The sequence below is a fragment of the Ornithorhynchus anatinus genome, chromosome 8, assembly GCF_004115215.2.
Source record: "Ornithorhynchus anatinus isolate Pmale09 chromosome 8, mOrnAna1.pri.v4, whole genome shotgun sequence".
Lineage (NCBI taxonomy): Eukaryota > Metazoa > Chordata > Mammalia > Monotremata > Ornithorhynchidae > Ornithorhynchus > Ornithorhynchus anatinus.
In genome coordinates this window covers 12,963,482-13,107,660 of record NC_041735.1, presented here as the reverse complement: position 1 = coordinate 13,107,660, position 144,179 = coordinate 12,963,482, and the positions used below count along the sequence as shown (strand labels likewise).

Here is a 144,179-nt window from a genome sequence, read left to right as displayed (position 1 = left end):
AGAGAGAGAGAGAGAGAGACAGAAAGAGAAGAGAAACAAAGAGAGAAAGAGGAGAGAAAGACAGGAAAGAGAGAGGAAGGAGAGAAAGAGAGGGGAAGGGAGGAAGGGAGGGAGAGGAGTGTTGAATATTCTGTCCTGGTTTTCTGTCGCCCTCAAAGCAGAAATGAGCAATTACAGTTGCTCTGCCTGGTCTGGGGTAAGCCAAAATAACACATCTGCAAAAGCATGCTCTTCAATTCTTTGATTTTTTTCCCAGATCATGAGTCCAAGGAAGAGGTCAGGGATTTGGGAGCCTCTTTCAATGTCAAGTCAGTTTCAGAAAAATAATGAAATGAAAAGATTAAGAATCTGATTAAGATTTGGAAGGAAAATGAATGGAAGAGGAGGAGAGAGGGAGACAGTGGGAGAGACTTCGGGAGCCAGAAGTCAAGCAGGGAACATGTAGCCAGCCCTGCCCAAGGGCTGTTTGGGTCTTACCCTGTGCATCATCTGAGCAGTCTCCCATTACAACCACCAGAGACCAATCCTCCTGACTTCAGAAGGACTCAGCCTTTCAGAAGTGAAAAAGAATATTAACTCCCTTTCAAGAAAGGACATGAGGAAGTGCCCTGAAAGGATTTCAGCTCTGAGGGAGAAAGAAAGCTAAGATGCCTGGAGAAACTGCAGAACTCCTTCCAGAAAGAAGCAGGCTAGGCCTAGGTATTGGAAACATTCACAGAGTAAGCTAATAATAATAATTGTGATATTTATAACATACTTATTATGTGTCAGTCTAAGATCATTTGGGAGGGAACATGCATGGTGCTTCTGTTGTACTTTCCCAAGCACAGGGCATTGCATTCTGTGGACTCTCCATACTTAGCATTACCACCTGGAAAGTCTATGACATCTCATCTTAGTGAGCTAATTTAGGGTGAGAACCAGTGCCGCCCCCCCCATCCCTCCCACCCAAAGAACAAGAGCTGGATTTGATTTGGGGAGAGGAGAGCTCTCAATCAATCAAGAATATTTATTGAGCACCTACTATGGATAGAGAACTGTAATAAGAGCTTGGGAAACTACAGTAGAACCACAGTAGATTTGGCAAAGCACAGTAGATTTAGTAGACGTGGCCCCCGCCCTCAAGGAGCCTACAGTATAGTGGGGAGAAACTCATCCCAAGGAAGCAATGCTCTTTTTCCCAAACATAGCACCATCCAGTAGGCTGCAAGAGAGTCACCCCTTGCAGGTTCTTCCCAGGCAAATGGTAGGGAATCCCCAGGGAGTTAAGAGGGATAGTCATGAAGACCAGAGGGTGTGAATTAACTCTGGTAGCAGTAGCAGCAAACTAAGTAAATTCCTTCATTCAGTCATATTTATTGAGTACTTACTGTGTGCAAAGCACTGTACTAAGCACTTGGAAGAATACAATATAATAATAGACACATTCCCTGCCCACAACAAGCTCATAGTCTAGATGAGGTGACTCAGGCTGCTTGCTCTCCCCTCAACACGACCTCTAGCCAAGCTTTAAAGATCTGCCCTGATTCCAAGAGAAAGCAAACTGTGACATTTCCCCCAGAGGGATGAGGAGGAGAATAGAGGGGCCTGGATGAAAGTGTTTTCGAGTCCATAGCCGCTCAAAGGACGAGATGGCCACGATGATCCCTCACAACTACTGGACAAGGGCATGCAAGTCAGATCACATACCTGACCCTGGGCACGCAGCATAATAAAATGATGTCATATATGCCATTTTTGCAGAAGTTTGCCAATTTCACACAGTCTAATAATAATAATGGTGATATTCAATAAGTGCTTACTATGTACCAAGCACTATGTTAGCACAGAATAGATACAAGATTATCAGATCAGACACAGTCCCTGTCCCATGTGGAACTCAGTGTACTATTTCCCACCTGTCTGTCATAGATTTTAGTGTCTGTCTTCCCCTGTAGACTGTAAGCTCACTTTGGGCAGGGATCATGTCTACCAACTCTATTGTATTGTGCTTTCCCAAGTGCTTAGTACAGTCCTCTGCACAGGGTAAGCTCTCAAAAAATATCACTGATTGATTGACCAGAATGTTTCTCTGGGGGGAATTCCTGAACTCCGACTTTTCTTCAGAAGCTGTGCATTCCCCTCCCGAATCCACATGAACTCTGCCACCATGTCTGATCCAGGGAACAAGGCAACAGAAGCCATTGCAGAAGCAGGCTAAGTGCTGAAAATGTAAAAATATCAGACACAAAAGCAACCAGTGCTGTACCAGTACTAGATGGGGGACAGGCCAGCTAAAAAACAAACTGTCCGGTATAAATCTTGTCAGTTCAACCTTCACAACATTGCTAAAATCCACGCTTTCCTCTCCAAACAGCTACTATGCTTATCCCATCTTGACTATTGCATCTGGTTCCTTGCTGACATCCCTGCCTCCTGTCTCTACCCACTCCAGTCCTCACTTCACTCTGCTGCTCAGATCACTTTCCTAAAAAAAGTTCAGTCCACATCTCCCCACTCCTCAAGAGCTTCCGGTGGTTGCCCATCGACTTCTGCATCCAGCAGACACTCCTTACAATTGGCTTTAAAGCACTCAATCAGCTTTCCCCATCCTTCCTTACCTCACAATAGCAATAATAATAATGGCATTTCTAAAATATTTATTATGTTTCAGGGACTGTACTTTGGGGTGGATACAAGCAAATCTGGTTGGTCACCATCTCAATCCCCATTTTACAGATGAGGTCACTGAGGCCCAGAGAAGTGAAGTGACTTGCCCAAGGTCACACAGCAGAGAAGTGGCAGATCCGGGATTAGAACCCATGGCCTTCTGATCCCTAGGCCCATGCTCTATCCATTACACCACAAGGCTACACCTCAGAGTACAGCCCATTCCTCACACTTGGCTCCTCTAGTTCCAGCTTCCTCACAGTGCCCCGATCTCATCTGCCTCACTGCCGACCCCTTTTCTTTCCCTGGACTGGAACTCCCTCCTTCTTTAATATACGCCAGACCACCACTCTCCCCACCTTCAAGGACTTATTAAGTTCACATTTCTTCCAAAAGTATTTCCCCAATTAAGTCCTCTTTTCCCCGGCTCCTTCTCCCTTCTTGGATCTATGACCTCTGGGCCTTTGGTATTCACTCCACCCTCAGCCCCACAGTACTTATGTACATATCTATAAGTTACATATTATAACTGTCTACCTCCTTGTGTAGACTGTAAGTTCACTGTGGCATGGAACATTTCTCCCAACTCTGTTGTACTATACTCTCCCAAGTGCTTAGTACAGTGCTCTGCACACAGTAAGTATTCAATAAATTCCACTGAATGATTGATTGATTATAAAACTAGGCAACCGACCATCCCATCAGAGGGTCTCCAGGCCTGATTTGAACTGCAATTCCAATGGCTACATACCATCAGGATCTGACGCTCCGTTTTCCAGTATTTTACAGTAGGAAAAGATGAGATACATGATTTTAAAGGCTAATAATAATAGTAATAATAGTGGCTTTGTTAAACACTCATTAACAAAACAAGTGCCGGAGTGTTCTATAGTGTACTTACCCAAGTGCCTAGTACAGTACTCTGTAGACAGTAAGCACTCAATAAATACGATTGTCTGCCTGACTAGATACAAGATAATCAGGCCAGACATAATCTTTGTCCCACATCACAGACTGTGAGCTCCTCAAGTCTAATTCCTACCTCTATAATCTTTCCCAGGGCTTAGTAATGATAATAATAATGATGGTTATTTGTTAAGTGCTTACTACATACCAAGCACTGTTCTAATAATAATGTTGGTATTTGTTAAGCACTTACTATGTGCAGAGCACTGTTCTAAGTGCTGGGGTAGACACAGGGGAATCAGGTTGTCCCACGTGGGGCTCACAGTCTTAATCCCTATTTTACAGATGAGGGAACTGAGGCACAGAGAAGTTAAGTGACTTGCCCACAGTCACAAAGCTGACAAGTGGCAGAGCTGGGATTCAAACTCATGAGCCCTGACTCCAAAGCCCATGCTCTTTCCACTGTGCCACGCTGCTTCTCTAAGCACTGAGTTCTAAGCACTGGGATAGATACAAGATTATCAGGTTGACCCACCTGGGGCTCACAAGTCTTGATCCCCATTTTACAGATGAGGTAACTGAGGCACAGAGAAGTTAAGTGACACACGTGGAAGTTAAGCCCAAAGTCACACGTGGAAGAGTCGGAATTAGAACCCACGACCTCTGACTCCCAAGCCCGTGCTCTTTCCGCTAAGCCACGCTAATCTGCACACTGTAAGCACTTTATAAAAACTATTACTACGTGGGTCTCACATTCTACGTGATGGGGTGGCTCAGGAACCACAGGTTTGAAAAGCAACATGGCCTAGAGGGTAGAGCACAGGCCTAGGAGTCAGAGGGACCTGGGTTCTAATCCCAGCTCTGGCACTTGTCTGCTGTCTGACCTTGGGCAAGTCACTTCACTTCTCTGGGCCTTATATCCCTCATCTGTAAAATGGGGAGTAAGACTCTGAGCCCCATGTGGGACAGGGACTGTGTCCAATCCAATTGGCTTGTATTCTCTCCCTCTCCTCCCATTGCTTAGGGCAGTGCTTAGCACAGAGTAAGCACTTAACAATACCATAATTATTACTATTTTTTGAGGGCTACCCTGGGGCCTTGGGGCTGGAATGGGTGGGCTGAATATACAAGTCAAGGACTTGGTGGCCATCAGGGGATTTCCTACATGCATTTCCAGACAAGTGTGATAAGGCTTGCCTGTACTGCCAGGTGTGTTCCATTGTTCTTAGTTACCCTGAGCCCAATTACCACTCTGTAGATGTTGAAAATATGAGGTAAAATTTATTATCCACTAGAGATCTCAGCACTTCCTGAATCAACTTCCTCTCTCCTGCATGTTCTCAATGGTTCCATCTGAAGGTGAAAGTTCAACCCACTGGCTAAGAAGCTGCAGAAATGGCAGAACAATAATAATAATAATTGTGGTATTTGTTAAGTGCTTACTGTGGGCCAAGCACTGTACTAAGGGTTGGGGTAGACAGGAGATAAACAGGTCAGACACAGTCTCTATCTCACATGGGACTCACAGTCCCAGGGTGAGGGAGAACAGGTATTCAATCCCCGTTTTACAGAAGAGACAGCTGAAGCACAAAGAAGTTAAATGACTTCCCCAAGGTCACACAGCAAAGCACGTGGCAGAGAAGGAATTAGAACCCAAGATCTCTAGCTCCTAGGCCATGCTCTTCCCACTAGACCACTCTGTCTAAGATGGGCCGTACAGAAGAGGCCATTCAGTCCATCTCCAGTCTCCAAACAGTCTTGCAGCCAAGATCCACCCTCGTTTGGATGGCATCACTCTCCAAGGGTTTCTACTCTTCAGGGATCCCGGTGTGGACTGGCACCCCCCTCACCCTCCCATTTGACGAACTCAGAGCCCATGAATACCACATGCAGCCTTACAGAGGCCATGATGGCAAACGGTTCAAAACCAGGACTGGTGACTGAGGCAGGTTACAAGATGACAGGATGTTCTCATTTAGACAGCTGATTCATTTTTGATTCATAAAAATAAACAGATAGTAAGACTTATGTCCGAGCCAAACAGCCCTCTTCTGTGGGAACATATAAATGAACTGACACTTATGAGCTTTAAAACAGCGTCCGCCTCTCTGATTTATCCATGATGGGCGTCACTAATTCTAGGCCCATAAACACCCCAAAACATGGCTCACACCAAAGAGTTCCAGTACCTTCCCAATGTCAACAACTGTAGGTTTCCTAAAGCAAACATCAGCTGGAAAGGGAGATCTGAGCATCATGGTGTGGTTTTTGACAAGTTCCAATTGATTCCTTTAGCCACCTTATTCCTGCGTGGTCTCCATCTAGTTCGGTTGTGTTTTCCGTGTCGCATCTGCTGACTTCCCTGACAAAAACAAGTTTTCCCCCCTGTCAGCACCACAGACCAATGGAGCTGGAGAAGTGTGAGCTGTTTTCTATTCTGTCTCATGCATGATCGACAAATTTGCCGACTTCATTGGGATTCCAAGATCGTTCTTGTTTACGATGGTTAATGATGGATGAAGCAGAAAGAACATGGCTTGGGGTTTGGAGCACAGCCCTGCTTGCTATTTAGGAAATCATATTTTCATAGATAAATTGAGAAAATCTGAGACTCAACCGTGGAAGGGCAAAGCATCATTTTTTTTTATGTTCGTTTTCCTGGCAGGAAACACACAGAAATACTGTCCGGTAGCTGAAGGAGCATGACTTAGTAGGCTAACTCGGGACTGCGGTTTAAAAGTTAAAATTTCCAAATCCTACACATGGGTTTCTTGAAGACAGGGATGGTGTCTTTGTTGGGTACTGGAAACCCTCAACCTCAAAGAGCTCCATGCACCTTTCGTGGGCACAGTAAATAGAGACTGTTGACAACTTCACTAAACCACTCAGTGGGGTGGAGCTCCTTTCTGTAAATTGTAAGTAAGAATTCTCTATGAATTTATAGGGCACAGAAATGAGACAGAGACTGAAAAAAGTTTGATAGACTGTACTTTGTCAACCAAGAATTGGCTAAAATTTGGTATTTTTGTTGCAATTTAGTACCATAGGATAGAAAAATGAATGCCAAATGAAGCTCATAAAAACAGTATTTCTGCTGTGAGATTGCATTCTTATGTAACTGTCCTGGCAGTCTGCCCAATTGGCCATTGCTGCCCAGGGCTGCTAATGGTCTTTAAACTTTCCCATTCGTTCCCCCACTTCACTGCCCGGGCTTCAGGGCTTCAGAGAAGCAGCGTGGCTTTTACTGGATAGAGCATGGGCCTGGGATTCAGAAGGATCTGGGTTAGTCTAATCCCTGCTCTGCCACTTGTCTGCTGTGACCGTGGGCAAGTCACTTAACTTCTCTGTGTCTAAGTTACCTCATCTGTAAAATGGGGATTAAGACTGTGAGCCCCATGTGGGACAGGGACTGCGTACAACTTAACAAATTTGTAACCACCCCAGCAGTCAGTACAGTGCCTGGCACAAAGTACCACAATTATTATTATTATTGTTATTCAGGGACTGCACAGAGGCATCCAGGTAAGCAGTGAGGTAAGGGGACAGGACCGGGGAGGGTAGAGAATCCACCAATAACACAGTGAGTAGTTGACGGGGTCGACTCTTACGGAAGATGTCCTCCGAGACTGTGTGACTGAGTAACTTGCAGTGACCTCTTTCCCAGTGATGGCAGGGGCTTTTCCCAAGGAAACAGCCAATAGATCGCCATCAAGGTTATAAAACGTTCCTCTAGTGGAGACCCTACTAACCCATTTATACCCAAAGAAAATTCAAGTTCTGTGAGATATTGCTACAGGATGCCATTTGATTATAAAATGGCAAGCATTTTAGGGGCATGTGAATGTTAGCCAATGACTACCACTTGCATGCTTTGTTATACAAAAACAGTGTCCTTTTTACCACAAACTGCTGATCATCAGTCATTACATTACCATCCTAATAATTTGACAAGTGTGCGTCATAATGGCGAACGGACAAGGTTCTGAAAATCCAACCTGCAGTTTAGGTCACCGGCTTTTATTAGGAAAAGTGGTTTGAGGCTTTTGGGGATTGCCTTAAACAGCCATCTGAAAGTACCTCTTGGGACTAAAATAGAAATAATGCCACCCCAAAATGAAATCCAGTATCACAGCAATTAGGGAAGCAGCATGGCCTAGTGGAAAGAGCACAGAACTGGGAGTAAGAGGACCTGGATTCTAATCCTAGTTTCACCACTTGTCTCCTGTGTGACCTTTAGGAAGTCACTTAACTTCTCTGTACCTCAGTTTCCTCATCAGCAAAGTGGAGATTAAATAGAACTCCCTCCTTCTTGGACTGTGAGCTCCATATGGGTGTGGGACTGTGTCCAACCTGATTATCTTGCATCTATCCCAGCACTTAGAACAGTCATAGGCACAAAAGTAAGTACTTAACAAATACCATAAAAATGATTTATTAAGCACCAACAATAACCATAGTGATGATGATTGTAAGGCCAATGCTGGGTTTTTCCTTTGATTCTTGACTAGATTGCCCAGACTGCCAAGCCGCAACTCTTCCCACAAGCCACTTTTAGCCACTTCCATTGGTACTTACTGGGAACACAATTTTCCCTTCAAAAGTGATAGTGGGATAGGGGACTAGGCGAGGTGAAAGAAAAATAGCTCTGGCTCTATTCAGGCCTGGTTCTTCTCACCGAGATGGAAAGGCACAAGCAGCCCAGAATTAGGAGCCTCCAGATAGAATGATTTAGGGTGGAAAAACAATAGCACCAATTTGTGCGCCCTGATCAGAAATGAACCCTGGCAGGCTTCTTCTGCACCATCATCTTCATCATCATCATTCATTCATTCATTCATTCATTCATTCAATAGTATTTATTGAGCACTTACTGTGTGCAGAGAACTGCATTAAGCACTTGGAAAGTACATTTCAGCAATAGAGACAATCCCTCCCCACAGTGGGCTTACAGTCTAGAAGGGGAGAAAAAGACATCAAAAGAAGTAAACAGGCATCAGTGGCATCAGTGTAAATAAATAGAATATATATATATATATCAAAATAGGTAAACAGGCATTCATATAAATAAATGGAATTATAGATATGTATATACACAAGTACCGTGGGGCCAGGGGATAGAGCAAAGGGAGTGAGTTGAGGCGACGCAGAGGGGAGAGGGAGCTGAGAAAAAGGGGGGCTTAGTCTGGGAAGGCCTCTTGGAGGAGTTGAGCCTCCGGTAGTGCTTCGTAGGGGGGAAGTATGATGGGCGGATTTTGAAGAGGGCATTCCAGGTCAGAGAGAGGATGTGGGCCAGGGGCCGACGGCGGGACATGTGAGAACAAGGCACGGTGAGAAGGTTCACACCAGAGGAGCGGAGGGTGCGGGCTGGAATGTAGAAGGAGAGAAGGGAGGTGAGGTAGGAGGGGGCAAGGTGATGGACAGCTTTGAAGCCAATAGTGAGGCCATCGATCAAGTAGCTCCTGAATGCACTGCAGTTACAATCCAATGGAAGAAACCCAATTCAATAGAGGAGCTACCATTTGTGTCAATCGCTCACATGGCTTCAACTACCACCTCTATGCACTTTTGATATTGATATATACCTCATTGCTCTAGGACGTTCCTTGCCCCTAAACCAGACTCCCTTTGGCCCCATTTTCTGCAGCCGGGGGGGTGAGGATGCAGAGGTGGTGTGAGGCCTTCTCAACATTCAGAACATCGGAAGCACGATGATGATGATGGTATTTGTTAAGCACTTACTATGTGCCAAGCACTTGTGGACACTGTGCCCGCAACTGTAATCGTTGGACTTGGAGTGACGAGGAGGCCAAAACCCTGCTCTTCTAGCCACAGCACCCTGTCCCCTCTTGTTCATGTTGTCCTCGTCTTTTTTATACTGTGTGTGTTTTTATTGTTTCAACTTTCTTTATGGGTTCACTGCCACTCCCTTCTCCCTGGTTTATTGCTACATTGTAAGCTCCTCAAGGGCTAAGGACCATGGCTAATTTTGTCCTGTGTATTTTTCCCCAGCGCTTAGTAAATACCATGATTTTGACTTTCCAAGAACAGACCTTGGAATGTTTTTTCAAGAATTTAAAAACCTCTTAGAAAAGCTATCCAGAACATTCACCTGTAGACTATCTGAAAAATCACATCCACATTTATGAGAATTGCCTACAATTAGGCGACTGCAAAATGTAAATACTGTGCACTCAGGCTATGGAACAAGATCCTGAATGGGGCTTTTATCAATTGAGGAAAAATTCCTTTCCAGAAGCATCAGGGAGTTAAAAAAAAATGAATTATACTCTACAATTCCAAATGTGCATTCATCATTTTATACATTAGTAAAGTACTCAACAAAGAATCTTTAAGACCATTTTAAATTTATTTTTGATCACAGGTACGTGTGATTCTCATTCTATACAGCATAGCAAGCCAGCACATCTGCATTTCTGGTGTTAACTAACTGCTAAACAATTACCTTGCCAAAGATTTGATTATATTGTTAGAGGTAAAGAAAAATACAAATAAATCCACTGGGCATTTGTTAACCATTTTTCCTACCAATGTTCTCACAAATCAGATTGGTGTCATAACTAAACTTCCCTTCACTGCTTACTTCTACCTAAGTGGGCTCAGAAATCTCAGTCACAGAAAAGATGAAATATACGGCTGGGCAATAAAAGAAAATCCAGAGAGGGAGATTTATCATTTTCCCCTTAAATCTGTCATTCATATCATTAATATAAATGTGATGGAGAAAGACAACATTTTTTCTTGGCCATCATCTGATTGAGTATGCATCCACAACCTGACAACCAAATGGCTTCACCACCCCAAATATAGAGATGGCGATTATTGTCAATCACATGAGAGTAGCAATTTCATGAAGGAAATGATTAAAGACCCTTCAGAATAATGGACTGCATGCTGGGTATGTTCTATGCATCAATGTTCAAGACGGAAGAATGATTTCATTCTCTCGTACCACGTAGCTCCTCTTAAGGTTAACATTTTACAACCCGAGCAGAATCAATCAATCCTATTTATTAAATGCTTCCTCTGCAAAGAGCCCTGTATTAAGTGCTTAGAAGAGTACTAGAATTAGTTCCCCACCCTCAAGGAGCTTAAAGTCTAGTGGAGGAGACAGGTAGGAGTGAACAACAAAGTTTAAAGATGTATACACGAATGATGTTGGGGATGATGGGAGTGATTACCCCAGTACTTGGAACAAAGATGTATACACAAGTGATGTTGGCATTGGTGGGAGTGATTACCCAAGTACTTAGAACTTGGATACTGGGAACTCGGGAACCCCAGTGCTTGGAAAAGTGCCTGACACAGAGTAAGTGCTTAACAAAGACCAAGGATAATAGATTATATAAAACTGCTGAATGAGGCAGTATTAGGGAAAAACAATGAAATTCAGCAACCTTAACAACGTTGGCCACAGATAGATGTTTTCACAGAGTACTCTCCAAGGTACACACAATAGGCCAGTGGTGCAGCAGGGGCCAGAACCCGGATCTCGTGGCTCCCAGTTTGGGGACTCTTTCCACTCAGCTTCTACTTCGACATAACAGACTCTGCAACCACAGAGAGACACCTCACCCTAAGATCTACACTCCTTTAGAAGTGTTTGGTAGGTGTCCTCCCTAAAGAGTTGGGTGGATTCTCTTCTGCTCTTTCCAAGTGAGAAGCAGAATGACAAACCCTTGTGTTCCACCTTGTCCTCCTCCCTCCCCCCACCCCCACCGCGCACTATCAAAAAAGTGGGGTTTTTTAATATTATATAATTAGAAAAGGCACCAAAACCCTCTCTACTTAAATATCATTTGTGTGAAAGTTTTGATCCTACACCTTGAAATGAGATGGGCTTTGGGGGGGTTTGGTTTTGTTTAACAAGCTCTCCCATCTCTAATCACAAATCATCCAGCACAGTTGGCAGTCTCTTCTAGGCCGCCACACGAATAAGCAAGTAGGCAGACTGTCTGAATCACAATGCAGCCCTGGGAGGGCTGGGCTTTCTAGGTCAGGGATAAGTATAGTTTCGCTGGGGTTAAATTAGGAGACGCTCCCACTGAAACGGATCACACTAGGTCAGGCCTATGCTGAGCCTCAAACCCAATAGTCCCCCATAGCCCAGACCTCTTATTTCAGCCATTCTGGCTCCAGGATTTCTATTTAATGGCAATTTTTTTAAATGGTGACTCAATGAGAATTTCACCAGGGAAAAGATGAGAAGCGGCAAGGCCTAGTGGAAAAAGCACAGGCCTGAGAGTCAGAGGACCTGTGTTTTCATCTTGGTTTCGCCATTTGTCTGCTGTGTGACCCTGGGCACGTCATCTAACTTCTCTGGGCCTCAGTTTCCTCATCTCCTACTTAGACTGTAGGACAGGGACTGTGTCCAACCTGATTATATCATATCTACCCCAGCACTTAGTATCATGCTTGGCATATCATAATTGTTATGTAGGTACCGTAATTATTTTATTATTATTAATTATTACTATTATTGGAGAAGCAGTTTGTGGGTATGAAACAATACTATTTATCCAGCACCTACTGGGCACTGAACACTGTACTAAGCACTTAGGAGAGTGCAATAGAATTAGGAAACAAGAGCCCTGCCCACAAAGAGGCTACAATTTAGTTGGGGAGAGAGTCGAATTATAGAAAGCAGAAAAAATGATGTGTATGCGAATTAGTGTTCAGGTCACAGGGTAAATAAAATGTGTAAGGGGTACAAATCAAAATGCTGAGTTTATGCTGTGATTCAGTCTTCTTTATGCATGCTATTGGCAGAGTTGATCATCAGCATCAGTATTTATTGAACACTTAATAAGCACAGAGCACTGAACTGCGTGTTTGTGAGCATACCGTCTTTAAACAAGGTGGACAAAATGCACTCTGCATATAGGGGTAAGGACTCATCTCACTGACATGACATGGGAAGCAGCAGAGCCTCATGGGGGTACCCAGGCATAGGCAGCGTGTCTACCAGCTCTATTATACTGTAATCTCCCAAGCACTTAGCACAGTACTTTGCACAGAGTAAATACTCAATAAATATGATTGATGGATTGATATGTGGGCCCCAAAGTCCACATGGGTGAAAAGAGTCCCTAGAGCCTGATGGATGTGAAAGGAGTCCCTGACTCACCCAAGAGCCTTCACTGGGCCCCAGGCCTCGGCTGGAGGAAAGAAATGTCCACCTTAAGTCCGAATCCGCACAGTAGGGAGGCAAGCCCACAGCTCACCTCTCAGCGCCCCTACCCGGGCATTGCCAGGTGTGAAAGAATTCTGCCAGGCCTTGAAGCCTGGCAGTGGTGAGAGAAACTCTGCAAAGTTCTAGGCTGACTTGGGGCTTGGAGGCCAGCTATGGGCAGAGCCACCCCTCGAGGTCCACTGAAGGCCCCACGGGGCTCCCAGGGGCAGGTGGGTTTGCTATACAGCTCCAGGTGCACAGCTCCAGGTGCACATCCTACTCAAAAAGCTGTGGGGCAAAGTCAAGCGAAGCCAATTCTGTGGGGGTGATAGCCACCTGACCCATGGAGCTGGTAGCCCAACTTAGATACTAGCCCCTGAAAAGTCCTCTTCCCAAACACCAAAACTGCTTTGTGTTTAAGCAGGCCTCAAGCTGGCCAAGGACCACTGAAAGTTGATTCAGACTTTACAAAAGTGTCTTCTAATTTCTCTGGCACCGGGGATCAAAGGCTTGCCATTCTGCTGAGACTACTAAAAGCACTCAATCACCTTACCCCATTCTACCTCACCTCGCCACTCTCCTACTACAACCCACCCTGCACACTTTGCTCCTCTAATGCTAACCTACTACTGTATGTCTATCTTCACCTGACCGCTTGACCACGTCCTGCCTCTGGCCTGGAACAACCTCCTTTTTCATATCTGACAATTACTCTCCCCACCTTCAAAGCCTTACTGAAGACGCATCTCCTCCAAGAGCCCTTCCCTAAGCCCTCCTTTCCTCTTTTCCTACTCCCTTCTGCGTCTCCCTGACTTGCTCCCTTTATTCATTTATTTATTTATATTAATGTCCATCTCCCCATCTAGACTGTAAGCTCATTACAAACAGGGAAAGTGTCTGTTATATTGTTGTGTTGTACTCTCCCAAGCGTTCAGTACAGTGCCCTGAGCAGAGTAAACACTGAATAAATACGATCGATTGATTGACCACTAAGCTCCTACTGGAATATCTGAAAGCAATCCTGAAACAAAATTCGCCTTTTGTCCAGAAGTGAGATCTTCACTGACATCATGACCTTCTCCCTTCGGTCCATCAGAAGGCTTTTGTTGCTCTATAATACACTAGCCTTGGGAGAGGTTTACTTGCCTTCAGCAGACAAAGCAATTTCAGGATTGTTACAGTTGCTACAGGCAACTATCCTACCAAATCTTTTTTAATTTATTTATCTAATTAAAAATCTTTTAGCAGCACTGTGCACGTAAGATCGAATATCTCGTTCTGAGCGCTGAGCCAGGCTAAGCATTAACTTCCTCCTGAGGACAACCACAAAGAAATGAGAGAGAATGGAGCCACCCAGTGCTTCTCCTCCTGATCCTAGGTTCTTCAGAAGGCAGAACCCAGGAGCCTGTGTGTTTGGGGCAAGGAGACCAGCAGCCAGGGAGAGGCTGGATTGAAGTCAGTTCGATGGAGTTGGCAGTTGTCACTGAACAACCAGCCACATTTCCCAGAGAAACCAACCTGTCGTTCAGAGAACAATTTTTAATTAACTCCATATCTCATGTGTTGGAGAACGTGAGCAAAATTCCTTATGACTTCACTTTTGAATTGGGTGTGCATCACAGTTTACTGTCTAAGAATAGAACCGGGAGATGGCACAGAGAGAGGAAGATTTTCTAAAAAAGGATTTGCACCAAATGCAAAACAATACCGCAAAGGAGAAAAGAAAAAAAACTAAACAGTACCTGGTGGATTTCTAACTGCCACCTTAAATGGGAGGTGGAGCGTATTAAACAGTGCCCCCACCTCCACCCCCTTACCAGGTAGCCAACATTCTAGTGTCCACAGGAATAGGCGGGTGGAGAGAAGGAGTCTTTGGGGACTTCTATACTTGACTTAGAAAGATGAAATGAGATCTCAGACGAACAACAACGATAATAATAATAGTGGTATTTGTTAAATGTGCCAAGCACTGTGCTAAGTGCTGAATTAAATAAAATATAATTTAGATCACAAAGAGTCCCTTCCTCCACAGGGTTCTCCATCTAAGTGGGAGAACCGGGATTTTTATCCCCATTTTCTAGTTGAAGAAAACTGAGGCACCGAGAAGTTAAGTGACTTGTTCAAGGTCACACAGGCAAGTGACTTGCCCAAGGCAAATGGCAGAGCCAGGATTAGAACTCGGGTCTCCTGAATCCCAGACCTTTGCTTTCCTTTCTGAAACCTGTCACTATCTCTCAGGACAGCAAGTCACAAGACGGGAGAGGAACTAGGAAAAGAAATAAAGGAGCTCGCTGAAAAGCTGTGATCTTGGGGAAGAATACAACAAACAACTGGGTTGGTTTGTCGCTCCTACATGTGGTATCAACCAGTTTACCATTCATGAGGTTATCCCAGCCATCATCTACCTACCTCGGATGCAACAACCCCACACTCTGAAGGTACTGGGCTTCCAGAAGGGGAGAAGGAATGGAAGGAAGATCAATGGTATTAGCAGAACCTCAGCAATCTTCTAAAAGATGCTTGTTAGGCAAGAATAGAGGGAAAAGAGGAGTGGGGGGTGGAAGAAAGGGAGGAAGGGAAGGAGAAAAAGGAGGAGGAAGAGAAGTAGGAGGAAGTAGAGAAGAGAAGGTAGTGATGTTGGGGAGAAGTCAAACAGGGCTAGACAATGTGTATAAATATATTTTGCAAAAATCCTGAAAACAATTAGTCTAAAAGATTCTTTATTTGAACCCACTCAGCTTCCAAACTGTGTTCCATCCCTGCCTTCCTAAAATTAGGTACTTGGATTTCAAACCCCAAATATCTCTGGCTTGCTTAACTTGCCAGCTGACCTCTTCTGAGAGGTTCCTTTTACTTTGAAATTATTAATGCTTCTGAGGTCAGTTTCTTTATTTAATTCCAGCCGAAGTTGGATGGTAACACCAAAAAATGTCATTTCCCTATCTGAGCCACTTTCAAGCCAAAAACTCAATTCCCTGAGGAACACAAGATATATAGTAAGAAGTGAGCTTTCACTGGCCCATGCACAAATGCCTCCATAAAGCCTGGGAACGAAGAGGGAAATATTTTATCCCAAGAAAAAGAGAGGGAGAGAGCGACTAGGTAATAATCTCTCCCTCTAATTTTTTAAAAGAAATTAAAAGTTGGAGTTGGAGTCCAAGTTGAAATCAACTTGGGAGTCCTTGGGGAGAGAAGACTAAGAAGAAAAGCCCTGCCTCTTTCATTTTTCTTAAATCAACCATATAAAATCTAATATTACAAAAAGGCTCCCAGTTGGAATCAAAGTACACCAGGATTTTAACTGGGGGGAAGGTGTGTGCAGCCCTCAATCTCGAAGGATTCACTGAGGTCACTGCTGGGCCGGGCTGCAGAATGCCCAGGTTCAAGTTGCACCCCACCCGCTCCCTAGATTTTGGAGCTGTCTTTAGAAATGGATTGCCAAGCCACCCACACAAGCAGCAAAGAGGTCACATTTGCTTTTGAACTTGGGGGAAGAGGGAGTAGGGGTGTCGGGGCTTGGAGAATTTCCATTAGACTGTCGGGGACCTACGAATTATTGCTTGCGGCTTAATGGCATGGATCTAGGCCAAATTACAAATACCCCAGTGAAGGGTCAGCTCCATGGAAGAACCCTGGGACCCTTGGTCTCGGGCCTCCATCCACTGGGTGCCATGGCCACTACTTAAAAACGCCCTTGAGGTGATACATCGATTGAGGTGGGTAAAACACGCAATAGAGAAACATTGCCCAGACTGTCCAGCCTCACACTTCAGTCCTCACAATCCTGCTGCGCTCTCGGACTCACTGGGGCGGTAGATTATTAAAATTCTATTAAGTTATTACTGTTCAGCAGGAAAAAGTTATGAAACAGTTCTCTCCACCCTATTACGAATGATTTAATACTAAAATTGGTGATGTGACTAAATCAACCACCTACAAATATCCTAACAACATTCTTCCCAGAGAGCTAGGAAAATACCCATCTGTACACTGGATCCTTAAAAATCTGGACCGACCGTTTCTAGCTTCGCTCCTTCTGTCCCAGGCTGTCTCTGACTTCTGCAGGACTTTCTCTAAGGATTTTTTTCTTCCAGAAGCACTGAAATTTACATGACATTGAAATGTATGTTTGGTTGAGCTTTAAAATCCAGTTTAGTAAATGGTACACTGCTGGAGGATGCTTCTTTTTTTTTTATTTAAAAATACTCTAGCTCTTCAGTCCTCAACTGAGATATTCTTTTTCATTGCTTATGGCAGATGAAAGTTAAGAGGCCCAATTACTAACATTTTATGATAGCGCCGAATATTATTAAAGCACTTAAGAGGTTATTAACACCTTTTATGTACCTCATTGTTTAAAAGCCTGCCATATTTAATCATTTTAGCACCATTAAATTGGCATTAACAACAACCCCCACGATTTGCTCTCAAAAATGTCACAATTTGATAGCACTCATGAAATAAAGCATCTTAGAGAAATCTGGGTGAAATGGGAACATCCTTAGGCTCGCTGTAAATGTTTATTTCTACTTTTACAGGCACAAAATTAAAAAGTGGGAGCAGGGGATTCCCCACTCTAAACACCAAGTACTATAGACACGGAAAGGTGATTTTTCAGGTTGTGAGTAGGACTTCCCGCCCAGTGAAATTCAAGGTACGCTTTGAACTCACCGAGCCAGATTCTCCCCACACCTGAAAGCTATTTGCTAGGAATGCAGCGAACGCTTCTGTGTCTACCTTCCAGTCACTGCACCGCTCTCATTCCACTAGGTCTTGTGGATGGCTCCATGCAAACCAACACCACCCTAGCAAAAACAACTGGAGCTGTCAGATCTACTTTTCCTTTCGTAACCACTGGTACCTGGGCAGCACTTACCCGCAAAGGCAGAGGGCCAGAAGAGGTGCAACTGCTGTATTTTCTTGGAGCCTGTGTTACAAGGGATCATCTCTGTGACACTCCCACCCAAGAGTCTAGTCTCACCCCATCTGCCTTGTCATCTCCAAACGGAAAGATAATTCTACATTTGGAGCATCGCAGTGTTTATCCCTAAATGGTCCTCTAGTGGCCAGAAAGTTATTACACCTTTAAAAGGTGCATAACTGATTATCGGGGAGTAGTTAAAGCACAGAGAGATTCCATGCAGGAGTTTTTGCTAAAGGTGGGAAAATATGACCCCGTCTCTGCCAAAAAACCTAAGCAGAAGATTTCTGCCACTGACGGAGAGAAGGTCGTAAAAATCTCCCTTGTGTTCCAATTGCCCATGAAGTTCAGCAAAAGGTGACTTTTGATGGGAGAGGAGCTGGCGGCTTCCGTGTTAAACTACCTCAATCTCTGCTTTATCTTGCCGACAGCCTCTCCTGATTGAGGCTGACAAAAACAGAAGCAGCATGGACTAGTGGAAAGAGCTCGGGCCTGGGAGTCAGAGAGAGCTGGGTTCTAAACCCGGATCCACTTTGGCAAGTCACTTAACTTCTCTTTGCCTCAGTTACCTCATCTGTAAAATGGGGATTAAGACTCAGAGCCCCATCTGGAACATGGACTGTGTCTAACCTGATTATCTTGTATCTACCCCAGGGCTTAGTACAGTGTTTGGCCCAAAGTAGCCACTTAACAAATGCCATTAATTTTTTTTTATAAAAAAAGCCCGAGACGAAAGGGCACTGGGGAAATTCTGACTCCATTGGGTCTGTAGTAATTGACTCTCGGGATTTCCATCGCTCCCTTTTCTTCTGTTGCCCCCTTCTCCCGCTTCCCCCAGCGGCTCCCCTGTGCTTCTCCTGAGCTGACCTTACCACAAGCCTGCTCGGGAAACGGCTGTAACTGCCAGGACCCCGTGGGTGTGGATGGAATGATGCAGAACTTGGAGGGGAGGGACGAGTTCCGGAGCCAGCCCTGGGTGCCCTCTGGGAACACTGAGCTGTAAATGCGGTCTAGCGGGCCTGGGAATCAGAAGACAGGGGTTCTAATCCCAGCTCTGCCACTTGTCTGCTAAGTGACCTTAGGCAAGTCACTGCACTTCTCTGAGCCTCAGTTACCTCATCTGTAAAATGGGGATTATGACTATGAGCCCCATATGGCCAGGGACTGTGTCCAACCTGATTACCTTCTAGCTATCCAGTGCTTAGAACAGTGCTTGGCTCATAGTAAGCGCATGGCTCTGTAAGTCTCAGTAAGTCTGGGCTCTGGAGTCTCAGAGGTCATGGGTTCTAATCCTGCTTCTGGCACTTGTCAGCTGTGTGACTTCGGGCAAGTCACTTAATTTCTCTGGGCCTCAGTTCTCTCATCTGGAAAATGGGGATGAAGCTTATGAGCTCTATGTGGGACACCCTGATTACCTTGTATTTGCCCCAGTGCTTAAAAGTGCTTTGCACATAGTAAGTGCTTAAAAAAGTCATCATTACTATAAATACCACAATTAGTGTTATTATTAGACCCAGTGTATAACCTGCTTGGAACCCTGCTGTGGTCACACACCCCAGAAATGTTAGCGTACATTCCGCTCCTGTGGGGAAACAGCACTTTCCTCCAGAGACGATGAGGTCGTAGGCCCAAAAAGCCCACTCTGGAAAGACCTCGGACCACACGGCCCCTGGCCTACAGGGGCTGGAGCCAACTAATCCTCTCAAATCAAGCCCTGGAGAATCTGCTGCTCATAGCCAAAGAGGCCACTAAGTCAGTAATAAAACTTAAGGTGTTCTTAGTCAGGCAGTCAGCAAGCGTTTATTAAGCTGCCTTGGGGTGCATGGCCCTCTACAAGGCCCTTGGGGTCCATGTCAAAGAAAGGAGCGCAGTCCTGATGCCTGAAGGACTTAGAGTTTAAGGGGGGGTGATAGGCAGACAGATGTGTGGTCCATAAAATATAGACAGAATGGTGGTCGATACAATACGCACAAACGGATACAGTGATTGAATCCGTGAATTGAGGGAAGGAGTGAGTCAGGGAGGGTGCAGGTGGTTTGAAAATGGGAGCGATTAATCAAGGCCAGTTTTCTGGAGGAGTTCTTGTCTTTTTTGGAAGGGCCAACAGGCTAGAAATCCCCCCATGTGCTCTGTTTGTCATCCGGGACTTACTCGTTTTGACTCTCTCGCATTTTTCAAATAAGATACTTGCTTCAGGAAGGAGAGGGATTTTCAAAACCTTTTGTCTCTCTTCTAGGATCCCATGAAAGACATTCAAGCAATGGGGAATGTAGACACATGTAAAAGAAAATAAATGGTAGAATAAATGAATGAGTAAAGAGGATTACTCTTTACATTTGAAAGGTAAATGAAGGTTTACAAGTTTGGAAAATTTAATACGTTCCTCATTCAATCTGCTTTTTAAATCACACAAGGAACAGAATATAAGGTATTAATATAATATGAGTAATAATAATATTTGTGGTATTTGCACAGCACTTATACTAAGAACTTTGCTACACACTGGAGGTAGACACATTATAATAGTAACAAGAGTGTTTTTTAAGCATTTACTATATGCCAGGCATTCTACTAAGCACTGAGGTAGATACAAGATAATCAAGATGGATATAGTCCCTATCCCACATGGGGCTCACAGTCTAAATAGGAGGGACAACAAGTATTTAATCCCCATTTTACAGATGAGGAAGCTGAGACCCAGAGAAGCTTAGTGACTTGCCCAATTTCATTCACCCTGCAAGTGGCAGAGACGGGATTAAAACCCAGATCCTCTGACTCCCGAGCCCGTGTTCTTTCATTCAGACCACACTGCCCCACTCTAATCAGACTATGTGGGATTTGCTTTCATTTCTCTGTTAATATATAAGTAGTTCGGCTTTTGTGGGGACTATGTAACTATTTAGCATGTTGCTCCTAGAAAATTTTGATGGAACAGTGAGTAAAGGCTAAGAAGGGGTAGACTCAGCATTCAGAGCTTCTTTAGGGGAGTTCTACAGCAAAGTGTGTTCCTATTACACCCACTCAGGATAGGAGTCTGGGCCTGGAAATCAGGCAGGCCCACCCTTAAACCTTTCGATTAAAATTTAGGTTCTGAGCTCTTAAATGAAGGGGCCATGTCTGTTTAGCTCACACTGTACAGTGCCCTACCTGCTTCCAGCACAAAGGGGTATTTGCTCAAGGCTTTAGATTATGACTGTGCACCCAGGTAACAAGTCTTCCCAACCAGGAGGCAGGGAACCATATTCTCCCAGTTTCATATTGGCTTAGGTCTCAATCGTCACATTCAAATGCCTCTCTGAGGCTCTACCAGAGAAGGCATGTGGGAAGCAGTATGGCCTAGTGGATAGCGCATGCATGGGCCTGGGAGTCAGAAGGACCTGGGTTCTAATCCCTACTCCATCACTTGTCTGCTGGGTGATCTTGGGCAAGTCACTTAACTTCTCTGTGCCTGTGCCTCATCTGTAAAATGGGGATTAAGACAGTGAGCCCTGTGTAGGCCATGTACTATAAGCAATATGGTTACCTTGTATCTATCCCAGCGCTTAGAACAGTGCCCGGCACATAGTAAGCACTTAATAAATACCACCAAAGAAGACTCCAGTAGAGCGCCAACAATTTGTTGATGAGCAGCTCTCTGCGCCTCGTGGCTTCCAACCTTCCTAGGCCTCTCCCCCCTTCCTGATGCAGTCACTCCTGAGAACAAGGGAGAAGGGAAGTCCAAAGCAGGAGGTAGAGCCAGCCAGAAAAGAGAATGCCTTCTCCTCAGCTGGTCAAATTCCTGCCCGTAATTCCGGGCCTTTGTCTTTCTAGGGATTTCCTCAATCTTTTCCCACTGGTGGTCTCCCTGCTGATAATAATAATAATGTTGGTATTTGTTAAGCGCTTACTATGTGCAGAGCACTGTTCTAAGCGCTGGGGTAAATACAGGGTAATCAGATTGTCCCACGTGAGGCTCACAGTTAATCCCCATTTTACAGATGAGGGAACTGAGGCACAGAGAAGTGAAGTGACTTGCCCACAGTCACACAGCTGACAAGTGGCAGAGCCGGGATTCGAATCCATGACCTCTGACTCCCAAGCCTGGGCTCTTTCCACTGATCCACGCTGATACGTTTGTCCCACCCTAAGGAGCCTGTCCCACTTGGAACTGGGGGCAATGGGAGAAGCGATAGAGCAGACAGATGGGAAGAGAGAAAATTTTCCTTAAGGCAACAAAATCAATACCCCTTGAAGGTAGTGAGCCAAACCCTAAAAGGGTGACAAACCCCAACCCCTCCTTCCCTTAATAGTTTTACCCCATTCCTTCCCTAGAGTGCCTTTCCTATGCAATGGGTCCCTATTTCCATATTCCCCAGCCAGAGGAACTGACACCCAGAATCCTGGGAAAGATCATATTGGCAGGGGCCTGACCCCTGCTTCTCAAAGAAAGTTTCAAAACCTAAATTCTTCATCAGAACAGGAAATCAAAGACTCAAGGTGAAATCCAGGACTCGAGGCCAGAAGTGCAAGCTTCCGCCTCTGCCCCACTCCAACCCTCCCTGTTAAGTATATTTACTTTCTTCTTAATTTTAAATCACTTTCGGTGTTTTAGAGGTTGTTCTGCTCACTGCCAGGAGCAAAGAGCATTTATTAAAGGAGGCATTCCAAGTGTCAGCAAAGTCTTCGATCCTCAGGACTTCACAGAGCCTAGATAATGCAGCTCTGCCTGGTTTTTAATGGTCACTGCACATAGATGCTTCATAATTCTTCAAGCTTCTGTGAGGCCTGAAGAATGGAAATGTCCTTATCATGGCCCCTCCCTTCGTCTCCAGCTCTAGGGCAATAGTTCCTTCACCAGGACAATAATTTGTAGATCTGTTTCACTTACGGCTTTACGCTGAAGGGCAAATCAATATTCTGAACCATTTTCATTCTGTTAAACCTGTGCCACTTGAGATCTCTTTCCCACAGGTTTGATGAGTTTTGTTTTTTTTCTCTCTCTCAATTTTTTTGGTAAAGGTTTTTATTTACAGTCACCATCCGATGAAGGCTGCCCGCAACCTGGACACCGCCATCCGAGGTCTCCCAGCCCTTGCCCCCGCCCTTTAAATCTGACTGAAGCAGGCCGTTGGGCGTCTATAGAATCAATGAATCAATGGTACATATTAAACACTGTGTGCAAAGCACTGTACTAAGCACTTGGGAATGTACAATAGAGTTGGCAGACATGATCCTTGTCCATTAGGAGCTTACAGTCTACAGGGGGAGACAGACATGAAATCATTACAGATAGTGGAAATATAAGGATATGTACATAAGCGCTGTGGGGAGCTGGGGTGAGTATTCGAGTGCTTTAAGGGCTACACAGCCAACAGCACAGTCCTCACAGAGGGGAGGGTGGATAAAGGAAATTCGGGTTTAGTCTGGGAGTAGAGTTTCTCAGTCTGCTGAAAAGACAGATCTCATCAGACCGCCAACCCCAGGGGTCCCGAGCCCAGGCTGATGTGGTGAATCAAAGTACAGAGGAAACCTCCTTGTCTGGAGAAACACGCTGCACGCCCTTATTTGCTCAAACAAACTACGTGCTGCTGCTCTGAAGGAAAAAAAAAATAGCCTGTTCCCTTTCTATTTTCTATCCCCTCCCTCCCTACAGTGCTCTTCGAAAACTACAAATATTTACATGCACCAATCAGTGAGGCGGACTCCCTCAGCCCTGAAAGTACCTTCTGAAGGTGACTGCTCTGGCACTTTCTGCTAAATAAAAAAGCTAAAGACTGTCTGGCGTAATGGCTCTCTGGGGAATTCCTCTCGCCGCGCACGGCTAGACACCTTGCAAATGAGCTGGTTGAGAGATCCGTTTGCAGATCTGTCTGCCTCGCCTGAGCGGCATCGAGGGAAGCTCTCCCAGAGCCCATTCCCCTTTCTTTCTTAGAAAGGTGAGAAGGTTATCTTTTCTGTCCTCTTCCTCCTCCTGGGCCCAGTCCTTCCTCCTGGCTGCCTACTGTTAACTCTGCCTAACCCTGAGTTCGTACCAGGCTGTGCCTTGTAGCTGAGAGTAGAAGAACATTTTCGATTCTCTATCTAGACTTTAATCCAGGTCTTGTCAGGTTAGGCTGACCGCGACACTATAAATATTAATTCTGGCTATCAACAGGGATGTTGGGAGGTTTAATTAGCTGTGGCCTATGGAGGGATACATTCTACATTTGAAAGGGACTTTCATCTGAGGTTCGCCAAACACTTAATACAAATTAATTCCATCAATCCTGGTGACAATCTTGCAAGCATAATGAAGCATGAGAGACCGAGGCTCAGAGGATTTTAAGAGTGACAAATTTGAAGTTGGTGGCTTCTACAGCTTTGGAGATGAAATTTCCCTCATTGCGTGAGGTGGCGGGACAGAAGATGGAGGTAGGAGGAGGTTCTGCTTTCCTGAGGGAGAGGAATCACTTCTAACACTAGCTGGACAGCAGGCTTAATGTGGACTCCTGAAGTACGGACCTTGTCCCCTCTCCTCGGAGAGAAGCCTGCCCAGCTCCAATACCGAGAGGCAGAAATGCAAGAATTTTGATTATCTCTGATCCAAAAAGAGACTCTTTTGCAATGTCTCCTTCTTCATGTCCTCCTTGGTGTCTTTCAGATGAAAAACACTCTCAATTCAGAATCCTGTCTTAAGGGGTCACACTCAACCCTGGTTCTTTCAGTTCCCCACTTAAGCGCTACCAGCTGCTGAAACCACAAAGCTTGAACTGGGAAACTCGAGCAACCAAAAATGCTTTCCCCTGCAAGCAGATGAAGCCCAAATGATCCCAATTTACCAGCGCCACTACTCTTCTCATGTTCCCAGCTCTTTCTAGCCATGTGTCTTCTTATTTATTTACTTGCTTATTGCCGCGATTCCCTTACCTTGCCTCTGAATGAAAAGAAATAGAACAGTGTCAGGGTTCTGCCCTCTCTGGGCAGCCAGGCAGAAATGAGAAATAGGAGAAGAGAATTGTCCAAGCCCCATTCCTCGCCACCAGTATCTCTGACCTCCAACCCTGACAAACTCAAATCCAGGGATTGTGAGCAAAAAACTAGAGTAAAGGTACTAATAGAGAAAGGCAATTACTGGTGTAACTGGATTTGCCAAGGTCTCAAGGTTACTGAGATTTTCTATTCATTAAATAAGGCTTGTTAATGCACCTTGAATTTCTTGGAAGAAAAAAGTGACATATTTCGGTCCTCTCCCTGTTTTCTGTGGCAGTCAATGGGGGCAGGTAGAGCACAGAGAACTGAAGTCTTCAGAGTCCAATATCTTTACATCAGTCAATCATTTCAATCCCTTCTCCACCAAGGAAGGAGCCAAACTGACTGCAAGAGTTCTATTCACTTTCATTTCCCCATCCACCCTCCAGTGACTAGGCTAATATGCAGTAAAGTGCTCCAAATCTAGGTAATGAGATTTAACATGGAAAAAGAGAAAAAGATGAGAAAATTAGATAATCTGAATTGAATAATATAGAATTATTCTGCAATCAATCAATACCATTTATCGAGAGCTTACTCCAACAAATAATTAACCCAATTTTCCCAAATGAAGTTCTCCAAGGAGGTAGGACAAATCTTTGGGATCTCCAGAATGGAAAGCAAGGTCATCTGCTTCCCCACTTATTCTCTGCTTGAAGCAGGTGTAGGGCTGTGCCCGACAGAGAATGCATCCTGGGCAATAGCTTTCTCTGTTCCACCTCCCACTCTGCTCCTTCCCAATGAAGCTCATTAACCTGCACTGAAAAGGTTTTGAAAACATCCCACTGCTGATGGAGAACTGTTCCAGGCCCCAACCATCAAAATCACCTTGGGGTGGGGGGCGGGAGTGAGGGAAGGGGGAAAGGGAGGGAATGAAGGGAAAAAACATCTCAATGGAAATATCTACAACAACACTTCGTAGACTATCCGCTTCCAGGGCTCAGAGGGGTGGAAATACGTTCCTTCCCTGTTCTCTTTGGTCCATGGAGGCATCCTTTCATCTTCTCCTCCTTCTCCTCTAAAACTAGGAGACTAGGTCATTTAGAAAAGTGAAGATTAGGCAAGATATAACAACTTCCTCCAAGTATAAGATGGGGAGCAGCAGTCATCCATTTCCATCCAGTAAGAATGATATAGGAGCGAATATGTCTAACTCAGAGCAGCGGGTTGAAGGAAAATAATTTCCTGGACTCTGTGAGTTGTGAGACCCTGAGATAGGTCATCAAGGGACCACCTACTGACATGTTTCAGATTGGGTAATGAGCTCTCTGGATACATTTAGGTGCAGAGTATAATGGAAAGAGTGTGGACCTGGGAGTTAGAGGACCTGGGTTCTAATTCCCTGTCCATCTCTGCCTGGTCTGTGGCCTTGGGCAACTCACTTAACTTGGTGCCTCAGTTTCTTCTATTGTAAAAATGGTATTCAATACCTATTCTCCTCCTACTTGGACTTTCAGCCCCATGTGGTGCAGGGATTGTGTCTGACCTAATTATCTTGAACCTACCTCAGTGCTAGGAAAAGTGCCTGACACATAGTCAATACTTAATAAATACCGCTTTCATTATTATTTGTATTATTACTATGAAAGCATTGCAAATGCCAGGATCAGGACACCCCTACTTCCCAGCTGGTTGGGGAGAAGCCTGTGAGGTAGTGAAAAGCAGGACAGAAGTGAGTTTTATTGATTATAAATTATTTGTTTATATTAATGTTCAGCTTCCCCCTCTAGACTGTAAGCTCACTGTGGGCAGAGAACACATCTGCCAACTCCGCTGCATTGTACTGTCCAGAAAGCTTAGTGCTCTGCTATGCCTACAGGAGGCTCTCCAGAAATATCATTGATGATGATAAGAACTCACACCTGGGCCATATGAGGCTGGCAAAGCTTCCTGCTGCTCCATCTTAGTGAAGGGAGCACTCAGATGTCCATCTGGATGGCACTGGATGGTAGTGCTAAAATACAACAGCCTGGCAGAACACAGTCAGGGCCAAGTCGCCAACACTACAAATCCTCTAAGCCTTTTTTGGTCCTCCCTGAAACAGGGAGCAGCATCGCTGTAGAGGCTCCTCATATGGTCCTGCACTGAACCGCTGTAGATTGGGATTAAGGCTTTTTTTCCTTTGTTCTCACACATTTTCTCTGAGTCTTCATGACTCGATTGTCACCTTCCCAAGAAAAAATAAATCACCCAGACTGAATCATCATGCTAATCAGGCGAGGAAATGTATTTAGAATGTTTTCTTGATTATTCTATCAACGTGATAAAAGCCTCTGAAACTTTGATGGATCTGAGAGGATTTGATGAGATTAACGGTGTTCAAAGCACAAAATACTTCATTCAGATCCATTTGATATCAGCTTTTTCAGGGTTCTTTAAGAAAAATAGGAAGTGAGTTCACTTTTTCAAAGCTGAAGCCTTAAAAACACATTTTCTCAAACTCTTCCACCTCATCTAAATGCTTTTTTACCCAATGGAGTTTTGAATATCATCTCGTATACCTCTAAAAGGGCCAGTTGTGACAACAAGGCCAAAGTCAGTGATTTCCTCTTTCCTCCTACAGCCATGGAGAAAAAGAAACAGACTTCTGGAAGCCTGAAGAGTGATGCATCTTAGAAACTAATACACTCAGGAAAACACTGGTCCAAAATTGGACTTAAAATTTAAAAAAAGCACCAATAAGGCAGCCCTAACATTTTAGACTCTGTATACTTATCAGTGCCAAGAATGTAGCTTAAGGAATTTGAGCCACACACCAAATGCCACCATTTCTTCTGAATATACGCTGAGAGATCCTGTAGCTAATTACACCCTGTCCACAACCCCAATCTCTCAGTGTTTATATTTGCCCTGCCATTCAGCTTGGTTTCCAAGAGCCCCTGCAGTCGACGTAAAAATGTTGTGCTGGTGCTGGATTGGTTTGGTTATTTTTACTGTTACTGTACTTTGTACAGATTTTTTGGCATTTTTTTCAGCCTGTTGCTGACAGATCTAAAGTGACTATATTTTTCAAAGGGCAGAGTGTGAGGGGGTGAGACCTCTAGCAGTCAGACCTCCAGGGGCAGGGTTAAGAAAGGCAGGAAATGAAAAGAGTGAGGGAGAGCGAGAGAGAAGAGGGAGAGGGGAATAGAGAGGAAGTCAGAGAAAATGAGAATGAGGTGTGGTGGTGGGTGGTGGGAGTGGAAGCATTAGCTACTCACCAGAATGTGGTTGACAGTAGTGGAGATGGGGAGTCCTGCCCGCAAAGCAACCAGTTTGTTTGGGCTCCAGAAAAAGCCCAGAGGCCACTCAGGGCAGCAGAGAAACAGAGGGCGCAGGCCGAGGGTTGGAAAGTCTGAAGTGCCGCTTGTCAGTCTGGCAGATTGGCAGATGTGCTGACATCAGGGTTCCTGAGGCAGGACTAGTGTGATGTAGTTCCAAAAATACTGGTCCTGTCTGCACATCACAGTCCCAACTAATGTTAGCTTTGGCACTTTAGATTAGGTTTCCCCACACAAATTATGGTGAAACTATGACTTTTCCACAAAAATTTTGCCCACATGCAACTCTCTGCCACTGAAAACTGCTTTAAGGTTTTTAGCATTTATTCCTAGCAATGGCTATATCAAGGATGGGTCTATGCTTTTCTGCCATTTGGGTTCCTAGGTATCTTTTCACGTCTCTGCTTCCAACATTAGTATTTATGTCCGTTTGTACGTTTGGTCTTCTCTCATCTCCAACAGATGCTAAACTTGTCTAAAACAGAGTCTGTGTCTTCTTTCCCTACCTTCCCCTCAGTCTCCTACCGTGTTTCCACACAATAAGCATGCAACTAATCTTATTCGTTGACTGTCTAGAGGAAGTAGACTCCATCCTAGATTGTACATTCTAGGTAGGGCATTGCAAATAAGTAAATAAAAGCTGAAGTGCACTAGTCTTACTTTTAGCCTAGCAGGAAAGCTCAGCTCTTAACAGGAAGAAGTCGATAGTACAGCATCTACTCATGCAAAGCCCCAGGGAAGCAATTGTTGGCTAATTTCTCACCAGTTGCTTGGCCAAATTCATTCCAATGTATTTATTGAGCACTTACTGTGTGCAGAGCACTGTACTAAGCACTTGGGAGAGTACAATACAACAATAAACAGATGCATTCCCTGCCCACAACGAGCTTACAATCTAGAGGGGGAGGAGACAGACATTAATATAAAACATAAATTACAGATATGTACATAAGTGCTGTGAGACAACTGGGAAGGGGGGAAGAACAGAGGGAGCAAGACAGGGTGACGCAGAAGGGAGTGGAGAAGAGGAAAGGCGGGGGGCCTCAGTCAAAGAAGGCCTCCTGAAGGAGATGTGCCTTCAATAGGGCTTTGAAGAGGGGGAGAAATTTGATGTGCAAATTTCTGCAGGTAAAAGTATATCTCACAGAGTAGAGACTGTCAGTCCCACGCAAGGGAACACCTTTCTAACCAGGCTGAGACAGTCACAGGCAGAAGGTGAGGATTGATGACCCACTCAGCTCATTTTAACCAGTCAGTTAGGGCTTAATTTGTGCCTGGGTCTTGTTGGATCTCAGCCCTGGTCCCTGTGGGCAAAATCCTAGCACTCTTGCCCCAGGTTGGAAAGATTATTGCTGGGGAGAGCGTCTCCTAGCTCTTTCTAGTCTTCTATGCTCTTCCTTTTTTCCTCTTCCCCTGCAGTCTGTGCCCAGCATTTTGGGGTCCAACCCTCTGCCAGGGCACATGAAGTGCTGTCACAAGCAAAAGGACAAAGTTAGACCCCTCACCAGGGCTCACAATAGATGAGAAAGGTATTGACTCCATCTTTCTGCCCTCCTACTCCCCATCACCTTGGGGACTAATTTTTCCAAAGTACTAGGCCTTGCTCAGCCATATTAGTGGACGATGTTATACAGTTTACCTACACACACACACAAAGTACTAGAGAAACAGAGCGGTGAGGTGGCTTGTTGGTGGAAGACGAGGAAAGGCAGAGTTGGCTCTCATCTTAAATGTCAACCCAGATTCCTCAGTATTTTTCCCCAAAGTGCTGAGGAACTTGGAGTTCCAAGGCTAAAATTCTGGGTCACCACAATTCTAGCCTTTCAACTGCCTCTGTAAATCCCAAATACAAGGCTGTATTGTTTTTCTCCTCAGCATCTTCCCAGCACATTGAAGATATGACAACTCATCTTATTCAGCAGCTAGAACAGAGAACAAAGCATACCAACAACTTGTAGTCAGATCTGCAGGTGGTCCTTTAATGGCAGTTGGCACTCCTGCCCCTTCAGCCTTTACCTTTGCAAAGGTTGTGGTCAATGGAGAGGTCGTGATTGCTACATTCTCAGATAGAGGTGCAAGTTGGGTGAAGCATTCGGTTTACACATGGGTCAGAATACAGGGTTAATTCTGGGGCAAGTCAGTTCAGGGTTCTTGTTTTTAATGTTAACCAGGTGCAGATCTGGGGAGGCAACTCTGCCTTATAATGGGAAAGCGGTTACAGAAATTCCAATAAACCAGACACCCTAGGGAATCTCCCAGTTGGCTTGTACTAACATGTTTAAACATCCCAATTTCCCACATTGCTGCCCTGGCAAGGGAGAAGCGGAAAAATCCCAGTGCCTGAGATCATTTTCACTTCCACAAGAAGGGTATGAGGAAAAGCCCTGCTCCTCCGGGAGGCTCGACCTTACTGGCTCTGGGCATCCCTGGGTACAGGAAAACCGTGGTTGGGAGTCAGTCTAGTTGGGCGCTCCTCTGAAGATCTACTCCCTAACCCTTCATTTGATTGCCAGTCTTAAGGGGAGATAATTTTCTGATAAATACTCCTCCTGTCAACTCTTGAATTACAAAAGAGGAGGGGTAAAGGGGGTCAGGGGAATGGAGGCTAGGGACAAAGGAAGTGCAATGAAATCCAATACATTTGCAATATTTGGGGAGCTTAGTGTACTCCAGGAATTCACGGAGAAGGCACATTAACTCTTTCAGGCCAACCATGAGGGCAGGAGAATTACTTTGTGCCCTGTCCTGAAAGAGTTAAGAAGTTTATGCAATCTCCCAGTACAGAGCCATTGGCTTCCTTCACAGAATGAAATTGGCTCATTTGTCTATTAACAGTGGAATCACGGCTTGGATTCACATTCAAGGCCTGACATTCAGCCCTTCAGTAGGCCGAATTAACCAAGACCCCTAAGTCACCGGGATCTTGGTTAGTCACTTTCCATTGGCAGTCCCCACATCCAACCCCTCTGAGCTTTTTTCTAATAACTGTGGTGCTTTCTAAGTGCTTACTGTATCCCAGTCACTGAATTCAGCATTGGCGTAGATACAGTACATGTAGATAGGACACAATCCCTGCCCAACAGGGGACTCACAATTTAAGTAAGAAGGAGAACAGATATTAAATGTCCATTTTACGAATGGGGAAATTGAAGTCCAGAGAAGTGAAGTTACTTGCCCAAGGGCACAGTGCAGTTAGCAGAGCTGGGATGAGAAGCCTGGTCCTCTGACACCCAATCCTGTGTTCTTTCCACTAGGCCATACATTTCTCAATCCAGACGGCAACTCTGCCTTCCTTTCTTGGAGATCCCTCAGTAAACAGAAAGGATGACTTCTGGGGTTGCAGACATAAATTCAAGAACCAAATTATTCTGTTCTCCTTGAGATGACTGGCTAACTACCCAGAAGCAGGGAGGTGAGGCACTGGTAGAATCAGTGATCAGAGCAAATGACGGGACCAGGTCGGACTGGCTTGCAGTGAATTTTCCAGGCATACAGAAGTAAAAACAGACAGCAAAAGGCCTCAAATTTGAGGAAAGGGTGGATTTAATGATGGAGATAAAACCCCAGTGGCCAAGCAGCGGCTAACCAGAAATCTGACTGTGCCCAACCTGATTATCTTGAATCGACTACAATGTTCAGCCCACAGTAAGTGCTTAACAAGAAATAATTGTTATTTTTATTTATGTTTTGGAATGTCTCTTCCAAAAGCAGACATCTATCTAAATAGAATGCAACTGTAATGTTGGAAGAAATGCTTGGGCTCATGGGTGTGGTGTCAGTCAAGGAATACACATTAGAGCAAGAGTTCCTCAGGAAGGTAACGCCCACATTAAAAGACAACTCAATATATCCTGTCATCGGGACTGATTTCATATGACTGTTTAAGGCCAGATTATAAAGCTCCTTGAGAGTAGGGATCATTTTTACTTACTTTATTGTACTCTCTCAAGGGCCTCTCTCAAGGGCTTAGTGCTTTACTCTGAATAGGAGTGCTCAATAAATACCTCTGATTGATTATTTTATGGGGTTGGGGATGGACATGGTATTGGCATGATATAACTAGAAATAACTTCGGTGGATGTGAATGATGGTGGGGAAGTTGAGATGATCATTTTGTCCGGCTGTGATTTATGAGCACTTTACCTTTCAGAAAGGAACAATGGGCGGGAAGCAGGGTCAGGGCTCTAAAATACATCACCTTCCTGCAGGTGGGGGAAGGTGGTGTATTTTAAAACTCTGCTCCTGCTTCCTGCAGGTGGGGGAAGAGTGAAGGTTCTCCTCTACTAAAAAGGAGACAGGAAGAAACCCTGGCAGCTGTGACAGGGAACTTGCCAAAACAATAGTTCGAGGGAAAATAGTTAGGATTGATCTCAAGTTGAAGAAATGGTAAAGAAACAGCAGTGGCAGGTCGCCTGGGAATGATATATGATCTGGGAAACTTTGGCCAATTTAAACAAGTTAAACCTGGGGTGGGAAACGGAAAGATAGGATCTGACTGGCAATGTCTGAAAAATTAAGTAACAGGGATAGTGTTGGTAAGGGCTGAGAAATGGTTGTGTGCAAATAGAAACATGAGGACATTTAATATCTCTCCTAATCTAATAAAGTCTAATGAACGGCACCGGAATGGTTCGGAATAAGGCTAAACAGTAATTTTGTATTGTACCACACCTAAATATAACTCTGTTTTTATAAACTGCCTTCAGTCTGATTGTTTCTGTAATGAGAAAATAAAGAAAACTTCATTGGAGCCCAAGAGAAAGTTTTCAGGCCCTGTTCTCAAAGCCTGACAATTGAGGCCAAAAATGGCAGCTGAATGCTGGGCATGCTAGAAAATGGATGCAAAACAAAACCCAACTAGTTATCTGGGCAGGCAGCAGGTGAAGCAAGTTAACCAATCAAAAAAAGTCAGAATGGCATTAGGCTCCCTCCTGAGGCTTGCCATGCTACTAATTCCTGCTTGCTTTCTACCATTTTAACTTCTGTTTATTGGTTAACCTGCTTCACCTGCTGCCTGCCCAGTTAACTGGCTGGATTTTGTTTAGCATCCATTTTCTGGCATGTCCAGCATTCAAGCTGGCATTTTTGGTGGCTGCTGCACAGTGGACCAATGATTTGAAAACACGACAAATGACTGAGAAGCAGCTGGCTTAGTGGAAAGAGCACAGGACTAGGAATCAGGAGACCTAGGTTCTAATCCTGGATCATCCACTTGTCTGCTGTGACCATGGTCAAGTCAATTCATCCAAATCTTTATGCTTAGGGAATTTACTCTTTCACCCCACCCCCTGCAGCACTTAGGAGCAGCGTGGCTTAGTGAAAAAAGCACGGGCTTGGGAGTCAGAGGACAGGGGTTCTAATCCCGGCTCCGCCACTTGTCTGCTGTATGACCTTGGGCAAGTCACTTCACTTCTCTGTGCCTCAGTTCCCTCATCTGTAAAATGGGGATTAGACTGTGAGCCCCATGTGGGACAGGAACTGTGTCCAACCTGGCTGGCTTGTATCTATCCCAGTGCTTAGACCAGTGCCTGGCACATAGTAAGTGCTTAACAAATACCATCATCATCATCATCTATGAATTATTTATTTTCAATAGTGTTTGTCCCCACCTCTAGACTGTAAGCTTATATTTGGGCAGGTACTGTGTCTACTAACTCTGTTCTGTTGTTCCTCCCTCCTAAGTGCTTAGTGCAGTGCTCTGCACAGAGAAAGTGTTCAATAAATAGCACTGATTAATTCACATATTTGGCCTCAGTTTCCCCCCTGTGAAGTAGGTATTCAGTATCTGCTCTCCCTCCCCCTTAAGCTTTGAACCTCATGTGGGACAGGGACTGTATCTGACCTGTTATCTTGCATCTACCCAGGTGCCTAGTAGAGTGCTTGGCACATAGTAAGCTCTAACAGATGACCAACTTATTTTTATTAACTCTAGGAGATCTTCCAAGGACCTTATTCCCATTTTCAAGACATTTTACCATCTAGAAGAACAGCGATATCTGCAAACTTTGAGATTTTACTTCTTACTTTTTTGTATCTTTTCTTGCCTCCTGGGCAATCTCCACCCAGATCACACCTGAACTCAAAATGTCCAAATCCGAACTCCTCTTTTCCTCTTTCTACCACTCCCATCACTGCCATCCAAAGCATAATCCTCCCTGGCTTCCAAACTCACAAATTGGATGTCAGAGAAGCAGCATGGCTCAGTGGAAAGAGCACGGGCTTTGGAGTCAGAGGTCATGAGTTTGAATCCCGGCTCGGCCACTTGTCAGCTGTGTGACTGTGGGCAAGTCACTTCACTTCTCTGGGCCTCAGTTACCTCATCTGTAAAATGGGGATTAAGACTGTGAGCCCCATGTGGGACAACCTGATTCCCCTATGTCTACCCCAGCGCTTAGAACAGTGCTCGGCACCTAGTAAGCGCTTAACAAATACCAACATTATTATTATTATTATGTTATCTTTGATTCCTCTCTGTCACTTACTCCCCACATTCAGTCTGTCTAGATCCTCAATCAAGCAGTCATATTTATTGAGCACCAGTGTGCAGCACAGAACTCACAATAAATGACAATGCGGCTGATAATGATGATAATGATTTTGACAACAACCTAGGCACATTTAAAACCAGGCCTGTTAATTACTCGCTGCAACACACTGATCACTATGGCCTACGGCCCATTGCCATGAAGAATCAAAAACAAGTAGCCCCTCCCTCTAGACTATAATATCCTTGTGGGCAGGTAACATGACTACCAACTCTGTTGTATTGTACACTCCCAAGCACTTAGTACATAGCTCAATGAATATCACTGATTAACTGATCAAAGTAAGTCTAACCATGAGATAATAATAATAATGATGGTATTTGTTAAGCACTTATTAGGTGTGAAGCACTGTTCTAAGTGCTGGGGTTGAAACAAGGTAATCAGGTTGTCCCACGTGAGGCTTACAGTCTTAATCCCCATTTTACAGATGAGGTAACTGAAAAACAGAGAAAATAAGTGACTTGCTCAAAGTCAGACAGCTGACAAGTGGCAGAGCCTAGATTAGAACCCTTGACCTCTGACTCCCAAGCCTGGGCTCTTTCCATTAAGCCCCGCTGCTTCTCCTGAGAACTATAGGTTATTTGTTCTGGAGAAAAGAAGGCTTTGGAGAGACTTTCAGTACCTTTAAACCTTTAAGCCGAGGTGCCAATTTTTTTCCATTTTGCAAAAACGGGGGCAGGGATTTTGGAAGGGATGAGGGGCAGGAGGAGAAAGGGTTCAAATAGTTGGCAGGCCAGAAAGCCACCATTTTGGACATTTTCAGCCCTAGCAAGAAACTCTCTAGTTCTGACAGAGCCTGGGGATGAGAGTAGCTGGGAGCCCAGCTCAAAATTGTTAGATCAGCACCCTTGTGGCCCCATGGGCTGCATGCACTTGAAGACATTGGTGCCAACTCCACCCATGTCTTCAAGTACAAGAAGAATTTTATGAGGAGGATGCTGATAGACCAGTTATTCTCCTTGTTCACGAAAGCCCAATCACGAGATGTACTTCAGTTGCTGCAAGACATATTTTGGTTGGGAGAACCTTTTGACTGACAGGACTACTAAACACCGACTTGATAAATTCTGTTGAAGAAGAAATTGGTGAAATCTTTATCTCTGGGGATTAAAAAAAAATAGAATAGATAACCACATGCCCTGGGTGTTTTAAACTTTCTATAGGAAAATTGAAAGCTACTTGAGGACAGGGATCATATCTCTTCTATGTCTACTGTACTCTACCAAGTGCTTAGTTCAGTGCTCTGCACACAGTGAGTGTTCAAAAGTACTATGGATTGATTTATTTTATCTGGAGGTGGTAAGTTAGTAGAATAACTGAACTCTGACTGTACTTTTAACTTGTAGAATTCTGATTCTATAACAGTGTTCTCTGGGCTGAGGATCCACATATTTCAGCCTTCATCATCCTTCTTTTTCCCTCTTTCCCCTGTGCCTTTATCTACCCTACCCTCTGCCATTCTAAGTTTGAGCAGAGGACTGACTTAATTATAGTGACTGACTGAGATGAGCAGAGGAGAAAATCCTCAAGAGCTGACAACCATTGGGAAAGTAATCATACAAAACAGAGAAGCAGCATGGAACAGAGAAGCAGCATGGCCTTGTTGATGCAGCACAAGCCTGAGTCAGAAGGATCTGGTTCTAATTCCTATTCCACCACTTGTCTTCTTTGTGACCTTGGGCAAGTCACTTATCTGGGCCTCAGGTACCTCATCTGTATAATGAGGATTAAGAATATGAGCCCCACAAGAGAAGCAGCATGGCCTAGTGGATACAGCATGGGTCTGGGATTCAGAAGGACCTGGTTCTAATCCCGGCTCCACCATTCATCTGCTGTGTGACCTCAGGCAAATCGCTACACATGGGCCTCAGTTACCTCATCTGTAAGACTGTGAGCCCCATGTGGGACATGGACTGTGTTCAACCGGATTAGCTTGTCTCTACCCCAGCGCTGATGGGCCAGTTATTTTCCTTGTGTTCTTGGCCCATAGTAAGCGCTTAAGAAATACCATTAAAAAAAATCAACTTGAAAACTTCCTAAAAACAGACTGCTCCACCCAAGTTGGCATATATAAATTATATGCAAAACTCCTCCTATTGCATAAATTTGGATGTGGCTAGAGGTGTTTCCATGAAACTATACGAGCCAACCAAAGGACATACCCAGGCTGAAATCCAGACATTGTTTTCCCAACCTTAATTTTCCAAAATCTGGGTGGTGTCCAACTCTCTGCTATGTCTCCCTCGGGCCTCTTCACTCTCCCTGTTGGCCAAGTGACAGACAGCAGCTGTTCAGAATCAAAGAACAGCCCGGTGCTCTTTGACAGCAGTTGCTTTAGAGACTCAGAAAGAAGGAAAAATAAAGAGCCAAGCTGCAAGGCAGGAAGGGCCAAACTGCACGGCAGGAAGGGCCAAGCTGCACGGCAGGATGAGTCAAGTTACAAGGCAAAGTCTCTCTCCTGCTCCTAGCACCAACCAAGCAACCCAGTGACCCCCTCAGCCAGAGAGGTACCAAGTGGCTCTCACCCTGTGGGAAAGAAAGGAGGGGATGCACAATTGCTAAAATAATGTCTTATTTGATTTTGCAAAGGGCTTGAAGCCTTCATAGATGGCACTTGCATACCTCCAACGTTAAGTTGGCCTCTCTCCAAGGATGCTACTGAGCCCCCCTCCCCAAGCAAGTAGATAAAAGTAGTCCAGAAGGCCATAGTTTCATTTATATAAAATGCATTTAGTAACTTGATTCTCATATTTTGGAGTCAGTCAGCTCAATTGTAGGGCAAAGGTATGAAAAACATAGAGATATCATCGGTATGTTCCAGTTTATTACCCTTTTGCCACACTAAGTCCTATGCATATGAACTTATACACCCGTCCCATATCAGAGAATCCAATCATTTGCATAAAATATGCATCTGCCTACATGTGTTTTGTAATTTCATCTCAGGTAGGTTTCCGGTTGCCACACTCATCAATCAATGGTACTTCTTCTTATGGTGTTATGGTATTATGGTATGGTATTAGAATATTTAGAGAAGCAGCGTGGCTTACTGGAAAGAGCACAGGCTGGGGAGTCAGAGGATGTGGGTTCTAAGCCCGCCTCTGCCGCTTGTCTGCTCTGTGACCTTGGGCAAGCCACTTAACTTCTCTGTGCCTCAGTTACCAACGGGGGGATTAAGACTGTGAGCCCCATGTCGGACAACCTGATTACCTTGTAACTACCCCAGCGCTTAGAACAATGCTTGGCACATAATACGTGCCTAATAAATGCCATAATTATAATAATTATTATTATTACACTGCTTACTGTGTGCGGAGCACTGTACCAAGTACTTACGAGTTGGTAGACATGTTCCCTACCCACAACAAGCTTACAGTCTAAAGCGAGAAAGACATTACTATGAATAAAAAATTTATAACACGTAATTTTAGATGTATACACAAGTGCTGTGGGGTTGAGGATGGTACAAGCATCAAAAGCCCAAAGGTCTAGATCCAAGTGCATAGATGATGCAGAGGAGTCAGGGATAAGGGGGCTTACTTGGGGAAGGCCTCTTGGAGGAGATGTGACCTTAATAAAGCTTTGAAGGTGAAGAGAGTGGTAGTCTAACATATATGGAGGGGGAGGGAGTTCTGGGTTAGGGGGAGGGTGTGGGAAAGGGGTGGTGGCGACTTAGAGGAGATCAGGGCACAGTGAGTAAACTGGAGCTGGAGGAGTGAAATGTGTGGACTGTGGTATAGTTCAGGAGAGCAGTGAGGAAAAGTTGGAGGGGGCAAGCTGATTGAGTGCTTTACAACCACTAGTAAAGAGTTCCTGTTTGATGTGGAGGTGGATGGGCAACCACTGGAGATTCCTGAAGCGTGGGGAGATATGGACTAAACCTTTTTTTTTAGAAAAATGATCCAGGCAGCAGGAGTGAAGGATGGACTGGAGTGGGGAGAGACAGGAGACAGGGATGTCAGTGAGAAAGCAGATGCGGTAGTGAAGGAGAGATAGGATGAGTGCTCGGATCAGTTTAATACAGTTTGGATGGAGGAAAAGGCAGATTTGGGCAATGTCGTGAAGGTAGAACCGACAGGATTTGGTGTCAGATTGATCATGTGGGCTGTATGAGAGAAATGAGTTGAGAACAACACCAAGATTATGGGCTCATGAGAAAGGGAGGATGTGATATTTTCTACAATGATGGGCAAGACAGGGGGAGGACAGAGCTTGGGCGGGAAGATAAATAGTTCTTTTTTGGACATGTTACGTTTGTGGTGTAGGCAGGACATCCTTGTAGAGATGTCCTGAAGGCAGGGGGAAATGTGAGACTGTGGAGAAGGAGAGAGGTCAGGGCTGGAGATGTAGATTTGGCAATCATCCACATAGATATGGTAGTTGAAGCCATGGGAGTAAATGAGTTATCCAAGGAAGTGGGTGTAAAGGGAGAATAGAAGGGACCCAGAACTGAGCCTTGAGGGATACCCACTTTCAGTAGGATAGGAGGAAAACCAAGGGAGGAGAGTGTCAGTGAAGCCAAGGTTGGATAATGTTTCAAAGAGAAGGGGGTAGCCCACAGTGTCGAAGGCAGCTGAGAAATCTGCAAAGATTAGGATGGAGTAGAGGCCAACAGATTTGGTGAGAAGGCCATTGGTTACCTTAGAGAGAGCTGTTTCTGTGGAGTGATGGGAGAGGACACCAGATTGGAGGGGATCAAGAAGAGAAATGGAGGAGAAGAAGTGGAGAAAGTGGGTGTAAAAAAATCTCTCAAGTTCGGAGAGGAATGGTAGGAGGGAGAGGAGATGGGGCAATTCCTGGAGGGAGCCACTGGGTGGAGGGAGGGTTTTGTGGGGGGTTTTTTTAGGACAGGGATAGATAAGCATGTTTGAAAGCGGTAGGGAAGAAGCTGCTGGAAAGTTAACAACTGAAGATGACAATCAAGGAGGGGAGAAGAGAGGGGGCAGTTGTTTTAATAAGGTATGACAAACACTAATGTTTGTCTTTTGTTTTTATTTTTCTCTTACTCTTCTCCCAGTCATTCCATAGACTTCGGTCCCCAACATCAAAAGCTTGAATGAAATTTAGGAAAGAAATTTCCATTAGCCCATCAAGAGGATTCAAAGGAATTCTGTTTAAAAAATAGTGGTTTAGGAGTTAAAGTTTCTTAGAATGGATGAAGTACTGAGTAATTGAACTTTCTCTTTCAAACAAGGGAAATCAGGTTTGGGAAGTAAAGAAAGAGGACCCACTAGAATTTATGTGTGAAACTTTTACCACTCTGTTATCTCCTTTGAAACTTCACTCTTTATAATTCCACCAAATAGGACCTGACCCTGGACTCTGAGACTTAGTGCCATCTCCCCTTGAATATGCAGTCTATTTCCTTGACGTATGACATCCTTCCTGTTTTCTCTCATAGCTTCTGTGGTCCTCACTTCAGACTCAGTAGGCTAAAAATGGGTGGTTGGAAAGGCACAGGATCAGGACATACATTTGCAGGACCTTGCTAGATTTCACAGGGGCTGAATTCACGCTTATCAAAGAGAAGTCCAATGCTTTACTGGTTAACTACTCATTCCCACCTCAATCAGAAATGTGAAATGCAACCAAGAAATAATAGCCCACCATGAACTTCTTTGGCAACTCATGGCAACTCAATTCAATTAAATTTTATTGAATGTTCACAGAGAGCAAGATGATGCCCATTATAACTCTATACTAGTTGCAGGAAAAATCTGTATCCATTTCCACATAGGGGAATGAAGCCGTAGCTCGGAAAGAAGGAAGCTGGGAATTTCCATCGGTGGGGAATCTTTCAATTAGCATAGCCTAGTGGCATGAGCACGGACTTGGGAGTCTGAGAGCGTGGGTTCTAATCCCGGGTCCGCCACTTGTCTGCTGAGTGACCTTGGAGAAGTCACTTAACTTCTCTGTGCCCTCATCTGTAAAATGGGGATCGAGACTGTGAGCCCCATGTGGGACAGGGACTATGTCCAACCTGATTGCCTTGTATCTTCCCCAGCTTAGAACAGTACCTGACACATAGTAAGCACTTAACAAACACCATAATTATTACTATTAGTTAGGTCAAACAAAGATTTCAGTTTCCCCCTCCAGCCCACAGCCCATCAGAGCAATGCTGGAACTCTAAAGGTCAGTCCCTCATTTGGAATGAAAATAGATGAGGCTTCAGCAGAGAAGTGAGCCACAGAGTTCAGAGCTGATGTAACCAGCCCATTGTGAAATATTCACCAGTTATTTGGGTTTACTTAGTGTTAAGTGAACACCCTCAGCAGGCGTCTATCACGTTGAGGCAGGTCTCGCTCTCTAAACTTCTTCCATTCCACAGAGCAGATTCCAAGGAAGCTCTGATTAACATCTTTAATTCCTGGCACAGCAGCTGCAGGAGGTGCCTCACTGGTTTTTCCAAACCCACAAACTCTGGGTCTGGAGTTTTTCCTAATACTTCCTCTGCCCAGCTTTCTGCTTCCATCTTTAAATTAGGGGAACACCGCGAGCTCCATTCTCCTTCTTCTTCGCTGCATGGGGCAGCTCTGAAATTGGTGTGAACTTGGCCTGGGGAGAGAGAAGGGGACAAGGAGCTGTGCCATGTGTGGTGATGGGCAAAGCAGACATGACTGTGAGCCCGCTGTTAGGTAGGGGTTGTCTCCCTCTGTTGCTGAATTGTACTTTCCAAGTGCTTGGTACAGTGCTCTGCACACAGTCAGCACTCAGTAAATACGACTGAATGAATGAATGAAAGAAAGCCTGGGAGGCACCTTGATGCTGTAGTTTGGCTGCAGCCTTGACAGAGGGTTGTCAAATGGAAGAAGAATCCAACTGGGTATCATCAGCCCATACATGTCTTTGCTCACCCTAGGATGTCAGTTGGTTGTGACAAATTACAACACAAACTCAGTAAGGATGCTGTGTACTTCTTGCCGGTCCTATATGGCACATCGACATATCGTGGGTGTTCAGTCATTATCCATTATTTAATAATGCATTGCAAATATTTACCAAAGACGAATATTAAACTTACTTCATCGTTACCACTATTGATTTCACACCCACAGCATACTAATGCTAGTATGGAACAGGCCACAGAGGCCCCATTACAGCACGGGGTGGCACAGTGAAATGAAGAGACAATAAGACAATAAGATCCCACTCCCTTCTGAGTTGCCCTTGAATTTGGGTTTGCACCCTTTATTCACCCCTCCCTCAGGCCCACAGCACTTATTTTCATATCCATCATTTATTTGTTTATATAAATGCCTGTCTCCCTCCTGCCCAGACTATAAACTCGCTGTAGGCTAGGGCTGTGTCTATCAACTCTCTTAAATTGTACTCTCCCAAGTGTTTAGTACAGTGGTCTGCCCACAGTAAGCGCTCAATCAATACGAATGATTGATCGACTGATAGAATGAGCCCCTGATTTACTGTTACTCTCCCAGCACTTTCTGAGGCTGTTCTAAAGCTGTGCTGAAAAGATCTGTCCCCACGGGTGAAGAACCCAAGGGGTTCCCACCTGCTCTGGCAGGTATCCCAAACCAGAAAACCCAAGGATTCTGGGTTGGTTCAGTCTCTGTCATCTGTTTGGGTCTCTTTGGTGTAGGGTGAAGGCCTGAAACAGGCCAGGCTGGGTCTTTCCATGGTGATATATGAAGTGACAGTAACACTGCTTTTTCAAAAGGACCTGTGGCTTACCAAAGACGGAGAATGAGCCTCTTCAGAAAAGTTCCGAGGGATATGGAGCTGAAATGGATTTAAACTGCATTTGTTCATTTAGTTGATGGCAATATAATTGCCCAGCCTTAAATTAATGCCAGTTGATTATAGAAACCTATACAATAACAAACACTCTGAGGCTCATCAAGAGGAAAGGTCTTAAGTGGTTATTGTAGTCTTTCAAGTGGCTGATTGTGCAGCCTGGCCCACTATCCCCAAGCTGCCGCAAGTGCTCTGGATGGTTTCTTGCTAAATGGAAGTTTGAAGAGTTCAGAATAAAAGGGCCCGGAAGGAGCCTCGTGAGCGTTTCCCAGGGTGAGATCAGCCAGTCCTGCGGGTCTGCGGTTCCCAGGAGGGGGTGGGCGGTGGAGGGAAAGAACATCCTCGAGAGGAGGGAATCAGGGACTGCCAATGGGAAAGAATGAGGGAGGGATGGGGGACGAGAGCAGATACTTCGAAAGGAAAAAAGAGACGGTAAGGTTTACGTTGAAGAGAAGAGGGAAAAGCAAGACAATGAAACACTGGCTGTGGAGCAGAGGAGATGAAACAGGGGGATAAAGCTTGAGGCAGCTTCCAGACTAGGCTGATAACACTGGTGTTGATTCAAGGAGAATTATGCCCCGTCCTTAGACGGTCCAGATTTGTGAAACATCCTTAGCTGGTATTACTCAGGTGTTTCTGACCCAGGCTAGACAACAGGCAAGCAAGGATCTGCACAAGTCCCAAAATGAATTATTGGTCCGACATTTTTTTTTTACTATGTACTCTCCAGCACTTTTCTACACACTCACTTCCTGGAGGGGGCCTTCCCAGCCTAACTCCACCTCAGCTGTTCACGCTTGAGGTTCCAACTCCCCCAATATCAGCTCCAGTTGCTCCAGAAATGTCAAATCAAATACATCAAACTGTCCTGGGGAGTCAAAGATGGCACTCATGATACTGAAATCTTACCCATGTGCTTTACCGTGGCTGAAAAGACCTTCACTGGATTAACACTCCAGCAGGTAAGTGGCATAGCCAAAACTGGAACCCAGTTCTTCTGACTCCCTGTCCTACTAAAATCAAATCCCCTCCCGGAAGTTTGCCCTGACTAACCTTTCAACTCCTCACCCTACTATCCCTCTCTTCAGTGTCACCTATATAATTGCATCCATACCTTAAGCACTTTACTTATAATAATAATGGTATTTGGTAAGTGCTTACTATGTGTCAAGCACCGTACTAAGCGCTGAAGCACTGAACTAATATTCACCCCATTCCCACCCGTCAGCATTTCTGTACATATCCTTATATTCTGGTGCTTCCCCTATTTGTAATTAAATTTAATATCCATCTCCCCCATTATATTGTAATCTCCTAGTGGGCAGGATCGTGTCAATCAACTCCACTGTAGTCTCCCAAGCACTTTGTACAGTGCTCTGCATAGGGTAAGTACTCAATAACTTTTAATGATTGATTGGTCCTGTGTTCTTTCCATTAGACATTGACCAGGTCAAATTTGGAGGAGGGTCAGGACTCAGTGTCAGAGGGATTGTACTGAGGGGTAGGCAGGTTTGTACGCAAAGAAGAAAATTCAACTCTTTTCCATACACCTTTCCCCAAACTGACACAGAATTTTAGAGCACGGACCTGGGAGTCAGAAGGGCATAGGTCCTAATCCTGGTTCTGCCACTTGTCTGCGGTGTGACCTTGGGCAAATCACTTAATTTCTCTGTGCTTCGGTTCCCTCATCTGTAAAATGGGGATTAGGACTGAAAGTCCTAATTGGGACATGGACTGTGTCCAACCCAAATAGCTTTTATCTACCCCAGCATTTAGTACAGTGTCTGACAATCACTTAATCAATCATATTTATGGAGCACACTGTGCAGAGCACTCTATTAAGCATTTGGGAAAGTACAATACAACAGAATTAGCAGACATGTTCCCTACCCATAATGAGCTTACAGTCTAGAGGGGAAGACAGACATATCTGGTACAATGTAAGTGCGTAACAAATACCAGAAAAAACAAATTAAAAAATTAATCTTTCCAGGGGCCATCAAACTTCTAATGTGGGCCCCTAAGAAGGATCTAATGATTCACTGTGGAAGATGGAGGCAGGAAGTTGATAGAATCTAGTGACTCATAGTGGAAGATGGAGACAGGAAGTTGGAAGGATCTTGTGATTCATTATGGAAGATGAAGACAGGGGAGTCAGGAAATTGAAAGCTTCAGCATTCCCACGGTCAAGAAAAACAATGACATACATCAGACTTAAATCCTTTATTTTTTTAGCTGGTTAATTATCAACATAAACTGTTTTAAAAGCAGGACTTGCTTTCGCTAGTGCAATTCTGCGGTGGGCCAGATCAAGACTAGACCAATATCTTACCCTGAGTCCCAAAAGTCGCGCTGCTGAGTAAACTTCAGAGTGTGAATAGCAAAATGACTAACACCCAAGCAACATCACTAATGTCTAAATATCCTTAGTTTTACTCTCAGAGCTAAGTGAAACAGAGAATCAAGGGAATGGTCATGGACAGCTAATTGGCATTGAGTTATTTGTTAGTAATTGAAGACAAGGGCCTGATACTACCAACCCAGCATGTTAAACAAGTGCAGATTGTTGGGGGAATTATAAAATTTCTAAACAGCTTGGATTAACTTGCTTGCTTAGCTTTACATCAGATCCACCCCTACCACTAAAACGAATTTCTGTTAGTATATACAGCAAAAAACAGTAACTTGAGAAGGAGCGTGGCCTAGTGGCTAGAGTATGGGCCTGGGAGTCAGAAGGACCTGTGTTCTAATCCTGGCTCCTTCACTTGTCTGCTTTGTTACCCTCGGAAAATCACTTAAATTCTAGGTTACTTCACCTGTAAAATGGGGAGTAAGACTGTGAACCTCATGTGAGATATGACTGCATCCAACCTGATAAGCTTGTACCCACCCCATCATTTAGTATAGTGCTTGGCACATAGTAAGCACTTAATACTTTGAAATATAAATACCATAAAATACCATAAAACACAAAAAATACCATAAAACATTTTTTTTTAAAGTTTGCAGGATCTCCATGCAGAATTGGCAATGACCACTAGACTATGAAGAAGAATCAATGGTATTTACTGAGCACTTACTGTGTGCAAAGGACTATACTAAATGCTTTAACAATAGCACAAAGAATGCACAAAATCACCAAATAAAGAGCTGCTTTTTCTATAAAAGTTATTTTGTTATTGTGCTCCCGAGGGAGCTTCCCTGATCTTTCCATCCTGCTATTATAGCAATTACAAGGTACCACTCACAGAAGGTGAAGCAAGAATAAAACACAGGACACTGTGAACCCAGAGAATTTGGACAAATCTACATCTTGCTCCATTTCCACCATCCACTCTCCAAAACTGAGCCAGGTTGCAGTGCCTTGTTGACACTTCTCTTTCTCTGCATTATACATACTCTTTTCTTTGGGATCAGACTCTGGTCCACTTGCAACATGCTGACACATTTTGCTACCGTTTTTGAATAAAGTAATCATTTCAATCCTTGGAGAAACCATTAAAATGAAGCAGAAAACTGGATCATTTTGAAGCAGCACTGCATAGTGGCAAGAGCACGGGCTTGGGAGTCAGAAGGACCCGTTTCTAATTCCGCCTCTGCCACTTGTCTGCTGTGTGACCTTGGGCAAATCATTTCACTTCTCCATGCCTCAGTTACCTCATCTGTAAAATGGGGATGAGACTGTGAGCCCCACGTTGGACAACCTGATCCCCTTATATCTACCCCAGAACTTAGAACAGTTCTTGGCACATAGTAAGCGCTTAACAAGTACCATCATTATTATTATTATGTAATATGAAAGAAGAGGTCCAATCAATCAAATAATCAATGGTATTTATTGGGAGTTTACTGTATTCAGAGCACCGTACTAAGTACTTGGGAGAGAACAATTTAACAGAGTTGATAGACCTATTCCCTGCCTATACTGAGCTTATAGCCTAAAGATGCACAATTGGATACTTCCGGCACACTATCAATTAATCAATGATAATTATTTAGTGTTTACTGTGCTCGGGGCATGGTTTGGGAGAGTACTCAATACAACAGAGTTGATAGATACAATCCCTGCCTTCAAGGATCTTATAATCTAATGGGGGAGAAAGATATATGAGCTGTATTTCCAACAAGAGTTTGTTTCCAATAAGAGTTGTGGCATTTGACCCTGTAGAAACTTACACTATAAGCTTGCTTTGGTCTCTGTGCTCAGTGCATCTTCTCCACAAGGCTCCACTTACTGCATCACCATTTTCCACACCTAGGGAGTAGCAACAGTTCACGGAGTCAAGTTCATTCATTCAATAGTATTTATTCAATAGTATTTATTGAGCACTTACTATGTGCAGAGCACTGTACTAAGCGCTTGGAATGTACAATTCGGCAACAGATAGAGACAATCCCTGCCCAATGACGGGCTCAGAGTCTAAAGGACGGGAATGAACTCTGGGCTGTCCAGAGCTGAGTCCCAGGACCATGGAAGAGTCCTCCCTAAATACCCCATTTTCCAGTTTCGTGTCCAAAATCCAACCAAATACCCTGAAGAGGACAGGACATTCTGGAGAAAGTATATGCACGGAGTCGCTATGAATCGGAAACTACTCAACGGCACTTAATAATAATAATAATCCTGAAGCAAGATGAGGCAATATGACAGTGATGACTGATGAGAATTCTTTCGGGCAGTAACTTTTAGTTTAGGTTAGGAGCAGATAACCTTTTGAACACGCTTGAGTGTTTTGTGGTATTTCAGTCCTGGCCACCCTTCTCATTACCACATCCAAAGATATCTCTGCCTTTGGCCAGCGCACTGCTGCTTTCCTGAAAAAGGGAACTGAAAATTCACATGGAGCATCAGCCACATCCTTTCTCCTCCCCAGGTCACTTGGACTCCTTTCCTATTCTGCAGGGGCCTAGGGGAAACCAGTATTGAGGAACCCAACATCTCCTGTGCAGTGACCCTAACACCCTCCAACCTAACCCATTGGCTCAGGAAGCTGATTAACTCATCAGTGTGTGTGACTTAGTGGAAAGAGCTCAGGTCTGGGAACTAGGTCTCTTAGTTATTTACATACCGTACTATTCGAGCACTTGCTCATCTAAATATCCATTTTTTCCTTTCTTCTTTTCAAAATCTAAATTATTTTGTGTCTGTCTCCCCGGCTAGAAAAGCAGATAAGCAGTATGCTTTAGTAGAAAAAGCACAAGCCTGGGATCAAGAAGACCTGTGTTCTAAGCCGGCTCTGCCACTTGTCACTGTGTGACCTTGGGCAAGCTGCTTAACTTCTCTGTGCCTCAGTTCCCTCATCTATAAAATGGGGATTAAGACTGTGAGGCCCATGTGGGACAATGTGATTACCTTGTATCTACCCCAGTGCTTAGAACAGTGCTTTGCACATAATAAGGCCTTAACTAATACTATAATTATTATTACTAGACTGTAAGCTCCTTGAAGGCAACAGTGGTGTCTTCTAACTATTGTACTCTCCAAATCACTTAATACAGTGCTCTGTACTGATTGATTAGCTGGGCTACCAGCATTCTTCTGCCCCCCACACCCACTGTGAAATTCACTGGCATTCATATTTTTATTGCTTCCTGAGAGAAAGGGCAGTCTGTTTCCACAAACACACTCCCATTCTCAACCCTTACCGTGCCATGAAATCCCTTTTTTATACATACTGTCCACATCCAAAAGGACTGTAGAAAACAGCTGAATCAATGGCATTTGAGTGCTGACTATGTGCAAAACACTGTACTCGGCACTTGGGAGAGTACAACAGAATTGACAGACTTGTTCCCAGCCCACAATGAGTTTACAGTCTAGAGGATGAGTTTACAATCTAGATGAATAACAGCTCCTTGTAGGCAGGAAGTATGTCTACTAACTCTGTTGTCCTTTCCCAAGGGCTTAGTATGGGGCTCTGCACACAATAAGCACTCAATAAATAACACTGATTGACCAATACCTGAAAAAATATTACAGAAGAGGCTTCAACTGGATTGCTGGGTTTTTGCATAATTCCAATGATTGGTGTTTGTTTCTCTGGTAAAACTTGAGCTATGATTCATCAGAGGAATGAAAGTCAGACAGGATCCTCCAGCTATAAACTCTAGATATAAATCTTGGACAGCAAGAAACAGTGGCCCATTGTAACGTTAGGTTACACACTCTTACAGGAGGAGTTTCACTACTTCGCCTCCAAGTTCCTGCAGAAATCTCAGGTGGATTCCATCCAGCCCCAGTTTATACCTAGATCACTAATTTGGCCTAAACAAGCCCGTGTGCCCCTCCCTGCTCCCTACAATCCATCATCATCATCCCTGGTATTTATTGAGGGCTTACTGTGTGCAGAGAACTGTAATAGGCACTTGGGAGAGTTCAATACAACATAGTTGGTAGACAGGTTCCCTGTTCCCTGCCCACAATGAGCTTACAGTCTAGAAGGGGAGACAGACATTAATATAAATAATTTATAGGTACGTACATAAGTGCTGTGAGTTAAGGGTGGGTCAAATATCAAATGCCCAAAGGTCATAGATCCAAATGCATAGACAACCAAAAAGAAAAGAGGACTTAATTGGGGAAGGCCTCTTTGAAGAGATATGACCTTAATAAGGCTTCGAAGGTGCAGAGAGTGGTGATCTGACCTATATGGAGGGAGTTCCACGCTAGAGGGAGGATGCAGGAAGGGGGTCAGTGGTAAAATAAATAAGATCAGGGCACTGTGAGTAAGCTGGAGTGAAAGAAGAGTGAAAGTGGAAGTCAAAGAGGAGTGAAGTGTGCGGCTAGGCTGTAGTAAGACATCATGAAGTAAGATAGGAGGGGACAAGCTGATTGAGTATTTCAAAGCCGATGGTATGGAGTTTCTTTCTGATGCAAAGGTGGATAGGCACTATTGGAGGTATGCAGGGTGTGATCCCTCTGGGCCTGGCTGCTACAAAAAACAAATTTCCTAATCAGCAGAGACTGATATTAAAAATTCATTGTGCCTCTCAGCAACCTCTGTGTGGATCACTAAGTGGTCTCACTGATTCCCTACCCAGAGCCCTCCTTTTCATAATTTAAGGAATAATTTGTTAAAAGATGAATTATCATTTGCAGGGGGGTCTTCAAACTCCTTCAGCTTCCTTATTTCCTGATTGCACCCGTCCTCCCATTCTTTATGGATTTTCCTATTCCTCTCAATCAGGGGGAGGGTTTAATTTTTTTTAAAAGATAACCTTTCCCCCTCCAGGAACTTCTTTGATCTTGCCAATTAGCCATGCTGGGTTCTGTTTGGTAACTTTTTCAGTGGAGACATATTTTATCTGTGTCCCTAAAACAGTGTTTTTATGCTGTCTCCCAGCTTCTAGAAATTCACTTTTCTAGGTATCTCTTTCAGCTTTGCATAAATTAGATCCCTCTCCCTGGAAGACTATTGAATTTGATCAAGTTAGGTTCACCAGTTTGGAGTAGCTCTCTCAGATGTGTCATCCACTTATTTAGAACTAAATACAGTCCATCATCTTTCCTGGTTGGTTTTTGGACTAGCTTTCTAGGAATAACAATAACAACTACTACTAGTAGTAGTATTATAATAGGTTCTATACAGGGGATGAATCCATTGTTTAGTCTTTTCAAACCATTTCCCTCCCCTTCTCATCCTGATAAGTTACTCAGCCACTCCATACAAGGATAATTGAAGACTTTCCACTATTACCAGCTCTAACTGTAGTTTCCTAATCTCATCAAATACATTTCCTGATGTTCATCTTGGTCCGGTGGTCTATAAAGTACACCTACTATGTTATTTTTGTTTTTGTGTGGAATGTGAACTTAAAGGAATTTCAGGGTACCTTTCTTATCTGCTAAGATTTTTATATTATTATTTATGTATGTTGTCATTCATTCAATAGTATTTATTGAGCACTGGGTACAAAGCACTGCACTAAGCACTTGGGAGACTACAACATAATAAACAGACATATTCCCTGCTCACAGCGATCTTGCAGACACTCTCATATAGTGCCCCACCCCACCCATGGACCCATCTAGACCTTTAGCATTTATAGCCTGGCATCAATGTATCCTATTGATTTTCCTCCCAACACCAAGTGCCAGAGATGCCAATTATATCAAGGTCCTTTTGCTAAGCCACTCAGCACTCTGTTTCACCCAACTGGCTGTTTAGACTCCAGGTGATAGTGTCTAGTGTCTGTGTAATTTGGCTTCGGGTTTTTGCCAGTTTCTACATCTGCCAGATCTTCCATCTGAAGGGTAGTCTAATCTGCCTGCATCATTTTCCCCAACTCCCCCATTTGATTCTCTCCAAACCCTCCCTGCCCTCTCTCGACCTTAAACCACTTCTCTCCTGGGAGTTGTGAGAACTTGGGTCTCGGGCTTTTTTGCATCCACCTGCTTTCCCTCAAGTTTCATCCTCCTTATCATTTTAAATGTCAACAGCCAGGTGCCATTTTGGTTCCTCTGGAACATGTTTCCCTGCTCTAAAAGCTGAGTCAGATCCTAAAGTAGCTAACCCCCTTCACCCTCCACCATCACCTCACCTGAACATTGAGGCTTTCGATTTCGGCTGGTCCCCAGGTTCCCACGTGTGGGACTAACAGCACTTTAGAGATTTGGACATCAGCCCCCTACCTAATGCCTAAACCTTAATAATAATAATGATACAAAGAAGAAGAAGAAGAATTATGGTATTTGTTAAGTGCTTTGAGCAGCATGGCTCAGTGGAAAGAGCATGGGCTTTGGAGTCAGAGGTCATGAGTTCGAATCCCAGCTCTGCCACTTGTCAGCTGTGTGACTGTGGGCAAGTCACTTAACTTCTCTGTGCCTCAGTTACCTCATCTGTAAAATGGGGATTAAGACTGTGAGCCCCATGTGGGACTATCTGATTCCCCTGTGTCTACCCCAGTGCTTAGAACAGTGCTCGGCACATAGTAAGCGCTTAACAAATACCAACATTATTACAAGGTAATCAGATTATCCCACATGAGGTGCACAATTTAATCCCCATTTTACAGGTAAGGTAACTGAGGCACAGAGAAGTTAAATGGCTTGCCCAAGGTCACACAGCAGACAAATGGTGGAGCCAGGATTAGAACCCATGTCCTCTGACTCCCAAGCACGTGCTCTTTCACTGAGCCACTCTGCTTCTACCTTCAGGGCCTCTGAATCTTCAGCTAGTGATGCAAAAGCCACATGTTAATTGTATTGGGATTTGTGTGTGAGGGGGTCAGGGCTGATGAGTTGGGGGGGAAGAGGAGAGCGAGCCCAGGTAGAAGTTCTGCCAAATCTGTCTCGTCTAATATGTCTCGAAACTCTTTTCTACCAAGATACAATCTGTTGGAGAGCATATTTGGAACACAGGGAGCTTTTGAAAAATAAATAAGCAAACATCTGATAAGGTTAAAATGCCAACTACGTGCTAGGAGCCCTATACAATTCAGTCACAGTAACAATGATATTTGAGTAATTCGGTCTCGCCAGCTAGACTGTAAACTACTGAGGGCAGGCATAACTCTCCCAAGCACTCATTACAGTGCTCTGCACAGTGTAAGTGTTCACTAAATACTACTGACTAACTGAATAAAGGGCTGTGGTATAGACAAGGTGAACAGATTAGGCAGAGTCCCTGCTCACAATCTAAATGGGGATAATTAGAACAATAACAGTGGAAAATAAATCAATTACAAAAATAAAAAATTCAAGGTAACAATGTAAAGGATTAGAGTATTAACTCCTTGTGGGGAGAGAACTTGTCACTTCCTGGTTTTGTACTAAACCTTCCCATCCAAGAAAGTGACTAGGTGTTATGGTGTTATGGGTCCTCAGCAGTGCTCAATTAGTACGAGGTAGAGGTGTGGAATAGTTCGAACAGCAGAAGCTCCTCTGTGGCTGTTACTGAGTGTAGGAGATACGGCTGGGATAAATAATCTCATGGGCCTGCTACAGCACTTGATTCCCGGAGTGAGGTTGGAGGTGGTTCCGGTCACCCCAGGCATCTTTCTTCTTGAGGAACCTGAACCTAAACCTGCTTCTTCCGACACCACAGTGTGCTGTATCCCAACAGGCTCGTGTTGACGAAAGAATGCTCTCACATTCCCTTACAACGTTCTAGCCAAAACAAAACACATACTACGGGAGAGCTGTGGGCATCACTCCCAGCCTCCTGTAGAAATCAAATGGCTGCCAGGTGCAAGGTGGGGGATTTTCCTTGGAAGACCAGTTCACTTACTCAAAAAGGAAAAAGTAAAGCCTCATCTCTGTCCTCAGGGTGCCTCCAATCAAACGGGAGAAAAACAGAATGGACACAGGTACATAAACATACTATTTCTGATAACAATGCATCGACTCCAGCACTTAGCATATTGTAAGTGCTTAATAAATGGCACAATTATTAATAATATTATTACCCCTTACTGTTAAGAGCAAGTGACAGAGGCTTAGATCATAAAAGAAAAAACAGAATAAACAAAGGAAGACAATTTACAAGAGGGTTTTCTGGAAGGCTTCATGAAGGAACATGAACAGGACTGAACAGAAAGAAGATTTCTCATTTACAAGTATTAAGCTACTGTCAAGGCTTAATGCTTCCAAACCATTTTTGGTAAGGAAATTATTTTTCTGTATTTTCATTACAGTATGTACCCAAGAGCATGTCACTGATGCTGTCTGCATTCGTCACCCTAAAGCTACAGGCAACAAAATCCAAAGTCACGTGGATTTGATTTCCAAGTTCATTTGTTGCTCATTAGAAAGATTGTCTCTCTTATTTGCTGCATCCCTGCTGCTATAAATTCATTAGTGGAGACATATTCCAAACAATCTAGATGACTATATGTATTATTTGTAGCTGTTTCTGAGAAAGAACTGGTGCAAATTGGTTTTCTTCTGAAGAAAGGCTCCAGAACAGCATCCTCAATACCTTTGTTAGTGAGATAGGTGAAAAACACTGAGAAGGGGTTCAAAAAATAAATAATTTAAAATATACCTTGCAGAGGAGAAAATCCTTATGCAGAAGATAGATGAATATCTTGCGGCAGTGCAAGGGTAAGGCTCTGAGGCACAAAATTGGGGTGGGGGGGGTTGTCAGGAGAGAAGGGAGAGTGGAATGCAAGCTCTTTGAGGGCAGGAATCTGTGCCTTTGAATGCTTTTCTACTCTCCCAAGTGTTTAGCACTGTGCTCTGTCTCCCTTCCTCCTCCCTCGCCCCGCTCCAGTCTATTCTTCACTCCGCTGCCCGGCTCATCTGCCTGCAGAAACGATCTGGGCATGTCACTCCCCTTCTTAAACACCTCCAGTGGTTGCCTATCGACCTCCGCTCCAAACAAAAACTCTTCACTCTAGGCTTCAAGGCTCTCCGTCACTTTGCCCCTTCCTACCTCTCCTCCCTTCTCTCTTTCTACCGCCCACCCCGCACGCTCCGCTCCTCTGCCGCCCACCTCCTCGCCGTCCCTCGGTCTCGCCTATCCCGCCGTCGACCCCTGGGTCACGTCCTCCGGCGGTCCCGGAACGCCCTCCCTCCTCACCTCCGCCAAACTGATTCTCTGCCCCTCTTCAAAACCCTACTTAAAACTCACCTCTTCCAAGAGGCCTTCCCAGACTGAGCTCCTCTTCTCCCTCTACTCCCTCTACCACCCCCCCTTCACCTCTCCGCAGCTTAACCCTCTTTCCCTCCCATTTCCCTCTGCTCCTCCCCCTCTCCCTTCCCATCCCCTCAGCACTGTACTCGTCTGCTCAACTGTATATATTTTCATTATCCTATTCATTTTGTTAATGAAATGTACATCGCCTTGATTCTATTTAGTTGCCATTGTTTTCGAGATGTTCTTCCCCTTGATTCTATTTATTGCCATTGTTCTTGTCTGTCTGTCTCCCCCGATTAGACTGTGAGCCCGTCAAACGGCAGGGACTGTCTCTATCTGTTGCCAACTTGTTCATTCCAAGCGCTTAGTACAGTGCTCTGCACATAGTAAGCGCTCAATAAATACTATTGAATGAATAAATAAATGTTATTGATCGACAAAGGAAAAGAGCAAGTGAAGAAAGGGAGAAGGGAAAGGAAGAATTGGAAGGGGAAAGGAAAGAGGAGAAGAGGAGGGAAGTGGAAAGGGGGAAAAGGAAGGGGGAGGAAAGAAAATACTCATCTTCTGCTGTTGGGTTATCAGCCGTCCCCCGCGTTCCCGCCCCCCCCTTCCCCCCCATTGCCACTGCTGCTTCCAGCCACTGAACAGGGCACAGTGCCAGGACAGGACAGTCAGTCAGCTGAGCTGGGGCTGCTCCCCTCGAGGTAACAGCAAAAAAAGAAGAGATGCCTAGCTTCAGAAATCATCCAGTGGCTCAGCATGCCCTGCAGGTTTCCAGAGCAGCAGCAGCTGCTGCTCCTCCTGATCCTAAGCACAGTTCTCCCCCTAGACCACCCCCAGACTCTCTGGGCAGGCTGGGGGTGAGGCAACAGGCTAGGGGCTGGCTGCAGAGGAACCCCTGACCTGGCTTCAATCTAACCTTGACGAAAGTGATCCAAAGACTCTGGGACTAGGCAGAGCCCTGTGGCCTGTTGGCCAAGGGCTCCATTTCCAGCCTCCATTGTCTCCAAGAAGCCCTACAAGCTGTTTCAGGACCATCTCCTTGTCCCCTTCAAGATGGGGCCCCTGATCTCTCATTAACTAGGAATCCAGAACACAAATCCCAGTCCCCGACACCCTTAATCCAGCACTGAATGGAAGAAGTGTATTTTTAAAGAGACTTTCTGTCCCTACCATCTCCATATGTAACACTCTCCAGCTTCTGCTTCTAAGACCAACATTACTGAGCAGAAATCTTACCCCACACCTACTCTCAGAGTCAGTGTCAGACTCCGAAGTTAACAGTCCTGGCCCTCTGCATTTCTGTAGGGAACAAGTGGCGGATCTGTAAATGCTAATTGATTTAAACATTTTGGATTGCTTTTTCATAGATCTTGTCAGGGTAGACATGTGGTAAATGAAACAGATGTATATCTCCATATATTTAAATACATATATATGCATTACATTTTCAAATTGACATTTCTTCTGGGGGAAATGTACTTAACGGCTCTGTTGGAGAGATCTTTCCAGAGGCGCTTAAACTAAAATTGAGCCTCAAATGTAGGTCCGTTAAACAGTCGCAAGTGCAAAGATTGTCTCTCCGTGTCTTTCAATAGCGTGCAACAGTTCAGAAAGTAAAGGTGGACTGGATTTTGCAAGTGGTAAATTTTACATAAAACAAAAACATACCAGTTTCGTTACCAAGAAAAGTGTATCTGAATTTTTTTTTTAAATCACTGAAATACATTAGCAGAGGAATCTGTCTCTGGAAATGTTTTTAGGGGGTAGATAACTATCTCTCTTGAATAATGGTTTAAGTGCAATTCTGCCCAGAGGCTGGGGGATGAACTAAACGTCCCCTTGAGGTCTCTTCCAACCCTGGGATTCTTTTAACATGTTAAGAGTGTGTTAATGTTTCCCGTTAGCTATTTCCCGGAATTTAAAACAACTAATGTCAACAGTAGAATCAACACTTGACTAGTCAGGGGCTGATTCTCCAATCTGTGGATTATCCAGTTCTCTTGCTTCTCCTTCGTCCTTCCCTATCTCCTCTGGCCTTTCAGCTATTTCATGGCTCATTAGCACCCCTCCAGAGGGAGGGCAGGGAAAGGAAAGGAAGTGAAACTCAAATGATTTTATTTGAGTCTTGTTAACCCCTCTGATGTAAATTTGATGGGGGAAGAGGTTAAAGCTATTGACTAAATCGTGTCTGAGGTTTATCTGAGAATGGCATTTCTCCCTGATCTCCCTGCATGTCTTTCAGCGTGGCCTGAGAAGCAGCGTGGCTTAGTGAAAAGAGCCCGGGCTTGAGAGTCAGAGGTCGTGGGTTCTAATCCCGAGTCTGCCACTTAGCTGCTGTGTGACTTTGGACGGGTCACTTCACCTCTCTGTGCCTCAGTTACCTCATCTGTAAAACGGGGATTAAGACTGTGAGCCCCACGTGGGACAACCTGATGACCTTGTATCTATCGCAGCGCTTAGAACAGTGGTTGTCACATAGTAAACGCTTAACAAATACCATCATTATTATCATTATTATTATTTTAGGGCTGGCTTCAGACAGTACTCGGGGTAAACTGTCTTCTCAGTGTGCCAGGCAGCAGTGCAGGACCTTCTGAAGAGGGCTTCCACATGACCCTTCTCAAAGAGGTCACCGATGCAGTTTCTTTCAGAGATTACGTTGATCGATTGATTGCCACTTGCTGTCCTTCTAAAATATGGTGGTGGGACAGAAGTGACTGGTTGGAGGGGTGTGGGGGAGCATGGATTGGTGGGGGTTGGGGGGGTAGGGGGTGTCAAAGAGTCAAGCAAGATGAGGCGCTCAGCTGTTCCACAGATGTTGCGAATGATGTCACCGTGTTATGGTGCATGTACTCAATGTGACGTGATGGCACCAGGTGGGACCTCGTAGGTGGTGGAATGTCTGGGGCCAACCCTGACACCTTCACTGACAAAAGTGAAGGGCTGAAGCCCAGTACTGTTATAAAGTTTTGGGCCTGCAGAATATGAAATGCCCCTTGTTTTCCGTAAACCAGTTTAACACTCAGTTGGTTGTTTATACCAACAAAACCTATCTAGAAGGTACTGCTTTTATTTAATCCTACACACTCTTTCACGCTGCACATATTTTTTTATTTTACAAATAATACTGAGTTTTAAACTCATTACCAGCAGATGGCTAGAAGTCTTCAGGGATGAGTTGAAGATGCAATTGATTTATCATGTCCTGTCTTAACCAAATGACTTGTTTCTTAGAGTTTTTGAAAATGCATTTTTGTTATTAATGAATGATCTGCTGGAGTGTACTTATTCCTCAAAGAAATGGCACACAACATATAGTAGGTACGTGTGTGTGTGCACATATACATATACCTATATGTGTGTTAGTCACATTTTGAATTAAAATGTGTAAAATGATACAATAGCTATAAAATGAAGACCTCAAATTAGCTTTCTAATTGTTTTAGCATTAAGATTTGGTACAGTCTGCACAGCATGCTGGTTTCCTAGGTAACATTGGCAATGTATTAGCTGCATAAAATAAAAGATTTGCAAAAGTAAAGCCCCGGGTCTTAACTGATGCTGTAACTCTTTTCATTTTAAAATCAGATTGATGTGAGGCTCCTGGGATGGAGGATTTTTTTTCCTTCTTCCTTTTGTTCTTTTTAACCACCAAAATTAATCATTTAACAAATTGCCAATACCATTTCATTAAAAAAGGAATTCAAAATGAATATTACAATCCTGATCATGTGTTTTATTTAAATGTACTTTTACAGAATGCACATTTCAGATAACAAGCAAGCAGGGATTTGCTAGGCAGAGACTATGCTGTCCTGGGGTGATTATTTTCCACATATTAGAACACTACCCAGTGCATTTTGTTACTATCCTCAAGTAGCTTAATTTTTTTTTTAAAAAAAGTAAAATCTTGGCATCCAATTATATGAAATAAATAGCACTTCTGTTGATTATTATTCATTCATTCACTAGTATCTTTCGAACATTTACTGTGGACAGGACACTTGTACTAGACACTTAGGTAAAAGCAATACTACTAAAACATACTATCTATTGATGAGCTTTCAGTCTAATGGGTAAGATAGACACACAGATGGTAGATATATAATGAGAGCAGAAGAAAATAATCATACAGCTGGCATTCATATGTGAAAATGAATAGAAAAATGAATAAATGAATGGGTAAATCACTATGGGGTACAGTAGCAAAGGTGTGACTTCTTTCTTGAGAAGGTGGATTTTTAAGAACAGATGCAGAATTGAGGGGAGAGAGAGAGAGTTCAAGGCTGAGCCACTGACTCTGAAACGGTAGAGTCAAAAACAAGGTACAAGGAAGGTGGTTAATTTGGGAGCAGTGCAGAGTGTGAGCTGTGGTCTACTGGGTGATGAGAGGAGAGTTGTAAAATGGCAAAAGTTGGTAGGGAACCTTGAAGACTATGGCCAGGAGTTTCTCCTTGATGCAGAGGGGCTTGGCTGACCACAGGGGGTAATTATAAGCATGCTTTTCAAACTCTTAAGAATAAAAAATATTCTTAATAATAGGAGTAGCAATAATACTTATTAAATACTTACTGTGTGCAGAGCAATGTATTAAGCGCCGGGAGAAAAACAGTTGGGAATTAGTCTCTGACCCTTGTGGGGTTCACTATCTATTACATCTATTAATACTGATGCTAATAGTATTTGTTAAGTGCTTACTTTGTGCCAAGCACCGACCTAAATGCTGCGGTAGATACAAGAAAATCAACTGCACCCCGCAGTCAGAAGTGGTTTTAGAGAAGTACCTTAAGGGTCTACCCAACTTGGGCTAACTTCCCTCACCACTCAGAGGTTTTAGGGGCAGCCCACATAAAGAAAAGGGCCAGCAAATCTGACAACCTCCCGCATGGCAACCCCAAGGACTGCCCTCTGCTGCCGCTCCCAACGCCAGGCTTGGGTGGGAGAGGAAAGTGGGAATGAACAATGAAGTTACTTGAGCTCCTTAAACTGCTGGACCCAGGTGGGGGTGGTTCAAGAAGCCATACCGTGCTCCTACACACATACACACACCCCAGACTGGGACCACAAAATGCAAGGTATCTACAGGAGCCAAACTGCTAGTATCAGCCCTGCCTGCAGTCTTCAACTTCTAAAAAAACCTCCTGATCACACACAAACCTCTGAAGTAATATACACCTCCCTACTCCCAGACCCTATTCGCGCCCAGACGCACATAAAACTGCACACAATCCATCAATCCAGCTTTTTATCAACCACCCACTATGAGCAAAGCACTGTACTAAGCACTTGGCAGAGTACAACAGAAGCAAAACACATTCCCTTCCCTCAAGGAGTTCGGTTGTTGGGTTTTTTTTGGGGGGGGGGGTGGCAAGGCAGGGTGAGGGGAGAAGAGACAGAAGACCACAAATGCTTTACAACACAAAATGGCTCCCTGGAGCCATTCTTCTTTCTGAGAGCAGGAGCAGAATTAGCAGCAACATATAGAGCAGGGCCTTGCAATCTCAGGGCACTGATGAGCAAGATACTACTCACATGTTCTTGCAGCTGTTGCCTCTTCTTTCTGGTCATTCCCAGCTTCTATTACCTCTCCTAAGCACTGTAATTCTCAACCCTCTTCAGTACTTTTAATACCCTCAAAGGCTAGACTGAGCTGTATTAAGCTGGTAAAAAGAAATGGCAGTTCCCCTCCCACAACCCACTGTTTTTGCAGTCCCCCCGCACCAGCTATGGAGGAGTTGGGGAGGGAAGAGCTGCCAGCAGCTCTCTCTCCCATCACCCAGTCCTTACCTCCATTACAACTGCAGCTGTCGTAAAAAAACCCCTGGCTAAGAGAGGAGGTGAATGCATACTGCAGGGTGGACTGGGATGAACTTTAATCAAGGGAGTGAGGCCAGCCTACAGAGCTCTACTGCCTGGGGCTCACTAGCTGACATGGAAAAGATTTTGTTTCAAAAGTTGTTTGCATGCTACTAGGTTCTAAGCACTCTGAAGGCAGGGACTGTGTCTACCAGCTTGCATTATACTCTCCCATGTGGTTAGTACAGTGCACAGTACAGTAAGTGCTTAAAAATATCATTGATTGATCCTAAATCCTTTCTGCTTGAGTCTGTCCTCCCTCATTTATAATGCAAACCACATGAGGGGCAGGGACAGGGCCTGAACAATTTTGCATGTGTTTTCCCCAATGTTTGCACAGTGCATATTCAATCTATCATTAACTGAGAGAACCTCATACAATGAACTCTGGAAATGATTTGTAAGAGAAGAGGCAAAGGGAGATGAGACAGGACAATCCTGCAGAAGTCAAGCAGGAAAATGGTGAATGGGTAAGGAGGAGGTAGAGAAAGGAAGGAACTAATTTGCTTTGGGGGTTTTCCTGAGTCTTTTTCAGCACAGGGAAAGTCCTGGACTCTTTCAGTCACCACCTCACCCCCAAGGACTGTTTGAACAAATAAACCATCAGGGGCATGCCTCTCTCCATGATGTAGCTTCTATCTTAGTACGTACACGAAAGAGGACATTCCCCAACCAGCATTCTGTTGACAGTAAATTGTGGGGTTGCCATCAGGTTCACTTACCAAATCCAGCATGTGGTCCAGACACTGGGGGCTCTGGCCATGAATGAAATTTGTAATTATTAAGTAACCAAATGAAAGAAGTAACTGGAAATGATAGAGCTCAGCCGTGCTGGGAGCTCATCTGACAAGAGAGTTCATTTTTCAAAACGGTTAAAGGTTTTAGATCTCAAACCCTAAGCACATTTAGTCAACAACTTCCTCCCTAAATGGTTAAACCCCAGTGCATTTTAAAAGAAATTTAATCTACATTTTTCAGAGCATCTTGGACTGAAGTGATCGAAGTGTGGTTAGGTAAGGACACTTGATGTCTACGAAGCCTTATGAGCCCTTCTTTTAATAAGCCATTTCCCTCAAAAACAAGATGTTGCATTTGCCAACGGTAAATGAAATCCAATACTGCAAGTTTTGATTTCAGCTTGGAGCTGGGATTGGCTTTTTAATATGGTGAAATGTCTTCTCACAAATTCCTCCTTTCCAATAAACACGGCAAGAAAAAGCTGCAAAGCCAAAAAAAAAGTAACAGGGCAATGGGAAATCAGTGAGAACTTGGAATTTTAGGTTGCCCTTCCGGGCCCTGTGTATAGATTCCTGTCTCGGGCAGAATATTTTGCTCATTCTGGAAATGTAGCTCTGCCCTCATGACAGGTTTTGCCAAAGTACCACCCTTCATTTGATATTTACTTAAGGTAAATGCGTTATGTCAACATGATTTTTTCATTCATAGTATCTAAAAATAAATAAATTATGGAATAACCCAAACACTTGCTTCCATGGGTATAGATGTAAAATAAGACACCAGTCATTGCCCTCAAGGGCTTAGGATGCAAAATAAGTCCTTCAAATCCCCTACTCTTGTTTTTTGAGAATATAAAATGATTGCACACAACAATACAACAACCAATGTGGGATTTGCTAAACGTTGACTATGTGCGGTGCTGTGGGCTAAGTGCTACTGCAGATACAAGAAGATCAGATCAAATGCAGCCCTGTCCCTCAGGGGACTAACAAGTTAAAGGAGAGGGAAAACTGCTATTGAATCCCTATTTTACAGATGAAGATAATGAAATACAGAATTGAATCATTTAAACCAAGCACTTAACCTATCCCTCTTTGACCTTCCTAACTCTCCCCACTTCAGTCCATACTTCACTTTGCTGCCCAGAAACTAGAGAGGGAGGTGATGCTTACCAGGTTATTATCTTCGATATTGTCAAAGGACTAGATATCTAATTAAGGAAATTCTTGCTTAGGAACATGCAGTTTTATTTATTCTGGGAAGTTAAGCAAGCAGCTTGACTTAGTGGAGAGAGCCCAGGCCTGGGAGTCAGAAGGATCTGGGTTCTAATCCCAGCTCTGCCATTTGTCTGCTGTGTGACCTTGGCAAGTCACTTCACTTCTCTGTGCCTCAATGACCTCATCTGTAAAATAGGGATTAAGACTGAGTCCTATGTGGGACAAGGACTCTGTCCTACCTGATTTGCTTGTAACCATCCTAGCGCTTAATACAGTGCCTGGCACATAGCTCTTAACAAATACCACAATTATCATTATTATTTTTCTACAAAACCATTCAGTCCAGATTTCCCCATTCCTCAAGGACCTCCAGTGGTTGCCCATCAACCTCTGCATCAAACAGAAACTCCTTACCACAGCCTTTAAAACAGTCAATCACTTTGCCTCCTCCTACCTTACCTCCCTGATTTCCTACTACAATCCACCCTTCGTCCTCTACCTATATAGTCTACTCTCTGTTCCTCGATCTCATCTATCTCTCTGCCAACCCCTCTCCCCTGTCCTACCTCTGGCCTGGAACTCCCTCCCTCTTCCTATCCGACAGACCATCACTCTCCCCACCTTCAAAGCCTTATTAAAAGCATATCTCCTCCCAGAGGCCTTCCCTGATTAAATCTTCGCTTCAGTTTCTCCCTCTCCTGGACTGTCATTGCTCTTGGATTTCATTCACCCCTCCCTCAGCCCCATAGTACTTATGTACATACCCATAATTTATTTATATTAATGTCTGCCTCCCTCCTCTAGACCGTAAGCTCGTTGTGGGCAGGGAACTTGTCTACCAACTCTGGCACACTGTGCTCTCCCAAGCGTTTAGCACAGTGTTCTGCACATAGGAAGCACTCAATAGATATGATTGATTTGCCCAAGGTCACACAGCAGGTAAGTGGCAGAGCCAGAACTGGAAACCAGGTCTCCAGACTTCTAGCCCCAAACTTTCCACTAGGCCATGCTGCTTCTCTAACAGAATCAGACAACTGGCATCTGTGACCCAGATGTGGATTCCTGGGCTGGAATAGATGAGGAGTAGCCGTTTTCCTTTTCTCCATCATCTGAAACCATGTCAGACATCTTTCTCGGGTGCTAATGAAATACTCACTTTATCTGAACAGAAAGCGGTCTCAAGGTTAAGCAGTAAATTTGAACCCAGAAACACACATAGAGGGGCCCTTAATCAAAAAAAAGTGATGATAATGATAATAATACCAAAGGTATTTGTTAAGTGTTTATTATGTGTACTGACTGCTGGGGCAGATACAAGATAATCGGGTCCCACATGGGGCTCACAGGTTAAGAAGGAAATAGAACAGGTATTGACTCATTTGCAGATGAGGGAACTGAGGCACAGAGAAGTTAAGTGACTTTCCAAGGTTACATAGCAGACAAGTGGCAGAGCCAGCATTAAAACTCAGGTCCCTTGATTTCCAGGCCCCTGCTCTCTCGGCTTGGCCGCACTGTAATGTTGAGCACGGGACTGGAAGTCGGGAAACTTCGAGTCCCTGCTCCGTCACTCGCCTACTTTGAGATCTAGGGAGTTAACTTCTCTGTACCTAAGTTTCCTCACCTATAGAGTGGGACTAAAACGCCAGTTCTTCCATGTGGGACGGGGACCGTGTCCAGTTTGATCATTTTATGTCAATTCCAGTGTTTGGACCGTAGCACTTAATACCATTATCATTTTTCTGAAGATGACACAAAAAGAAGCTCCGAAATAAAAATGAAATATGACCCAATTCATAAGGTTTCAGTTGTGTTCTTGCATAATGAGCATACACTATTTTAGATCTGAAGTGCCTCTGGGCACCCCCTGCTTTCAAATCCTCACTGCCAAGGGCAGCGGCCACCCTGCCTAACGCAAAGGGCTCCCTGAGCTTTGAACCGAAAGAAGTCACCAAATGGGAAGGAGACAAATGGTCCTATATGTGCAGAGTGTAAATACAACCCAACAGGAGGAGGCCCCATAATACATTCCAGACGGGAAGCGTGGTGATATATAGCACATGGGAACTAAAGCCTTTCAGATTTTTGCTTTCGCTGCTTTAAAACGAAGGGAACGGGCAGAAAACCGACCAACCGAGCTGTTCCCCCACCAAATTCGGACTGTCCAAATGCCACACACTACCTGGGTGGGAAAGTTCTGTAGGCATAACGGCTCAAACCTGACCCTGTCGCGAGGTGGGAAGAGAAAAAAGGAGAGGAGTTTTGGCAGGTCGGTGACTCCAAGTGGTACAGGTTTGCTGGGTGAAGATGAGACGGTCAGCTACATCACTTGGTGATCTCCAAGAACCAGAGACTACAGAGGGCAGACAAGGGGCTGAGCAAACAGCGAGGGAGCCGTACCCTCCAGCCGCAGACAACGGAACTGGCCTGGCGGGTCCGCGTAAGCCATAGCGGTTTGGCCGATGGTCTACCGAGGCCACCCGTGATCGGTCAAAGAGGAAACTGGCACCTGCAGGACAATCTCCCCAACTCCTGGCCCCCTTCTTCACTACTTTCACTTTCCTCTGCTGCAGCTCCCTGCACTTTACCCCCCACCCCGCTTCCTCCCTTGTTAGGGGCCTGCGCCCAACCCGAGGCTGAGGGTTTAGGAGGCAGCCGGGGGGAAAATACGAACGAGGAAGCAGCTTGGCCCAGCTCTGGGACCCTGTCTCCCCTCCCCCTCACTGCCCCCCACCCCCAGATCAACCCTGCAGACAACCACCCCAGTCCAGGGTATCTTTCCTCCCCTTTACAGAGTGCTTTGTAGACAGTGAAGAGCACAGAGAAGCAGCCTAGCTCAGTGGAAAGAGCCCGGACTTGGGAGTCGGAGGTCATGGGTTCGAATCCCGGCTCGGCCACTTGTCACCTTTCTGACCCTGGGCAAGTCACTTCACCTCTCTGTGCCTCTGTGACCTCATCTGCCAAATGGGGATGAAGACTGTGAGCCTAACGTGGGACAACCTGATGACCCTGTATCTCCCCCAGCGCTTAGAACAGTGCTCTGCACATTGTAAGCGCTTAACAAATGCCAACATTATCATTATTTCAGGACTTTAAAAGGAATTGCATTGTTTCAACGGGGAGGTACTTCAATTCGATTAGACTGTAAGCCCGTCAAAGGACAGGGACTTTCTCTGTTACCGATTTGTACATTCCAAGTGCTTAGTACAGTGCTCTGCCCCTAGTAAGCGCTCAATTAATACTATTGAATGAATAGCTCTGGTTAGAAGAGGGATGGAGTCCCCCGGGGCTAGCGCAGAGGGCAAGAGCGGAGGGTCCGAGGCTGGTGGACAACGGCAGCCCGCTCGTCCGTCCTGCCGGAGATGAGACGGCGCAGCTTAGACACTGGGAGTGAAGGCGGGGAGAGGAGGAGCTCGGTCACATTGTATCGACTCACTTTTTAATAATAATAATAATGGTGGTATATGTTAAGTGCTTACTACGTGTAAAGCACTCTTCTAAGCCATGGGGGATCCAAGGCGATCAGGTTGTCCCACCCGGGGCTCCCGCTTTTCATCTCCATTTTCCAGGTGAGGGCACTGAGGCCCAGTGAAGTGACTTGCCCGAGGTCACCCAGCTGGCAAGCGGCGGAGCCGGGACTGGAACCCATGACCTCTGACTCCCAAGCCGGGGCTCTTTCCACTGAGCCCCGCTGCTCTGCCACTTGTCAGCTGTGTGACTGTGGGCAAGACACTTCGCTTCTCTGTGCCTCAGTTCCCTCTTCTGTCAAATGGGGATTAAGACTGTGAGCCCCACGTGGGACGACCTGATTCCCCCAGTGTCTCCCCCAGCGCTTAGAACAGTGCTCTGCACACAGTAAGCGCTTAACAAATACCAACTTTATCCTTCTCCTCTCAAGCGCGAGCTTAAAGGGCGGCTTGGAGGGAGGGGCGTCTGCTTGGGGTGGGGAGTTTACCTCTAATTCGCCTCGGCTGCCTGAATGCAGCTTGGCCCGAGGCGGTAACAAAGGGGATTCTGTGTCTTTAACGCGGCCGGTGGAGGGTGAAGGAGAAGCTGTTTATGCCTTTGTGATCGCCCTGGGTCAAGCCGAGGTTACCCGCTTTTACAACAGCCCTAATTGGCAGGGTAATGAATTGTGTCTGCGTCTCCAGACGGCAGCGCCTCGGCCGGGCCCCTCCCGGCCGCTCGCCACCACGTGGATTTCAAAGCCCCACGGAGACCCGGGGCTCCTTCCGCCTCCCCAGTGATTGGCTGGCGCCGGGGGACTGGCGACCAATGGGAATGGCCCCCTCGGCCCTCGCCGATCGCGATTGGTCGATTGGAGATGTCGTTGCAATTTGCTAACCTTGGTGTCCTAATGTTGGTATTTGTTAAGCGCTTCCTCTGTGCCGAGCGCTCTTCTCAGCGCTGGGGGAGACACGGGGGAAATCCGGGTGGTCCCACGTGGGGCTCACGGTCTTCCTCCCCATTTTACAGAGGAGGAAACTGAGGCCCAGAGGAATAATAATAATGTTGGTATTTGTTAAGCGCTTACTATGTGCAGAGCACTGTTCTAAGCGCTGGGGTAAACACAGGGGAATCAGGTTGTCCCACGTGGGGCTCACAGTCTTAATCCCCATTTTACAGAGGAGGGAACTGAGGCCCAGAGGAAGTGAAGTGACTTGCCCAAGGTCACCCAGCAGACAGGTGGCAGAGCCGGGATTCGAACTCATGACCTCTGACTCCAAAGCCCGTGCTCTTTCCACTGAGCCACGCTGCTTCTCTACTCGTTAAGCGCTTACTATGTGCAGGGCGCTGTTCGTTCACTCATTCCATAGTATTTATTGAGCGCTTACTACGTGCAGAGCGCTGGACTAAGCGCTTGGAATGGACAGATCGGTAACGATAATGATAATGTTGGAATTGGTTAAGCGCTTACTATGTGCAGAGCGCTGTTCGTTCACTCATTCGATAGTATTTATTGAGCGCTTACTACGTGCAGAGCGCTGGACTAAGCGCTTGGAATGGACAGATCAGTAATAATAATGTTGGTATTTGTTAAGCGCTTATTACGTGCAGTGCACTGTTCTAAGCGCTGGGAGAGATACAGGGTAATCAGGTTGCCCCATATGGGGCTCGCAGTCTTAATCCCATTTTACAGATGAGGGAACTGAGGCACAGAGAAGTGAAGTGACTTGCCCACAGTCACACAGCCGACGAGTGGCAGAGCCGGGAGTCGAACCCATGACGTCTGACTCCCAAGCCCGGGCTCTTTCCACTGAGCCACGTGGCTGCGTCTTCCGAAGGGGTTTAATAATCATCATAATAGTGTGGGCGTTTGTTAAGCCCTTATTATATGCCAAGCACTGTTCTAAGCTGTGGGGCTCATGGTCTTCACCCCCCTTTTCCAGATGAGGTGACTGAGGCCCAGAGAAGTGAAGTGACCAGTCCAAAGTCACACAGCTGACAAGCGGTGGAGCCGGGATTTGAACCCATGATCTCTGACTCCCCAGCCCGAGCTCTTTCCACTGAGCACGCTGCTTCTCTTTTTAGAAACCCTCACCCCCCACCCTCCTGGAGGGGCTGGACACATTTAAAGGCAAAAATGGCATTATGCACCCAAAAACTAAGGTGATAGTGAAGTATATGTATATATAGACATGAACATATATACATATATATGTCTACAGATTTTTAAATCCATTTCCCCAGGTCTTTAATAGTAATAATAATAATAATTATGGCATTTGTTAAGAGCTTACTATGTGCAAAGCACTGTTCCAAGCTCTGGGGAGGATACAAGGTGATCAGGTTGTCCCATGTGGGGCTCACAGTTTTCATCCCCATTTTACAGATGAGGTAACTGAGGCACAGAGAAGTTAAGTGACTTGCCCAAAGACACACAGCTGACAAGCGGCTGAACGGGGATTTGAAGCCATGACCTCTGCTCCTAAGCCCGGGCTCTTTCCAATGAGCCACGCTGCTTCTCTGCTAATCTTTAATTAGATGTTAAAACATGAAACTCTGCACATTATCATTTGCTTTGAGAAAAGGTAATCGAGCATACTTACATTCCACTCAAGTCCAGTAAATAGCACGCATTCTCTCTGATTAGAGATTTGAGGTAAAATAAAGGGCTTACTTACAGCAAGGTCAATTATTGAAAAATTAAGGAAGCATAATTTTACCATTCCCCCTACCTCCTTTAAAAAAAATGATTATTTAAAATTGGTACAGAGTACTCAGAGGTGAATGGCGTAGTAGATAGAGCACGGGCCTGAAAGTCAGAGAGTCGTGGGTTCCAATTCCGACTCCACCACTTGTCTGATTTGCGATCTTAGGCAAGTCACTTCACTTCTCTGGGCCTCAGTTACCTCATCGGTAAAATGGCGATTAAGACTGGGACCCCCATGTGGGACAGGAACTGTGTCCAACCTCATTTGCTTGTATCCACCCCAGCGTTTACAACAGCGCCTGCCATCGCGTAAGTGCTTAATGAATACCATAAGTGCTTAGTATAGTGCTTTGCACATGGTGAGCGCTCAATAAATACTACTGAATGAATGAACGGTATGATTAAGAGGAGACTAAGAGAATTGTTCCTGGGTTTTTCTGATCTTGGGAGAGTCTTTTTAACCATTAGTTTCTCAACCCATATCATCGACAAAAAATTAGAAACAGCGATCTAAACAAAATGCTTTCAAACAAGGAATTCTGAGAAAATCCGATAAAAAGTGCTCAAGGAGAGCAAAGCATCCTTGTGCCATACTGGACATCAAAATCTCATACTGACCCATCAACAGCTAATACAAGCCATGCATCAAGAGGCACCCACACTGACTGTTGATGATGATGATAATGATGATGTCATTAGAATTAGAAATGATATTCCTGCACTATAAAGAGCTACCTATTTAAAAAGTGAGCAAGAAAAAGGAATATTATTACTGTCCCTTACTTGGGTGAAGCTTTGATAGTGACACGAAGAGGACAAGTCAATAGTGACAAGAAATAAAAGATATCGGATCTAGGATCTCGTGGAATTTATTTTAAATATAATTTGTGTTCCAATCAAATAATATAGTCATCTAAAAGTCTTGCACCTGAAAGTCCACTGACAATTTTAATGAAATGTTATTTTATGAGAATAATTCATTTTCTAACCTAAATGTTTTCAACATCTTTTTTTGCATTTGTTAAAACACTTTATTTTTCCAAACTTCTTTGTCCTTACCACGTCCCAGTGAAATAGGAAGAAAATATTATCCCCATTTTACAGGTAATGAAACCGAGGCACAGTCATAAAAGAAGTGGGATAAAACCAGGACAATCAATCAACAGATCATGTTACTGGGTGCACAGCACTATATTAAGCACTTGGGAGAGTACAATATAACAATATAACAGATAAATTCCCTGCCCACAAGGAGTCTACAGTCTAGAGGGAGTTTATAATCTAACCCCGAGCTTCTGCTTCCAGGTTTGTATTCCTTCTACTAGACCACATTTCTGGAAGCATTCAAGAAATTATATGACCATCTGGAATCTCCAAAATATTTCTGAGATAGTCTACAGAACCAAGCCTCATCTTTTCACATACCATATTTCAGTCATAAGATAAAAGAAGTCATATATGATATTGTTAGAGATCAAATTTACTTGAAAATAAACACAGAATTATTCACCATGGTAACTATTTCCCTGTTGGGTTCTTAAAGATCTAAATCATTTAACAGTAATCCAAAATCTAATCTAATGTATGATTAGCAAATACTATTTTGTAAAGAAATATTTTGGTATTTTTATTTTTAAACTTTCTCCTCTTGGTTGCTAGAGATACAGAATTTGAGTCACTTTGGTTGACTGTTTACTTTTTTTTTCCTGGTGCTTAGTATTGTACTATAGTTGGAAAGTGAGATGAGAGCCCCATATATTTACTGAAAGGGAAGGATTGTGAACAGGAATGAAAGACATAGTTAAAAATATAACTGGAAAAAATGCTAAAAATAGGGCTGACCTCCCAGACTTTTCTTTTACAGAATGTTCTTATTCATTCATAAATCACAAAACAGAAATGAGTTCTTTAAATCCACATAACTCAGCTGACGTTAAATTTGGGTCATCGTAAATACTACATTTTTTTTAACTAGCATGAGTTTGCAGAGGTTGATGAAAGGTGACTAAAATGTGAAAACTTTCATAAGCCTACATCTGAAAATGGGGCTTTTATTCATAAAGTTCAGCAGAGCTTGTTAGAATTCTCCCTAAAGGAAGAAATAAAAGTGGAGGGGGACATAGAAAAGGAGGCTGTTCTCCAGGGGTGTTCTCAACGAATTCCATATTAAGAATAACTCACATGTGCCTTGATTGACACTGCGTGCATGAACGGAACCATTTCTCCTAACATCGCATTCTGTCCAGACAGAGTTACGCTGTCTCGAGCACCATGCCCCAGCAGTGTTCTGGCCAACTGATGTAGTGAAAACGTGGCTTATGGAAGAACTGGATGTATTGGGAAAAATTGAGTTTCCCTCTACCACTGTTCCTCAAAGAATCCCATCCATCCACCCATTTAGTCTTCTCCCGCCAACCCACTGGTGCCCATAACGCACTAGAAAATAGCGTGCAGCAGGCCCTGTTTTAGCCAGAAGCCAGGCTGGCTTCAACTGTGTTCAGAATTGGCTGTCACTGCCTTGCTTGGCAAGTTTTCCTACAAGACTATACAGTTGGTAAGCGTAGTTCCCCTGTCAGTTGGAACCAGGTCTTTCTCTTTAAGATATATCCACTTTCTGCCCATCATCCACACGTATACCATGTAAGTTGTGTGCAGTTTTTCCTCTTATAGTTCTAATTCAGCTTACAGTGGAGTTGTTGAGCTGGGGCACAAACTATTTCACAACTGCGTCTGGCTCAAATCATATTGGGAAACAATTCTCAAAACTCCTTATCAAGGCCTTAGTGAGAAAAATCCATATCTTTTATCTTCAAATCTACTAATTATTCATTCACTCTGACATTTAAAACACCCTCTGGGGTGTAGGTGGTAATAAGTGACCATTTTGAAGGCATGGGAAAGAAAGAGTTCAAGGGTCATTGGGCATTCATTCATTCATTCATTCATTCATTCATTCATCCATCCATTCATTCAATGAATCATATCTTCAGATCACTTACTGTGTGCAGAGCACTGTTCTAAGCACTTGGGAGAGTACAATACAACAATAAACAAGCACATTCCCTGACCGCAATGGTCAGCGCTAACTGACATCTTTTTATTGATGGTTTTGTCATCAGTATCGGTAGACGTTTCAAAAGAGTTACCGTGAATTTATTGCTACATTGCTTATCCATAAAAAAAAATGCAGCTCTTTGAAATTTTAAGGTCTCCTTTTCAAAAGGTCAACGCGACCGCTTTTTTCACTCTGACAGAATTCTGAAATAATTCACATCCTTTCAGGAAGGGATCGCTTCTGAGGTGACTTTGCCCTTCCCAACCGCTCGCCTCGGATTGGATCCACTCCACAATACGCTGTGTCCTTCCCTTGAGTCACGTATTCAGGTAGACACATTAAACATCGAATAAATTGAATCCATTGAATAAATTGGCTTTGGAACCCTGCTGTTCTTCAAGAGAACAAACCTTGATTTAGACCCAATTTCTAATTAGTTAAAGGAATCTCATTCTCCGTGGAAGACTACTAAAGAATGGACTCAGGGAGAGTGAAAGAGATGCCATTCTTGCCTTTTGTGATTCCTACCACTACGGCAAGTAGGTAAACTATTTCAGGATCATCTGGACTATGTTCGGCGAGGCTTGGCTGAATGGGAGATCCCTTAGCTACCGCAGAATACATCAAAAAAGATGAGAAATAGCCTTTTCCTAGAAATGTCTTTGTCTTCACCTCAGGGTGAACCAAATATTACAGGACTTTGCTTAAGTTAAGCTTGATGGGGAGTTCACAAGAAGGACCCACTTTTCACAGTGCACGAGTAACCTTTAAAACAGAAGACTATTCAAGGGTCAACGCAGAGTGTTTGCGTCTTCATTTTAAATGGGTCTGCCTTTTTAAAAAATTTCTACCTTCCCCACTACCATCGACCTCTTCCTGGCAAAGAGGTTGAATTTTAATTTTGCATATGGAGGAGGGAAGAGGGCTGGGTTTTAGGCAAGAACAAGTAGGATGGGATTCGGAAGCGGCAAGCGGGCAGGTTTCAGTGAAGTAATCAGTGGTATTTACTAAGCACTCACTGTGTGCGGAGCAGTATACGAAATGCTTGGAACAGTACAAAACGAGATTTGGTAGAAACGATCTGGGAGGTCACAGTCTAATGGGTTTATAAGAGCTCATGTGTCGGAAAGATGCCATTTTGAGTCTTCTCAGAGCTGCTTAAAAACTCTCATGTCTTCTCACAGATCTGGGATGACTGAGGAAGGGAAATTCCAGCCCAAAAAGCTATGAGGGCCACAGCAATGGTCCCCATGGAGTTGACGCCTGTGCTTCCGGCTCTTTCTCCTTGTGGGTAGGAGGGAGTATATCTACCAAGACTTGTATTATACTCTCCCAAGCGCTTAGTACAGTGTTCTTCATGCAGTAAGTGCTCAGTGAAATAAGTTGATCGGTCTCCCACAAAAGCCCAATCTAACTCTGGTTCTCAATCAATCAATCAATCAATCAGTGGTATTTATGGAGTGTTCATTCTGGGTAGAGCACCGTACTAAGCGCTGGGGAGAGAATAAGACCACAGAATTAGCAGACAGGGTCCCTGACCACGACATCTGATAGTCGCACGCACTGGGGAAGAGAAAAGGAAAATTGAAATTGTTATTCAAATGCAGGTATTAGAAAGCGGACGGGGGAGTACGCCCGCTTAGTAAGACTCGGACTAGATTTACTCTTTCAGTTCTTTATGTTCCAACCTGAATGCCCACTTTTCTTCCCCTGAACTTGCTTTCATTAAATGTATTAACTTTTCAAATGCCTTTGGCTTCGGTGCCGCCTCGCATGTCCTGTCTCGGAGTTTGTCCCGCCTCTTTTTTTCCGAGTCGGTTTAAAAAAAAATAATACCTCAGTGTGAAAGAGTGGTCTGCATTCCCGTTCTAGAGACCCCTATAAAATCCTTACGGGCGAAAATAAAAATGATGCCTTCCCCAAAGTTGCTCGAACGCTATTCTTCCCTTCGCAGTAATGGGATGGGCAGTGAGTTCACCGCCCGCCAGTAACCTGTCTGGTCTGTTGGACGATTTGGGTCATTCGTCAGTCTCTGCCTCCCCAACGCTTTCTCCAGAAAAAGGTAGCTTTGGGGAAGGTGCGGGGAATTTCTTCTCTTTCCCGAAAAATGTCCTTTTTTTGTAAGCAGGGCCAGCGAGCGTTTCGGGGCGGAGGGTGGGCAGGGATGGTCCCTGTTGCCAAAGTGTACGGTCCAGGCGCTTAGTACAGTGCTCTGCACATAGTGAGCGCTCAAGACACACTAGTGAATGAATGAATCCCCAGCCCCTCCCCACCCCCCTGCGGTTCCTGCCAACCGCCTTCCAGGGGAGAGACGCAGCCCTTCGCAGAGGTTTCCGAGGGGGCTCGGTGGGGGACGGGGACGATGCCCACCCTGAGAGTTGGGGGGCCGGCGGAGGAAGGGCACGGAGCGGGGGAGACGAGCACACTGGGGAAACGCAACCGGAGGCGGCAGAAAGATCTCTCCTCCGAAAGGGCACCTGAAACGTGCCGGGGGGCAAAGGGGGACAGGCGGCCGGGGGGGGGATTTCGGTCTTGAAATCGAGAGACCCCCCCCGTGCAACGACCCCCCATCCTCCGGGATTTGTGGAAAGGGGGGTCCGCCTGCGGGGCGGCCTTTGCAGCGGGAGTTCATTCATTCGTCATTCACTCCATCCTATTTATGGAGCGCTTACTCTGTGCGGAGCACTGCACTCGGCGCTTGGAAAGGCCAATTCGGCAACAGATAATAAGAATGTTGGTATTTGTTAAGCGCCGAGCACTGTTCTAAGCGCTGGGGGAGATCCAGGGGAATCAGGTTGTCCCACGTGAGGCTCCCAGTCTTCATCCCCATTTTCCAGATGAGGGAACTGAGGCCCAGAGAAATGAAGTGACTTGCCCACAGTCACCCAGCTGACAAGCGGCAGAGTCGGGATGGAGACGGTGAGCCCGTCCTTGGGCAGGGATCGTCTCTATCTGTTGCCCAATGGTCCATTCCCAGCGCTTAGGAGAGTGCTCCGCACATAGAGGAGCAGCGTGGCTCAGTGGCAAGAGCCCGGGCTTGGGAGTCAGAGGTCATGGGTTCGAATCCCGGCTCTGCCACTTGTCAGCTGGGTGGCTGTGGGCGAGTCACTTCACTTCTCTGGGCCTCATCTGTCAAATAGCCCCACGTGGGACAACCTGCTCGCCCTGTCTCTCCCCCAGCGCTTAGAACAGTGCTCTGCACATAGTAAGCGCTTAACAAATACCGACATTACTATAGTAAGCGCTCGACAAATACTACTGCATTGACAATCCCCGCCCAGTGACGAGCTCCCAGTCTAAACAGGGGAGACGGACAGCAGACCAAAACAAGACAACATCGACATAAATCGAATCCAGGAGATGGACACCTCATTAAGAAATAAATAGGGCAATAAATAACATAGACACAGGAGCACAGTGCTGAGGGGAGGGTGGGGGGAGCAGCAGCAGAGGGATGGGGGGGCTGAGATCGGGAAGGCCTCCTGGAGGAGGTGAGGGCTCGGTAGACGCGTTGTACATCTCATTAAGAAATAAATAGGGCAATAAATAACAGACACAGGAGCACAGTGCTGAGGGGAGGGTGGGGGGGAGCAGCAGCAGAGAGATGGGGGGCTGAGATCGGGAAGGCCTCCTGGACGAGGTGAGCGCTCAGTAGGCGCGTTGCACATCTCATTAAGAAATAAATAGGGCAATAAATAACATAGACACAGGAGCACAGTGCTGAGGGGAGGGTGGGGGGAGCAGCAGCAGCGGGATGGGGGGGGCTGAGATCGGGAAGGCCTCCTGGAGGAGGTGAGCGGTGGGTAGGCGCTATGGCTTTAAGAGGCAGCGCGGGGCCCCCCCCCCCCGCAAATCCCGCTTCCCTGCTCCCATCCCGCCCTTTTTACGGGGATCGGGAGAAGGGCGGTCCGGGAAAGGGGGGTGGGGGGAGAAAAACCCCGCACGAGGTCTGGGATTGGTGCAGCCGGGCGGGGGGCTCCTCCCTCCCCGCCTCCCCATCCCTCCCCCCGACACCTTTTTTTTTCTTTCCCTTTTCCCTTTTCCCTCTTCCCTCTCCCCCTCCCCGCCTTCTCCCCCCCCCCCCCCCCGATGCGGTGGAAAAGGGCAGTCCCGTCTAGCGCTGACGTCAGGCCGTCTGCCTGCTTCAGACTCGTATCTTCGGATGAAACCGAATCTCCTTGGACTTGAATGAGGAGGAGGAGGAGGAGGAGGAGGAGGAGGAGGAGGAGGAGGAGGCGGAGTGGTGGGGGAAGCCGCTCCGAATCGGCCCGACAAGCGGAGAAACAAAGTAGCAAGTCGACTGCCACCGGCGCTTGTGCGGAGAAACTTAAAAGGCTGGAGAGAGGGAGAGAGAAAGGAGGGGGGGGAAGAGAAGCAGCACCACATTTTCCTCCCGTTTGACTGCTTCCCCCCCTCCCGTTTTTTTTGGGGCGTTTGAATTTTTTAATAAGAATTTTTTTTTTTTAAAGCCAGTCCTCTTCCTCCTTCCTGTTCCGCAGCGGTAGCGACGGCAGAACCGTCCTTTATGTTGTGCTTCCCGGAGCCCCCTCCGCTCTGCTCCAAGCCCCCCGTTTTCCTCTCTTTTTTCAATGTATAACTTGATGGGTCTGAACAGCACCGCCGCCGCCGGTCAGCCCAATGTCTCCTGCACATGCAACTGCAAAAGGTCTTTGTTTCAGAGTATGGAGATCAGTAAGTATTCCTCGGGCTCGTCTCTCGGGTTGGGTCTCCCCTGCTCCTTCTCCGCCCTTCCCGGGGAAAGATGCCCCCCATCCTCCTTCCCTTTTCCCGCTGCGGGCTCCGAGGGCGGAGGTCCCGTTTCTCGGAGGGTTTTGCTCTTCTCCTCCTTGGGGGTGGTGGGGGGGGGGGGTGCGGGGCTCGGGACGCTTTGGGCTGCGCTTCTTGGAAAGCAAAGAAGGAAAAAAAAAGTTTGGGTTGCCGCCCTCCCTGCCTCCTTCCCCGCCTCCTCCTCCTCCTTCTTCTTCCCCACCTCCTCCTCCTCCTCCCGCCGCTGCCGAGCGCGGCCAGGAGGCCGAAGCCTCCTGCCACCCCGGGTCCCTAATTTGTATGTCCCTAATTTGTGTGTCCCCTGTCCGTCCTCACCCCCCGAGGTTGGGGGGCGAAGGAGCAAAGTTGCGCCGCAACTGCACCGGGCGCAAAGCCCCAGCCTCGGCCCTGCCTCGACCTCCCCCTGTGGCCAGTGACCGGTGGGGACGGGCGCGGATCCTTCCCGGTTTTGTCCCGCAGCCAGCCGGGCCGGGGGGAGGGGACCCGGGAGTTCCCGGACCCCCCCCCCCCCCCAACCTCTTTGGCCTCCTCCGGACCCCCCTCTTCTCGGCCCATTCCGGGAAAACCGTGCAGCATGAGGATGGCATTTGTTAAGCCCTTACTAGGTGCCAAGCGCTGGGAAGGATACGAGGTGATGAGGTTGTGCCACGCGAGGTCTTCATCCCCATTCTACAGATGGGATAACTGAGGCCCAGTGAACTCGTCACACAGTTGACGAGTGGCCGAGCCGGGATTTGAACCCATGACCTCTGACTCCCAAGCCCGGGCTCTTTCCACGGGGCCACGTTTCTTTGCTCCCGGTTTAACCAGGTGCCCTCCAGGGGACCTTCTGGGGTGCGGTGACCCCAATCCCTGACCCTCCCGGGGCTGGGGAAAAAGTGGGGGGTCGGTGGCCGGAAGACAGACGCCCTCGCCCCCTCGGGTTCCCCTTAGCCCGGGAGCGATCGGGGAAAGGATCGGAGGCCGGGGAATTAAATCAATGAAGTTTCAGTTTTCCTTCCCAAGGGACGATCGCGATCGAGCAACTCGACGGCTTCCAGCCCTACTTTGCTGGTCAAAATGCCCTTCCACCCGTGCGTGTGCCCCTATGTGTGTATACGCGTGTGTGCGCTTATAAATAGCCTGGGGCTGGGCAGGGTTGGCCTGTGTCTAGCCAGGGCAGTGGTTAAATGAGTCAAAGGTGGGTCCTTTTTTTTTTTTCCCCCTCCTTCAAATGATGGGTGAGAGGGGGAGGAAGGGAATACGAGGATGAACGTGCCCACTGGCCAAGTTGACACTAAGGAAATTAGCTGAAATGAGTTGGGAGGCCTATCCAGTTACTTCGGGCAGAAATGTTTTGCTTTGAGTTAGCCGGATATCAACCCCCGTTTCCCCACGTTTCTTGTCAGTGTAGACACTGACATTGCCATCTTAGCAGTTCCTTCTCTCTGCTCAACCAGCCGCCTACATAACGATGCCTATTTAATAGTGACCGTTGGAAAGAGAACAATGGGCTAAACTCAGGGAAATGTGAAAATATATATATATATATATACATATATATATGTGTTTGGTAATAGGACGCCAGGCAGGTGCCATCTCCATTTTCCACCTAGAAAAGCACACTGGGATTGTGATTGGGTGGGATTTTTGGTCCACAGACCCATCTAGGATGTTAGTCACAACCCAACGATTGCATGGAGATGCTTGTTCAGTGTTTGTGAACATCTAAGAAGGATCATGGTAATGTGTGACTCATTAGGCAGTTTAACATATGCTCTTGCTACACATTAGGTTGAGTGTTTGACCAGCATTTAAACAGCACTGCACTGTGGCAAAGGTAAAAATAACAAATGACCCCATCTTTTGAGATTGGGGAGCAGGAGTTGCGAGGGATGGTGCTTTGCTGTGGTTACGGGAGCATAGGCAGGCATTCAATTCTAATCTCTCCAAATCATTTGAAGTTGTTATTGAATACTATTCTGCCTCCTTTGTAGTGAAAAAAAAAAAGCAAGGACAGAATTTCCCCATTTTTCTCTCTTGCTATCCAAGGTTGCCTTTTGAACTCTTAGGGGATAAGGCAGTGCATCTGAATATTATGTATATAGACATTCAAGATCTGAAATGAAATAGTGTACCAACAAATGAGAAGATCCAGTAGCATTTTTGGGTATAGTTAAAAAAGGAAGCTTATTGATCAAGGAGGTCAAAATTACTTTTAATACCATATTATGATCCATCTTGTAACAGAGTGGTTTGCAGAAAGTGGTATTTTTACCTTTTTTTTCTTCATTCATTTTAGGAATTTTTTCCAAATTCATCATTTTTATTTCTGTCCCTTCCTCTCAACTAATCAGCTATAATGATGTTTTGGCTGACACCCAGACAGCCTTGTTAATTTAGTTGTCTGCTCTAACTGTCTGTTCTTCCAAATAGACTGCATTTCTCACTTCTGATGAAGTGGTGCTGTGGAGAGTCTGACCCACAAGGTTAGCATTGTTAACACTTTTGCTGGAGAGTCTGGTTTTTAGGTGTCCTAATTAGCCTCTGTGATCAACGTATTTTTTAAACAAGGCCCTTAATTATTTGGGAAGGGAGGAAACCTAGAAGAAGAAGAAGAAGAAGAAGAAGAAGAAGATGAAGAAGGCGGAGAAGATACATTTTGAAAATGTGTGTTTATTGAAAAAAATAATGAAGATTTTCCTAAATGATTATGTCACAGTTAGGAAATCTTTTGACCCTGTGGATTTAAGTCTATCCTTACACTGGAAGAAATGGAAATCTGATCCCATTTGATTTAATTGGAAAGCTCATTTCACATTAATTTTTCAACAGTGCTTTAAAGTTTGGTTGAGAATTGAGTGATTTAAAACATTGAGCTTTAGGAATGTCATTATTATTGCTATTTTTAACATTTAACAAGGTCCCCAATGTACTAGGTGCTTCCAGAACACAACTGGTATATAGGCAAAGTCACCGCTCTCAAAGGAGTTTACATGCTGAAGGAGTTGTTAAAAGTTGGTTTTCAGACTTATTGTTCCATTGTGATTATCAGGGTTTTCAGGGTGAAATGCTGCTTTTTACTGGGCACTCCTGAGAAATCTTAGATCGTGACTTAGTTATGCGAATTTTGGGAAAAGGACTGGCCTTTGTAGATTGGATTCCAAAATACGACCACCTCAAATTTTAAAATAAAACATAACCTATAGCACTATATGCAGATTTAATCTCGTCCGTGTTCAGTCAGAACTAAGTAGGATTTTCCTGATTTTTTTAACGCTACCATCTCTGAGTAGATCATTACTCTTCCTTGACTTTAATAACCTATTAAATGAGATGGTTCAAGGTTCAAGGTTTCCCATCACATGCACTGTGATACTTGAATATGAGTTCACTGCCACAGAATATATCAAAATGAAAGCATCTCTTTTCCCTGAATTATGGGCACTGTGATTAAAAGCTACCACATTGAAGCGCTGGAGACATAAGACCACAGAATTCATTCCTTACTTTTGAAGAAGGGATTGTCCATCCATTCACTATCATATATTTGTTGACCCCCTTTTCAGCTTTAGTTCTAATCCGAAGAAATGAACGTTCTTTATGTTAGTTAACTCATTTCCAGCCTCATTGGAAACAAATAGTTTGCATCCTCTGATGCAGTTCTAATCAAGTTTTTTTTTCTATTTCCATTGACCTGATTTTAAAATGAGACCAATTTCATCTTGGAAATCTAGTAATGTAGGTCTTTGGATTGATTTATTTTGTGAATGATTGTCTCTTGCCGTAAAAGACAAAGCAGTGAATCATATCAATAAATATTACTCCCTCAATCCCCCATTGACCTTCAGGGAATGGTTTAGGCATGACATTCCGTGTGTGTGTGTGTGGGTGTGTGTATGTGTTTTAGAAAAACTCCATTTCAAATAAGTTATAGATTCCTGAAAGATAAGGTTACTGGCTACTGCAGGGAAATCTTTGATTAAGGATTCAGAAGTCAGCATTAAATGGAATAGTTCTTCTAGGCTTACAAAACATCTGACTACTGTACCGATCTGAAGAGAGGAATCCATTCTGCTCCATAGTGGTTCATTGCCAGCCTTCAGAAAGTCAGGTTGAGCCAGCCAGACGACTCCTGTACAGTCCTAATCAGTCAGGCAGGGTGACTGAAGGTCAGAGGTGAGTGTAGGGCTTGCAAGTCTGTAAATAACTAATTCTTCTTCTCAACAAACAGAGTAATGCTACACCCATCTTCCTTCAAAAGCCAGCTTACCAACATACTGGAAACAGTTAAACCTCTTTTTTGGCAAAATTACTCCTACGGATAAGCTCAGCAAATCTGTGCAATCTCATTTCCAAATAAAAAGAGCTCTTGCAAAGTTGTCTCAAATTCGTGCCAGCAACAGCTTCTCCTCAGGGCTGGACTCCGATAGTCTCAGGGAACTCGAAGGCTGGTGCAGGCTGAAAAAAACGTTTGGTGGGGGATGTTGCTGAGGTGGTGGTGGGGGAGAATATTAGGGAGTCAATTCGGACTGAGGATGGAAAAATCTGCCTTCAGCTTTTAATTATGGAGGCAGGTTGTACCCTGGTGCTTACAGAAGTGATACATATTTTTAAAGTAAATGCATACTTTTAGATACTTTCAGGACTTCAGGCCCAGCCATTCAGTCATCACACTGAGTTTTCTCTTGATGAGACAAGACGTTCACTAACATTTTCAGATGGAAGGAAGTTGTTTTTAAACAAGCTGTTGGCTTTGAATGATAAGGAGCCGATCGTGAGGGGTGTTTTCCTGAAAAGGCCAGTTCTGTATAACTGGCTATTTTCAGGTATTGCCTATGTAACAAGCAAGATTTTTAGATCACTCAGATGGGAATCATGGTAGATGAAAAGTTTTTCATTCAATTTAATTTCCTGCTTCAAGATTTCCACCATCAGTTTTTGGTAATGCAGGGCTGTGATTATTTGAAGGAATGAGACTGACTAGGAGTCAGCGGTTCCCCCTGAACTTTATATGGGTTTATGTGTGTGTGTGAAATACATATTTCAGAAAATTAGTTCAGGTTATGCATTCATCAGCCTCCCGACTGAATGGAAATATGGTTTCCACCAATAATTTTCAGGTGGCTTTAGCCCACCTTTGATTGAAACCAAAGACAGATTAGCAGACCTTAGCTACCCTCAGTGTGCCCAGCCTTTAAATTGTGACTTTTTCTCATGGGACAACAGTAGCCGCTTTAGTTTCTTTTGGCAAAGCATTCAAGTAAGAAATGAGAAATTTTTGTTTCTATGCTCATCATCCTCTCTTTATTTTCTGGCTTCTTGGGTACCAGGTTTTTATCCCCGTCCCCCTTTTCCTTCAAGGTGCATCAAAATTTAGAGATCTGCGTTGAAATGCGGAGCCTGAAATAATTTACGATGCAAAGCAGCGCTGGCAGGCTTGATTCAACTTTTCCTCTTAGTGTGACATTAATAAGCAGATTTTAGACACATCGTATCTTGTCATTTTGTAGTAAGGAGGTGTTTGGTTCAAACCGGAATAAGTCATTTTAGAAAAATGTCAAAAGTTACTGAGCAGTAGCCAGGCTTTAGATGTGGGTGGTGTTCAGAACCCACAAAGTATTTGACACAGAGATTCTGGTGTTCCGTAACTTCCTAAGTAGAATAGGTTTATTCCTCTTCCAGTTTCCGGAGATTTTTTTAAAGGGAATTTGAAGGTCCAGTTGTACTGAAAACTCAGACCTTTTGCTTACAAGGACTGTCAGCATGTAACTGGGTTCTTGCTTTCCTAAGAAGAGACAAAACCAAAATTTCCACTGTTGTGTTGACAGTTGGCTAAAATTAAAATCCAGAGCTGGGATCTTATGACATATACCTTTCCCTAAAACTGAATCAATAAAGAACTAGAAATCAAATGCCCTGATTCTAATGAAAAGTCCCAATCTTATAACACATAGGGGTTTTCCTCCCTCCCCAGGAAGTCAGTGGGGTTTAGGTAGTTCATTCTTTGGTAACTCTAATTTGGGTTGGTTTGAATAACAAAATCAATGGAAAATAGGATTTCAGCAGGGAAATTTTACTGGTTTCAACACTGCTGAAGGGCACAGTTCTCTCCACAGGTATTAACCACCCACCAATCCATTACAGCTAATTTCTTGGCATAGGTATTGCCAGCAATATTTATTGCAGAAAGAATACTCACCTCCCAGCATGAGGCAATGAGATGAATATTATATGACTGAAGGCTTTGTTCAGTTTGAAAAATTTCCTCTGTGTGCAGTTGTTACTGTTCATAATGATGTAAATAGGCGCAGGTTAATCTTATCTGTTATATCTTAATGGGTGTGACCCACAATCCTGAAGAGAAAACTGGAGTTTGGGATACTCTGGGGCATTTAAAGAGTTAACCTAGCATGGCCATATTGAATTAATATGAACGATTTTAGCATTCAATTTAAATATTTGCAGGGCTCACAATCTTCAGAATATTGCGATAATGCATTTCACCACTTTTAAAAAATTATAATTTCCTTTTTTTGAAAAAAACAAGGTCAGTTGGCTTAGAACACCAGCAACATACCTTAAAATTAATTAGAATTTCAGAGGAATTAGACAGCTCAAAAAGGCAGCCTTCCTTTTCAGGCACCTTTGAATTAAAGCTGTTCATCATCAGTATTCACAAATGGGTTTTCAGAACTACCTTACTGACTGCTTTAATTATTTGATAACGAGAACGGCTTCCGGTACAGTTTGGGGATCGGAATTTTTAACAGAAGTTACTTACTCATCTCTGAAGGCTGGCTTTTTAGGATTCCAGTTTTCTTCCAACATCCCTCATTCTTCTCCACCTAGGACTCAGAAATGTGGTATAGTTTTTCAGTTTCCTCACACTGCGTACATTTTGACCAGATTGAAAATTTCCACCAGTCCAGGAAGGACCAACCACACTGGAGTCACTAATCATGAAAGTTTTGAATTTCTCAAACTAGATCCATTGACTACTGTATTTAATTTGTCCTTTCTGGAAATAATACAGATCCCTCTGGTTTTGATTTCAGCCCCTTTCTTTAATTCTACTAACATTTTTATGAGAGAAAATAGACACTGTCTATTTCCTGTCAGTGACCGTAATTTTAAACCATCTTCTGAAGTTTGTTTTTTTTTAGAGATGGTTTCCGTGAAGAGCTGCTTAACAATAAGAAGGTACTAAGAATTTGTAGTATCTCAATTTTTAAAGTGATGTTTTAAATAAGACCTTTCACCAGCTGCTTGACAGTATCAGGAGACAAAAATATGTTTTGATAGACTAAATAAAACTAGGCTTATTCCAGTCACTCTTGTGCTTGCTAGTTCTCAGAGAACGGCTATGGATTCTACTGCAGCAAGAAAGAGAAAATGTTTGAAAAATAACCTTCTCCCTTTCCCACCGAAAAAAACCAACAACCTGCGTAGATCATGGGGGTATTTTCTGAATGCAGTGAGTTTTCAAGGGCATTTTTAGAAAGTTCGTGTGGAATACCTCTGTGGGCAGATGTGATACCATCGGTTCCTGGCACAGTGAAAAAAGGAAGAAGAAAACTGGCAAGAAGACATTTCTTATAGATAAGGAAAAATTTGTCCATAAAGCTTGAAGCCTAAACACTTTCAGTGCATAAGGGGCACCTACAAACCCTGGTCAGTTTATTATGAAAAATCAGCAATCCTTTGCTCCTTTAGTTTTGGATCTCCCCTGGGGCCCGAATCTGTTTCAGTATATGGGAATTGTGTACTACACACGGGAGTACCCTGGGAATCAGGTAAAGCCATTAGCTTTTTTTCCTCCTGGGATTTGACATACATGAGGAATCCAGGTCTCTAAAGCAATGCGCTCAACCCTCTTGTGACGCAGAGACTAACATTCCTGACAGACCCCGCAGGCGTTATGGAAATGGTGCACATCTGTTTCTTCTGACATACCATTGCTTCCTATCCAGAGAGATGTGAGTGCTGTCGGAAGAACACTCCCTAATTTTCAAACAGTGTTCTGTCCCCAAAGTATCGTGAGCACACGTTTTGTGGCAGAACTGAGACTGTATGTCAACAGGTGAAGTAATCGGGAAGGTCATGGATAAATCAGGTCAGAAGAACCAGATAGCGAGTTAAAGGCCCAAGCACAATTGCTCTGCACAAGTAGGCACTCAATAAATACACCTGGCGATGAAAACATGCTTTTTTTTTAAGCCGGAAATATTCATATCAGTCACTTACACTGATCAAAATCTCTGGAAAATTGCTTATCATTCCACTTCAATTTGCTCTATAGATATAGGCCAAATATGCAAGACCAGTTCTGCTTTCAGTCCCATCTGAAATGCTTTTAAATAAATATAGCAGAGATTACACATGCTCAGAAGAAAATCTCTGCATAAAAATTACTCTTTGTTCTCTTCTATCTATGTCTGTGTTTCTCTTACCCTGTGCACGGGAACTTGAAGGCTAATCTTGACATCAGGTCAATGAATGTGCCTCCTAGAGGAGGAGATGTCATTAAAATAGACCAGGGTTGTGACTCTTTTCCTGTAGAATGGGGGAGAGTTTACATGAGACAAAGTTTCTGGTTTAAAGCATAAGAAGGGAAGTTTTTCAGTTTTTATAAATTTTCGAGGTTAAGAAAAAAAGTTCTAAATGTTTTTAGGAGAATGTCTATTAGAGATTGATGGGAACTCCTTGTTGATCATTTGCATTGTAATCCTTATTTTAGAAGATGTTTTAATCATTCAGTCAATGGTATTTATTAAGCACTTGCTATGTGCAGAGCACTGTCATCCTTAGGAGAGTACAATAGGCATGGTAGACCCGACCCCTCTTCTCAAGGAACTTGCAGTTCTAATTTTTCTGCTATTTTCTTTTCGGTTCTGAAACAGGCTATTTCTTTCCCTCCAATACTTGAAAAAAGTAATTTCTCTAAAGGAATCGACAAAACCTAGGGGAATATTTATCCCCAAGCCCATGACAGGACACATTCCATTAACAGAGTCTATCCAGCAGTAATGAAGTTCTTTTACTCAACTGTATTTTCAAAAAACAGCAGAACATGAAATGAAACATTTAAATTACTTGGAGCTCTGAAAGAGTCTGGGCCCGCACTTGAGTCTCCTATACTCTTCTCCGGGTGATATGTCAGAGCAGGTTTTTTACTCTATCACCTGAAAACGATTTAGTCAGTAATAATTCTGTAAACCTATGAATCAACTTTGCATGACTTTGTGCAAACACACTGAGTAATTTCTTTGTTCTTTTCTTTTTACTTTGTAATTGGTGTCTGTAAAAGCCCAAAGGTTTGGTCTTGCGGAAAGCATGATTCATTTATTGGTGTCTGTGCCGCCTAGTTATCGTTCAGTAATTCCAGAGTGCTGCTGCAGCCAAGAATGATTCATACATGGCTAAGCATACAAACAAATGGGGTCATGGCCATCTGCAGAAACTTTTCTAATCTATTTATGGTATGGGAGAAAGAAGTGGGTGTATTAAGGATGATGGAATAGGTGTCAATTACATTGGTGGAATATAACCGACTAAGTAATCCTAACCATCACTTAAAAACTGCTTTCTGGTCATCGCTGGGAATCATTACAATAGATCACAGCTAAATGCTGTCATATCTGTGTAGAGGATCAAACGCAGGTGCGTATGGATGGTGATTTCTGTAATGGACAAACATGATACCATTGACACTTGTCCCCACAAAACCTGGGTGTAAACATGAGTTGCAATTGTGGATCATGTCTTCAGAGTTATATCATCGTGAATTGGGCTCTCGTTCCATTTTTTCCCCTTCTATAAGCCTGGGGGTTATTCTTTAGGAAACGTGTGACAGCATTTTGAAAGACGTGGGGACTGTGCCTTTGTCTGAGGGAGAAGGGGGGCTACTTCCTTTTTCTACCGGTTGCCCTTGAAGCAGCGAGACCTAGTGGAAAAAGCCTGGGAGTCAGAGGCCCTGGGTTCTAATCCCAGCTCCACTTTACCTGCTTGGATGATCTTGCAAAGTCACTTCTCTGTGTTTCAGTTTCCTCAATTCAAAATAGGGACTCAATACCTGTTCTCCCTCCTACTTGCTCTGTGAGCCCCATGCTGGGACCTGATTTTCCTGTATCTACTCGAGAGTTTAGTGTGGTGCTTGGCATATAGTAAGCGCCACAAATAACAAATGCCACAATTATTATATGTGACCTAGCTCTTTCCAACCTGCAGCAAGGCAAAATGTGTAGCATACTGATTTTATTTTATTTTAAAAATATGTTTAAATATGTTTCAGCTTCCTCCTATTTGGTTGTCAGAGGAGAAGGAAAGGGGAGAGTAAAGGTTTGTTCCCAATTTGTCCTGAGATGCGTACAGCCAAGGAATAGCTAAAGAGGGGTCCTCTTGCCTTGATCTTTTAACGAGTAAAGAAGGCTAAGGAAAAAGATATTTGTTACAGACATAGATGTTTTTTAGCCCTGAGCTACGTTATGTACCTTGTTCGTATGGCTTCCATGCCAAAATGACTGGCTCTTTTAAATACCATTGGTGAGTGTATTTTTTTTTATGGTGTTTGTTAAGCACTTACTATGGTCCAGGCACTATACTAACACTGGGGTGGCTCTCCCCCACTTCAAAGCTTTATTGGATGCACATCTCCTCCAAGAGGCCTTCCCTGACTAAGCCCTCCTTTCCTCTTCTCCCACTTCCTTCTGTGTCGCCCTGACTTGCTCCCGTTATTCATCCCCCCTCCCAACCCCACAGCACTTATGTATATATCTGTAATTTATTTATTTATATTAATGTCTGTCTTGCCCTCTAGACTGTAAGCTCGTTGACAGGGAATGTGTCAGCTTACTGTTGTACTCTCCCAAGCACTTAGTACAGTGCTCTGCACACAGGAAGCACTCAATAAATACGGCTGACTGACTGATACAGATCATGAGGTTGTACACTGTCCCTGTCGTGCATAAGGCTCACAGTCTTAATCGCCATTTTATAGATGGGGTAACTGAGACACAGATAAGGTAAGTGCCTTGCCTAAGGTTACACAGCAGCCAAATGGTGGAGCCAGGATTAGAACCCAGGTCATCTGTTTCACAGGTCCGTGCTCATTCCACTAGGCCATGCTGCTTCCTAGGTGCTTAACGGGCTCAGCTAGCCTCAGACGGAGGGCTCATCTAGATCCTCTTTGTAGATCTGTGATTTCTGTGGAAGATCTAGACTGGTGCCCTTGGTCTTAAATTCAAACCAGGCATTATCAGAATTACTTCACCACATTGTTGTATAAAGAGCAGGATTCTCAGTCACTGTCATGTCAAGAGCTTGAGAGCTTCATGCATATTAATTATTGAAACTCCAAAATACCTCTGTGAGGTAGGAGTTAATTCATTGTACTTTGCCTCCCTGAGGCTTTGTTTACCTTTCTCTAAAGTGACTTCATGACCTCCTAGCAGAACTGGATAAAGAAGAGAAACTGTAACTCCGGGGTATCTTATGGTGAGAATTACAATTCAGTTTTTTTCTCAAATGTTCTGGCATTTGTCTTCAGACTTTCTCTTCATCATCGACTTACTGCCCCCATTTATTTCTTTCTGTACATTTCTTCTGTTAGAGAAGCAAGTGTGGCTTAGTGGAAAGAACATGGGCTTGGGAGTCAGAGGACGTGGGTTCTGATCCCAGCTCTGCCACTCATCTGCTGTGACCTTGGGCAGGTCACTTCACTTCTCTGTGCCTCAGTTCCCTCATCTGTAAAGTGGGGACTAAGACTGTGAGTCCCATGTGAGACAACCTGATTCCCGTGTATTTACCCCAGCAATTAGAACAGTGCTTGGCACTTGGTAAGTGCTTAACAAATACCATAATTGTTATTACTATCATTATGATTATGTTCATAAGCGGCAACTGTTTTCTTCCCAAAAAAAGAGAAGTGAAGGGAGTTTCTGAGTGAAGACAAATTGTCTGACCACTGTCACAGTCAGCAGAAAAAACTTTTAGATGCTTTTTCACAATCCATTCCTAGAGGAAACTGAGAGAGCGATACTCTTGAAGCCGTGACAGTTTCTTGATAGGCCCAAGTTAGCAAGGGTTGAGGGAAGGAGGTAGCAGTTTTTTTAGGAGAAAAAAAGTCCATATTAATATAATAATTGTGATATTTGTTAAGTATTTACTATTTGCCAGACCCTGTGCTAAGCACTGGAGTATATACAGTATAGTCCGTTGATCCACAGCCTCTGTCCCACATGGGATTCACGTGAAGAACCTATGCATATTTTTTCAGTTGCAATTATTATTATTTTTAATAGTACTTGTTAAGTGCTCACTATGTGCCAAGAACCGTACTAAGCATTGGGATAGATACGAGATAATTAGGTAAGGTACAATCCCTATCTCAAGTGGGGCTCCCAGTCTAAGTAGGAGTAAGTAGAAATGAATCCCCATTTTACAAAGGAGGAAACTGACCTAAGAGAAGTTAAGTGACTTACCCAGGGTCATATAGCAAACAAGTGGCAGAGCCGGAATTAGAACCCAGGTCCTCTTGTCTCCCAGGTCCATGCTTTTTCCACTAGGCCACAGTGAGTACCCTACAAAACAAACAATGTGGTGGTGTTCCTTGACAGGCAGCGTGGCCTAGTGGAAAGATCATAGGACTGGGAGTTGGAAGGCCCGGGTTTGATTCGCCATTCCACTTGCCTGCTGTGTGACTTTTGAGATGACTGTGTCCTATCTAAGTACCTTGTACATAACCCAGAGCGTAGTACAGTGCTTGGCACATAATAAGCACATGACAAATACCTTCATTATTTAATTATATACCTTATGACCATGGAAACGAGCTTGCTCAAGTGGTGCGGTTAGTTGGGGACAAGTGGAAGAATGCCCATTTTGTTATTTTTCTTTTGCTCATATTTATTTCAATAACAAGTGGCTGAAGAAAGGTTGATTGTGGCTGAGTGTACAAAACTAGCTAAAGGAAAAAGCAGTCAGTGCACTGCGATGGAATTGGCATCAGCCTTCTACAAAACCATCAGTTCTGTAGCTGAAAGGAAGGCAGTGTGCTGGGCTGTGCCCATTTCAAAGTAAGTTCATAATATGACGTCTCTATTTTTATAATGATAATTTCATAATTAAACATTTATAATTAAACTAGGGGGAGGCAATAAACTTAATGTGTAGGGATGGCGAAATCATAGCTCTGCTCCTATTCACAAGTTCCAGTGAATTAAGTAGCCAAGATACGTGAGCCATCAGATAGAATATCTTTATTCAACTCTGTTGTACTGTACTCTCTCAAGTGCTTAATACAGTGCTCTGCACATAGTAAGCGCTTGATAAGTATGATTGATTGATTGATTGAATATCATGTTGTGTGGCCTTCCCTAGGCTGTAAGCTCCTAAAGTGCAGCAAACATGTCTACTGTATTGTACTCTCTCTCAAGCGCTTATTACAGTGCTCTGTACTCAAGAAGCACTAAATAAACACCATTGATTGATTGATAAGATGAAGCTCTGTGCAAGAATCATTTCCCTGAAAAACCAAGGGAACTGGTAAGGGAGTATGTTTAGATTTAATTCGTCTCAATAGGCCTTAACTTGTTTGATTTCAGAGGTATTTGGAGCCAGTGTTATTGTTTCTCCTCCTGTAGCTCCCGAGGATGCTGCCTTGCAGCCTCAGAAACCAGAGCGAGGAGAAGAACCTGATTTCCTCTCCTGAATTCTCGACAGGAAGCGGAGGGAATCTTTGTCAGAGAATTGCTCATTGAGTGGCCCTCTCTGGTCCTCCCAATTTTGTTTCTTTCAAGGGCACCGAAAGATGTTGGGATAAAAAGGGAAGGGAGCAGCGGAATTAGTTGCGGGAAGGGCAAGCCCACCACCCCAGTTCTAGCGCTGCTGTCCCCCACTGCTGCTGTACCCCATCTTTAGGGCACCCACTCAGAACTGCGGTTACTGCAGAGTGTTAGGTAAGAAACCCATTCTCCTCCCCTCCCCCGTCAAGTTAACATAGCCATCCCTATGCCTGTTCTCCCTTGATGCAGGAAGAGAATCTGATTAATAGTGCATTAGTTGGTAGCGCATAAACCTATTGATTTGTTATCAGTCCTGTTGGCAGTACGAACGAAAAGATTGTCCGTAGGCCAGGTCTACCCTAGCGTAATTGAAGCAGTTTTCTTGATCATTCAAAGCCCTGAGTTTATATTGTCTGGATATTTCTGGCAAAAGCAGGTTTATAAAATCCAGATAATTGCCTCAACACCCCGCTTCATTTGACTATTTCAAAAGAAAAAGAGGAAGTGAAACACACAAGCATATTTTGTGTTTGCTAGATGGCATTTCAGAGCTGAATGTTGTCCTCTTAAAATGAATAAACTGAATAAACTTCCTGGGTACTGGAAGGTAAAATACAATACCTAATTGACCTCTTAATGGAGTAGGCATACACATTTCACTCATCTATTCCATTAGCTATCCAATTTTCTTTTCAGTTTTACTTTTTGGGGCACTCAGATTTTATCCTTCGAAGTGGCATATTTGCTGAAAAAACTTGGGCTTTTTAGACTAATATGTAGGTACTGTATTAACAATAATAGTATTGGTTAAACACTTCCAGTGTGCCAACCACTGTACTAAGTGCTGGGGTAAATGTAGCTTGTGCAGTTTGGGGGATATGAGTCACTTTAAAGCTTTTTAATTGCTCATGTTTATTAAAAGTGTTTCCTAGCCTCTCTTTTATATTCACTAATCAGCCTCACTGCAGAACAAAGTGTGTCCAGAGAGATTGGTCAAAGATGGTAAAAAATTAGATAATGTTTGTCCTCACCCACATTCAGTACTGCAGGTGACTCTTTCCCACTTCCTCATTTTCCTTAGACTGTAATCTGTTTTTTGCCTAAACTCAGACTCCTCACTCCCTGGTAAAGCAAATTTTCCATAATTTAACTGAGGGATTTCATTGCCAAGAGCCAGGGTGCCAACTCCCCCCACCAAAGTTATCACTGGGCTCCTATTGGTCCTAGGATTTTGGAGTGTGGGCCAGTGATTTCCAGACTTTGACCAGGCCTGTTAGGGGACCCCCAGAGACTATAGCAGGCTGATGTTTCCGCCTTCTCTGGATTTACATGAAGAAGTTGTGGGAAAGGAGAACCTTTTGTGGGTCTAAAGTCACTCCCGAACCCTCCCCAACCTAGGAGTGCACAGAAAGAGCCCAGGACTGGGTGTCAGGAGTCCTGGGTTCCAATTCTAGCTCTACCACTTATGTGCTCTATGACCTGGGGAGAGTCACTTGTCTTCTCTGTGCCTCCATTGCCTGAATTGTAAAATGAGGATTCAGTCCCTGTTCTCTTTCCCCCTTAGACTGTGATCCCCATGTGGGACAGGGATTGTATCAGATCTGATTGTACTGTATCTACTCTGGCTCTTAGCACAGTGCCTGGCACATAATAATAATAATAATGGTATTTGTTAAGCACTTACTATGAGCCAGGCACTGTATTAACCACTGGGGTGGATAGAAGCAAATCAGGTTGGACACAGACCCTGTCCTGCTTAGGGCTTGCGGTCTTAATCCCCATTTTACCGGATGAGGTAACTGAGGCACAGAGAAGTGAAGCAATTTGCTCAGGGTGACACAGCAGAGAAGTGGTGAAGCCGGAATTAGAACCCATGACCTTCTGACTCCCAGGCCCGTGCTCTATCCACTCTGCCATGCAAAGCTCTTAACGAATACCACAAGGATTGTAGTTTTAACCAAGAAACGTGTTTCTTGCTGAAAGCTGAGGTCAAGGGAAGGGAAGCAGCATGACCTAGTGGAAAGAGCATAGGACTGGGATTCAGAGGACCTGGGATCTAATCCTGCCTCTTTTCTTTTGTAAGACCTTGGGGAAGACCCTGAACTTCTCTGTGCTTCAATCACCTCATCTGTGAAATGGAAATTTAGACTGTGAGCCCCATGTGAGACATGGACTGTGTCCAACTTGTTTACCTTGTATGTACCCCAGCGCTTAGTACCGTTCCTGGCACATAGTAAGCGCTTTACAAAATACCACAATTATTATTATTACTACACCATTCTGCCTCCCCTGCTTATTTGGCTTCTAACTCATGGGTTTTAAACCTTTCTTGTTAATTTGTGACAAAAAGTACTAGCGGCAAATTTCCCTCTGCTTTGGTTGAAAACAAGGCTACCACTTTCAAGAAACAAGAAGATTTTCTCACTGCTTTATAGAGTCTTGTTTATCCGCATTCAGATTCAGGGCTAGACAGTGTCTCTGATGCAGATTAAGCCTGGGAAAAGATTTTCAGAGAGGCTCAGAGAGCTAGCTTATGCTTCACACCTTTGCAGCTTCCCACATTCCTCACCTGGCCCACATTCCTTTACTGCCAGCAAGGATGTAGGTGATCCTAGACAAGCATGAATAATGTCTCCTGGAGTTATTCCCATTAGTCAACTGAGCACTGCACAATGCAGGGGATTCTTGGCCAGGATCCCTCACTGAACACAGTGACGTGAAACACTAAAAATTCCCAAGGGCACCTTGCTTCTGAACTCTAGTTCTGATCCCTTCCCAGACTCACCCGCCGTTGATGGCCGTATCTCGCTCCACCCCAGAACTAATGTATTTATTTTACTTTTAAGTAGTTTACTGTTCTTGTTCTCCCTAGATCTTCAAGTAGGCTTGAAATTGGGGGGATTTTTGCTTAAAAAAAAGTAAAGATTGTATCCCGTTTCCCATGTTGAATCCAATCTATTTTCATCCATAGAAACAGTGTTTATGTGATGCTTTGGATGGGCCTTTTTATGATTTAGGAAGCAAACTGCAGCTTTTCTGCTCAAACAAAATCTCAGCACTTTAAAAAGCTCAATGAACCAAATTTCCCAAGATGAAACCAGGCTAGTCCAGCAGCCTCCAACAGTGTCAAGTGGGAAATGTCCTGGATGAAGGCCGTGGGCCCCAATATAAGGTTCTTTACTTCTGCTCTAGCAGGTTATCTTGTGCAAGTCGCTTATCATCCTCTGTGCCACAGTGTCCTCATCTGTAAAATGGGGATTAAAGTACCTGTTCTCCCTACCCCTTAGATTGTGAGGCCCATTTGGGACAGGGACTATGTCTAAATCTGTTTATACTGTAGCTATCCCAGTGCTTAGTGCAGCATTAAGCATGAACAAAACCACAATTATCATCATCATCATCATCTTGTGATTCCAGTATTACAAAGAAAAATAAAAAAAGAAGACTATCCCTAGGAATAAATTGTGCACATCCAATTTGGTTGGCTCACTGTTGTTGCTTTGAATGCCATCACATCTATTTCTACCATTTTTAAAATGGTCCTGAAGGTGACGAAAATGTTGCTTCTAGAAGAAGAGCTAAGTGAAGGTACTGAAGGAAATTAAAATGCTAAGTCTGTAGGAAGGTTGGGGCGGGTGGGGGGGGGGGGGGATGTTCTGCTTTTGGCAGGATAATGGAACTATTAGAACCAGTCAATTAGTGGTATTTATTGAGCGTTTACTTTGTTCAGTGCACTGAAGTAAACTCTTGGGAGAGTGCAATACAAAGAGAGAACTGGAGGCTTCTAAACCTTTGCTATAGTGTCCAGAAACGAGGCCTGTACCTGCAAATTAGCTGGGTACCTTAGGTCTAAAAAATACACTTTGGCCCTGACTTGTAGTGCTATTTCAGGCAAATTATATTTTTTGATCTGCATTAACAGGACAGTTCAAGCTAGAGTATGCTTTTAGACCTGTCAAGGATGACAACCTTGGTGTCATCCTTGACTCCACTCTCTCATTCACCCCACATATCCAGTCCGTCACCGAAGCCTGCCGGTCTGAAACTTCACAACATCGCCAAATTCTGCTTTTTCCTCTCCACCCAAACCACTCCCAGGTTAGTACAGTCATTCGTCCTATCCTGACTGGATTACTGCATCAGCCTCCTTTCTGAACTCCCAACCTCCTGTCTCTCCACACTTCAGTCCATACTTCACTCTACTGCCCGTGTTATCTTTCTACATAAACGTTCTGGGCATGTTACCCGCCTCCTCAAAAATCTCTAGTGGTTGCCATTCAACCTCCGTATCCAACAAAGGCAGCGTAGCTTAGTGGAAGGAGCACAGGCTTGGGAGTCATAGGTCGTGGATTCTAATCCTGGCTCTGCCACTTGTCAGCTGTGTGACTTTGGGCAAGTCCCTTAACTTCTCTGTGCCTCTGTTACCTCATCTGTAAAATGGAGATTAAGACTGTGAGTCCCACATGGGACAACCTGATAACCTTGTATCTATCCCAGTGCTTAGAACGGTGCTCAGCACATAATAAGTGCTTAACAAATACCTTTATTATTATTACTAATAATAATAATAAAAACTCCTCACTGTTGGCTTCAAAGCTTTCCATCACCTTACCCCTTCTTACCACTTCTCCCTCCTCTCCTTCTACATCCCAGCTTGAACACTCCGCTCCTCTGGTGCCGTTAACCTTCTCACTGTGCCTCGTTTTCACTTGTCCCACTGTTGACCCCGGCCCACATCCTACCTCTGGCCTGGAACACCCTTCTCAAATCCGCCAAACAATCACATTTCCTCCCTTCGAAGCCCTACTGAATGCTCCCTCCTCCAAGAGGCCTTCCCAGACTAAGCCCCCTTTTTCCTCAGCTCCCCCTCCCTTCCGCGTCGCCTCGACTCGCTCCCTTTGCTCTATCCCCCTCTCCCTGCGCCACAGCACTTGTGTTTATATGTATATATCTATAATTCTATTTATTTATATTGATGCCTGTTACTTGTTTTCGTATGTATATGTAATTCTATTTATATTAATGCCTGTTTACGTGTTTTGATGTCTGTCTCCCCTGCTCTAGCCTGTAAACCGGTATGGGCAGGAATTGTCTCTTTCTATTGCTGAATTGTACTTTCCAAGCACTTAGTACAGTGCTCTGCACACAGTAAGTGCTCATTAAATACAATTGAATGGATGAATGACTTTAATTAGCTGGAAAATTTGCACCAAAATCATGGATAGAGGAGCTAAGGTAGGAGAGCTGAGGAGAATAATAACATACTATCTTTCCATCTTCTCTGTTGCTGGTGAAGGTAAGATCAGAAGGCCCGCTTTCCCTTTCCCTCTCCTCCCTGTGGTGAACCGGTGACTCTTTGCTGACTACCTGTCTAGGAATTTTTATTGCCGCTTCACTAGCTTTAGGTGGACCTGGAATGCACTTCTCCAGGATTCCCAGCCGTGACCCAGCCAACATTAGCAGAGCTTCCTGCCACAGGTGCTTGAGTCTGCTCTGGGAACATTGGTGGCTGCAGGCCTGCCTGGGGGTGGGAAGTATTTCAGACTTTTCAACCCCTCTCTCCTGCCCCTCCCTTCCCCTTTCCCACCCCCCCACATACACACACACCCGTCCCCTTACTCAGATGCCATCATGGGTGGCTTCACAATCCAGGCAGGCTCGTGGCGGGGTGGGGCGGGGGTAGAGGGTTTGGGGGAGGGGGTCGTGGTGCTGATCTGGGACAACAGCTGTTAGGTTTCCCCATCAGACTTATCCCCTGCAGACAGGAGTACTCACTCACTCACACTCACAGAAGCACACACATGTATTATGAAAAGTGACCATTCCCCAAGGGAGATTTTTTTACATTTGTCATTTGGTAGGAGTCAGTGAGGGGTGGAGCATCGTCTCTGTCCAGCTAACTCAGATCACTAAATCAGTGGTATTTACTTAGCACGTACTGTGTGCAGAACACCGTACTAAGCACTTGGGAGAGAGAGCAATGTGCAGGGCGCCATACTGGGTACGTGGGAGAGTACAATTCAGTTGAGTTGATGGACACAATCCCTTCCCTCAAGGAGCTTACAGTCTAGTGGTGGAGACAGACGTTAAAAATAAATTATAGCTAGGGGAAGTGGCGAGAGTTTAAGGCTATATACATAAGTTAAAGTGCAGGTGGAGTTTGACCATATTCCCAGAGATTTGAAACAACCTAATAGGCACCTGACTAACTGGATGGTGTGGTGTTAGTCCTGCCTGGAGTCGGGAGGCTGGACTAAATGGCCCTGAGGTTCCTTCCAGGGCAGTGATTCTAGGAGAAAAGGAAGAGAACAGGCAATGTCCTAGAACAGCGATGTTGGTTGGGAGTTTGCTAATGCAAACACACGTGTGCTGCACCTGGAAGTATTTTTGTTTTTCATAATAAAAAGAAATGATTATGGCCTATATTAAGTGCTTACTAGGACCCAAGCACTGCATTAAGCAAAGGAGTAGTTACACGATCAGATTGCATGTGATCACTGCCCTGCATCGGCTCACAATCTAAGAGGTAAGGGGTTCAGGGCTCAACTCCATTTTACAGATGGAGAAACTGAGGTAGGGCGAGGTTAACTGCCTTGCCTAAGGTCACTCAGAAGAACAGTGGCAGAGTTAGGACTAGACTGAGAAGTTATTTTTTTTTTCCTTAACTTGGAGCTGAGGGGTGTCGTGGCCAAGAATTCGGTGACTCATTCCTCCTAGGATCTGATTTTGTCTTGTTCCGAGATGGTCTGGAACAAGGAAAAATTGCTGGTAGCCTGGAAAGATGGGGCATGGGAAACAACTTGACCAAAATTGTTTCCCAGACTGTGGATAAGAATAATAATTGTGGTATTTGTTCATTCATTCCTTCAATCATATTTATTGAGCGCCTACTTTGTGCAAAGCACTGTACTAAGCGCTTTCTGTATACCCAGCAGTGGTGTAGATACAAAGTAATCAGGGCAGACACAGTTCCAGTTCCACATGGGGCTCCAAGTATAAGGGGGAGGAAAAACAATAATTTAATCCCTGTTTTACAGCTAAAAAAAACAGGCACAGAGAAGTCAGGCGACTTGCCCGAGGTCACCCAACAGGCAAGTGAGAGAATCAGGATTAAAACTCAGGTCCTCAGACTCCCAGGCCCGTGCTCTTCTCAAGAGGTCATGCTACTTCTCAGTGCTGTTTTTCTTTTTTCTTTTCCCCTCCCTCCATCCTCAACTCAAATCTTTGGGTGTTAGTACTTCTGGATCCTTCCTACCTGATCTCGCCAACACGTGGAGTTTGGGGAAGGAGAAACAGTGGAGTTTCCACAGACTGTGTCTAAGGGCAGGAGGTAAAGGGGTCCTTTGAAGAAAAGTTTCAGAGAAAGGTTTGAGTTGAAAGTGGGTGTTTTTCATATAAAAGTGGTGCGAATACTTGGCTACTGCTGTTTGCAATTATAGTACTTACTAACTGAAGGTTTAGTGCATGATAAGCGCTTAATAAATAACCAGTGTTCCTATAGTCCAGAGTTTGAAGCAAGCAGGTAGCCACTCCGGGACCGACCCAGCCAACGTGGCCCCCTCTAGCCCATGCTGTGCTCTACCAGGTCAGGGGCACTATCCTTAAATCCTAGCATAATGAATTAAGACAAGTCTAGCCCACAGTGGCCTTGTTGTGTGCGTGTGTTGAATGAATGAAATGGAAAGGTCAGGCTTTCTTTGCCACCCCACACATGTCCGTATAGGATCTGCTTCAAGTAATAGGTTCTGGTCTGGCATGCGTCTGTTTCCTTCTGCCGATCCAGAACAGCCAGTTATAGTTTATAATCATAGATACAATATTTGTTAATTGCTTACTATACGTCAAGCACTTTTCTAAGTGCAGGGGTTGATGTAAGTGAATCAGATCTGTCACAGTCCTTGTACCACTTGGGGCTCACAGTCCAAGTAGGAGGGAAACAAGTAATAATAATAATTGTGGTATTTGTTTAGCGCTTACTCTGTGCCAAGCATTGTACTAAGCAGTGGGGTAGGTACAAGTTTATTGGGTTGGACACAGTCCCTCTCCCATATGAGGCTCACATCTCAATCCCCATTTTACAGGTGAGGTAACTGAGGCACAGAGAAATGAAGTGACCTGCCCAAGGTCACACAGCAGACAAGTGGTGGAGCCAGGATTAGAACCCATGACCTTCTGACTCCCAGGCCCGTATTCTCTCCACTAGGCCATGCTGCTTCTCTCTTACGTAGTTGGAGACTACGTGGTCATTAATGGTGTGAATTCTAATGCGATTTCATTTTGTGAGTGCACGCCAGTGGAGCACAGTAAATTGTAAACTTTGCCTCTCTTTGCCCCAGTCCACAAATAAGATTTGTATTAAATATGGCTTAAAAATGTTTTCTCTACTTCCTCCAAACAGACAGAGTTGACTTTCAGTATGGTTGAACTTGTTTGCAGATGTCAAAACGGCCCTGCTCCCTCAATCCCTAAATAATTAGTCATGGCAACAATGTATTGTGGAGTTCTGACCATTCCTCCCTGTCAAGCAAGAAATAACTGCCTGCCTTTGTCCTCCACGAAGTAAACCTAGAATAATCTTCCAAGTTGCACTTGAAAGCTTGTAGGATATGTTGGTATAACCTCATGCAAACTACCCCTCTGAACTGCTCTTGTGCACTTTTTACAAACTTGTTGCAAGAGGATTGTTCTAACATAGTTTGAACACGCCCCTGAGGAGAAGTTTGTTTGGCAATTCAGTGATAGTACTATAGCTTTCATTGTGTGTGTGTGTGTGTGTGTGTGTATTTGTGTGTATGTGTGTAAGAGAGAGAGAAAATTGCAGAGCACTCACACTCCATTTGCTTTTTTAGTTTCCTATTTCGTTGTGTTCTTCTTGTAATGGTACTTTGCTCCCCTTCATTGTCACAGATTTTCTTTGAGTGACCCTAGTGCAAATCTCACTATACCCTTTCAACCACCAACCTACCTCAAGGAAAATCAGTTATTAGTGGCCAGATTTGCATGGGCCAAGCCTACCTTCAATTTTAAAAATAATCCTGAACGCCAGGGCTTCTGAATAGTGCAAATGTGTCCTTGTCTATTTTCAGAAGGTTTGAAAAGGAATGGGAAAGAGTAAATTTTGCATTGATATTTTGGAAAAGGCCAAGGAGGCTCCCGATGGATAGCTGCAGCCCCTCAGAGTTGACCCCCTCACCCCACTTTCAGTCTGGCCGGGGTCTGGGTCTCTCCATGGTGCCCATGGAATGGTGAGACAAGGCTGGGAGTTGGAAAAGCCCAAAATGCTCTGCGCCAATACAGCAGCGCTGTGTGGAGAGCCGAGGCGTAGGCTTTGGAGCCAAACTAATGTTTCATGGCTCCGGAAACAGGCCTCGCTGGCATTCTCCCAGCAATCCTTGGATCCGTGCCGAGGATCTGACTGCTTGGGCATTCTCATCCTTGGGAATCTTTCACCAGAAGCACGTCTCCAAAAAATATAGATGGCCCTCTGCTTCATCTTTGGGAAGAGGAAACCAAATAATACTAACTGTGATAGGTAGACTGTAAGCTCCTTGTGGGCAGGAATAATGTCTACAGACGCTATTGTTTTCTGTTTTCCCGAGCACTTAGTACAGTGCTCTGCACACAGTAAACACTCAATAAATACCAGTGATTGAGTGATTCTTAAGGGCTTCCTATGTGCTGATTTCTGTGGTAGATAAATGCAACAGTCTCTGTCTAAGGGGAAAGGAGAACCCGTATTTTAATCACCATTTTACAGGTGAGAAAACAGTCTTAGAAGAAGTCAGGTAATGTGCTCCAACATCCACAGGAGGCAAGTGGCCGAGCCAGTATTAGAACCAAGATCTCCTGACTCCTATCTCTTTGCTCTTTCCGGTAGGTCATTCTGCCTCCCAAAGATTTTGAAAGTAGGATAGACTGAAGAGGAGAGATCCTGGAGGTAGGGAGACCTGTAAGAAGGCTAAAGTAATCCTGCCAGAAGGTTATGAGAGGTTGAACAAGGGTGGTGAGAGGAAGGAGCAGATCTATGAAATATTAAAAGGAAAGAGCCCAGAGGATTTAGAGACTCTGAATGTAAGAGATAAGTGGTAGAGAGAAGTCAAAAATGACACCAAGGTTGTGAACTTATGGGGCAGCTTAGGTTGTGGTAATGCCAATTGATGGAAAAATTAGGAGGAAGTGAGGAGTTCGGTTTTGAACACTCATTTTATGGTGCCACTGGGTCATACAGGTGGCAATGACAAGGAGGCAGGAAAGAGATGTGAGATTTTTAAGCAGGTGAAACACCCAAGATGGACATGGAAATTTGAGAGGTGCCTTTCCAGAAGAGGTAGCTGAAACCACGTGAGCCAGTGAACTTCCTTAGAGAATGAATGTGCGGCAGGAAGAGCAGGGGATCCAGACTGGCTCAGCATGTAGGGAGCCATAATTACCGGGTGAGCACAGAATGAAAAACCGGCAAAGGAAACTGGGGAGTCATCAGAAAGGTAGGAAGGAGAATAAATTGTTAATGGAACCTAGCCTGGAAAGAGTTTCAGTCAATCATTAGTATTTATTTATTTATTGACACTGCACTAAGCATGCAGAGTGCTATACTAAGCATTTGGGAGAATACAGTAAAATAGAGTTGGTCGACATAATCCCTGCCCTCCAGGAGTTTGCAATCTAGAAGGAGAAGGAGGTGATTCGTGGAGTCAGAAGAGGTGTAGAACAGTTAGGACTGAAGGAGATTATTGGAAAATAGGGAACACAATCTCAGTATTGTGGAGAGGGCAAAATTCAGATTATAAGGGGTTAAGAGAGTTGGAAAGGAAGTGGAGGCAGTGGCAATATTCAGCCATTCCAGGAGGGTTTTTTAGGCAGGAACTGGAGGAGGGAAACTAGTAATAATAATGATGATGATGGTGTTTGTTAAGCACTTACTATGTGCCAAGCATTATACTAAGCACTGGAGTGATACATGATAATCAGGTTAGACACAGTCCTTATGTCTAAGTAGGAGTGAGAAAAGGTATTGAATCCCCATTTTACAGATGAGGAAACTGAGGCACAGAGGAGTTAAGTGATTTGCCCAAGGCCTTACAGCAGGCAAGTGACAAGAGCTGGGATTGGAACCCAGGCCCTCTGATTCCCAGGCCGGCACCCTCAGGTTTCAGTGGATTTAAGAGATTCCTTTGTCAAGATGGGGAGACCAGGACATGTTTGGTGGCAGAGTAGGGCGAAAGGCTGCCGGTAGCAACAAGGGAGGGGAGGATGCTTGTAGGTGTTTTTAGGAGGGGAGTGGAAGAGGAGTCTCCTCCTCTAGACTGTAAGCTCCCTGTGGACAGGGAACATGCCTACCAAGTCTATTATACTCTCCCAAGCACTTAGGATTGTGCTCTGCACCCAGTAAGTGCTCAATAAATATGATTGATTAATTTGTCGATTGATTGATTAGCTCCAAGACACAAGTCAGGTTCTTAGATTTTAAGAGTGTTGTGACTCCTCAGGATATTTAGACCAAATTGTTACCTAGATATGAACAAATCATCAGGGATGGATGGCATCAACCCAAAAGTTCTGAGGGAACTTGGAGAGGAAATTGTAGAACTCTTGGCAAGAATGTTCATCTTATTGTTACAGACAGCCAACTAAGTATATTGGAGGACTGGCAAATCCCCGCTATTAAGAAGGCTGTAGCCCAGGGAATCTCACTTCTAAACTTGGTAAATAAGAGAATTTATCATTCGCCTTAGGATTGGTGAGTACTTAGAGAAATGGAATCTGTTGAGGGGAAAGACAGTAGTTTCTGTAAGAGGAAACCACACTTCATTCATCTGCTAGAATTCTCCAAAGGGGGTCAAAAAATGGTAGTTAGAAGGGAACCTGTGGACAGTGCTATATTCCGATATTTCACAAGGTTCCACATCAAAGCTTTCTTCAGTGGAGGGAAAACTGTCTGGACAGAAATAAGGCATAGGGAATAAAGGATCACTTTCTGGACTGCAGAAGTCCCTCAAAAACCAGTATGGTTTAGCCTCTTGATCTGGAAGAGGGAGTGTGCAGTGAAATCTCCAAGTTTGCAGTTGACAGTGAGCTCATCCACATGGGGAAATGTCAGGCAGATGGGGCTGAACTATAGGAAAATAATCACAAAGCTGAGTGAGTAGGCTGAAAAATGGCTGATGAGCTTTGAGGTGAGGTAATGAATATGCAAAGTAATGAATTTAGGAAGAAAATCATCCAGATTTGAACTACATAGTGATGAGCGCTTAGCTACCAGTCATGACTCAGGAAAGAGATATCGGAGGTATTAGCTGTTCTTTTAAGTCACTGGTCCAATGGGTTGCTATGGGTTGGCAGTAAGAAGCAGATACCTCATCGACTGCAGGAATTAGGGGACTCTTGGAGCTGATTAAGCTCCCCCAGCTGTAGCAAGACCTGGTAACTTTGCTAGCCATAAGTTCCAAGTCTAGTTAAGAGGGGAATTTACAATTCGTGATTCATCATTGTCCCTGCCCCAGGTTCCAGTTGCCCACTGGAATCAGATCCACCCCCCCCCCCAAGTTTGCATGTGAATGGCAGTCTCCCAGATTCCCTCTGGCTCTTGACCATGTGAAAGTACATGGTAGGACAAACAAAAGCCTTGCAGGGTGGGGCTAGGTGATAATAATAATTATTTTGGTATTTGTTAAGCCTTTATGTATGTGCCAAGCACTGTATAAAGCACTGGGATAGATACAAGAACATCAGGTCCCACATGGGGCTCAAAGTCTAAGTAGGAGGGAGAACAGGTATTGAATCCTCATTTTATAGATGGGGGAGCTGAGGCAAGTTTGTGGAGTAGCCAATCCCCTGGCTAGCAGCCCTGCCCCTTTCTCAGTTCCATATCTTTTAGGCCATTTCGTTGCTTTTGGGCACCTCCAGCGGAAAGTGGGCTCAGACGGGGTGAGGTTTAGAAAATAACTTTTTATCTCCTCGCTTCACCCGTCTTCCTCCCATTCCTCTTTGACTGGAAAAAAGTTTCCAGTGAGTCCAGCTTCTCTGGCCACAAAAAGTGAAGCAGATGAAGTGTTGTGCTTGTGGAAATCAGCTGGCTTCTCTTATTTGCTCCTGATTTCCAATTGCATTGCAGCGATACATTCTACTGGAGAGAGAGAAAATGCTCGGACCATTAAAACGGTTTCTCTGTAGAGCTCAGACCAGAAAGGTAGACTGCTTTCGCCTTGTTCATTCTCCTCTTCGTGTTTAAATAGATTTTCCAGGAATGGAGAGACCACATTTGAGAGCAAAGGAAAAAAAAAGGACTTCTGAGGGATTCAAAAGCCGCAGTGTGCAAGGCAAAAATCCTCCAGATCAGATGTCTGTTCTCAGTGCCTTTGTGTCTGGGATTCTCTATGCAGCAGCAGCAGCATGCCTCAATGCTGCAGAAATTTTAGAGCCCCTTTTGCGGTATTCTCCAGTTTTCACCGTATCTTCATTTAATTTCTGACCCCGCTCCCTTCCTCCTTCAAGGCTCTGTGGATTGCTTAGCCTCTTTCACTCCTTGCAGAAGGATTCTGGCAATCAGTCTCTCCTCTGGCATGCCTGGGCTTCGGGAGCTAGGAGACTAGATACAAGCCCCACATTGAAGACAACATGATACCACCTCTTAGAGGAGCATTCCTCCTCGTGGGAACCCCCTCCTCCCCACCCCCTCCATTCCATTCCCTCAAGGGGCCCCGTGATGGGCTCAGCAGGAAGGCCCATGTTAGGGGTCCAGCCAGCAAGGGACCACCGTGGAGGTGATTTTCTCCCTCCTCCCGCCTCCCCATATCCTTCCCACCCTCTCTGCTCCTTTACCAATGCTACCAGACTGGAAGGGCAGAATACAGCATCATTCCTCTTCAATGTGGGGAAAATCCCTCCTAGCATTCGGAGTAGAAAGTAGGCAAGGAAACCCTGTCAACCAAGCTTGAGCTAGTCTTTTTCTTCCATTGTGAAGCAGCGTGGCCTACTGGCACAGCATCGCACAGTACTCAGAGCCAGGAGACCTGGGTTCTAATCTCAGCTTCACCCGACTTCTTTCTCTGTGCTTCAGTTTCCTCACCTGTAAAACGGAGACTAAATTGCTGTTCCTCCTCTTCAGTTTTGTGTTTTTTTAAATGCTATTTGTTAAGCTCTTACTATGTTTCAAGTACTGTACTAAGCTCTGGGGTAGATACAAGATAATCAGGTTGGACATAGTCCCTGTCCCACATGGGGCTCACAGTTTCAGTCCCCGTTTTACAGATGAATTAACTGAGTCAAGGAGAAGTAAAGTGACTTGCCCAAGGGCATGCTGCAGACAAATGGCAGAGCCAGGATTAGAACTCAGGTCGCCTGACTCCCAGGCCTACGCTCTTTCATTAGGTCACACCGCTTGTCTTGTCTCTAGCCCAGGGCTTGGCATATAATCAGTGCTTAAGAAATACCACATTTATTATTATTATTGTTCCAAATAATCAAGTTCTGCAGAAAGGATCCAAGAATCCTTACTTTCCATCTCAAGGTCAAATTCAGGGATAAAGCCACTAAATTTTGCACTCACCCAAGTCATACCCATCTGCTGTTTATCTCTGTCTTGACTCCTCTGTCCCATTTCTGGTAACCCTGGGGCCTTTTGTTGGACAGGGGCCGGGTCGGAGGGAGGGTTAATTTCTTTGGGGAAAGACCCCTGCTAGGGATTGATGATTCCCTCTCCCCATCAGCCTAGCAAACCTAGGCAATGAGGGAACTGGGGAGAATTCCACTAGACTAAGCTTCTTGAAGGCAGGGGTCATGTCTAGGGAAATTTATGGTATTTCCCATATGAAATTTATGGTATGGTACAATTTATGGTATTGTACCCTTCCGAGCACTTAGTAAGGTGCTCTGCACATAGTAAGCGCTCAATAAATACCATTGATTGATGGACCTATTGACACAAACAATGCATGCCTTCTTCCTCCTTTTGCCAAAATATGAGGCTGACTGTTTCCTCCTCTCACCCCCCATGAGTTCTCCTCCCCTCTCCCCCAACTCCTCAGCGTGCTCACTAGCCTCTCCCGTTGTTTAAGCAAACCCGCGCAATGCCAGAACACAATACGTGCCTTCTCCCATTCAGACGAAAGGTCTAGACACTTTTTCTACCTTTTGTTAGCCAGGGTCAGAGGTTAAGGAGTGTTCCCAGCCAGTGTGCTCTTTTTCCCTGAGTAGGGAATGCCGCTCAAAATAGGGAGCTTTTTCTTGGGAAAGGAAAGAGGTCATCCCTACGTGGCGAGTAACCCCCACTATTGAAACATGTTCAGATTTATAATTATCACAGCAGCTCCCAAACTGAAATGTGCTTTTGAAATACAGTCAAGATTACTCCCACTCCAGTTCTTACATGCACAGATGCTCAGCTGACACCATCTAAATAAAAACCTTTTAGCCCATGCCAATAAGTCTAGAGCAGTCTGCCAAAAAGAATCCAAGACCAAGATACAAAACAGAGTCAGGTCTGAGCGAAGCATTTGTGTATAAAGGTACACCTGACACTACCCTCCCCACGTGCTACATGTACCTAACAAGTTAGTCACAATATTTCCATCCTTTCGGATGGGCAAAGGATGAATGAACTAAATGTTTGGAGCAAAACAAATCAATCCCCCTACTCTTCAGGACAGTTTGAACTTCTCATTTGGGGTGGGGAGGTGCTAAAAAGTCAGTTTATAAAATAGTGCAAGAGCAGAAGTCATGGGCAGAGAAAATGGCCAAATTTCCAGTTTTGTCCTTTAGTTAGGTTTGTTTGGACCTGCATGTCATTTAGTCCGGGCATCAAACCTTTTCCTTTAAAGTGATCTCAGGAGTCCTTACATCTGTAAGCTAAATTGGTAACAACCTGTTCAATCAATCAATCATATTTAATTGAGTGCTTACTGTGTGCATTACACTGTGGTAAGTGTGTGAGAGAGTACAATATAATAGAGTTGGTTGATGCGTTTAAGTAGCTTACAGTCTAGAAGGAGCTTACAGTCTGGTAGTAGTTATTGGCGGGAAAAGAAGCAGTGTGGTCTAGTGGAAAAGAGCACGGGCCTGGGAGTCAGAGGACCTGTCTTTTAATCCTGGCACCTGCCGCTAGTCTGGTGTGTGGCCTTGGGCAAGTCACTTAACCTCGGTGCCTCAGTTTCCTCATCTGTAAAATGGGGGTTAAGACTGTGAGCCCCATGTGGGACATGGATTTTGTTCAACCTGATTAGCTTGTATATACCCCAGCGCTTAGTATAGCGCCTGGTATACACTGAGCCCTTAGTAAATACCATAATAAAAAAAATTGGCCAATTGCTTTAGAAAAAGTTAAAGGATAGGTTGAAGTCAAAGTATTTTAACAGCGACATGCCAGATCAAAGTGTGGCAGAGAGAGGAGGAAGATTTGTTAGGCACTTACCATGTGCCAGACACTGTACTAATAGAAATACCATTTGCAGGTAAAGTGGTATTTGACCACAGAGCTAAGGCTATTGTAATTCCAGCTCTCCCCAACCTGAATTACTCCTCCAGTCACACACACAAAAACCCATAGCCAGCACAACAGCTGCTCAACTGGGGCAGGTTTCAGAGCCTGATTGTAGTTAAGCAGAAGCGATGACACTTCTATTGTCGGGCTCTCCCTGTTGATTTACGTCAGGGGAAAACAGAGGGACAGATGAATCTGATAAGCCAACTTCTTCTTCGTGGAGTGCTAGCTTTATATGAGGCCAAGAAGTGCAGAATTTGGAGATGGTGACCAGAGTTGTGTTAGAGAAGAGGTCTTAGGAATCTGAGCCACTAAGATTTATGTTCATATCTCCAACCCCAAGTGGAAACTTCTGTATTCAGTTATTACAGTTTAATATCTGATACCTAGGTCACCCCTCAGACCTGTCCATACTAGGTTTCTCACTCCACCACATCCTCAACTCTTTAAAAGCTTTCATTGGAAGGCCTCTCTCCATATTAATACCCAAATTTCTTAATGTTGCATAAATTGACACTGAAGGGACTTGTACCAGTTCCCAGCCCATGAGTTACTACAGCAACCACCAAGATACACACACAAGCAGCTGGTCTTTATGGAAAGAGTTAGGCTTCAAAAGCTGAAGTTCATTGGCACATTGACCCAGAGATGGTGACAGGGTCTATGCTGACAAAAGCAGCTGTCCTGGAAAAGAAATAAACCCAAATCCCAGAGACCATTAGAGCTAACCAATTCTCAAAGGAATGCAATATTTCAAGCCAACACCACCATCAAGAAAAACCCACTGAGCACCCCGAATGAGTACTTGACAGGACTTCCAAGCTGCTTTAAGAATCTTATTTAGAGACCTCTTAACGTTCTTTTCAGTGGGTGTAATGAAAGGTCTCTGGTCTTCTTAGGTCATTCTGCCTTTAGATGTTCTTTGCTGCTTTGGCCTCAGACTGAATCACTGAGCAGAAAGTAAGTTTTCTAGACTTCTGTAAGGGCTGGAGATAGTAATAATATTTTGCTTTTTTGCGTAGCACTTTTATTTTTCTAAAGTGCTTTTACAGCAGTTTTCTGATTTTGTCCTCACAACAGCCCTGTGAAGTAGAGACATTTTCCCATTTTAGAGATGAGGAAACTGAGGCCCAAAGTCATGAAGTGGCAGAACCATATCTAGAACCAAGTGTTCTCACTCCTCATCACTTGCCCTATCCTAGGTTAAGCTGCCTTTCTCCACAAAAGATAACTTCTCCACTCTGCTTCATATAATCCTAGTTTCGAAAGCTGATGGAAATGGATTTAGCAATAATTGGCATTCTTTAATGCTTCCTAATTACTGATACATGCTGTCTCATTCATCCCTTTCTGTAATGCGTTAGGTACCTCAATTCCTTTTTGGAAAGTAAGGCAAAAAAAGGCAATTAGCTTGTGAGGGGGTATAAGGTGGAATGGGAGAGAAGCCTCCAATGGGTGGGGCTTAAGATATGGAGCAGAGACAAGAGTGAAGGAAAAAAGAATAGGGAGAGGGAAGGCAAGAAAGCTTAGAGAAGAAGGAAGGGGAATCAATCAATTCACCAGTGGCATTTTTGAGTGGTTGCTGTGTGCAGAGCACTGCACTAAGCTCTTGGGAGAGTACAGTAGAGTAAAAGTAGAGATGACAAGGAAGAAAGCAAGGCAATATCGGGGAGAAGCAGCGTAGCCTATAGAACTTAGGTCTGGGAGTCGGAGGACCTGGTTTCTAATCCCGGCTCTGCCTTTCGCCTGCTGTGTGTCAACTTCACCGTGCCGAGTTTCCTCCTTCGGAAAATGAGGATTCAATACCTGATCTCCCTCACCCATGTTATTATTATCAAAATATTATTAAAATATTATTTTATAAATATCACCATTAATATAATACACAATGTATAAATAACTATGATATATAAATACGTATATACATATATTGTTATAAATACTATTTTAGGAAGGGGAGGTAGGCTCAAGGTAGCGACAAGGTAAGGCAAGGTAAGGTAACTCCTTTTCCTCCCTCTAGACCATAAGCTGCCTGTAGGTAGATAACTGTGTACTCTCCCAAGCACTTAGTAGAGTGTTCTGTACACAATAAGCGTTCAATAAATACGATTGATCGATTGATTCCTCTCCTGTAACCCATTCTTTGCAACTGGCGTCATCACCTAACTCCAAAAGAGCCGGGAGTCTGGGCCGCCTCCCGGCTGTGCCAAAACTGGTCTTTCTGAGTTATGGCAGTGACGATGGGAACTGCAGTTTCTGCTTCTGAACAAGAGGGACACGGATGGATCTTGTTTGGCCCTAGTGGGTGCTGCCTTAGCCTTTCAGAAAGCTGGACAGGACCCCAAAAAGCAAGACATCAGGAGCACCTTTCAGTATAGGCGCCCCGGGCCTGCCACAGAAACAATTACTGAATAATTTTGTCTTTCAACTGTGAAGTCTCCAGCCTGCTGCTGAGTCTGGAGAAAAACACAAAACCTGGAACGAAACTCTTCATATAGAAGGAAAATCCTCTAACTCGCCATTTTCATTGCTTGAATTAGTAATTTCTTCCAGATAACCTACACATCTGTGTCACTGCAATTAAACAGAAATTCTGTCTAATAAACAGTTGTAGCCCTCAGGCTATTGCTGCATGAACAGTAAAGTTGGGAACAATCTTATTAAAATAATAATTAAGAAGAAGGGTGGGGGGAGAAAAGAGAAAAGTAGTATATGGCACCACAGAGAGTAACTGTAGTCATTCCTATGAACTTCAGACCAGTGTCCCTTTTGAAATTGGTAAGTAGAACAAATTGAACAGAAAATGATTCAGCTGGTTATGCATGTGTACGTGAGACGGAAAGATCCGCCTTCCTCTACAAAGATGCCAAAAAGCAGCGTGGTCTAGTGGATAGAGCATGGAGCTGGGGGTAAGAAAGAACCAGGTTCTAATCCCAGCTGTGCCACTTGTCTGTTGTGTGACCTTGAACAAGTCACTTCACTTCTCTGTGCCTCAATTGTCCCATCTGTAAAATGGGGAGTAAGACTCTGAGAGACAATGTCTAACTTGATTACCTGGTATCTACTCAGCACTTGGCACAGTGCCTGGCACATAGTAAGTACTAAACAAATACCATAAAAAAGATGCCTTGGTGTCTTTCAGAATGAGAGAGAAGTTACCGGAGTTGACAAATTCACAAGATACCTCTACAGGTCGTGCCCTCCATTTTTACCTAGTCTTTTTTCAACATCCCTACATCTGAGATTCTGGGGATCCTTAAGTTCAGTTTAAGCGAGATCAGACATTTCATGACTGCTTTATAAATATTTTAGCTCTTAAACATCTGAAAAAACTGGTAGGGGAAAAAGGTGTTTCTTATACTGGTTGGACTTAGAGCCGTCTTGTGATTTTTCCAGAGAATTGTCCTTTGTTAGCAAGTCTTGTCTAGACACTCACTCTGTCTACATGAACTTTAATTTTACTACAAGAGAGGATGGTAGATATTCCTAGTTGCATTGTTGCCCTGTGGAAATATGACTACCGCCCAGTAAATGAAAAGTTGGCTTTAACATTAAATTCTTCTTTGGTGTTTATTTTTAACTAGAGCAGGTGAAAGTCAAGTTTTAAATTCCTGAATGCATTCGGCGTTAACCCTTTCGGCAATGGCTCAGCAGTTCAAAAGGCTGAAAATGGACATGTTCAGGTGATGGGGAACATTTTTCGAATTGGTATCATCATGGGTGGGGTGGGGGATCGAACAGATAGTTAAGTATTCCTCTCTTAAAACAGGAACCAAACGTAGGGTGTGTTTTATATTTCCCTCAAATGGCTCCCCCTCCCTTGTGAACTAAGAACCTGACCGATAACTTATCATTTTCATTTAACTTCATCTGACAAATCGTTTTAGACAGAGAAAGCAATACTGCATCTTTAAATGGCTACTTTGTCAGTACGTCTCTTGGTGCTGTAAAAGCCCTTTGTTATCTCTGTCTAGACAGGACGCAGCCGGAATATTGGTGTGGAGAAAGCAGAGATTTGACAAGGTTGAATTAATTTACCGGCTTATTTAAAAACTGAATTTCAAAACATTTTCTCATAAACTGCCCCCCCCCCACCTTCAAGGGGAAGTTAGTGCAGTGTTTAAACTGCTTATACTCCAAAAAAGGAGGCATTAGCTTACTGCAGCTTGCAGTACTTTAATTACCCTTTTTATGACTGTCTAGACATCATGCAGATGCATGTTTGTAGTGAAATGGCTTTTCCCTCTGGTTATATCATAGTAAATGTGAAGGTTTCAGGCGATCTTCTTTCCTTTCCATCTCCCCCCCACCCAACACCTTGTTGTACTGTGCCTCAAAATGTTCTCTGGGTGTTTTTTTTTTTTGAATAAAGGCACTTAGCCTGTTTGTTTTTATTTTCTTTGTGTTTATAACACATTTAGTTGACTGTGCTAATTTTATCCCCCCAAAAGTGCAATAAAGCTCTACTGCCTGAACTGAGCACCACTGCTCCGCCCCCCACCCCCACCAACCTTCTCTTACATCTCCCTTCCCCCTGCATTTATTTTGTGGCAAGAATAGACTAATAAAGCCCCTTAGGTTGAGTTTAAGAATGAAAATATCACCAGGATTTGAATGGGTTCAGGGTTTTAGTTATGCGAATTAGATGCATTAATTAACCCCGTTGCCATAGCTACTTGGTGATTGTTAAACAGAGTGAAAAGGGGACAAGCTGTGTTTGTGCTAATCTCCCCCGCCCCTCCCCAGCCCCCCATCCTCCAGCCCCTACACTTTTCAACTCCTACCAGAGCCACCCTGCAAAGTCAAAATATAATCTGCCCCACTGGCCAGGGCCTGTAGAAGACCAGGAATTCCATATTTGAAGTAATGGTCAGGGGAGTAGGAAAGAGAAGGGCCCTTTAGCACATGGGAACCTAGAAAAAGAAGAAAAGAAATTAACTAGCTCCAGAAGATGGAAAGAAACTTGAGTTTCTTTCTAAGCTGGTCAGAAGCAGAACCTAAATTATATAGGGGAAAGTGGTTAGATGGGGAATGAGCAATGGCTTCCTTCTAGGGAGGATGGGCAGTGAGAGATCGGGAACCCATTGAGGGACAGGGTCCCTGTCTAATTCCCAGCTGTGTAGTCTTTCCAGATGTTTAGTACAGTGCTGTGCACATAGTAAGTGCTTAATAAATACTGTTATTACTATTGTTTGCCCTGCCCTCCTCTCTTCTCTGCATCCTCCTTCCCACTCGAAAACCTATTGTCATTGCGGTTGACCTTAGTGAAAACCGGTGTATGTCCAACTGTAATGTGGTCAATCAATCTGCCAGAAGGTTTTATTCCCTTGGTTTGAGAGGAGTTTTCTGAAAAGGGTATGAAGACTGAAGAAGGGACAGAGAAGAGTTGGGAGTGGAGACTCTTGTTTCCTGGCTTTTTAAAAAGAGAAGCATTTTACCCTACACAAGCAAGAAGAAGAGATGGAACAGGAAATCACCCTGACCTAGTGGAAAGAGCAGGGGCCTGGGAGTCATAGGACCCGCATTCTAATTCCAGCCCCACCATTTGTCTGCTGTGTGACCTTGAGCAAGTCACTTAACTTCTCTGTGCCTCAGTTACCTCATCTGGAAAATAGGGATTAAAACTGTGAGCCCTGTATTGGATGTGTCCAACTTGATAAGCTTGTATCTACCCCAGCGCTTAGTACAGTGACTGGCATACAGTAAGTGCTTAACAATTACCATTTTAAAAAATAGTAATTCTACATATTTTCAGAAAAAGTATTTAAAGTTTCCCTGGCCTCAGAAGTGGAGAAAAGGGGATTTTCTGCTAGAGAACTAGCAAAAACAACCAAATCGTTAAGCAGTAGCCACCTCCACTCCAACACATACTAAACTTTTACTCTCAACTGCTGTGGAAATATATCTAATTTTCCTACCGAGTGTAAATAAAAGAGCTATTAAGTCAAGCCAGTGTAGATTTGAAGGCACCTGGAGAATGTTAACTGTGACCAATACTACAGCTCCTCCAACTGGGAAAGCAAGCTATCATTTTAAAGGTCAAGATACTGTGCCCGTGTTACAACTTACGGTGCCTTGTCTTTAAAAATGTACATTTAGGCCATGAATTTCTAATACTTCATGACTATAAATGGGACTCTTAATAGAGGTCATTCCAAGCCTGATGTACCTTGAGTTGCTTGGTTAATTCTGTCAAGTGAAAAGTGTGAAAATAATAAAAGTTTGACTAGTAAAGAAATCGAAGGTAATTACTATGATGCGTTAGTGGGCACTGTGCAATAAGTGATACCTGGTATACTGTACGTAGTTATGGTTGCCGCATCTTAAGTATGAAGTAATAGCCCTGGAAAAGCTTAGAACAGTGCTTGATGTATAAGTGCTTAACAAATATAAAAAATGGTATCAGAAAGAGTGACCAGGATGATCAGGGGAATGGAGAAAGCTCCTTATCTTCATAACTGAAAAGACTCTTCTAACTGACTCATCAACTGGGAAATGATTGAACTGTACAAAATCATGTAGGATGTGGAATCCTCCAAACACCAGGACTGGGGGACACCTAGTCAAGCTTGAAATTGGTGAGCCCAGAACACACCCAAAAAAGCATCTCTTCACATTACTCGTGATTATCCTATGGAATTTGTTACCACAGGTAGAAAACAGCAATAAGCCAAAGGTCAGTTTGGGTAAATTAATGGTTGCGCAGTCCATAACAGGTTGATGGGCCTGTAAAGGGGGAAAGTTAGGAATTTTGAGTTGTCCATCTCCAGAGTTCAGATTCACATCCAGAAGGTTCTCCTCTATCCTTACTTGGTTTTAATATAGTCTTCCCCTGTAGATTATAAGCTCCTTATAGTCAGGAGTTGCATTTTACCAACTGTATTGTTTTGTACTTTCCCAGTATGTGCTTAGTAAATACCACTGATTGATCGATCAGTCCTCTGCTTTGTCCCAAGAATTCTTTTGCTAGTTGTAGACAGACTATTGGGTGGTCCATTGGTTTGACCCAATAATGATATTTTGAATTTTCTTATATTTTCAAAACCTTCTGTTAATAGTATTAAAAATCTGGTGATGGTTCTCCAATGCTTTCTCAATTCCTGAAAATATTATGTCTATATCTTCTCTGGAGCCCTGATCTGCAAGATCATAAAGCTGGGGTGTGAGATAAAAAGTGTCCTTGATGGATTATTAAAAATTAGATTATCGACTGGCAGACATAGCTACATGGTAATTGGCTTTGAACGAAGGCAATTAAGGGAAAGTAATTATATTAATACAGACTCCAGGACAGCATACATGGATATACTATATATAATAGTGTTTCTCCCTCCAAGAATGGTAATTTTCTACCCAGAAAGACTGCATCATTTCTGACAGATGTGCATTTGAGCCCTATGTGGGATGGAGACTGTGTCCAAGCTGTGCCCAGTACCCAATGCTTAGTATAGTTCTTGAAGCATAGTAAGCATTTAACGAATACTACAATTATGATCATTATTACTATTGTCATTGGAACTGATCATATTTTTACTTATTTTTCTTTGTGTTTTATCTGCTGTTGCCTAGAATGTGAAGAGTCACCTTTAAGAGAGAAATCTAAACTTTTAAAAACCTTTAAGAGAACAATCTGAGCTTTGAAAACTAGATTTAAGAAGCCATAGGCTGCAAATGCTGCAAGCATCAAGCAGCTGAGTTGAAATTGAAAAGAAGTTTAAATAAACCTCAGATCTGGGCTGCCTTGATTTTTCTGGAAAGTTGAAGAAGCTTGGACTTGAAGTTTACTTTGTACGCTTCCATATTTAGGCAGCTCGGAGCTGATCATTTGTCTGGCAAAACAGATGTGGGCAGCAACAAACATCTATTTTCATAACTTGAAACAAATTGGGTTAGTGCTGTCTTTTCAACACAGCCTGCTCATGCAGAAAACCCAAATTCCAAAACAGCATTTAGCAAAAATATTTATAGCCTATCCGTTGAACTTGCTTTCTTTCCTTGTGAGCCGTTTCTGCTGGTAGAAAAGGAGTTATGAATATGTCTTTGTTTAGTAAGAGCTGTTAAGGGGTACATGGGACATATTTTAAAATAGAAATGGAAAATTAGTCATGGGCCAACACACCATTTGGGCTCCACTGCTCTTTCTGAACTTCAGGGTACTATGTAGACTGTAAGCTCCTTATGGGTAGGGATCATGTCTACCAACTCTTTAGTCCTTGGGGCCAGGGACCCCATCTTCCAAATCTATTGTCCTTGTGGACAGGGATCATTCCTACCAATTTTATTGTCTTTGGGTGGATCGTGTCTATCAACTCTTCATTATACTTTCCCAAGCACGATGTACAATGCTCTGCACCCTGTAGGTGCTCAATAAATACCACTGATTTGTTGAGTGATTGATGTATTTGTGTAGTTGGAGAAACATCCCTGCTCTGCCACTTGTCAGCTGCATGACTGTGGGCAAGTCACTTCACTTCTCTGTGCCTCAGTTACCTCATCTGCAAAATGAGGATGAAGAATGTGAGCCTCACGTGGGACAACCTGATGACCCTGTATCTCCCCCAGCGCTTAGAACAGTGCTCGGCACATAGTAAGCGCTTAACAAACACCAACATTATTATTATCATTTACATGTGACAGATTGGTGGTATTCATTAGATTTCACTTGGAACTGGGACCTTTGGATATCCAGTAGTCCCCCCACCCTCAGTCCCACAGCACTTCTGAACATATCTATAAATTATATATTATAAATTATATATTCTCTCCCCCCTTTAGACTGTAAGCTTGTTGTGGGCCAGAAATGTGTCTACTAAGTCTGTTGCATTGAACTCTCCCAAGCACTTAGTACAGTGCTCTGCACACAGTAAGTGCTCAATAACTACGGCTGATAGATTGATTAAGTGCTTACTGTGAGCCAAATAAGCACATGAGAGAGTGCAGTAAATTGGTAGACACGATCCCTGCCCTCAGGGAATTTACAGTCTACTGGAGAAGCTTATAATTTTAATATTACAAATGGGGGAGAAATAAGAACAGGGAGAACTAATCTTTTAAGTCTAGAAACAATGTGGTTAAAGAACACAGAACTGCTATTGAATTTTGGAACAATGCCCTGGTTATATAGTATAAGTCTGTCACTCTTCTTTACCTTCAAGTCCCTGTCCGTAAAATGGGTCCAACTATATCCTTTCTTCTAAATTTCTCAAAGATGCTGTAAAGACGAATGAGACCTGGCTCTTGGGTCTCCCGGCACAAAACATGTTCTACATTGTACCATTGGATCATAATATATGGTAGGGATGGTGACTTCTGGCCACGTTTACCTGCCTACAACTGTTGAAATTGGACAGAACTGTAATTAAAAGTCCCAAGTGGCAGTAGAGACTGGGTTAACTCACTGGTGTGGGCTCTGTCTGTGGGTTTATTCTCCCCGGAGACCCTGCTAATGTTCCCTTAGCATCCTGGGCAAAGAAATAAGAATGCAAGCCCTAAAAAAACCCTTTTCCCTCTAGACTGTAAGCTCATTGTGAGCAGGGAACATGTCTACCAACTCTGTTAGATTGTATTCTCTTAAGTGCTTAAGCTCTCAATAAATACCATTGATTGACTGACTTTTCCTTGTGTCTGGCATTCTGAATCGTAATTGTTCTTCGTGGTCAGGCTTTCCTCTCTTCTGCAAAGCAGGATTTGTATTTGAGAAAGCGGGGCCTTAGGGAATGGCAACCTCCTTTGTCTCCCCAACATTAGGTCATGGGACAATGGAACCCAATCTCTCTCAACACTGGAGGGGAACAAATAGAGAAGAGTTCAGTGATTTGTTGTTACTGATTGCTTGATTAGCACTTGTCTTCTCATTTTGTGTTCTCTGCCCTCTAAACTAGGAATACTACTACCGGCTCATTCTTTGATTTAGGGTGGAACTGGAGTTCATGCCCTAAAGGAAGCTCAGCCCTGCTTCTCTCCAGTAAGCTGGAAAGTAAAGAGTCTAACCAGCCTTTGCTCTTACTAGCTGGCAACAAGGGACTGGAAGAAGGAATTGAAAAGAGCTTCAAGGGGCTTAGCAACTAGTGCTTGTTTCCTTATCAAATTGTGATGCCTTTGAAGGAACCACAGAGGTTAATGAAATGCCTCCTTCCTACTTTGTCAGAAATGGGGGCGTTCTTTTCACTTTAGTGTGGCCCAAACCTGAATATATAGGGAGAGGAATGGGGAGCTGTGGAAAGGAGAGACATTTATCCAGTCAAAACCATCTTCCAGACTACTGATTATAGTCTTTAAGCTTATTCCTCTTCTTGTGATGTTAAATGAGATGCCTTTCATTACTTGGAGGGTTTGAAAAGTCAATGAGGGAAATGCCAGTATATTCAAATAGGTCTATCCTTGAGGGTAAAACCATGGAGACTGCCTTTGCTGTGAGCGTCTAAGGGAAATTATTGGCCAGAACCATCTACATTCATGGACCATTTAGGGTGATATCCCCCCCAGGCCTAGGCCGTATCTCCCTGAAGCAACATTTCTTATAATACTTGTTCTGTTTTGGGTCCCTATCAGCAAGTGGCAAGCTTCGCACTAAGTGCAAATTTAAGCCAGAGGCCCGGAAAAGTGAACGCAAACCTTTGTTGAGAGAGCCTCTTTGTTGAAAGAGCCACCATCCCAACCTTGAGCCCTCACCAGGAATCAATCAATTAATCAGTAGTATTTCTTGAGAGCTTACTCTGGACGGAACACTGCACTGAATACGTGGGAGAGTCCAGTAGGGTTAGTAGATGTGATCCTTGCCTTCAAGGAGCTTGCAGTCTTCTAGCGGGAACACTGAAATTTGCTTGCCTACATGATTGAAAGGGTACTCTGCCTTTTCCACCCAATCTTTCTTTTGTATTTTCCCTTCCCTTCCCTTCCCTCCCCTCAATCTGTCCATCTACCCTGACCCCCTCTACCCTGCTATGAGCCTGGGGGCACTTGAGCAGATCCCAGAATCCAGGCAGGCTATCAGCAGGGTAACAAGAGAAGCTTGGACCTGCCAGCACCCCCAAAGAGCAGCCGTCAATCAGATCCACTCCTAGCCTATTAGAGAGCATGCAAGATGGAACAGTCGAAATCCCAAAGTGCCCTGGCATTATGAATCCAGCCTCCTCATTTCTGCTTGACTGTGCTGAATTGCAACAAAAGTTACTAAGAGCAAAATCATGTTCCATCACAGGCATACCAATTCAGTTATTGTAGTTGCAGTTAAGACCCAAGATAATTTTTTAATGGTATTATTATTAACAATAATAATAATGGTATTTGTTAAGTGCTTAATATGTGCCAGGCACTATTCTAAGCGCTGGGGTAGATACAGGGTCATCAGGTTGTCCCCCATGGAGCTCACAGTCTTAGTCCCCATTTTACAGATGAGGTTACTGAGGCATCGAGAAGTGAAGGGACTTTCCCAAGGTCACACAGAAGACAAGTGGCAGAGCCGGGATTAGAATCCATGTCCTCTGACTTCCAAGCCCGTGCTCTTTTCACTAAGCCACCCGCTTACTGTATGCCAGATACTAAGTGTTGGGGTAGATACAGGCTATTCAGGTTGGACAGAGTCCATGTCCCACATGGGGCTCACAGTATTAATCCCCACTTTACAGATGAGGTAATTGAGGCACAGAGAAGTGAAGCGACTTGCTCAAGGTCACACAGCAGACAAGTGGCAGAGCCAGGATGACTGACTCCCAGGCCTGTGCTCTATCCATGGGCCATGCTGCTTCTTTTTGCTTCTTCCTTTACTTCAAGGAAAGGTTTTAAAGATGTTGTAAGATTTTATCTGTGCAGACCACTAAGGTGTGTATTCCATGAACTATCTTTCATGCATATTCAAGTGAATGATACTGAGAGTGAGATTTCATTTCTGTGGGATTGAAGCCAAAGAAATTTCTTCCACAGTGTACCCTCAAAAAGGAATGAAAATTCCATTTCACAAAGTGGCTAGTTGATCTGTAGGGCAAAGAAGGCACTGAGAAAACAGGATTTTTTTAGCTACTTTTCCCAGAAAACCCTGGTCCTTAGATTTATTTGCAGGTTTCATTTGCATAGCTTTGTTCAGTCAAAGGTCTTAAAGCCATTCACCAACTCTGAAGTCTTTGGTTGTAGTGGCTTTTTATTTATTTTTTTGAGATTCTCAAGAAAATGAGGCCCAGAGAGGACATGCTTTCAGTTCAGTCACCCAGAGGCTCAGTTTTCACAGTTCCAAATCAAGGGGAGGAGTGAGCCATTTTCTGACTGACTCGTTTCTTGTCATAAAGCCCCACTGGATGTTTGAGGCAAAAAATCCACTTTGGTGCCCAGATTATCCATTTACGTGGGCAGTTTTGCATGAAGCAGTTCACCTGTATGGTTGCTAAATCCTCCGTACCCACTAAGTCCTCATTGGAGCCAAGAGTCTTTGCCCTCCAAAACTTGCGCTCTGCATGTTAAATGCTATTTTTGCCATGCTCTTTGTAAACAAATGCAACAGTTGAAAGAAACCTCATCTTCCAGCTTTCTAGGTGAAGGCTTGGCTCAGACGGTCAAAAGGCATGTGTATTATTCCCTGTCCTCGCTTTTTATCGCTCTTTACTGAAAACCCAGTGGGAATGCACAAAACTTGATGCCAGCTGAAATGTGCCGCTCTCCTCATCCCAAGGCCATGGGTATTTTAAAACAGGCAAGGTTTCTTCACTGCTGCTTTCAGGTGATTCAAGGGTCAGTAATTGTTTTACAGCCTCATTGTAGCAGTTGTTTACTGCTCTCGGGTATACTGAAATGCCTTGGTTAGTGTGGGGAATCTCTTATGTCGTGAATGTGGTGGTGTTTTGGTTCAGCTCCTTATTTCATCTGACTGGGGTTTTTCTCACTTCGTTTGACAGGATGATTGGTTGGTTGTCTGGGTTATTGATACCTGAGGGTTGGATTTGTCATGTTTGGTGGTAACCAACGAAGAAAACGGCCACTTGGGCTGACAGGATGGTGACCTAGTGAAAATTGATGCACATACGGAAATGGCAGCTGACTGCACATGTGTTGAAGGCTGCATTTTCTGCTCCACTATAGTTTTTCCCTTAGCCAATTGGATGATAATAATAATAATAATAATGTTGGTATTTGTTAAGCGCTTACTATGTGCAGAACATTGTTCTAAGCGCTGGGCTAGATACAGGGTAATCAGGTTGTCCCATGTGAGGCTCACAGTTAATCCCCATTTTACAGATGACGTAACTGAGGCACAGAGAAGTTAAGTGACTTGCCCACAGTCACACAGCTGACAAGTGGCAGAGCCAGGATGAACTTAACAGTCTGACAGAGCTAATTTTGACCACAAAGGGTCACTTGTTTGATTGGCTTTACACTGGCAGATCACTGAGGTTTTGGGGAACTCAAAGACATTCGTGTAAGCATTCCCCATTCATTTAATTTTGTCATTACGTTCATGTCCTTGCTACAGACATCTGAGCGAAAGGTGATCGGCTTAGTTGCCCTGTTGGCTTCCATCTGGGTCATGGGTTCCCCTCTGAGAAGACTGAGCCATATCAGTGACTGCTTTCCCTTTCCCATTATTGCCTCTGGGCTCACAGGGCTCACAGTAACCTTTTGGAAAGGATTACAGTGTTCAAAGGGATGAGTAGATTGTGATCTTTTTGAGGTGGGGATCGTGTCTACTACTGGAGTCTCTCAATCTCTTAGTACAGTGCTCTATACAGTAAGCACTCAATAAATATCATTGACCGATTGATGAGTGAAATGTTATCCAAACACCCTTGGGCAATTTCTCTGGGAAACTTCATGAAAAAATTCCCAAGGGAAGGTACACCAAAATACTACATGCCCAGTAGCCTGTATAGCTCTCAAATTGATATTTGTAGCTTACATGAAATATAGGGGTCCAAAATACAGTTGCAACCTAAAGAAGTTTAAGTCAATAGTTATTTGCTGGCTCAGTGGAAAGAGCCCAGGCTTGGGAGTCGGAGGTCATGGGTTCTAATCCTGGCTCTCCCACTTGTCAGCTGTGTGACTTTGGGCAAGTCACTTAACTTCTCTGTGCGTCAGTTACCTCATCTGTAAAATGGGGATTAAGACTGTGAGCCCCACGTGGGACAACCTGATCATCTTGTATCCCCCAGCGCTTAGAACAGTGCTTTGCACATAGTAAGCGCTTAACAAATACCATTCATTCATTCATTCAATAGTATTTTTTGAGCGCTTACTATGTGCAGAGCACTGTACTAAGCACTTGGAATGTACAAATGGGTAACAGATAGAGACAGTCCCTGCCTTTTGACGGGTTTACAGTCTAATCGGGGGAGACAGACAGACAAGAACAATAGCAATAATTATAAATAATATAAATAATAATAAATATAATATATACAATAATAATAAATAATGTCATCATCATTATTATTATTGTTATTTGCTCAGACTATTTAAGGTGTTTTAAGGTTTTTTTAAAAAAATCTACCAAGTGATATGTCCGTACTATATCCGTTGTGTGCAGGAGCTGTTTCTTTTGGCATTGTTAGTGTACAAGATCAATTACGGCAGATCTTGGTTCCTACTCTAGCAGATGGTCCTTGACTTTGAGGAATCTTGAGTCTCTTCAAAGAGATGTGGGTTGTTCAAAGATATTCTTGAAGGACTTTGGATCTTTCTGTGATTTAGGGATTGCCTCTTCAAATAGAGATAGAAAAATCATCCAACTAAGTTCTTTGACAAAACTATCCACCACAACGTTTACATCTGTTCTTAGAAAAGTTGGGGTTTCTTTTGGGGACCTAAAGGGGGATAGATAGAAAAAGGATTGGGAAAAGCAGGGGGAGGGTTTTTTTTCTTTTAAAAGGAGTGCCTAGAATTTAGTCTCTCAGTCCCTGGTGAGTGCATAAAATAAGCCAGCCCTAAAGTTGAAAGATGACAGAAAAGAGATTGTTTTATTTGGCTGGCATTGATAGCCAGATGGTAAATGCTGAGAGAAGGAAAGAGGGAGTTGACTCTGAATTGCTTCTCCTTCCCCTACAGGATATCTTGCTGAAGGATCTTCTCAAGTAACTAGCCTAGTATGATAAATTTTCCCTCCATTCAAAGATGGGCCAGGGTAATGAGCATGCCAAGTGGTCACTTGAGTTTGCCTACTTCTGGACCAGAAGAGGAGTTGTGGCAGAGGCTGTTCTGAGCGGACTCCTTTAAGTTCTTTCTTCTTTTACGTTCACGCTCTCTCTCTTTTTTCTCTGTCTCTCTGTCTCTCTTCCCCCTCCCCTCTCCTCTTTCAGTCAGTTGTATTTTATCAGTCAGTCATATTTATATTTATTGAATGCTGGCTGTTTGCAAAGCACTGTACTAAACACTCCGGAGAGTACAATACAACAGAGTTAATAGACATGTTCCAAGCCTGCTAGGAGTCACAGTCCAGCAGAAGAGATTACAGTCCTAGTGGAGGAGCTTACAGTCTAGGGGCTTACAGTCTTTTTCCCTCTTGCCCTACTTTTCCCACTCCTCCCCCCTCCTCCCTTTCCTCCAACTTCTCCCCACACCCTTTCTCCCTTCTCTTTCCCTCTTTCCCCCTCTCTCCCTATCTTTCCTGCCCTCTCATCAGCTTTCCTTGTGTCTCTCAATCTCTGTTCCCCTTCCCTTCGTGGGCTGAACCTAGAAAGAGGAATTAGAGTGCCACTAGGAGTAGGAGTTGGGGAATGGCTGAAAGCTTCTCCTGGGTGCAGCAGGTGACCAGAGGTCAACCCTGCGAAGAACAGGGCTTTTTTCTCAGTGCTTTTCAAACACTGGTGCTCGTGGCAGTGGTAGGACTCCACAGAACACTGGCCGCAAGTCGACCTAAATCCACTGGGTAAGCTATGATGGTTTACTTTCCTATGGGCGGATGTGAGTCCTCTTGCTTTAGTTATCTTTTGGATCTCTAGTTTGCTCTATCCACCACCATACCCCATTTCAGTACTCTCCCCTGGGGTTGCTACCCACTCCTCCCCCTCTCCCAGGATGGCCAGTCATCTGGTTCTATCCAGGATCTTCTGTTTTTCAGCCAGGCCAACACTGTCTAGTCCAGCTATGGTTCCGGATGTCTTTGTGTCTAGGATTTCAACTTGGGGCATCCATCCTTTCTGCTCCATAACTCTTGCTGACGAGTTCTGAAGTTTGGCTTCAGCACCCTTGTTCAGAGGAAGCTGGGAGGGAAACACAAGGGCCATGCAATACATGCGGGGGCCAGGGACCCCTGAAGAAGCACTTTTGGATCACCTGAACTTGGGCTACTTCCCCAAAGTGGTATATGTGTGACATCATCACAGCAGATAGGTCCTTCGTGTAACTCTTGCGGAGTCCCAAATGCCTCCTTATCTGGGATTTGGGAGGACCTTTGGAGATCAGCCCTTTTCTCTCCCAAGGACTTCTAATGTTCAGGTAGGCAGTGTGGCAGACTGGAAAGAACATGGGACTGGGACTCAGGCGATCCCAATTTAAGTCCCAGCTCCTCCACTGCTCTATGGATAGAGTATGGGCCTCGGAGTCAGAAGGACCTGGGTTCTAATCCCAGCTCTGCCACTTTTGGCTCTGTGACCTTGGGCAAGTCACTTAACTTCTCTGTGCCACAGTTACCTCAACTGTAAAATGGGGATTAACACTGTGAGCCCCAAGTGAGACAGGCACTAGGTCCAACCTGATTAGCTTGAATTTACCCCTGCGCTTAGTACAGTGCTTGGCACATATAATAAGTGCTCAAAAATAGATTTCTTACCCAAAAAACAGAGGATGCCGTGCAGCGGAGGCAGTTCTGCTGATAAATACGGTATGTGTCCGACCTAAAAAATGGAAGTCTTTTGAGGGTGAGCCTGCAGCTTCTCATCATAACACTGCTGCCATCTTGGTGCTACCTTGAACTGGGATTGGAGTGGAATGAAGCAGATGGAATGAGGCCATCATTTCTTCCTGTAGCTGAGCCTTGGAATTTGATGTTTTCAAGCGGGACTCTGCCTCTGCAGTGTCTGGACGTTTTGGTTGTTGTCTACCTATGGGAGTGGCCGGGTAGGATGATGGAGGGAAGAATCTATACCCATGCATTCAGGACATGTGTGCTCAGGCTTGGTTCGTGGTAAACATCCAAAAAGACAGTAATTGTAATAATATCAACTGCAGAAATCCACCCAAGCTTTCCTTTTTGCTATCTCTGAACAAATTCTGCCTCTTAGCCTTTTCTTTTGGTTCAATTGTGAGACATAATGCAAACATATTTGCTAGTCCTTCTGAAGGGCTCTTCTGCAAAGAGATTACAAAACAAACCCTCAGCAAGAAATATCTAATATGCATAACAATAATATTTTCCAGGATCTCTTCCAAAGTAATATGTAAACGTGATTATCTCTAATATAGTAGGGAACAAAACCCTACTGCTTAGTGGAGATTCATTTAGATACACAATTGCTAGAGCCTAAGTGTTAAAACAAATTTAGCATTTCATTTGAATGGAAGATTCTTTGATTCTCTCTGCTGCACGGATATTCTTTTGTGACCAGCTAAAATTTGCCAGGGACTTGGTTGAACCATAGGAGATTAGAAGCGACAAGAAAGAAATTAATAGTGGAATTAGAAATCAGGATTGCAAATTGAGCTTCTGGTTTTTTTTCCCATTCTGCTGAGCTTGACTTAGAAACTAAGTGTTTATTTTGCAGAACTTAGAACAGAAAGTCAGAAATTACATATAGCCAGAGTAGCAATGAGGTGAACTTTAAAGCTCCTTACAGTGTCACTCTAGTTAATTAAGAAGAAACAATACCATAGGTGAGGGTGAATATAATCTGAGACCCAAAGAAATACATTTTTAAGCATCCAAAACTGTAAAATACTCAGAACCTGATTTTTAAATTTATGTAAGAGGGAAAATATATGCTAAAGTAATGGTACTTCTTACTTGATTGCCAGGACAATTCCTCTGGACAGTTTACGAAAAGCGGCATGGCCTAGTGGATAGAGCACAAGCCTGAGAGTCAGAAGGAGCCGTGTTCTAATTTCTCTTCTGCCACTTGTCTGCTGTGTGACCTTGGGCAAGTCACTTGACTCCTCTGTGAAATCAGGATTAAGACTGTGAGCCCCATGTGGGACATGGACTCTGTCCAACCTGATTAGCTTATTTGTACCACAGTGCTTAGGACAGTGCCTGGTACGTAGTAAGTGCATAACAAATACCATTAAAAAAAATTCTAGACTCTGGTTACCTAACACTCTGCTTTTTGGTAATGGACAATTGAGTCAGAGAATGGACTATATCTTGTTTTATTCCATTTCATCCTTCCTCTTCTATTGAAAGAACGCAGGACTCTTTGGGTCAGCTTCTAGTTACACGGTCAGTGTGCGTAGCTTCGACTTCACTTTACAAAAGCATGACCTTTCAAAAGAATCTCCAGGAGTTACTTTCCTGCCTTCCAGCAGAACCACAAACCATTCCTGAGTGATAAGAATTTTTCCAATGCAAAGGATTCCTCAAGGTTTCCATTCTAATGTTCAACAGCCCTCGTTGTCAGACGAGTCTTCCTTAGAGTGAATGAACCGCCTTCCTGGACATGCTTAAGATGGTTTCTTTGTAGGCCAGATGGTAGCATAATCATTTGAGGAATAGAAAATTGAAATCCAGGTATTCCTAGGAGGAAGGTTATATTAGCCTTCGTTTAAACTCTTAGATTCTCTTCCTCTGAACTGTAAGCTCTTTGTGGGCAGGGAATATATCTTCCAAATCTGTGATATTGTATTCTCCCAAGTGCTTAATATAGTGCTCTGCACACAGTAAGCTCTCAGTAAATACAATTGATTGATTGTGAGCCCCGCCCAAGGAATAGGGACCTTGTCTAATTCCCAATTGTGTATTTTTTCCCAGCACTTAGCACAGAGTTTTGCACACAGGTAGTCCTTAATAAATATTATTGCTATTCTTACCATTACTAGTCACAGGTAGGGAAACTGAATCAGCAGCCTATGGTTACATGGCAACATAGGCCAGGCCAAAGTGAAAGACTGAGAAATGTAATCAATTCAGGGAAGATAGATGGAGGTAGAGGGGAGACTATGTCCTGGAAAGGTTTTGGGGAAAGGGAGGGCAGAGAGGAGGGAAAAGTATGGAGAGCTTTTGTCGAAAACTCTGGGCAATCCCTGGCTAGACTAGTCCCCCAGCCATTCTCCTAAATTCGTGGGGAAAAGTAACTAAGTCTTGCTGGCAACATTTTCATTGAGCAGGATTTATCAGGGTATGCCCAATTGGAACTAATGGCTCCAGAAACAGATCTTGCTGCCTTTTTATCTCTAAAGTAATCTGCTTGCCACACTCATCTTCTCTCCTTGAATTTATTTATGTAATCCCAGCCCACACCATGATTGACAGCTATGGACAGTTGAGAATAAAAGAACATAGCGCAGCCTCTTCTTCCCTATGGGGAATGCAAAGAAATGAATGGCAAAGGTGGAAAAACTCAGTAAGCTTTTGCAGCACCCCTAGCCTGAGAGTATAGTGAGGGCTTGGGCTTCCCTATTCCAGAGGGTTTTTAGAGGCCTCTCCCCAACCCCTAGCCCCAAAATGAGGATAGTAAATGTAGACATGGATAACTCTGGTTAAAGCTTCTTGGTAAAAAATGTCTAGGTGGTACCTGGGAAGGGAGGGATTTTGGTAACAACTGATCATGGGCTAGGAAGCGAGTGATAGGTGAAAAGAGGCAGGCTTTAGCTTGTCTGCTTTGTCCTCCCTCCCTTCCACAATAACTTTTTACCAGTGAGAGTTTTTACCCAAGAAAGTAAAGATCAGAAAGATATTTCTTTAATGTGGAATACAGTTTGATTTGAAATTCTAAATAGTGGGGAATCCTAATTCAAATGAGGGGAAAGCTGGGCTCAGGCACTTCAGAGTCTAGATAAAAGAACCGCCCGCAAGTTGAAAGTCACTCACTAGGGGCCTGCTAGTTGGAATGACAATCAACCTTCCTTCTGCCTTGTCACATCCTCTACTGCGGCTAACAAGATTAGATTTTCATAAATTTCAGACAGTTTCCATTCCTAATACCTTAGTGGGGCAGCCAAGAGCCCTGACTGGACTAAATTGGTGTATGTTGCTTGTTAACCAGAAAAGACGCACTTTGCTTCATTCCGGCTTTCCAGCGTCCACCCAAGGAAAGCATATTTCCTTTTTTTTCTGCATTAGGGTTTTAAGATTAAGAAAACCTTACAAGGAGTTTAATATCAGATGCCAGGCAGCCCCAGCCTTACAGTGCTTTGACCAGCCCGGCAGTTCGAAAGATCAAAATACAATCTACCAAAACACATCGACGTTAACTTGTATCCTCCTGGGGAGGTGACGAGAATTTGCCTTCTACTTGATGGCAATAAAAACCCTAAATAATCCACTGTTGTCTTCACCCTGCAGTTCTAGAGAGAGGATGACCAGACATTCCTAAGTAGCCTTCCTTTCTTTTGTATGGCCCTTGGAGCATACCATAGAAATTTTATTATTTGAACTAATTGGGATTGCCCCCCCCCCCGCCCCCAGATCGAATAGAGCAGTCATTCAAGTCCAAATATTCAGTAAAAATTTTTCCACAATTCACAAGGGATCAAACTGGGGTAGATAATGCTCGGGTCCTGACCCCTGCCCCGAGCCGGTTTGAGGAATTGAAATACTTTCATTGTGCAGACATTGGGAAGTTGGGGTTTTGGCAATTTATATAAGTGTTGACTGGAAAAATAACAATGAAAATGCATATATACCTTGCTAAGTGACTCTTTTGGATAGTCCTTCAGAAGCAGTCGTGGCTCAGTGGAAAGAGCATGGGCTTTGGAGTCAGAGGTCATGAGTTCGAATCCCAGCTCTGCCACTTGTCAGCTGTGTGACTGTGGGCAAGTCACTTAACTTCTCTGGGCCTCAGTTACCTCATCTGTAAAATGGGGATTATTAAGACTGTGAGCCCCACATGGGACAACCTGATTCCCGTGTCTACCCCAGCGCTTAGAACAGTGCTCTGCACATAGTAAGCACTTAACAAATACCAACATTATTATTATTATTATTATTATTAAGCAGTGCGGTGCTGCTCAAATGTGATATGTCTGTCCATTTGAAATTATCCATAAGTAAAAATGATGCTAAATTAAATTTGTGTGGTTTTATTTTGCATTAGGAAGGCTGGCATGACTGCCCCGTCAGGAAAAATTACTAACTAAAATGGAAAGATTTTTACAATTGTAAAGTGATGGTGATTAGCACCATCCTATAAAATGTGAAGACTCTAACCATGCTCTCCAGAGACTTCTGTTTGCATCCAACCTCCTATGGCTGGGCCCTGAACAGAATCAATCAATAGTACTTATTGGACACTTTACTCTGTGCAGAGCATTGCGCTAAGGCTTTGGGAAAGTGCAATAAAACTAGTAGACACAATTCCAGCTCTCAAGGACCTTACAAGTTTAGTGGGAGGAGCTTCCAGTCTACTAGGAAATAGTGAGATTTGATTTTGCAAGAATTTGCTACCCTACATCTGAGCTTCATTCTGTCGTATTTGAGTGCTTATTTTGTGCATGGATGAAACCCCAACTTCCTTACAGCTGAGATCATTTTCTAAAAATAAAGGCCAGAGGTTAGATGAAGTAGAATTGTGATTCTGGAACAAGGAGGTAGATATTTTAACTGACAGTACAACACATATGCATATATCTGTAATTTGTTTCTGTATTTATTTACTTATTTATATTAATGTCTGTCTCCCCCCTAGACTGAGAGCTCATTGTGGGCAGGAATGTGTCTGTTGTTATAATGTACCCTCCCAAGCGTTTAGTGCAGTAATTTGCACACAGTAAGCACTGAATAAATACCACTGAATGAATGAACTGACCGTCTCAATTGAAGTCAGCATATTCAAAGTGCATGAAACTGTGAAAGGCTAATCCTAAATAAAGTATATTTCAATCAATCTGTGGTATTTATTGAGTGCTCATTTTGTGCAGAGCACTGTATAAAGCACTGGGGAGAACATTATAGTTGGCAGACACGCTTCTTGCCCTCAAACAGCTTAGTCTAGCAGATTTACCTGATGTGACTGAAATCCAAATGCTCCATGAATGTCTCTCAGGTGATTCCACCCCTGACTCTTCCCCAAATCTCCTGAGTGACTAATTTGAGGGAACAAACCTTTCTCCTTTAAACCAGTTCCCCTTTTCACATCCCAGAACAAGGTGGCTTTTATAGTTTATAAGTCTAGTGCTACCAGATATAGGGATTTTGGATTTCCCATTCTTCATCTGCCTCTGAGTCACACCTTCCCTGCCCTCTGTCCTTAAAAGAATTGGGTGGGTGTCACCAAACTCCACCCTCTCATGTATTCCTGCAGCAAACTGGTCTTATCCAAAAGGCAGCACTGAACCGCTTCTTTGATCCTAATTCATGTACCCTGCGGAAACGACCGATTCGGTGTACGAGAGAGTGTCCGTAAGGCCCACCGCTGTAGAAACTGGGAGTTCTCTGCGCCATGTTTTATGGAGTGGTTCAAAGATCTGCCAAAATGGAGTCACTGAGTAACTGGGCATGTTGACGGGCCAGGTCATTAGAGCAGGAATGTGCTTTAGCAGTGCACCAGTGAGACCCCATGCCAAGTGCTCGTTACAGAATAAACACTTAACTGTTTCTGCTCATTGGCCAGTGGGGAGGTGGGGGTAAACAAGGAGCTACAGTAAGATCTTGCTCCTGATCGAGAAAGTAGAGCCAGGTTGTGGTGTAAAACCCCACGTTTCTGCTAGGCAGGTTCTTTCTATGTGCTGCAGTCCTGGCGTGTGTGGTTGGTTGACTTTATAATTGAGTGAGGGTAAACCCTGGTCAATCCATGTAGCGGGGCAGCTTTCGGGGCGGTCCAGAGAGCCAGTTGGTGCCACTGCTGCGGTAGCTTACCTGGGATGTCCTGCTCGTGAAATTTGGCTTTAAATTGAGGCAATTAAACCTAGGGCCCCCTCGACTTTAGCGGTGATGGTGATGGGCAGAAATGAGGAGTCGGAGGAGGGAAAAAGAAGAGTGTGCCAGAACTTCCCAGAGGCGAGGCTTTAGGGTAGCACGGTGTCTGGCCGGAAGACACCTTGGGTTTACGCAGGGGACCGTGGCGTATTATCTCTGATCACTTTCCATCATGAACTGGGCGACCCATGCTGAAATCTCTCACTGTTTCTCTCTCTCTCACGCATGCTCAATACTCCTGGATCTGAATTTCTCAGGGGAGTGTCTTAATGGGGTTAGTTTTTCAGTGAATAGGATTATCTTACTTCCTTTATGAAACTTCATATTCGTCTCCCTTACCATCTCCCAGACCCACCTCATTTATCACAGAGTGCTGTTCCTTTTCAGCGCGCGCGCACACACACACACACACACATCTCCCCCCTCCGGCCCCCTGCACACACACCCACCAGCCAGCCAGAAATCCAATCCTCTTGTGGTTGGAAATAGATAGAAGGGGACTGTGGGAATCCCTCCCTCTGCACCCCCACTGTAAGTGTGACTAGTAAAATCCATCACTTCCTGTGCCAAACTTCCTCACTCTCCTTGTCCCAGCCAACCCCACCAGACAAGGTTGAGGCTTGTGATGTACACGACCCGCCTGCCCGATGCCCGCCTGTCCTAGCTCCACCCAGCACCCTCGGCTCCCTGCCTGCCCGGGCACCTAGAGCTGTCTTGGAAGCAGTCAGACGTGCTCAGGGCAGTGCTGGTAAACACATGGAGGACAAGAGGATTGCCCTCTCTGCTAGGCTCTTGTACCTTTGACCTTTCTTGGCAGGAGGAAGACAAAAGCCGCCTCCCTACCCCTCCTCAGAAACACATGCAGCTCAACTCCCAATAAAGGGCCTGAGTCAGAATGAAAAATAGTTTACTGAGGCTCATGGCTGACTTGGTCTCTTCTTGACATGTATCTCATTGAGGTGAAGAGTTCATAATTCTTCTTGTGCCACCCTCTTTTTTTCCTGTTCATTGGATTTAAAGGCCTCTGTAGATCTATAGGTCCCCCCACAGCCTTCGCCAGTGACAGACAGGCTGTGATGCACGGCACGGTGTGGTGTGGGTGAACAATGCAGGCCCTGTGTGCCCCCCGGCTGAATAGAGAGTATTCTTGGAGACGCCGAGAGGACTGCCCAAAGCCGGAAATGAGACACCCCCCCCCCCAAGCCGCCTTCCACCCCACCCCCATTACTGTTGCTGGGCAAATTAGGAGCCCTCCTTGGGCCCCTCACCCACAAGCATTGGGCTTCCAGAAAGTCTTGTCTCTCCAAGACCCTAGGATTCTCACCAGGTTTACAGGAGAAGAGGCAAGGGCCCTCCGTGGCTAAGCTGTCTTTCCCGAACACTGCTTTTCTTGTATGGCCAGGAGGGTCATTTGAGAAGAAATTAAATGAGGTTTTAAACCTGCCCTAGCTGCTTCCCCTGAGGGTTTGAGGAGTTCTGCCTCAGAGCCAGCCCTGACCAGGGACTTGGCACATAGTAAGTGCTTAACAAATACCCTCATCATTATTATTATTATTATTATTATTATTAAAACGATTAATCATTTCTAAGCACTTTACCATGGCTAATTCCCACCTGTGTATTCTCTCCCAGCACTCAGCACAGTGCTCTGCGTCCAGTGAGTACTTAATAACTATTTAATAAGTACTTAATAACAGTGACTATTACTGCTTCCGCTACTACTTTAAAACGACTGAATTAGTTAATCCACCTCAGCCCCTGGAAGGTGGGAAAACCTTGTATAGCCAGGAAGCCTGACACTCGGATTCATTGATGAAACCTTAAGGCTCTGCCTCAGGGACAAAGGGAGGAGGAGAGGAAGCCTCAGTCCTCGTTCCCTGCCTTTTTTGTCCCTAAGGAGCCTCAGTCTTCCTGTGGCCTATCAGAGGAGAGTCCCAAATAACATGTAAGAAAACCTCTCCAGACTAAATCGTTGATGACTTCACAGCAGTTTTCTAAGAGAGGGGATAAGAGCAACTGGCTCTGTGAGTGAGACTGGTCCGAGAGCTTAAATTGCGGCAAGAGTGATTTAAGTGAGACATTTAAAATAACTTTCCAGCTGTTGTTTCCAAGACACTGGAATAATCAATCAATGGAATTTATTGAGCAGTTTCTGTGTGCAGAGCACTGTGCTAAGCACATAGGGAAACGGAGTTGGTCGATGTACTCCGTGCCCTTAAGGAGCTTCCAGTTTATAAGAGGAGACAGATGTTAAATTACAGATAGGGGAAATAGAGCATAAGGATCTTTGTGTACAAGAATACTGTGGGGCTGGGGCAAGGGGGCCGTTTGTCCAATCTGCTACAGGTCAATCCAGTTTTCTGCCTCATTTCTGGAACTGTTGTGGCAGCAGATGCCTTCACATCTGATATTTTTGTTTGAAACACCCAGTCTTCCTCCACCTCAGTTTCTGCTATCAAGTCCTAGAGCTCAGAAGCAGCATCCCTCTTCCTGGGGACCCAGGAGGAAAGGGAGCGGGATTTGAAGTGAAAGCCAAGGTCAGGGGTCTGTCTCCCCAGCTTCTCCTTGCCCCCTCCCACCCCCCCGTGACAACACACTCCAAGTTCTGTGAATTTTGTAAAAATATCTGCATGACAGCATTACATTATGATGTGAAACCACCAAGGCCCGTAGCGTAGGCCTGATACTTCCGGGTTGGCCAAGGCACATCCCATATCTGTGAGGGGAATCGACGAATGCTGTCAGTGGCCTCCCCACCCCAGAACATGTCAGTAAAGGAAGGTTATAGAGCCTGTGCCTCTAAGAGTTATGAAAAGAGGAAGAAAATGTCTTTCTGGCAGTGCAGAAAGTGCAGTTCTGCCTTAACACAGGAGTTTGGACTCAATGACCTCTCACAGTGTCTTCCATTTCTGAGATTTTGTTATTCTCTTCCCACATTTCCTGTGTTTTAAGGTCCCAGCTGAAATCATTCTCCCCCTCACTTGGGTTATCTGCCTTGGGAGGATGCAGGCTTGTGTCATTGAGGAGGGACCTGGACTCGGGAGCCCTAGGGAGTCCGTTTCAAGGCTTTACTAGACCACATAGATCTTCCCTGTGAAGAGCAACAGATCAAAGATTTTTACCAAACTTTCTGTAGAAAAGCCATTCCTTTGCATAACCCATTGTGCAGAGTAACTTTTCCTCTGCAGAGGTATTTAGTTATAGGTTGATAGAAGGTTGGAAGCTTTGGGTTTTTTCTGGGTTTTTTTGTTTTCTTTTTTAATTTTAACACTTGTACAATGGTGGCTGCTTAGCAGAATTAACTCCGAGGTACCGTGTAACTGGCAGGGATTGCCATCCGGAACCATTTGCCTGTCGTTTTGTGTTTTTGCTGGCACTTAACAACCGCCAGCTGTCAGGAGGAAAACTCCCCATTTAAACCCGCCTGAGTCAGCAGAAACTGTCCCATCTCCTGCAGGATCAAAATAACATTCTTCCTTTTTTTAGGTACTTGATTTTTTTTAATGGAAATTGCAGCATCTGCGGTATTTGAGAACACAGCTCTGCGAGTGTGGTTTCTGTGGCTCTGTGGCCTTCCCTCTGAAAAGCAGGTTACTTATACATTACTGTCCCGCCATGGCGGGAGGTAGAGGGTGGCGGAGTGTGTGAGTGTGTGGGTGGGTGCGTGTCCCCCTTTATGACCCTTGAACAGCCCCAACAGGAGAGTTCCCTTTTGATGAAAATTACAGCCACCACTTTCCACAATCACCAGATCCCTCCCTCTACTTCACAGAAAAGGCTATACCTCTCACCACTTCCTCCCTTGCCTCACTAGTGAAACAGGTGAGAGAGCCTTCTGCTCTCACTGACAATTACACAGCCATTTCTTGGCCAGCTGACAGGAAGCAGAGGCACAGAGGGGTGGCTTTCAGGCTCTTCCTGGATGTGGAAGACATCCTTCTGAGCTCAAAAAACACACGGAAATATTTATCAAGCTATTATGTGCCGCCTCCAATCAGAAATTCTATTCATCTCCCGCCAACCCCGGTCAGAGCGAGTCAAGGGGAGAAGGGAAACCCTATCTTGGAGTATGGTGTGCATTTCTCACCAGACTTCATCTAATTTCTCTTCTGACCCCCATCTAGTGGCAATGGATTTTGTTTTCCTTTTGGTTGGCTCTCCAGGGCAGAGTGGGCTGTTTGAGCCCAAGACTGTTTCTGAAATGACCCTGATGTAAAATAACCAAAAGACAAGCAGGTTTTGAGAAGCAATGTGGCCTATTAGAAAGACCAGGAGCCAGGAGAAGCTTTTTTCTAATCCTGAATCCCTTCACTTCCCTGCTGTGTCAATTTGGGCAAATCACTTAATTTCTTTGGACCTCAGTTTCATATATCAAAGGGAAATTAATAATAATAATATTTGTTAGCACTTACTATGGGCCATGCACTACACTAAGCCCAAGGGTAGATATAGGGTAATCAGAGTGGACCTAGTCCCTGTTCTTCAAGGGGCTCACAGTCTAAATAGGAGGGAGAACAGATATTCAATTCCCGATTTTACAGATGAGGAAACAGAGGCACAGAGCAGTTGTGACTTACCCAAGGTCACAGTGCAGGCAAGTGGCAGACCCAGGCCCTCAGGCTTCCAGGACCTTGCTCTTTCCACTAGGCCACTGCTTTCTATAAATACTTGTTAAACACCATTATTCTGTCCCACTTAGACTGTTATTCCCATATATCTGACAATCTTAGATCTACCCCAGTACTTAGCAAAGTACTTGGCACAAAGTAAGCAGTAACAAATATCACACTTTTTATTAATATCAGTATTGTTATTATGCTTCGTCGTGAACTGTCTTCTAGTTCAGAAGTACTCCTTGACCCCTCCACTGGGCTGGAAGGGACTTGCAGAGGTCTTTTAGTCCATCCCTCTGCATTTAAGCAGAACAACAAAGAAGTCTAAGCAGCTGAAGCACCCCAATTTTTAGCAGTTTGTGTGTCCAGGCCTTCTACCCTTGCAGGCTCAGATACCATTCTCCCAAGCGTGCTACTGTCCCCGGCAGAAGCTGCCAGCCGATTCATCAAAAGGAACCCGCACAGGGAAGAGGCAGTGCCCGGGTTACTGTCTGTTTTGAGTCAGCAGATTGTCTTCACTCACTGCCCTGCGGGGTGGATGACCCCCAGGAACAGAGGGCAGCGAAAGCCCCTGGGTGATCCTTTGCTGCCTTCCTTCTCCCATTCTCGCCTTTATTCCTGAGAACAGCTCGTGGCTCGTCTTTAGCTTCGTGTTGCCCTTTGGACAGTGGGCCCCAATCCAGAGGGATCAGGATGGGCAAAATACTCAAGACATCTTTTTTACAAAGGATGATTTATGTCACAAAGGGCTTTTCTCGATCATGGGCAGCGTGGTGCAGTGGAAAGAGCATGGGCTTTGGAGTCAGGGCTCATGAGTTCGAATCCCAGCTCTGCCACTTGTCAGCTGTGTGACTGTGGGCAAGTCACTTAACTTCTCTGTGCCTCAGTTCCCTCATCTGTAAAATGGGGATTAAGATTGTGAGCCCCACGTGGGACAACCTGATTCCCCTCTGTTTACCCCAGCGCTTAGAACAGTGCTCTGCACATAGTAAGCGCTTAACAAATACCAACATTATTATTATTATTATTACCTTACTGAACTTGCTGTTTGTTCATTGTGGCTTTTGGATTCTTTCAAACCCCAAATTGCCTTAACATCAGAAGGGGAAGTTTGATGAGGGAGTGGAACTGACTCGGCGCTTACCTCTGCCCGGTGAGGGCAGGGAGGCCGCCTCCAATTCCTGGGAGGCTAATCCTTTTTACCTCAGAGCATGGAGTTTGTACCGACTCGTGGCTGGCTTCTCCTCAGTTTGGTGGGATGGGACTGCCGTTTATGGTTGGTGTGCGATGAGCCTGTGTGTTGGTGGATGCGGGTGTGCGCTCGTCTCTGAGTTGCTGGGTCTACTCACAGGAACTTCCACCCTGCATGTTATATCACACAGTCCCAGGAGCATTCCGGCCTCTGGCTCTGCCCAAAGCTACAGCCTGACCTGGTACCAAACAGGGGACAGTGGTTTAACCCACTTAGCCCTAAGCTCTACTAGCCTGACTGTGGCCTGACGCAGATCCACACAGAGCTCTGCATGGAAGCTTTGCTTATGTCTGCAAAGCCTTCCCAATTTCTGCAAGGCTTTCCCACAACATTCTACCAAGCCACTTCTTGGAGCTCTGCTGTCTGTCTCCATGATGCGCATCCTCTTCCTCCCCCAACCCCCCAACAAAACCACATCAGCCCCCAGCGGTAGAAACATTGAAACCGGGGCCATTCTTGCAAACCTGAATGTCCTCTGAGCATGGTCCTTGAATTAATGGACCATTAATTGCCCGATCTGATAACCTTTTATCTGCCCCAGCACAGAGCACATAGCTTAATAAATGCCATCATCATCATCATTGCTATTATTATGAATGCACTTTCCCGGATCTCAAGCTGTGTTTTTTTTTTTGTCTTGACAGCGGAGTTGGAGTTTGTACAGATAATCATAATTGTGGTGGTGATGATGGTTATGGTGGTCGTCATCACTTGCCTACTGAACCACTACAAGCTCTCTGCACGCTCCTTCATCAACCGGCACAGCCAAGGGCGGAGAAGAGATGAGAACCTCTCCTCGGTAAGCCGTCTTGTGCCCGACTCATGTGGCGTTCTGGCCAGTGAGACCCTCAGAAAACCGCCGGTGGCAGGGACCCTCCTACCCCTCCAGTCTCCCCCTCCAGATTCCCTCGGCGGGGGGCCTGGGCCATGGGGTGGGAGTAAGGAAGAAAGTTGGAGTGGGGGAGGTGGGAATTTGGCACTTTCCACTTTTGGCTCCTCTCTAGGGTAGAGCAGTGACAGAGAGGATGCCGATGTGACAGCGAAATTGTGCTTTGAGGCTGCAGGTAGTCCTCAAGTTTGTTTATGGCCGTCCATGGACACATCCCCGGCATTACCCAAGAATTGCTGCCTGGGACTACTAGAAGTAAATCCACGAGCAGGGGGCTACACTGATAATAATAATGATGGTATTTGTTAAGCACTTACCATGTGCCAAGCACTGGGGCAGATACAAGGTAATCAGATTGGACACAGTCCTAACAGGGCTCACAGCCTGTGAGTGGAAGAGAACAGATATCTTCTCTCCATTTTACAGATGAGAAACTGAGGCACAGAGAGGTTAAGTAACTCACTCCAGGTCACACAGCAGGCAAGAGGTGGAACCGACTAGAACCCGGGTCACCTGACTCCCAGGCCCTAGGTTTTTCCGCGAGGCCACTCTGCTTTCCTCTGCCCTGCGATCTGTCCCCTTCACATACTTGATAGTCTCCCCACCCACAGCACTTACATACATATCCATAGTTTATTTTAACATTTTTGTCTCCCCCTCTAAACTGTAAGCTCCTTGTGGGCAGGGGATCATGACTGCCAACTCTGTTGCATTCTACAAAATGCTTAGTACAGTGCTCTGCACACTGTAAGCACTCAATAAATGCCACCGAATGACTGATAGCAAGAATGTTTGAGGAGCTTTGTCACTCCAAATGAGTTTGGGGTATCAACCCCTCCCTCCCATGCTTGAGATTGACCCAACGGAGAGTAAAACCAAGACCGTGTAATCTAGGCTAGAGGGAAAGGAAAATGGGCAGTTGCACTTGGTACTAGAATGCAGCCACCTCTTGGATGGGATAGAGCAGTTTAACCATGTCCAGCCACAGACCCACCCCCATTTTGGGGCCGTGCTCATCCCTCGACACAGATTCAGATCTCGGATTCAGCTCGGCCAGGAGAGTGACCTGGCTGGTCCTTAGATTCTTTCCAGATTGAGCATCTGGGATCTATAATTTCATAATTTAAAGCAGGAAGTGAGGACATATAATGGGTCTAATTGAAATTACAAGGGAAAATTGAGGTAGATTGTAAGGCCTGAGGGCAGGGCCGGGGCATTTGCCTCTGCTGCACACCTAGCACACTGACGGCACTCAACAACTAATCATACAGTAGGCTGGCTCTAATTGCCTAAATTGACCCAAGGCCAGAACACTTCAGCCCGGCCCCAGTTCTTTGGAACTGCTTGGGGATCTTGAGAAAACCACGCAACTCTGTCTTAGGGGGCAATGGAGTGGGGATGAAGAGGCCTGGCTATTCCCAAATGTCAACCCTCTGAAAAGCAGGGTCTCCCGAAAGGCTCCCTCGTTGCCGAGGCCAGAGGCGAAGCAGGGGTTTATTGCCAGCAGGTAGAGGAACAGGTGGCCAGGACGATTGAGCAAACAGACTTTCTCCCCAGCATGTTTGGACACCTCCTAGAGCAGAACCCTGAAATTATGCATCAGCATTCTGGGGTCAGGATACACCAGCTTGGGAAGGCCACCATCTCCAGCCAAGTCAGCAGAAAACAGCACCCGGGGTCGGGGGGGTGGGGGGGTGATGGGAAGGGAGAGGGGAAGACTAGTGGCAGCCTAGGAGCGGGTGGGTTTTCTGTAAATGCCACGAGGGACAGCCCTCCCTCCCTCCTTTCCATCTACCCACCTAATGAAATGTAGTGACCAGCCACTGAGGCAATCACTCTCACGAGCATCCGCCACCTCTCAGCTAGCAGGTCTTAGAGACCTGTGTGAAAACCAGTTCGGAATCTTCTTCACAGTTCGTTTGGACAGGCATTGTGTACCCATTTTCCAAGCTGGAAAACTAAGGCAGAAGGAGACCAGACATCAGAACTTTCCCAGGGTCCCCAAGTCCCTTAACCTAGGCTCTCCTGGGGCAGAAGGGTAAGAAAGATGTGGAGAGGCAGACGCGGCCCCCATGACCACTGACTATAAATCGAATCTCTTGTTTAGGGACAGATAACGTCTGATGAGGAGAACTGAAAAACAAATGCGGTCACCAACCTAACCCTCTGTCCTCCCTAACCTAAGGTAGAACACCAGCCTTCAGTTGGAAACTCTTCCTCCCACTTTGAGCTTTCCAGGGACATACATCTCCATCTGAGAGAGAAGCAACAGCCGTGTAGGGGAGAACTTATCAACAGTCGGTCAACCACAGAATTTATTGAGCACCTCCTAAGCACAGAGCCCTGTTTTTGGTCCAGTGGAAAGAGCTCCGATCAAGACCTTGGGAAACCTAGGTTCTAGCCTCAGCTCTACCTGTAGCTGTCTGGCATAGGTCAAGACCACAGGTGCTCTTTATAGCGAGCTGCACCCTTTCCCGCCTTGTTGTCCGTTGCACTCCATGTGCAGTGAATTGCAGCCCTGCCCGCCTCCTCGCCCATTGCACTTCGGGCCCCAGTGGGACCGTGACCGGAGGGAAGAGAGTGCGAGTGGTGCTGGCCAACCACTATCACTGTAATCAATTCCTTTGCGCAGGTTCTCGGTCCTGAAGTCTCAGGACCGAGACTCATCCATCGTTCCTGACGGGAGACTCCAACATCATCATCATCATCGTCATCACCATCACTAGGTACGGAGCCCCGTATTAGGCCCTGAGGGAGATTTCCGAGGAATGATAAGGTTCCTGGCCTTGAGGCATTTACAGTCTGAAAGGGTAAACAGGATAAGCCCAAATAAAGAAGTTATTCAGAACACAAAAGATCAAAACGGCTAAAAAGATACACACAAATCCGCCAGTTTGGCACTAAAAGTTCCAGAGCGTGGGAGTGCCCGGCAGTTTCTGAGGCTACTTGGAGCCAGATCCCCCATTCAGACTGGAGGAAACGTGTTGTCGGTGCGGTCGCCGCACACAAGCTTTTGGCTTACAGATTTTCGTTGTTATCAGGTCAGACTCACACCGTGTGGGTGAGTCTGGGCTGGGGACATTGGTGTTTGTTTTAGAGCTGTCACTGGGGCTTTGAACTTTGTTTTCGCTCGATAGTTTAGCAAGAAAAAGTCCTATTTTTAATTTCCTCTTTATGCAGCTTTTGTTTTTCCAGGTGTTTTTGTGTCTGAAATGGCTATGGATGCTTCCTCGGCCAGTCTTTTAGAAAGTGCAGTATTTTAGATGAAACCGCCCCCTTCCCCATCCCTTCATGGCACAGGGTGCACATTGGCTACTCTGTCAGTGAACGGAGTGCCCAGCTCCAGACCTGGGACTCTCTTGGAATTCAGGGTTCCTGAAGTTGCTGCGATGCGAATTTGTGTTGATGAAGGCAGGGATCATGTCTACTAACTCTCTTGTGTTCTCTCAAGCTTACTTTGCACAAAGTAAGCGCTCAATCAGTGCTATTGATTGACTGATAATCGTGAAGTTGAGCAGAAGGGCACCTCTGAAGTTAATGAGGATGGCCTCCTGGTCACGAACTTGATGACTCTGTAGCTTTCTCCCCACCCTTTCCAGACATCTGATTTGGTTCTCACTCCCTGTGAGCTGAGAGGAGGTGATTAGTATCATGCCCAATTTTCAGATAGGGAGACTAGAGGCAAGGAGAGGTTCAGTGGCACCTCACACCTGATCATCCAAGACGCTCATCTAGGATTAAAGCAGGGAAGAGAAAACCCTGATTAGTCAGGGCACTAATGGCTAGATTTGAGGACTATTCTATGCAGATATTCAAATGGGATTACATTAGCAAATTAGTAAATCTGTACAATCCATGCCCGGAAATACACTTTAACCTTAATTTTCCAGATAGTTTCAGTGCAAATCGGGTTTTTAGCCTCAAATATCCACAGAGTGTAGGTGAGTAGAGTTGGTTCCAAATAAAAAAAAAAAGATTATCTTCTTAGGTGAATTTTTTTTCCCCACCAATTCTTCACCACTCCCAGCCAGGAAGACGTGGAGCTCAGAATATGAGATCTCCCATTGTGGGTAGGGACAGTGTCTGTTTGTTGTTGTATTGTACTCTCCTAAGTGCTTAGAACAGTGCTTTGCACATAATAAGCATTCAATAAATACGATTACGATTATTAAATATAGAGACCCGCAGGGTCTCACTATCCACTGGGACCAACTTTGATGGTTTCATGCCCCAGTCTTAATGTTCCTTCTCACTAAATGTGAGTGCTTAATGGGCACTTATAGACTAGATGCACAGAACCATCCTAAGTGCTTGGGAGAGTCCAATAGAAATCATTATACATGAGCTCTGCCTTCAGAGATCTCACCACCTGCCTGGCCCCTGCATTACCTTGGGGAACTGTGTCTGTACTTCCAGAGGAAGAGTGGGTTTAGGACTCAATCAGCCCATTTGTCCTTAGTAGACAGAGATTGGGAGCTGCTATCCACTGTGAAAAGTAAAGGGAAGGAAGTCCTTGGCTGGGTGAATATGCTCTCTGAAAGGTAGGAAGGTGGGGACAGTGGAGGCAGCCAGGCCTAGTGGAGATAGCACGGACCAGAGGCAGAAGAACTGGGGTTCTAATGCCGGCTCTGCCACTTGTCTGCTGTGTGACCTCAGGAAGTTACTTGATTTCTCTGTGCCTGTTACTTCATCCGTAAAATGGGGATTAAGACTGCGAGCCCCATGTGTGACATGGACTGTGTCCATCCTGACTAGGCTGTACTGATCCCAGGACTTAATACACTGCCTGGCACAAAGTAAGTGCTTACCAAATACCATAGAAAGAAAACAGTAAGCAGATCTTGGCACTATTGCCTGCAGCAGTTGCTGGTGGAACGAGGCACAGGTTGGCAGTGCCACACACCCCTCACAGCGAATTCTTCCTTTCTGTGTGAAGCCCAGAATAGGCTAGTCCTGTATCACAAAGCATTTCTCTTCCCTTATTGGCTTTCTGGCCGCAGGGAAGACACCTCAGTGTGAAACCAAAGGGCTTGAGGGACTTGGTTATGGGAGAGTTTTTACAGGGTTAATTAAGTTACATAGATTTGCATGGGTCAGTGGAAAACTTAGTTCTGTGAAGGTTGGCCTGAAATAAAGGAGTCTGTGGCAGAGAGGTTTTACCCTACTCTCCAAACTCCCTCAAAGCCGCGTCCGCAGCCCTACCGAGCCCGCTCTTTCACTCGTGTCCCCGGTTCCTCATGTGATGACCGGGATTTGGGCGTAGGGGTTGGATTCGTGAGCTGTCAGAGACTCCTTCTCTCGGAGCCGGGGACTGGGTGTCCGGCCCCGCCTTGGCAGCCGGGACCAGCCATGAAGTGTGGTTTGGAATCGTCGTCTCCTGCCTGGGAGCGATGAGTGTGAGTGGTTTATGAGGTTTGGACTTTGGAGAACCACGTGGCTGTCTCCTACGCATATCAGACAGCAGCGCTGCCAAACCGAAACCCACACATCATCCCAAGTAACTTCCCTACCGCAGGGTGAGCAGAGGGGCCCCCGTCTGGGGAGCAGGATGCGGTCGGAGGGGAGGGGGAGTGGAGGGGACGGTAAGGAGTGCCATGACCCAGGCCTTCCTGGGTAGCTTCTAAGCCCTGGTCTGGTCCTGCCTCAACCCTCCGCTGAGCTCTGGGAGACGAGAAGAGCCGCCTACTGCTTCCGACCGTGAAATCCATCTCCCCATTCCCACTCTGTCATGTTTCTCAGGTTTGGGCTCACTGTAGCCTGAGCTCTGGGTGTCTGCTCCAGAGCAAGCTCGGGATGTCTGTGCTCCAGAACGGATACCATAGTGCACCAGCGCTTAGTGCAGTGTTTGGCACAGAGAAAGCACTCAAATCCCACAGTTGTTAACCCAGCATGGTGCCCGTGTTTCACAGCAAGAGCTTACTCTCTCCATCTGCATCCTTTCCCTGCAGATAAAAATGAGGAGCACAAGGAATTCAGGGTGTGAGCCCAGAAGAGTAGCCACACCCCTGAGGAGGTTGTGGAGGTTCCTGGGTGGATCCCAGAATTTGAAAGGACAGGCTTTCCTCCCCAAACTTAATTAGCCATTTAAATGTAGATGGCAAAGAGGAGAGAGTCCTCCTCTTTGCCTTCCTTTGAAAGTATGTTGCCCCCCACCCTGCGCCACCCTAGTCCCCTGCTGGAAGCCTGCACTCTTTGATTTATAGGGTTATCACTCCTCCAATGTACACAATGCCTCGACCCAGTGAGCTACCCCCTTTTGCAAGTGAAAGTCCCAGGGAAACTCGGTACTTGGATAACTGTATGTGATCGATTGGTTGGTTGATTGAGGGATTGATTGTCCACGTGGCCAAAAAACACTGGCACTGAGCGGTGGTTTCAGGTCCCCTGAGCTCATGGTTGTTGGACGGAAACCCCTTGACACCCGGTCCCTCCCTCCCTCCCTCTTAGACTATGCGCCTCATGCGGGACAAGGGTGTGCGTCTCATCGGAGAATCTTTAATCTGGCCCAGAGGAAGCGCTTCATAAATCCCATCAGTAATGTGATTTGTATTAATTCGTTCCGTGGCACTAATCTTAATTTCACATGGAGCTGAGCACAGCACTGGACCGACATCAGAACCCATCCTTGCCCCTTGGTCCGCTGACACTTTGTAAATGTGGAGTCTCAAGAATATCGCTCACCGTTGACCCCCTCACTCTTTCTCCTCCCATTTAGGAAGGAAGCCTCTGGCCGTCGGAAAGCACAATGTCAGGAAACGGAATCCCAGAGGTAAGAGAGAGACGGCCCCCCTCGGCCCCTCCCATCGCCCTCACCCTCACCCTCTCCTCTCACCCGGTCCAGTCACCCACCCTCACCCTCTGCCCCACCTGTCCCTCCTCCCCGACGTCTGTCGCCCACTCTCCCCCGGCCGCCTCACGTTCCCCCGCCCTCACCTCTCTCTGTCCCTCTCTCTCCCAGCCGCAGATCTACGCGCCCCGCTCCGCGGACCGCCTGGCTGTGCCCTCCTTCCTGCCGAGGGACCGCTTCAACCGCTTTCAGCCCACCTACCCCTACCTGCAGCACGAGATCGACCTGCCGCCCACCATCTCGCTGTCGGACGGCGAGGAACCTCCCCCTTACCAGGGCCCCTGCACACTCCAGCTCCGCGACCCCGAGCAGCAGATGGAACTCAACCGCGAGTCGGTCCGGGCCCCCCCCAACAGAACCATCTTCGACAGTGACTTGATCGATAACTCCGTGTACGGGGGGCCCTGTCCCCCCAGTAGTAACTCTGGTATCAGCGCCACGTGCTACGGGGGCCACGGGAGGATGGAAGGCCCCCCTCCGACCTACAGCGAGGTGATCGGGCACTACCCAGGGTCGGCCTTTTACCAACACCAGCAGAACAATGGACCGCCTTCCCTCCTAGAAAACAGCAGACTTCATCATTCACAAATCAATAGCCTTGAGAGCACAATTGCATGGAACAAAGATAAAGAGAAGCAGAAAGGACAGCCCTTTTAAAAAGCCAGAAAGAACGAAAAGAGAAAGTTTAAAAAAATTAAAAACAAACACTCTGCACTTCTTAGAAGAGAAAAATAAAGGGGTGGGGCGGGGGGAGGGGGCGGAGAGGCGGATGGAGGAAGAGATAAGAAATTCACCAACCCTTCTCCACCTCTCCGTGTATAAATATTTACTTGTTATGTCTGGTCTGAATGCACAAGCCAAGAAAGCTTGCAAAAACGTTTCTTTGTTGAGCTGTGTCTTGAAGTCGAAAGAAAAAAAATGACAATAGTCTTTGTTTTTGTTTCTAGTTGAGCTGTGTGCGTGAATGCTTTTTTGTTTATGATTATTTCACTTAACTTTAAAGACATATTTGCACAAAACATTTGTTTAAAGATCTGCAATATATATATAAATATATATATAAAAATAAGAGAAACTGTATGTGCGACGGCAGGAGTATTTTTGTATTAGAAGAGGCCTATTAAAAAAAAGTTTTGTTGTTTTCTGAACTAGAAGAAAAAAAATGGCAATTTTTTGAGTGCCAACTCAAAAAGTGTGTATTACATTGTAAAAAAAATACAAAGCAGGGGTTTAGAGTTATTTATATAAATGTTGAAATTTTGCACTATTTTTTAATATAAATATGTCAGTGCTTGTGTTGATGGAAGCCTCTATTATGTCTACCACAAACAAACTGTAAGGGATAAATGTCAAAATAAATATTAAACTAGCTGAAGGTGTGGAATATCCGAAACTTAAAAAGTGACAGCCCGATAAGGAACACTGTAAAAGAGACTGCTTTTCATGCAAAATTGTAGTTTTCCGAAGTCACCTTAGAATCTCCTGGAATTCACAGTCTGCTAATGGGTAGTTTAGCGATACCCGATTGCTGTTCTATACATTCCCTACTGAGCAAAGACATTCTTTTTTGGGCTATTTAGGATGATCGGAATAAACAAAATTGAAAGAAGCTTCTTAATTACAAATGAAAACAGGAAGCTTACAGAAGCCCAAATTACCTGTTGTGATTTCTATCTTTTCTGCAATGAGAATAAACTTCTGTTACTGAAGGAACCTAGTTTTTATTCTGTTGTTGTTTCTTAAATCAAATGGATGAA

General features: G+C 44.7%; 1 protein-coding gene across 1 annotated transcript; it reads left to right on the top strand.

The window, feature by feature from the left end:
• The first annotated feature begins 75,022 nt into the window (after positions 1 to 75,022).
• Positions 75,023 to 143,153, top strand: PMEPA1 (prostate transmembrane protein, androgen induced 1). The gene is made up of 4 exons (XM_001510335.5): positions 75,023 to 75,504; positions 135,331 to 135,485; positions 142,291 to 142,344; positions 142,534 to 143,153. Exons 1-4 carry the CDS (start codon positions 75,402 to 75,404, stop codon positions 143,077 to 143,079), a joined length of 858 nt encoding a protein of 285 aa, XP_001510385.1. The 5' UTR covers positions 75,023 to 75,401; the 3' UTR covers positions 143,080 to 143,153.
• The last annotated feature ends 1,026 nt before the right edge of the window (positions 143,154 to 144,179 follow it).

What these genes read in the sequence shown, in the direction of transcription:
- PMEPA1 (XM_001510335.5), top strand. Translation starts at nt 75,402, where the DNA reads ATGTATAACTTGATGGGTCTGAACAGCACCGCCGCCGCCGGTCAGCCC. An exon ending in GTTTCAGAGTATGGAGATCA is followed by an intron (nt 75,505 to 135,330) that starts GTAAGTATTCCT and finishes TTGTCTTGACAG; the next exon opens with CGGAGTTGGAGTTTGTACAG. An exon ending in GAGATGAGAACCTCTCCTCG is followed by an intron (nt 135,486 to 142,290) that starts GTAAGCCGTCTT and finishes CCTCCCATTTAG; the next exon opens with GAAGGAAGCCTCTGGCCGTC.